Consider the following 144179-nt stretch of genomic DNA (forward strand, 5'->3'; position numbering starts at 1 on the left):
GGGGGGGGGGAAATGGTGGGTGCTGAGCACCCACAGGGAGCCCCCCTACCAGAACCTCCCGCTCCCCACAGCACCTCCTGCCTGCCGGCGGGCCCCACCAATCAGCGCCTCCCCCACCCTCCCAGCGCCTACCGCCAGCTGCAGACCAGTTCTTTCACGGCATCAGGAGGCCCTCGGGGGGGAGGGGAAGAGCGAGGGCGCAGCGTGCTCGGGGGAGGGCCGTAACTGGGCAGGGAAGGGGCGGGAAGAGGCGGGGAAGAGGTGGGGCTGGGGCAGAGTGGGAGTGGGAAGAAGCAAGTCGGGGTGGGGCCTTGGGGGAAGGGGTGGAGGGGGGGTGGGGTCTGGGCAGAGCCAAAAGAGCAGATTAGAAACTCAGCACCTATGAAAAGGCTTCTGATAAAACAGGGTGATTGGGCAAGAAAATGGCAGGTGAAATTCAATGTTGATAAATGCAAAGTAATGCACATTGGAAAACATCATCCCAGCTATACATACAATATGATGGGGTCTAAATTAGCTGTTACCACTCAAGAAAGAGATCTTGGAGTCAGTGTGGATAGTTCTCTGAAAACATCCACTCCATGTGCAGCAGCCGTCAAAAAAGCGAACAGAATGTTGGGAATCATTAAGAAAGGGATGGATAATAGGACAGAAAATATCCTATTGCCTCTCTATAAATCCATGGTATGCCCATGTGCAGTGCCCAGAACAATGGGGCCCACTAGGCAGGACTGTAATATTCATGATTAGAGAGAAAGGGAGTTTGGACCCTGATCTGGATATTGGGTCAAGCCCCTCTCTAATCAAGGCTGAAGCCACCCAGAGTAAAGGAGAGAGGTGATCATCTGGCTTCCTTGGTCTCCTTTGTCTATTGCAGCATAGACAAAGCACATGCAGAGACTGATTGCCAGCTAAGACAAGCTCAGCACATCTCCTGCAGATCTGGCCAGGAGCTACAGGCTCCTGCCACGTGGCTTCTCTGAGAGAGCTGTCACCTACGGACAGATCAGCTCGAGTAGGAGCCTCAGACTAAAGAGAGGCACTAGCTAATTGGTCCAGTCCTGACTGCTGTTGGGGAACGCGACTTCTGCTCCATTAAATGTGAACATGAAATCATCCAGTCATACGACACAAAGGATTCACCACCACCAAGGAAACAGAAAGGCGCAAGACCATGGGAGGATCACACCACGAAGGTGGTTGGCCAGCATCTCAGACGGTTTGCCCCTCTGTCACTGAAAGGCCATGGAGTGGGGCACTGTAACTGTCACTCACTTCTAGTAGTGCTAAAAAACTGATGCTGCAGTTCATAATAAAGACCCTGGCTCAGCAGATTTGCCCTGGTCCCCGATGCATGCTAGCCTAAGTGCGGCCAAACAAATTAATTCTTGAACGCAGCGTCTTACCCTTCTGCACCTTCAGCCTTCCACTCATGCAGACCCAGCTTTGCAGACTCACCGCACACCCTTGCTTTGAGACTATGCCACCCCCAAAGCCATCCCTAAAAGCAGGCCAGCTCTGATGACTCCTGGTAAGAGCTCATCAGTATCTTTCTTGGGGGCCAAGACTTTCAGAAGCTGGTTGTCGGCAAACCCCGTTGCCGAGAACTAGAATTGCCAGCGTTTGACCGACCACCTTGCCCTTTGGTGTTGCCGCTAGAGGGGAGCTTGATGGAATCTTTGCTAATGGGAAGCCAAGAATGTCAAACTATTAGTGTACATCTGGGGAGAGGCGCGGAGCCTGGAGGGTGGCTCCCAGTCAGCAAAGCCCACTCAAGGCGAGAGCATCAGAATCTATCGAACAAGGTGGAAAACTACTGACTTGAGCACCAGGGCAAGACAACAGGCAACTGCGACTGAGAAGGGCGTGGAGGGCTCTTAACTCAAGGTGCCTTGGTCAGTGCTGTGAAATTTCCATGGCTTTGAAAACTGTGGGTCTTTGGTGGCGTGTTGCTCTCGAACGCAGACTCCGGAGTAAATCTCCCTTTGGCAGCACATCGTACAAAAGCTCATTCAAACCTCCAGGCTGCTGGACTGGTTTTAATCTAAGTTTTATTTCTGTAAGCTGCAAAGTTATGAAGAGAATGCGCCGAAAGCTCGTTGTGGGGATAGACGGCATGAGGCTGAGTCAGATTCTCTAATGTCTGCAGTGGAAACATTTTAGCTTCTTCAAGGGTGGGGACCAAATGTGAAAAGCTTTTGATCTTAAAAATACCAGCCCTGTCAGCAAGAGAAGAGGGAGAGCCTGCCTCCACTCTCCCCAGTACAGCTCTGTCTCTGTCTTTGCTCTCCAGACGCTATACAGATAGGATGTCAGGTCCATCTGGATTTACCACAGTGTGGTGATTAGCCACCTCTGTAAAATTGTTGCCTAAGAAGAAACTGGAGTCTCCACATAAGCCAAACTTGAAGATGATGTCCCCAGTCAGTAAGCAGCTGGTTATTCTACAGCAAATAAATCCTGTCTGTAGGCCATTGCAAAACCAGATAAAAAACACTCACCAGCACCTTAGCCCATCATCTGATTTGATCACTGTATGCAGTGGAATTAACATTGTATGTACGACGAAGCCAAGACACACTGGAGAATTGTCAACCAATATGGTTGGACTAAGGCAGCCAAGTCTGCACTGGTTGCTTAACTCTGCAGGTCTGGATCAGCCCAATGAGTGGCTCTTCCAAAAGACTGTATGGCCCCTGCTCCTTCAAAGGAGGCTTTGCCCATGATTTCAGGAAAAGCAGGAAACAGCAGAGAATGGGTATTTGGAAAACTGGAGAACATTTTACCTCATCTGAAAGACAAGGAGATCTGGACCAGAGCTGGTCAGATCATTTTCAATGAAATATCACCAAAATACACTGTTTTGTCAAAGCCCAAATGTTTGTGTGGAGATGTATCAGTTTTGACCAAATTTTCAGCAGGAAAGGGGTCAAACAAGCTAGAGATACAGTCTATAGCTGTTTAGGGGCACTGGCTTGGGCTCTGAGAGCCACAGGTTCAAGACCCTGCTCTTCTGAGTCAGTAATCTGGAATGGAAAACCCTGAATCAGGTAGAGTGGGGCCTTGAACTTGGGTCATCCACCTGTGACTCTTGCTGAATTGAAATGTTCAGGTTTTAATCTGAAAATGAGCATTTTGATGCAATTTTTTTTTTTTTTTGTGAAAACACTTGAAAGGTTTTGATTTTATGCCATTGTGGAATGAAAACTTTAAACCCTCAAAAGTTGCTGTGAAAGGGAACTGTCGCCCTGTGGTCACCCCTTGTCCTGGGCGTCACCCCTTGTCCTGGGCAGCTAATAAACTATGGGCTAGACCGCGCTGATCACACACTTCAGCGTTGCCTCCACGCAGCAGAGCGATCCCAGTGGCGTCAGTACAGCCAAGCCGTACCCAGCCCAGCCCATAGTAGAAGGATAGTGTCACATCAGGCATTTTTGTTTGCACATAGTTTTTTCTATAGATACCGTAACTGACCTCAGGTCTTTCTCAACTAAAAATATTTTGAACAGGAAAAAGAACGGTTAATACACTCAGAGATTCTTTTGCCATGACAAGGTTAAATTCATTTCTGCCTTGCAGCTAATGCTGAAGCCTGGTAATTGCACTGGATGTCTCTATCCAGCCTTGCTTTTTAGTGAAAACAATTAATTTGAAGAAAGTCTGTCTACTTGTTTTTTATTTTTGAAACTAAACTTTGAGGCAGCTGATGTCCTGAAATGTGTTAAGTGCTCCCAAACTGAGCAATTAATCAACTGACTTCAAGGATATTCAGAGCTAGGAGACATATGTTCTGGAACATGTAAAATATCAGAGAGCAGAGAGCTGGCAAGCGGCTTGGTGCATGACAAAGCTCTGGAATGGATGAAGAGAACGAAGGGAACAGCATGTGTCTCATCTTATCACATGCCCTCTTGTAAGGTGCTATTGGGTCCTCTTAGAGCATCACACTAAACCCCGCCCAAACTGTTGTGTATGGCTCATGCTTCCAACGCTGGGTTAGCAGCCCCGGCAAACAAAGCAGGTATTGACCTTACATGCAAGAGGATACAGCTTGCACTGAGAGACAGTATGGATTGGTGGGTGGGTAACGGACAAGGCCTCAGAGGCCTGCCTTCCAGCCCGGGATCTGCCACTGATCTGCTGTGTGACTTTCAGCAAGTCACTCACTGCTCTTTGCCCCCTTCCCCTGCCCTTCTTTGCTCTGTCCTGGCTACAAACCAGTAAGCTCTTCCGAGCAGGGGCTCTGTATGTGCACAAGGGAGCCCTGGTCTCCACTTGGGCCTCGAGGAGACACTGTGAGAGGAGTAACCCCACCAATCCTACCGAAGAGCAGTGACTCTCTAAAGGGCTTTATTAAAATGAATGTTTCTTCCACATCTGATTGTTATTTCTACTCCCCGCCCCCCATTAAATTGTAACATTCTCATCCAGGCAAAGCATTGAACACAGGCAGGGGTTTTTCGGGAATCATTCCCTTTGAAATTTGGAAACTTTCATTACAGCTTTTTTTTTTTTTTTTGCTTCCAAGTACTGCCCGATGTTACTCTTTTATTTTTATGATTATGATTATTTCTTATTTCCAGCTAAGCACGTTGTTCTCCCAGTTCACCATCTAGATTCGATCAGTGTTGTACAACTGTGTAAGAGGTGGCTTTTGCTCATGTCCATAGTGCCACCTGCAGGCTGTACTCACCCCCACTTTCAATGGCCCTGTTTTTCACTACAATATTTGCACTGAAAAAATTAAAGGTTTGAGCTCGCAGGGGGGACGGGACAGTTGGTTCTTTTGCTGTTTTAGTGAAGCCTGGTGGAATTATTATTATGTATGTTTTATTCCAAGTAGAACAGCGATCATTATGGCAGAAAATCAACATACTGATTTCAAATAGACACATTATTAGATAGGCAAATCTACAAAACCCCAAATCACTAAGTTTGTTCGATCAGGTGAGGCAGAACAAATAACATTCTGAGCACAGATTTTAAAGCCAGCAACCCAATCAAGCCGACGATAGTAGCAAACCATATACTGTACTTCCATGACCCCCATCTCCCTAGTACCTCAGCACCTCGCAAGCTTTAATATATTCTCCTCCCAACATCCCTGTGAGGCAGGGCAATGCTACTGTCCCCATTGCACAGATAGGGAGCTGAAGCATAGAGATGGACTAAATGACTTAGCCAAGGTCATACAGGAAAGAACATGATGGACCTGGGAATTCAACCTAGGTTTCCCCAGTACCCTAACCACTGGACTTGCCTTCCTCTCCACCCTTCAAGGTGTATGAAGTTAAAGACAACATTAGGTCCACTGAAGAGTGAATATGTTACAACCTAAGGGCCTGATCCTACAAGAACTTACACACATGCTTAACGTTACCCACATGAGAATCATTTGCTTTCATTGCTCGACTGACGTCAATGGAGCTGCTCAAGTGGTTTCAATTAAGCACACATGTAAAGACATCCAAGTGATGAGACATGAGCAATGCCAGTAGAGGAGAACCTGCCAATTTATGGAAGTTCTCAGAGACCGTCACCAGGTCTCCTATATAGTGCATTCACTGGGGTAATTCAGAGGACCTGTCTCAGAAGAACCCGGGCTAGGTATTGAAACACGGTGCACATGTATTCTATGGCTGGATCACCCTGACAATCGCAATAAGCATTGGCCTGAACATTCACTGAACCAGCAGACTAAGCTGACCACAGCAGTCTGGGAAGAGCTGGTTGGGAATTTTCCATCGTAATGATTTCCAACGGAAAGGGTAGTTTCCATAAAATTGGAATTTTCCACAGGGGGGAAACAATCTCAATTTTGCTGAAAATTTTCAATTTTCTCTGGAAATTATTTCATACCAGATTTTTTTCAAAACCAATTGGAATATTTCATTTTGTTGAACTGACCCAAAACACTTAGATTTGAATCAATGCAATAAAACATTAAACTGCATGTTCCTCTCAGCACTTTGGCTTATGGGCATTGTACTTTGGGCCCGTTCTCTCCAGTTGGTCAAGCGCTCTCATCTCCCATAATGCATTGGGGATTGCTCACTGACCAAGCTCTGCGCGGTGCATCATGGGTGTAGCATGACTGGGTGCATCCTAGGAGATGTGGTGTGGTCAGGGTTTCTGGCCCATAGGAGAAAGTGGGGGCATCAGGCTCCTGAACTGCAGCTTCCATGAGGCACCGCTATGGGACAATGCAGTTTGGTATTGAACCGAGTCTAAACGAAGGATTTCGGATGAGTTCAGTAAACGGAAATGAAACATTTTGACATTTCTGGAGTCTTGGAATTTTCAAAGTTTCAACTTTTTGTTCCACGGAGTTTTGTCTGAGGAAGCCTGGTTCTGACTGTATCCGGGAGTGGAGAGCTGTGACTGCCAGGCAGGGCCTAGGGGCAAGAGCTGATGGTCCCAGCTTGGCTCACGTCACAGCTGGCCCTTTGGACACTCTACAGCCTGAAGCACCCGCACAATAAAGGCCTCGCCCCCAAAATGTTAATGGTGTTTTGGGAATTGTTGTCACACCGCTGGTACTTTCATCCTTTCCTTTACGTGCCCGCTTTTCCTGGCATCCACGTTCAGCAGTTTGAAGAGGGAGTCGGGAGCACCACAATCCCTAGGCCAGTTAAACTGTAGACGAGAGCCCTCACCACTGGCACAGCCCCTCGCGGCTGGGCCTGGCATAGCAAGTGTCCCTGGCTAGCACCCCTGCCAAGAGCTGCTCTGGCCCTGCTGTGGTCTCTCTCTCGTCTCGTGACTTGGCCCTCCAGCCAGGACACATTTAGCCCCATCCCTTCCTTGGTAACAGAAATTCCAACAGAAATAAATGTCCAGTCCCTCTGTCTGGTCTGCCTCCCTCTCTTCTCAGCGCTCAGGAGTCCTTATCCCACCTTCCTCTGGGGCTGTTACAGGAACCCAGGCCCACCGTATACACTAGGATCCAGTCCAAGCAGTCAAGGGTCACTCCACTAGTCTCCTTGCTGCTACCTCCCTGGACTTCCTCCTACCAGCCTTTCCCTGGACTCTCTCCTCACCCTGCAAAAGCCTTCATGGTTCCTACAGGTCTCTCTGTTCCCTGCCACCAGGAGAGTAACTGCAAAGTTCCTCCCTGCAGCCCCTTCTGCACTAACATTCCTCTGTTTATAGCACTGCCCAGCCCCTCCCAGCTAGGTTTCATCACTAATTAGGCTTGGCCCACCCTCCAGGTGCAACCAGGTAGGACAATTGGCCTCTCTGGCACACATTAATCCTATCAGCACCTGTGCACGGTAGGCACCCCATCACAAAGGCAGAGAGATTTCAAGATTGACAGAACTCAGGCATGGTATCCCCCCTTTCCCTGACACTAACTGGTTCCCCAGCCAGGCAGCCGTTCCACTTGTACCATAGTCACCACTGAAGTCATCTTTTATCAACCGTTACCAGCCTGCAGTAGCTGCGATACTGAGCAGTTTCCCTGTCGTTGGAGTAGGAAGTTGCTGCAGTTTTCATAAGACAAGCTCTAGTGAGGAGCAAGGGTTGGCATGGTGATGAGGATGTAGAAGAAAATGGTGGCCCCAGAATTATGGAAAAACTGGAGGCCCTGTTGAGGCAGGAGCACGGGGCACGGTGAGACTGGTCAGAGGCTTGGATAGCTGGGTCCCTGCGCACCTCCCATGCACAGAGACAGGAAGAAGATTTTCAGCTAAGATGGGAAGAGATCTCTTCTTGCCAACCCACGATCCCATGGGGCTGAGCAAAAGCCAAATGAAGTCAGCGGGTCTGTTTCTAGGGTCTTCATTGGGCTTCAGTTCAAGCCCCTCTGGCCTGGTGGTTTCTGTGTGACCAGTGTGTGCTCGATAGCAGCGCCATCAGGATGAGGGGGAAAGGTAACGCTGAAAACTATTCCAAAGCATGAAAATGATTTTAAAGTTTTTAGCACATTCTGTGCTAGAGACTGTATTCCCCGTGCCTCGGCTTTTCTGAGTACCAGTAAAATCTGCCCCCAGGAATAAGCTGCAGGCATCCAATGATGATCAGGGTCTTATGGACATTTGGAAATCAAGGGCGCTGAGTTTGGAATTCATTTGTGTGCCATCTCATGTTCATCCTGGGCCAGCAGCGGGCATGTTAGTTTTTTCTGTGTTTTAAATCATCATTATGTGCATGATGCTTTACAAGAGGTGGAGGGGACATAAAGTCAACAAACAGGACCAAACCCTACTTCATGGAGCCTGTCGTCCAATGGGTTCGGACTTTAGCATGCTCAAGACAATGGACGGAGCTCAGCGACTGATCCATTTCTCTTCCAGAAAGAAGTTTTTTCATCTCCAGAACATACTTCGCTCCCGGCTATTTATCGATCAAGCAAAGCCAGCCCAGTTACTCAATTATTAAAGGCCATCCAGATACTTGAAGTACCATCATTCAGTAGGTCCCCTCTCCTATAGCTCATAGAGCAGGAACACGGCCTCCAGCTGAATATTGTGGATTTGCATCGACGCCGTGCCTGAGGCTGGAGAGCAGAAACATTTAAGCCATGGACCAATGTCCACTTCATTTAGGAAATTCTTCGGAATTCATTTAAATTCTTCCTTCCAGTTATTGGCAGAAACCAAACGTTTTCTCAACATGAATAAAAAATAAATGCCAGACATTTGCTGCAAAATGAATCTGCAGTTAATTTAAAATAAGCCAAAAAAACCCATAGAAATGCACTCGCTTGGCATTTTTATTGGAAATTATTTCCACTAGACATGAGGACCAGAAAATGAACAACAAATTGGATAGAAGAAACCCTCTTAGCCATGCTGAGCTGTAATTTGGTTTCTCTCAAAGCTACATGAAAAAGCTGGCTGTCTGGAAGATTAGCAGCTAACCAATAATGAGGAGAGAAAAGCAAGATCTCCACACTGGAAACTCAGACATGTTTCCATGCACACATTGGCCCCTTTGCAGCCTTCTGCGTCTCCCACTAAAGCTTAATCACATCAGCCTGGTGATTACAAGGTGGCTCAATGCACCTTTTACCCATTGATCTGGAGCGAACAAGTAAACCATAAACCCAGAGATGTTATTTAGTTTTTGGCCCAGCTTCTGTTCAGCCATGCCATGCCTGCCACATTATAGGAGATCGTTTCCTGCTTTTGCCAGAACATAAACTTGATACAGGGGTCACAAAAAAGGCTCTAAAGACGTCTTCTAAAAACCAGCTACACTGATGGTTTTCAGCTCACCCTTTTGTCTGATCTGGGGCCAAGCCTTGGTTCCAGGCATAACAGAAGACAGAGAAGATGAAAGCTCAAGATCTGTTTCTTTCCAGCTTGAACCAGGTGTAGACCTGGCATGAATGGCCTCCAACATTAACTTACTCCAGTGAAGACATGCTAAAGCAATAACACGAAAATGACTAACATGTGGCCCAAAATGTCTATTCATTTCACTGATTTTCTATAAATGAATTTTCCTGGGGTGCATTTTTTAAATGTTCTATTTTATAAGCATTAAAGGGTTTCAAAGACAGGGCGATCCCTTGGAGAATTTTGAAATGCCAACAAGCATGCCTCTTATAAACTAATAGCCTATTATTTACAATTGTGAGAGGCTCAAATAGCTGATTTAAAACCTTCAAATGACAAAAATTCCTCTGAGGCAAGATGCCAAAGTTGAGCAAACAATTTGTCCGGTATGTTAAGTGCAAGAGGAAGCCATAGAGCTTGTCTTGCGTTTCCAGTTGGAGCCAGGCAGGAGTGGCAGGCTACCGAACAACGTAATAAACTACAGGAGAGGAATGAACAAGGGAAAGCAAGGCAGGATTAATAATCTTTTTGGTGATTTGTTGGACACCATGACGCAGGTTGACGCGGAGATGATGAATGCTGCAGAGAGCACAGAGACCATCTGCTGCTTGTCAGACTCAACTTCAAATCATATAAATAATTTACATTTTAATTTCTGGTTCCCAGCATGTTCAGTGAACCCCACAAATGGCAGAGGGGGGCCGAGGTAACAGCCTCCTTCTCACTTCTCCGTTGGCCAAATGGCAGTTAAGAGTTACAGTCAGCGATATTCACATCAGAAATGAAATTCTGTATTGGACTGTATTTTTTACAGAGGTTCTTACACCACCCATATCACCGCAGTGTCCGAGCACCAGCTAGCAGGGGACAAAGCAACACGACTAACACCGGTCACGTGTTCGTTCTCTCTAGTCTCCCCCGCGGAAGGTGTGTTTTGGTTGGGAGTTTTGGGATAATATCTACACACGTTGCTCTGTGTTTATGTTAAAGGCGGCAGGTCAAAGAAATGCGTCTGGCACTTGCAATGGAAGCAGGGAAGGTCTCTGGTGGTCCTTCGTTCCTCCGGGGGTTTCATTCCACAGCTTGGGGCCAGTCCCCAAGGCAGCTCTGTCTCCTGTGCAGATGAGCTTTACCCTCACTTTAGAGAATCCCTTGGGTCAGAGGAGCAAAGGTGTTGACTTTAGGCTCTTTTAGGTACTCTGGGCTCAGAGCCCTGAGAGCCTGGAACTTGATTCGATTCACAATTCTATGGGATGTCAGAGTAGGTGTGATGTGTTCATGGTCACCTGTGTTACGAGGGGAGACTCTAAACACAAGGGGAGAGATTTGGACCCCCACTCTGGTGCCACATAGGAGTCACTAATGCACCACAAGTGTCTGGGGGAGACCTCCCCCAGTGCAGCCAGAAGGCAGGGGCTGGCAGGGAGAGGACTGGCCTGCAGCCTCTTGTGGTCTTGTGATCGGGGCTGGGCTGCTCTAAGATACACTAGGGACTATTTTGAGCTGGCCAGAATCTGGGAGGCACAAAGGTGGCCTCAAGACCCTGGGCTGGGCTTTCTGCACTGCACCTCTGGAAAGTGAAAACCAGCATGGGCCCCACATACAATTCCTGGCACAAGCTGAATACGGGCCCTGATTTTCAAAGGCACCGAGCACCCGGAACTCCAGCTGAAGTCAACGGGAGCTGTGGGTGCTCAACACCTCTGCCCAGGCCCACAGTCCTCCTCCTCAGAGCTCTGCCATTTGCTAGCTGGCTGTTCTCCGTGGACTGACTGGCACCAGCAGGCTGGGCAATACTCTTTAACCACCCACAACTCCAGGCAGTCTGTCAATAAATGACGGCCACCGTACAAGTGCATTTGCTGTTTGTCCACCTTGCGTCCACACCCACACACGTACCAGGTAGAGCAACAGGAGACAGGGCAATGAGTGTCACTGTGAAAGGTGGCCCACTCCGGGTAGGGTGACCAGGTGTCTGGTTTTCGACCAGAACGCCCAGTCAAAAAGGGACCCTGGCGGCTCCAGTCAGCACCGCCAACTAGGCCATTAAAAGTTTGGTTGGCGGTGCTGCAGGGCTAAGGCAGGCTAGTCCCTACCTGTCCTGACACCACGCTGTGCCCCAGAAGCTGCCAGGAGGTCCGACTCCTAGGCGGGGGGACTATGGGGCTCTGTGCACTTCCCCTGCCTCAAGCATCGGTTCCATACTCCCATGGACCCCAGCCCAGTGAAAGTGAGTGAGGGTTGCGGAGAGCAAGCCACCGAGGGAGGGGGAAATGTAACGAGCAGGGAGCGGGGCCTCAAGGAAGGGGCTGGGCCTTGTGGAAGGGGCAGGGCTGGGCCTCATGGAAGGGGTGGGGCTGGAGTGTTCGGTTTTGTGTGGTTAGAAAGTTGGCAACCCTAACTCTGGGCCTGCTGTTTCCATGGTGATTCAAGCCCCACAGAGAACTGGTTTGATCCTCTTGGCTTTTCAAACTTGTTCTGAACATCTCATGCAAATAGCCTTTCTGAAGAGATTCCCACTCCAAGAAAGAAAGAAGCCCTGAGAAACACATCCGAAAGCCTCTTTGTAGAAAACTTTCAGCCCAAATGTGCACATGCAAGAAGTTCAAACAAGCTTTGGGCCCCTCGCTGAATTTTGGTGTGTTTGTTTGAATGGAACCTGAACTCTGACCCTTTGGCAGTTCCCCCAGAAGTGCTCACAGAACTTCTGTGGATCCAGCCCAGCTCACCCACAACTCCCTTGTTACTGGGGGAGTCGACGCTGTATGTCCAATTCTTGCCAACACATCCCAGTTACAGAAATGTGGTTTTGTGATTTAGTTAATTAGGAAAGTCCATCTAAGCTCTGAGACCAGGAAGCCCTGTACTTCTCTCTTTTTTCCAGTTGCATTCACTGAGGGACAGAAATGTTCCCTGAACTCACTGCTTGTATACATTGACACTCAGTTCAGATCCTTTGCTCTAACCCCAGTCGACTGAGTTCTCTGAATTGTTACACGTATTCTTCCGACCATAAGAAAGCACAGGGCTATAATTCCACCGACTTCAGTGGCATAACAACAGGAAGGAATTGGGCTCACTGGGAACTGTGCATGTATCATTTCCTTGAACTAAAGCATAATATGCAATTTGTCTATATAAAGAACAGGGATATTTGCACAGAAATTAGCTTCTAATAGGAGAGGAGAAAATCTAGTGGGCCATAATAGAACTCATTTAAGCCACAGTGGCCAAGTCTGAATGTCATTACTTATTAAGATATGTCAATCACACACTGGAACAATGAGTTTAACAGAGGGCTGAGCAAGAACACACAATCAATGAGTAATAGCATATCCCCAATCTTGCCAGACTCAGAGGACGATGTGATTAACAGAGAAACACAGCCAAAGCCAGTCTTGCTTCATAGTCACTTACTGTGAGCAATAATGCATCTTCCCACACTCTGTTTTGTTTGGCAAATGCATTGTAAAGTAACGGAGAACTTAAAGCTCAGATCCTGCAATTGATAGCATGCAGGCAGACTGTGCACCCGCTGACTCCCTGCGGGCACAGCGGTCCACCCACATGCTACTAATTGCAGGATCAGAACCGTAATATGTTTGATACAATAAAGGTCTGATCTGGAATGCTTACTGACTTGAGAAGTCCCTTAACCTCACTTGGATCAGCCCTAGGGTGACTAGACAGCAAGGGTGAAAAATCGGGAAAGGGAATGGGGGGGAATAAGCACCTATATTAGACAAAGCCCCGAATATCAGGACTGGCCCTATAAAATCGGGACACCTGGTCACCCAAATCAGCCCGTAAGTGTCCCAAACACTAGCAATGGAACAAGAAAAGGCCAATTAACAATAATTAAAAACCTGAATAAAATCAGACAGAAAAGACGACTGGCACGCCAGGATTTTCAGATCTTTACAGCACTGCTACTATGACCCGACTCTTGCTAACTTAGGCCCTGATTCAGCAGAGCCCGAAAGCACATGCTGAATTTTGAGTACACTAGGGTCGTCGCATGTGTCTCGAGAGCTCAGCTAGGTCCGAGCACCTCTGTTCTCAAAGTCCGTGCAAGGAGCAGCACAGGGGTGCCTGCTCTTTAGGCTGAAACGTGCTTAAAACAACACAAACTATAAATATTTTTAAAAAACTAACTACTGGTAATACTGATATTGGTTCCACTCCACACTGAAATTTTTTGTGGAATTTGTTGACAAAGACCCGCACACACACACAATTTCCCCCCCATTCTCGCCTCTTTCTCTCCGTGCCCCGCACTCTTTTCCAGTGGCAACACTGAATTTTAAAAACAAAAACATTTTAATGGGAAATTTGGGGGGGGAGGGGGGAGATTCCCACCAAGCGCCGGGCTGGATTTTGACTAGCTGTAGTAAATACACAGACCAGCTGACATGCTCTTCCTGCAGAATCACATGCTCTTACTAACATTCACTTCTGAGTCGTTCCTTGTGAACATCAGTCTGAATATTCAGTTCACCTTCCACCTTGCTGTGCGTGTGATAGTGCCATTAAGAGATGCTTACAGCCCTTCAAATTGGCATGCTAATTCCCAAAGCGGATAGAGCAAGACACTGAGTGCGCAGCAAGCCTCCGCGCTTTTGAACTTCTCTGGGCACCCTATAATTAATACCGAGGCGCTGCTATTTGTGCTTTCATAAGGAATATTAATAGATGGTTTTCAAGTGTCCTTTGATGGCCCGATAGTTTTTTGGTATCTCTTGCAATTGTGGGCTCAGTGGCAGGGTACGACAGCAGCACAGGACGTAGGAACATGGCAGTTGGAACAGGAAACAGGTACGTTGGAGCATTGCAGACGTAGCTGTACGGCTGCAGGGCCCAGAGCTGCGGTTGCATGGGGTGCAAGTCGGGGCAGAAAGCTGTGCAGTTCTAGACACTGCAATTCCTCTGCACAGGTGTGGAGACCAATGGGGAACATGCCATTAAACAACTAGGCAGGTGCAGAACGCCCAGTCTAGCAAGGATTTCATAGCACGCCACACCAGATGCTCCATGGGCCTTAGCAGTCCCAGCCCATTGTCCCACCCCTGTGCATCTCCCTTCCCCTGCTCCATTCCTCCCAGAAGTATTGTCACTGGTATTGTGGCCAGGCAGCGAGCTCCATGGCAAGTCCTGCTGGCTCAGGCCAGCTCTCCCATTCTGCACCCCAGCGAGGATCAATCTGCCAAAGCCTTTCAACGCGATTTCTGTACAAATGCAGGGACCAATCAGAGGCTCCTGGCATCTCTGCTTGGAAGGGGATGTCAGACAAGACCCACTCAGCCAGGCCGCTTCCAGCATGTGCTTTCATAGCCTGGCAAGTGAAGGGGGATACTGGCTCTTAATTCATTCACTAGTAGGCAGTTCTCCCTGGCCTTGTGCTGCTGTCTGCAGGAGTTCAGGGGCTGGGGGGGAGAATCTCCTGGAAGGAGCTAGAACACGTGCCAACAAGTCTCAGCTAGTAGAGGAGAACCCCTCTTCTTGCCCATAGGTGGGACTTAGGGCTGCCCATGGTGGGAAGCACCTATGCAGAGCCAGCCCTTATTTAGTGCAGGCTCTGAGCTTGTGTGTTTGTGCAAAATAAGAATAAGAGAAAATAAATCCTGACTTTGCCACGGACTAACGGACTTGACAAGGCTGCATTACAGTCAGCAGAACTTTAGCCTCGGCTGCCACGTCGCATGTACCCATCATATTGATAAACCCTTCGCTCTGTGAAAGCAAAGTCCTGTCCTTTAATTTTCTACGATGGAGCAAGACTTCGGCCATTCTTCCCAGAGAAATCTAATGCCGTAAAGGTCAGGGAGTGCATTTCTCATTTGAGCAGTTGCTGGGTACTAGCTCATATACACTTCCTTTGTAAATCTGCTTTCTTTCATTAGTTCTATAGAAATTCAGCCCCCTATTGTATTAAACTGCAAATCCATCTTTTGTCCTGACAATAGGTAATAAATACATTTATTTGTTCCGGAACTGTCTAAAATAACCAAGCAGGTTGGTGTCAACACATTCTTGTTTCCATATTCTAATATTAGTAAATGTATCGAGCGTGGTTGTTTTCCTTCAGTTATCAGTTTGCTTGGTGGAAAGCACATTTACACCTGGTAGTTTCAGGTAGAACAACAACAGCCGTATTTATAAAGAGAGGCTATGGAAAATGTGTCCTTGTCCAGCGCACAGTATAGCTCTTGCCACGACACTGGATGCCTACATAAAAATCCACATTCCAAACTCCCTCATACGAAGAATTCAGTTATAGCTAAAACCTTCACTGACATTGCTTTAGAGGCATTTCAGAAACTGAGGCCCTCACATTCCTTTTCACACTTGGATTCAAAATAGAGCAAAATCTATTAATGGCCACTGCCAGGATTCCTATTTTTTAAGCAGTTATAAAATGCAACCTAGAGTCTGAACCAAACAAAAGTCACTGAGAGAGGAGAGACAAGGAAGGGGAGAGGGAGATATCTTTGATTAGACCAACTTGTGTTGGAGTGGAAGAGCCAAGCTTTCAAGCTACACAGAGCTGTTCTTCAGGTCTGGGGAAGAAAGTTCTTCTTGCACTTTTATGTGAGCACACACACATCACAAATGCGCCTCAGGAATGGAGACTCAGAACTGTAGTCTGTGTGAGGAAGCAGATATTGTACAAAATGAAACCTTTGTTTCAATTTCCTCACACTTTTCCAAGGTAAACAAACTGCCAGAATACGTTGACAGAACAGGGAAGGGGGCAGGTCTGAGAATGCACCTTTTATCTCCTTTTGAACAGATCAGACTCAAACCCCTGGCTTCTCTTTCACACCAGTTTACTCCTGGTCTCAGTGAAGCTGCTCCTGGGTTACCGAGATCAGAATCAGCCCATAGCTCACTGCCAAATGCACGATACACAGTTACTTACAAGCAGCCCATTAATGCTCTTCACTTTTGACAACAGCAAAATTGGGAGATAACCTAGATTATTTGGTGCAGAAGGGAAGCTGTTGGGTGAAATCCCAGTCGTCCATGGCAAAACTCCCATACACTGCAATAGGGCCAGGATGTCACCTACTGCCATCCCATTATACATTAGCAGCCACAGAGCAACAATCACTTCTATTATCTTGTCAGCTATGCCAAAATCCCTGAATCCGCCCTGGATACAAATCGCAGCCTTGCAAATTTTAATCTGTGTTTCCGGGGCATGTAAAATAGCACCATCTTCTCCCTGCCTAGGTGCCTCCCTACTCATCTCGCTGTGGATTATAGCTCTGCCTCCTCTTCTCCACATTCTTCTCCCTGCTCTTCAGGAACAGACAGCTGCATGACTCGCCGCCGACCAGCCCATCTGGCGTGTGGTTACTCAGTTCATCAGGAAGACACAGGGCAGAATTCCCATCTCCGTCAGGGACGGGAGAGTCCTGGGCACTGTCAACTAAAAAGCCACAGATCAGGAAACATTTCTGAAGCCTCCTGGTCTCCAGAGTGTTACAGCTTGCATCAGCTCAGTGCATTGCACTGTGTGGGTTGATTTGTTGTGCAATGTTGTGCTTTGGTGGTGTGTATTACATACTATTTAATACCAGTCAGAGAGGGGTCTTAATCTCTGCATTATCTCAGCATCCACTGGCTGTTAACAGGAAGTGCAGTATTTTGGAGGCAATTTCATATATGAAAAGTCGAGAGCATTAGGACTATGGACAAGAAATCTTCGCAACTTCATTTTTGATGGTTGAAAAATGGACCATTCTGTTAGATATCCAGACTTTTTATTTCTCCCACAATATTTGTGGTTGGGAATGTTCAAGGTTTCATGGCTTTACCAGATCTGCAGCAGATTTTCCATTTCCCCATAAGACGTGCACATCCAGGAGCACATTTATAAAATTATTAACTCAGTCGGCCAGATTCTCTACTGCTGAAAATAAGTACAACTCCATTGACGTCAATGGACGCTAGCTGAGAATATGCCCTGCACTGTCTGTGCGCACTCATGCTCATTACATGAGTTTGTGGGTAAACTATGGAAATAAAAATATACCTCTTTCAAGCCAGTCAATTTTTCTTGTGCTAAGAGCCGATATAATTCACATTGGCCTGCTCACAAGCAGCACTTGTCTCACTGCACAGGTTTCAAATCTAGAGAATAACGTTCTCTCCAGGACTCGAGACATCCATGGGAAGCTTTGATATCATGCTTCACAACCCAGCTGGCCAATTGCCGTGCCGTACCTCAGTGATAGCTCCCCAACAAGGTACAGCTTTCATCCTAGCACCGTCGAGTCATTCCCACGCTATCTAACGCATACGACGCCAGCCACCCCATTTTCTCTTTAGAATTTGAACAGGTTTGAAGTGGTCTGGTTCTTACAATTCCCTGGGCCTCTGTGCAACCACAGGAAGACACTTTTGCTATTTTCGCTCTATTCCTGCTGCTCCTGCCACTCTCACGCTCATGGAGGGCTTTTACTCTTGTTTTCCCAACCCTAGCACATTTCTCTGCTTCTTTCTGCTCCTTTTCCCCATTGGCGAAAGAGATTTGAGGTATTTTCCTTTCTCACCTTCCCTTGCTTCCATCACAAGCTGTCCCCACATCTAGGTATTTTCTGCAGATTCCATTGGTTTCATAGTCCAACCTGCAAATCCCTCCATTGGCCATACATTCAGCTAGAAATGGTCCCTTTTACTGCTTTCACTGCATGACTTCCTTGGTAAGAATTCTTGCTGTCAAGTATTAGGCATAAGGTCACTAGCAGCTGCCTGACAACCAAGAGGCTTCTTTGCCCGAGTCTGACTACCACGAGCAGTTGTTTGCAGTGTTGTTGCAGCTGTGGGAGTCTGGGGATATGACAGAAACAAGGTGGGTGAGGCAGTATCTTTTATTAGACCAACTTCTGTTGGTGATAGACAAGCTTTCGAGCTACACACAGAGCTCTTCTTCAGGTCTGGGAAAGGAACTGAGAGGGTCACAGCTAAATGCAAGGTGGAACAGATGGTTTAGCATACGTAGTTTACACATATTGCAAGGTGAAGTCCTGTGACAGAAGAGGTCAGGCCACTTCACCAAGAGAAGTCAAGGCAGTAAGATTACCTCACCCACCGTACCATGAACAGGTCATTGCAGGCTCAACTTAATATACGCTCAGAATATCGTTTGTGATCCTGTTCGAGATGATCCAGTGCAGTATCCTTACGTCCAATCTCAGGGCCATGCTCTACGACTGTACTGCAGGATCAGGCCGTAAGTGGGAACTTCCTTACACCTAAAAATAGTTTTCTTCTCTCCCATCATGTTTGACCCTCCATGCACTGGGAGCTATTTTTAAAAGATGCTTCCCTGCAGTGAAACATCCCCATTACATTATAATGCACCTTAGCTCCATTTTGTGCAGGTCACAGTTTTTTAAATGGTCTCCATTGTACTTTACAAGCATTTAAGAAAAACCACTACTTAATGAGGTGTAAAACTAGTTATTGTGAAATAAAACTCGCTCTTTATAGTGTGTGTGAGGGGGAGGGGGAATTACATTTTCATGCCCTGTTTTCTTTTAAAATGTGTGCCTTTCCCATCATGAATGTCCTCCGTAAACCTAAAAATAAATATTCTTCACAGCAGAATGCTGGCTTGGAGGCCTGTGATTCCCATAATAAAGAAGCCCTGCGGTGTAATGGTCCTTAAATGCTCCGCATCTTTTACACTTAATGTAAAATCCATCAGCTCTAATAGCTGTGACTAAATTATATTATACTTTTTTTCTATTAAAAGTTAATTTTCTGAGTTGGCAGAGCAATACAAGCATTAAATTATTCAGAAAGCAATAACCTCTAAGCTTTTCTGAATTCAGAAATATTCCCAAGCCAGCTATCCCCCAAAAACCTTTTGCCTACCCACTTAAAAAAAAGAGCCAGTATGGATAACAACATTGTGCCAACAATCAATTATAAGCTGCATTACTTATTGGTCTTGCTTTCACTAGTTCATGGAACAGATCACAATGCACAGCACCCCTATGACGCATCCCTCAGACTTCTGGGTTTCTACAGGTATGGTAGCAACAAAAAGATCACAGAAAGTGTGGGACCCTTACTGAATGGGGGAGGCAACCTAGTGACAGGTGATGTGGAAAAAGCTGAAGTACTCAATGCTTTTTTTACCTCTGTCTTCACAGACAAGGTCCACTCCCAGAATGCTGCACCGGGCAGCACAGTATAGGGAGGAGGAGAGCAGCCTTCGGTGGTAAAAGAACAGGTTAAGGACTATTTAGAAAAGCTGGACATGCACAAGCCCATGGGGCCGGATCTAATGCATCCAAGGGTGCTGCGGGAGTTGGCTGATGTGATTGCAGAGCCATTAGCCATTATCTTTGAAAACTCGTGGCGATCGGGGGAGGTCCCGGACGATTGGAAAAAGGCAAATATAGTGCCCATCTTTAAAAAAGGGAAGAAGGAGAATCCAGGGAACTACAGACAGGTCAGCCTCACCTCAGTCCCTGGAAAAATCATGGAGCAGGTCCTCAAAGAATCCATTTTGAAGCACTTGGAGGAAGAGGAAGGTGATCAGGAACAGTCAACATGGATTCACCAAGGGCAAGTCATGCCTGACCAACCTGATTGCCTTCTATGATGAGATAACTGGCTCTGTGGATATGGGGAAAGCGGTGGACATGATACAATATCCCATAGTATTCTTGTCAGCAAGTTAAAGTATGGATTGGATGAATGGACTAGAAGGTGGAGAGAAAGCTGGCTAGATCGTCGGGCTCAACAGGTAGTGATCAACGGCTCGATGTCTAGTTGGCAGCCGGTATCAAGTGGAGTGCCCCAGGGACCGGTCCCAGGGCCAGTTTTGTTCAACATCTTCATTAATGATCTGGATGATGGGATGGATTGCACCCTCAGCAAGTTCGCTGATGACACTAAGCTGGGGGGAAGAGGTAGATACACTGGCGGGTACAGATAGGGTCCAGAGTGACCTAGACAAATTGGAGGATTGGGCCAAAAGAAATCTGATGAGGTTCAACAAGGACAAGTGCAGAATCCTGCACTTAGGACGGAAGAATCCCATGCACTGCTACAGGCTGGGGACCGACTGGCTAAGCACCAGTTCTGCAGAAAAGGACCTGTGGGTTACAGTGGATGAAAAGCTGGATATGAGTCAACAGTGTGCCCTCGTTGCCAAGAAGGCTAACAGCATATTAGGCTGCATAGTAGGAGCATTGCCAGCAGATTGAGGGAAGTGATTATTCCCCTCTATTCGGCATTGGTGAGGCCACCTCTCGAGTATTGCATCCAGTTTTGGGCCCCCCACTACAGAAAGGATGTAGACAAATTGGAGAGAGTCTAGTGGAGGGCAACGAAAATGACGAGGGGGCTGGGGCACATGACTTATGAGGAGAGGCTGGGGGAACTGGGGTTATTTAGTCTGCAGAAGAGAAGAATGAGGGGGGATTTGATAGCAGCCTTCAACTACCTGAACCGGGGGTTCCCAAGCGGACGGAGCTCGGCTGTTCTCAGTGGTGGCAGATGACAGGACAAGGAGCAATGGTCTCAAGTTGCAGTGGGGGAGGTCTAGGTTGGATATTAGGAAACACTATTTCACTAGGAGGGTGGTGAAGCACTGGAATGGGTTACCTAGGGAGGTGGTGGAATCTCCATCCTTAGAGGCCTGGCTTGACAAAGCCCTGGCTGGGATGATTTAGTTGGGGATTGGTCCTGCTTTGAGCAGGGGGTTGGACTAGATGACCTCCTGAGGTCTCTTCCAACCCTGATATTCTATGATTCTTGGATATATTTCATTTGCGTCTAACATTTGTGACCTTCCATTTTGCTTAAATTCATTTATCATCAATGCTTGTTCACGCAGAACATGAATGAAAACGTCCTTTAACACACAGGGGATGCTGCACGCTTGATTATGCTGAACACATGCATCATCGCTGCACTGGGAACCTTGCAGATAAACAGAAACAAACCAGGATTTACTCTCTACCTTTCATGAGTTACTTAAACCAAAAATCAGACGCCACGCCAGTGAACTTTGCCTATAGCGGTAGTCGTGGGACTGGAGATTCCCTTTTTTGTTTGTTTTTTTGTTTTGTTATTGTCAAATATTAAGATTTCAATTTTATGAAAAATTTAACTTCTTGCAGCACAGCTTTGTAGTGTAATCACAAGAGAAAAGCTACTTTAAAACTCAAGGGAAGATACAACTCAAGGGTTTCTTTTGGATTACACAGCATTTGGAATTTTCACTTACTACACGTTTGAAACCAAATTCAGATTTACTTTCCTTTTAACTTCAAAAAGACATTCTCCCTAGTTTATATAAGACTTACTACCTCTTCCAGGACAGCGGACATGTCCGTCTACTGTCCAGCTAGCGCTGTCCTGCAAGTGGGAATCACAACATTACATACTTGGTGCTAAATGCTGCTGAGAATTTTAGCAGTGCTCATTCATTCCAAGATTCACAGCCAGTGCAAAGGGACTCCTCAGGAAGGGGTTCACTCTCTGACATGCTGCTGGGGTATTATTTACACTCTACACAGGATGCATAATTGTGACCTCACATCAGTACAAAAAAGTCAATGGAGCTGAATAGCTAGGAGATCAGAATCAGTCCTAGTTAGGAACACAGCTGCAATAAAGTTCAAGGCAAAAGGAGGTATTGCCCAAATCCACCCTCGACCAAGATGCTGCAGTCTAGGGAGATCAGATATGCAGGTTAAAGGGAGAATAAATTTCTTTAGGAGGGAAGTGGAAGAGCTTGCCCTCTCGAACGACAGAACGCTCTGATACACTATTGCAGCTGGAACCAGAATTCCACATTTCCTAGATCCTGTGCTCTGACAATGCCTCCTTCTTGGACCAGAAAACTTACTACCAAAATATTCAGAGCAAGCTATTCTTATAGTATGTGTGGTCCAACAAGGATCGGAGAGTACCAGAAGTCCAGCAAGAATGCTGTTGTGATATTCCCAACCCAATTGTGCAGACTCAAAAGGTTCAACTAAGCATCCAAACTTATTGGGTTGTTTACTTGTTTCAGATAGCACCAACTCACTCAGAATCAATGTTTATCACTAATAAAGATGAAACAGCACTATAAAAAGGCAGATTTTTATTTCCTAGCCCCAGTCATATGGTAGGGGTTATATATTCCTGTCCCATGACGGAAACAGTAGCTACAATTTCCTCTCAACCTGTCACAGTACATCTTCTAAAGCTGACTGTATCCAAGTTTTTCTATTCACATGTTTACAGGAAAGATGTGGACAAACTGTAGAAAGTCCAGAGAAGAGCAACAAAAATGATTAAAGGTCTCGAAAACATGACCTATGAGGGAAGATTGAAAAAATTGGGATTGTTTAGTCTGGAAAAAGAGAAGACTGAGAGGGGACATGATAACAGTTTTCAAGTCCATAAAAGGCTGCTACAAGGAGGAGGGAGAAAAATTATTGTTCTTAACCTCTGAGGATAGGACAAGAAGCAATGGACTTAAATTGCAGCAAGGGCATTTTAGGTTGGACATTAGGAAAAACTTCCTGTCAGGGTGGTTAAACACTGGAATAAATTGCCTAGGGAGGTTGTGGAATCTCCATCTTTGGGGATTTTTAAGAGCAGGTTAGATAAACACCTGTCAGGGATGGTCTAGATAATACTTAGTCCTGCCTGGAGTGCAGGGGACTGGACTAGATGACCTCTCAAGGTCCCGTCCACTCCTATGATTCCATGATTCTATGTATGCCTTTTTCCAGACTCCTTTCACTTCAACCTCAGTAGCTGCTGCAGCTCTGTCAAACCATGAAACATTACACAATCGTGTCTATACACGTGTTTCCTTGTCACTCCATCAGTCGAAACAATTACAATGGCAATTAAGTCAACCATCTTGAAAACTGGTTCACTAATATAAAAGGAGCAGTCCCGTACTCATTGATTTCAATAGGATTAATCACAAATGACAGTTCCACTTCATAAGTAGCAGGCTAGTACACTCGGTACAAACATCAGATATTGCAAAAATTCTACAGCTCCAACTATCATGTCTGAAAGTTCATTGAACATTTCTGTCTTCTACTTTGCTGAACAAATTGCTGCTTGTTGATCTCCATACAGTTTCAGGATTATGGTACTCTTGATTTTTATGCTTCCATATTACTAATATTAGAGTATACACGTGCAGCATTTCCAAGTTTCCATTGCATTGTAAGTTTGAAGGGTGTGAGAGAACTAATATCTTTCACTGTCATCTTAATCTTGAGAGGAGATTTTCAAGCTAGTGTTTAAATAATGTTATCTTATTTAAAAATGAAGATAGACCTAAAAGACTCCCACTGGAGACATCTATAGCAAGAGGGGAATCTGCTTGCTTCTGAAAAAAATATAAGGGATAGCCATTCAAAAGCTTTCAAATAACTGGCTGCAATGTGAAGTAGGTAGCACAGTCAAAGATTAAATGATTTTAAAAATCCATCAGAGAATGCATAAAGCAGATTACTGGTAAATCAGTGAAAACAGCTTCCAAATAAGGTCTGAGGAGCAAGTGTTGTAGATTAGCTGATACTCATAGTACGGTTAACAGATATAACACCTGCTGCTTGGAGGATGCTTAGCCAGATAAAACCACAACATTTTTTGACCCAACTTCCAGTGTCTCTTTAGGAATGACTCAAATGCAAGAGGTGTTTCGGTTCAGGTTGGAAATGTATTAGAAGGATTGAAGAAATGTTTTCACAATACTTGCGTATACTCCCTGTTCTGAGTCACTTTTGTAAAATCCCCAAAATTTTAAGAGAAAACGATCATTTATTGCATTTAGTCACAAGACTCACTTTGCACTTCTCCTGAAGAACTTTCTGCACTCCCTCCTGTACTCGTTTCCTTCATGGACCTGGCCTGATTATGGAAATGAATCTGAAGCTAATATTTGGGGCTAGATATTGGTACAGAGCCTTTCACCTCCAGGTCACCAGTTCCAAGCCAGCCATTTTGGCAGTGCTCAGAAGGGAACACGCAAAGTCTGTTCAGTTTCCCGCCAGAAGCGAGGTAGCAATCTAACGGGACACGTGTCCACTTTACAAGCTGCCCTCACAGCTGACACTTTCGTTGCCTGTATTGTCAGTAGTCCAGGATTGACTGGAAACAAACTGAACCGCTCAGTTTTGGAGGTGGAAAAGTTGGTAATCCCACTATGTGCCTTGGCAACACACACACACACACAAAATCTTTTCCAGTCAAAATGAAGACTAATATTCTCTTCCCCGTAGACTATTTTGCCAATAAGCCACAAGGTACTATACTGCTTTACCATTTACCAATGGACTGTTACAGTAAGATAAAACACTTTATTGATATGTAATACAAGAGAAAAAAAATACATAAAACTTCCCCCAGTAAGGAAAAATTCAATACTAAAATAGCCCAGTATTAGTATTATCAAAACAATCAAATTTCTCTCCAACCAGAGCTTCAAGTAATGTGATTAGAAAAGATTTTCTAAAAACTAAAGTATACTTGGTGAACTCACACATCTCATGGGACTGACTCCTCTAGGAAACTGAAGGAAAACAAGAGTGATCAGTTGTCACACTACAGCTAAATACATTAAACATGCATTTTCACAAGAGTTTGTTTTAGAAGTGCCTGCGTCAACATCCTCTTTTCCATGTTTGGGGGCTGCCATTTCAGTGATACAGCTGGAGGCCCACACTTAAGGGCAGAGAGGCTAAACTCTGTTGGAAAAGAGGAACCTTAAAAGCTGCCAGGTACAGTTTGGGGGTTTGTATTTTAAACCCAGTTAACATAACTGTAGTTAGATCAAGCACTTACAGAATTTACTGTACAACCCTGAAAGTCCACTTGCAGGAAAATATAGAGGCTGAATTCTGTTCTGTTCCATCCTGCCCTGCATCAGTGCCAGGATGACAGCCTCCTATTTGCTAATTATGGGAAAATGCTTACTGACAAGTGTAACACTTGGTACGCAGCGTAGCATGGAGCTAGTGGGACTACTCTGGCAGCAAGGAGCATTATATCCCATAAGTAGTACTTACAGGGTCAGGCTCTACTCTGTTTATTCTGAGACACTAAAAAAAACAGTGACTTTGTGGCTAGACTCTTGTTTTACTGCCATTTTCCTCGAAATAGTCCCAATTTTTGTATTTCCTTCCATAAAACTTGGCTGTAGATATTTCATTCTTTGGCAATATTGCACTTCCACTTAAAAAAATATGAAGCTCTGTTTTGTTTAACATGTGAATTCCAAATTAGATTTCTCTTTCTATGACTCTTACTATTTGCATCTTTCCCCATAAATAATCAAAAACTGATTATAGTACATAATTTACAGTGTTAATAAACCAGAAAAACCTCTTAAGCTTTTGCTGGAAAATGGTTGACCATCTGACACTTGAACTAGATAATGTACAACTTTATCAAGTGTGTTACTCAAACAATCTAGGTCCATTTTATGCATAATGAAATTTGAAAAAATACATAAGAATAAAAATTGGACTATTGCATTTGAGACTGAATTGCTGTTCTACATTCATGATCTACTCCAGTCCTGCTGTTTCTTAGCCTATTGAAATCAGTGTTACAAAGCTTTAATGAAAAAATATATCTTGTAAAAAAGCATAAACGTTAGTGTCTGATGGAAAAAAACTGATTTGTACCTCTAGTAAAACGCGAAGGCACTAAATCTTAAATTACTTAAATAAAAGTATGTAACCTGGCCAGCCAAGCTACAATGTATACCTTGACGCTATCCATCTTGTTCTGTAGTTGATCTACTGTCAATCTGCTGATCAACTTAATATGATCACAAAAAGCACACTTTTTAACCATTAAAAGAAAAAAAAATCCAACAGTTACAGTATTTCAGCCACAGTCACTTCAGTTTAAGTTCACTGTCATTCACCCTTTGGAAATTAACAATAGGATCAATTTGGAGGTGTTGTATTTGGGTTTATTTATTTATTCTAAAATGGTCAATCCGACATTAGAAGAATGTAACTACTATGTCATCATTTTGACTACCAGCTTGTACACCAATTGTAAAATAAATTCTACACACTTTATAATCCACATATTTGAAACATCTAATATTAACTAAAGCAATTGCCCTATTGTTCTATTTTACAAGGGGTAAATGACTTCAGCCTCCTAGTGTTTATCATACTTGGAATAATTTTTTGGGGGGTGCATTCTTTTTACAGTTACCACGCCACAATAAGAGAAAGGCCATGAAGGTTAATACAGCTGTAATCACAGCACTCCTACAGGATGCAACAGCCATGCTACAGAACCAGCACTAAGCATATTAACAAACAAGCCCCTGTCTCATGCGAATGATCTGGAGTAAGGCAGCTTGAACGTCTTCATCCATGTGGCCCTGGAAGTGGGAGGGGGGGAGGGAAAAACAGGATTTTTTAAAAACCACACTGCATTATTCATGACCAAAATTAAAACAAATACCCTCCCAAAATGAATGCATGGTCAATCACCATCTCGTTGGTAAAACTGAATTTAATTAACGACTTTGTGTCAGCAGAGTTAATTTCCAACTTTGCAGCACAGTGGCAAATTTCCTGTTTGAAATCACTGTTTTGATTTAGAGATGTTGCTGTTCTTATCTTCTGGACTGCCTTGCAGCTTCCTGCAATTATCTACAGTACTCAGCTATGATGGTGACTAGTATAAGAGTCATATTTAGGATCTGAAACTGCACAGCTTCTCAGCTGAACCATGTTATTGTAACTTGCTGCAGCCAGTAATTATAGGGAAAATTTACTCGTCTTTGCATAAATTCATATTCCCTATTCAAAAGGAACAGGAGAGTTGGAAGTTCCCAACACTCATGCAACTCCTCCACTGCACTATTTGGGATATGGACATGTATTGATAGCACTGTATTATCCCCCTTAAAGTGGGTCACCACTGTATGTTGTCTAGATGTCCATAAAAAATGACAAGCAGATGAAGGCAAACACTAAATTTAACATGCTGCGGTGCTCTTTTCCTTCTCAGTTTCCTTCTGAAGCAATACCAGGCACCGCAAAAAGCCTTTTACAATAATTTAATGTCATACAGGAAGCACTGACATTAGATATTACTCATTCACACACATTTACTTTGAAAGAGAATTTTCTAAAAAAAAAAAACAAAAACCTAACTTATCGAGAAAGAGTAACTTAATTTTTATAGACCCGCTAACATACCTGCACAGCACTAAGAAGATGCGTCCGATAAATTGAAATTACTTCTTGGTGCTGTCTATCAGCATCCTGTATGTAGAAGGGAGGGAGAAGGCGGAGAGAAGAATGTCAATATTTTCAAGATCAATTCTTCGTATAATTACAGTTTTGCTTGTTTGACTTTGCTTGTTTAAGTGTCGCATGACCTTAGAATTTCAAGGTTAGTTGTTTATAAAACCCTAACCGAAAAATGGAGCCTTTCAGCTTTAGTGTCAGCTTGAAGTGTTCTGCCTTGAAATAGGGCTTTCTCCACACCAGCCCAGGTGTTACCACCACCAATCTACTTGGACAAGAATAGAATTTGACCTCTGTTCAGAAGCCCCTAACTCAAGTCCCAGTTTAAACTCACTTTATCACACTATGGGGCGATGCTGCACACACTACCAGGGATGTGACCCAATTCTATGTAGATTTACACATACACCTCTACCCCGATATAATGCGGTCCGACATAACGCCGTAAAGCAGCGCTCCGGGGAGCGGGGCTGCTTTACCTCGTTACAGCCGAATTCGAGTTACCGCAAGCGGCTCCTCTGCGCCCTCCCCCCAGCTGATTGGCGTGGCAAGCCGGGAAGGAAGCGGGGGGAGAAGCGGAGTGGTGGCGGCATGCTCGGGGGAGGAGGCGGAGCGGAGGTGAGCTGGGGTGGGGAGCAGTACCTCTCCCTACCCCAATATAACGCGGTGTCACCTATAAGACGGTACGATTTTTTGGTTCCCGAGGACCGCGTTATACCGGGGTAGAGGTGTATGTGTAACTTTGCTCTCACGAGTAGTTTCACTGAAGTCAACAGTGCTACTACACACACGAACAAAGACACATTTATACTGAAGCCCTAGCACTTACTACCACAAACTCCAGTGAGGCTGTTTACAGAACTACTCACAACAGTAAGTACCACACTGGAATAAGCGTTTGCAGGCTTGGACACAGCAGGTGGGAGGACACCTCCCAGCACAGGTAACTCTGTGACAAGCAGTAACTCCGCCAGAATTAGTGTGCTAAAAGTATCAGTACACACAGGGGCTTGTGCTAACCACCTGAATACAATCCAGCCCAATTCTCCCGCTTGCGTACTCAGGCTGCTAGCCCAACCCACTACCTTTGCCATTGCAGCCCCACTGCTGTTTCTAGCAGATTAGCTCAAACAGACCTAGCATAGGTCAGTGGTACCCAAACTGGAAAGCGCCCTCCTAGTATCTGACAACCCTGAGATTGTTAATCCCGTGGGGCAGAGACTACCTTCCTTTGTGTTATACGGCACGGCATACACGGCTGGCATATGTAGTACGCAATCTTACTGCAGCACCTGCACACAGGACTTATTCACTGATTTTGGATTAATACTGCAGGAAGAGAACACTTCATTTGGACAGGCTTTTCCAAAAGACACTGCTACCTCTCCTCATGGGCACAGGAAAGCTGGGGCAAGTAGAAACCTCCAAAACTGTTCTATCGCAAAGAAATCACGTAACCACCACCATACTGGGTCAGACCAAAGGTCCATCTAGCCCAGTGTCCTGTCTTCTGACAGTGGCCAGTGCCAGGTGCCCCAGAGGGAATGAACAGAACAGATTATCATCAAGTGATCCACCCCCTGTCACTCATTCCCAGCTTCTGGCAAACAGAGGCTAGGGACACCATTCCTGCCCATCCTGGCTAATAGCCACTGATGGACCTATCCTCCATTAATTTATCCAGCTCTTTTTTAAACCCTGTTATAGTCTTGGCCTTCACAACATCCTCTGGCAAGGAGTTCCACAGGTTGACTCTGTGTTGTGTGAAGAAATACTTCCTTTTATTTGTTTGAAACCTGCTGCCTGTTAATTTCATTTGGTGACCCCTAGTTCTTGTGTTATGAGAAGGAGTAAATAACACTTCCTTATTTACTTTCTCCACACCTCTATAATTTTATAGACCTCTATCATATCCCCCCTTAGTTGTCTTTTTTTCCAAACTGAGAAGTCCCAGTCTTATTAATCTCTCCTCATATGGCAGCTGTTCCATAGGCCTAATCATTTTTACTGACTTTTCTGAACCTTTTCCAATTCCAGTATATCCTTTTTGAGATGGGGCGACCACATCTGCATGCAGTATTCAAGATGTGGGCGTACCATGGATTTATGTAGAGGCAATATGATATTTTCTGTCTTATTATCCATCCCTTTCTTAATGATTCCCAACATTCTGTTTGCTTTTTTTGCCTCACATTGAGTGGATGTTTCCAGAGAACTATCCACAATGACTCTAAGATCTCTTTCTTGAGTGGTAACAGCTAATTTAGACCCCATCATCATTTTATATGCATAGTCAGGATTATGTTTTCCAATTTGCATTTATCAACATTGAATTTCATCTGCCATTCTGTTGCCCAGTCACCCAGTTTTGAGAGATCCTTCTGTAGCTCTTCGGAGTCTGCCTGGGACTTAACTATATTGAGAAGTTTTGTATCATCTGCAAATTTTGCCACCTCACTGTTTACCCCTTTTTCCAGATCACGTTAAACAATGCCATTCTTTTCCTCAGAGGATCCTAGCTTCCTGCCCATCCCATTTCCCGGCTCCTAAACAACATATATTAAAACTTATTCTACCACTTCTGACAAAAATAGTAACATGCCTTATGACTGAGCTCTGGAGCAAAGTTCTACGTAAGTACTTACAGCCAGCTGCTGCTGCAGGGTTTTCACCTGGTGCTGGAGCATTTCAACTTGTTGGTTCTGTCTCTTTGAGGGAACCCCACAGGTGTATGTAAGCTGAGACAGGCCATTAAGAGCCTGCTTTAGTCGTTCTACATCATTAAGCAGCTCTGTTATCTATAAGAGAAATACAAAGATTATAATGTTTCATTTTCTGAACATATTTATAGAGAATATTAGTTTGCAAGGTCAACTAAAGGTTAACAAGTATATGAGAACATCATTATATTGACCTCACCAATCTCGGTTTACTAGAAAAGTCTGTAAGAGAAAAAAAGAGATGCTTTGAAAATATATCAAATATTTTGCTCTCAGCTTCTTAGGATTCAGAAATCTGTAAGACATAGCCCACAGGTCAACCAGCCACTTATCTTCAGTGTGCAAATTAGCTAAGGCCCGGATTTCAAAGCAGGGCATCAGCCTTATCTTTTTTTGCAGGCGCAATGCCCACAAGTGAGACTGCCTAAGGAAATTTGGCCATAAAGGTATCCAATTCTTCAGAGAAAGAGTACACACAGTACACATTTAACTACAGAATTAGCAGCTACTACTAGATGCGAAAACCTAGTTCTTTGGACGGTATAAAGTGCATATAACATTAATTCTGAAAGATACTGTAGGATAAAGTTATAATGCAGTGCTCCTTAATCCTAGTATAACAATAATGCGTCCTGTTTTAAAACTAAAATACCTTCATTAAATAGCATTAAGAAAACTGCAAGTCTTTTTCATCACATATTCATAATGCCTTAAATCTTCTCTTACATTGACTTCCCAATATCATTTGGTGTTAAACTGGCAAGCAACAGTGTCAAAATGACAAGGCAACACACAAAGGAAGCGGAGTATTACTTTTTTCAGATTATTTAAAAAAAAACAGTCTGCTAGTGGATGTAGTATTAATATTTTGAATTTGAATAATATGCATTTAAAACTTGAAAATTCTAGTAAAACAGAAATTTGAATAGTTCTGTGTAATGGGGCAAAATTTGGGGGGAATTAAATAGCACTTTGCATAACAGCACACAAAACTGGTCCTCAGCTTTGAGAATCTGGACCAAATTCAGACGCCTATACTTAGGTGTGTAAAGTGAGTGTGTTTAGGTAACTACATTTGCAAATTTGGCCCTTTGGATCTAGAGAGAGGCAGTTAATACTGTTAAATATTGAACACTTTCTGCCTACCTTGTTATCTTTTGCTTCTACTTGCTTTGCAGATTCCTGTATTCTTTTTTGCAAGTCAGTAATTGTTGTCAAAGATTTATCACATCTCTCTTTCTGGTCCTTAATTTCTTGTTCAATGCTGAAGCTTCTTGACTGCAACAATTCCTTTTCATCTTTTGCAGAAAGCTCTTCCTTTTTCGCTTGCAAAGCCTCTTCACACATTTCCTCATATTTTCTATTCAAGCTGGCTAAGTTTCCAGCTATGCTAGTAACCTGGGTCTCTAAGGCACTTTTCATGGATTTATACTCCGACATATCAACTACTTCTTTGCTCTCCAGTTCAGTTAAAGCTTGTTTAGTATTTTGAATCTCAGACTGGAGTTTAGAGATTTCCTCACTTTTTGCTTGGTTTTCTTCCACTTCCTTTTTCAAGCTAGTTTTGACTGCTACAATTTCTTTTTCAAATGCTTCTTTCATCTGCGTGTGTTCTGCCAAAGATACTGAGGAGTTATGTACATCTGCTAATTCCTGCTGCAGTTCTCTTACCTTTTCTAGTTCTCGGTCATAACATGCCTTTTTACTATTGAGGTCTTCTTTTAGTTCTTCTATTGTGCGGCCAAGCGTTCTCTTCAAGGCTTCAAACTGTTCCACCGGAACATAGTGACGCTGCATGCGAGTTTGCACAGCAAGGGCCTCAGAAATCTGTTTAGCACTCTCTTCTTGTAGCTTGTCTTTTTCATGTTTTATCTCTGTGTATTTTTGCAGTAATTCTCTCAATTGTTTATTCAGTTCTTCCATTTTGCTGGTGAACATTTTTTCCATTTCATGGGATTTCTCAGCAAGAATGTAATTTTGTTGCAAGTCATTTTCCATAGACAAAAACCCATTCTTTAACTTCTCATTTTCCTGTTTGTGTTTCTGCATCTCCTCCTCACATTCTCTGCATCTCTGTGTCTGTTCTAGCAACTGCTGTTTTAGTTCTTTCACCATGGCTTCAAAGTTTCTCTCTCTCTCTTCAAAGCAGGCAACGGAGGCATATTTTGACTTAATGCATTCTTGAATTGTGTCAAGTTCCTTCTTCTGGGCTTCAATTTCTGCATGTAACTGTAAGATTTCCTCTTGGCCTCTCTTGTATTTAGCCAATGACTCAGTGGTGTTGTCCTGTAACTCTTGCATGCTTTTATTTAAGGTAGACACCTTATTCTCATGATCTTTTAAACTTACATACTCTGTTTGTAGGTGGTTCTGTAGGAGTCTCAGTTTCTTTTTCAAAGTTCCATTCTCTTCATTTACTCTCATAAATTCTCGCTTTAGATCTTCAGTTTTTTCCTTCAGAACTGACAACTCTCTATTAGTCTTTTCTAATGTGCTGTTCAAGACTGTTTTAATCTCCTCATGTGTTTTGGCAGGTACGTATTGATCATTCAGAGAGTCCCTCAGAGTTGTGTTTTCAGACACTAGTTTGGAGACTTTTGCTTGTTCAGCATCATATTTTAGATGAAGCTCAGCAAGCTGCCTTTTAAGTTCCACAACGTTGGATTTTAAGGCTGCCACTTCTTTTTCGTGCTTTTCTGGAGACATGTACACAGCCTGGAAGTGACTTACAGTCTCACTCAAACTGGTCTTTTCCATCAGCAGCTTCTCAGCTTCTGCTTTGTTTTCATTGTACTTTTGTGTTACTTCAGCAAGTTTTTTGGTCAGATCCACAATAGTCAGATCACTTGTTTTTTTCATTTCTTCATTCAGTTTTAAAGGCACATATTGGCTTTTAATCTCAGTTGTTAAAGTGTGTATTTGCTGCTTAAGCAGCTTGTTGTCCATGTGAACCCTTTCCACTTCCTTCTGCAATGTCTGATTCTTCGACAATTCAGAAATCGTTTTTTCCAGTTCTTCAGTTTTTTTCTCAAATCTGCCCCTCATTTGTTCATGTTCCTCTGGCCTCACATACTGAGAAAATTTAGCTTTCTGACTCTCAAATTCCCTCTTTAAAAGCCGAAGCTCTGCCTGCAGTTTTTCATACTCTCTTTCCATCTCTACTAATTTCTTTGCTTTCTCATTCACTTCAGTTGATAATAAACTCTTCATATTTTCAAATTTCTCAACAGGTACAGAGAGGACTAACTTTGCTGCCATTTCTTTTAGCTGTCCTTGTACCTCCACGACATTTCTCCCACTATTCTCTCGCTCCATCTCTAACTTACCGAGTTCCTTCTGCAACCTTTTGTTTTCCTCCAACAGCCTCCCCTCATCTCTCCTAAATTCCGCAACTAACAATTCATTTTGCTTGATTTGGTTCCTTAGCTTGCCTACTTCTGCAGAAGCTCCTTCATATTTTGCTTTCATGTCTTTCAACTGATCCTTTAGATCTTCTGTTAACTTATTGCTTCCTATAGCTGCTTCGTTAGTCAGGTGATCTTTCAGCGCAAGAAAGTGGGTTTGCATTTGCTTTACTTTGCCTTCTGAGTCAAACATTCTCTTCTGCACATCTTTTAAAGCATCCTCCAATTGCTTTATCTGTCCATCAGATTCCTCCTTGGTTCTTTCACACTCTGATGTCAAAGCTTTGCATTCAGCTACTTTATAAGACAGCTCTTTCTGAAGTTTTCTTATTTCTTCTTTTGCTGTGCCATAAGAGATTCTCATGTTGTCTAGCTCTCTCTTTAGAATTTCATTCTCGGAACTGGAGGATTGGCTAGATAGTGACAGTTCCAGTGGTCTCAGCATAGACTTGGTCTGCAGATTAGTTGGCAGAGAAATAGATACATGCTTAAAAAGAGAAATTTGTTCAATTTACTCTTCATATTTTTTCATACATTACTTCTTTAATTATGCTCATCTAAAACATATATGCTTTACCTCCATTGTATATTTCAGATTTACAAGCAGTTTATAATTTGTGAGCAGGAACAATTAATGCAGGTAATTTAGACCAGGAGTCCAAAATATATTTTGGCTTATATAAGCAAAACTATCAGTATTACAGAGAAACTATGCAACTTTACTTGTAGCCATCATTCAAACACTAGAAGTTGAATGATCTGAAGATGTTAAGAGTATAAAATAAATGTAAGTGTACTGAATGCATGCACATTTTTCATCATTTAGGAACTGAGCCCACTCTCATAAGAGTCAGTGAAAAGATCCCCACTGGACTACACTATAAATTGAACTGGGCTCTAAAGGTGTAGTTTGTTTTCACTGGAATTCAACGGACAAATTATGCTAAACTTCAGGGGAATTTAAAGGAGAAAAGCTGTGGAAAAGGGTAACTGATTGTACTTTAATGCTATGAAATGGTCTGCTCCAGTGCTGTAAAAAACTAGGAAAAAAAATTCCCCCATTACAAATACTGTAGTGCAATCTCTATCATGAAAGTTGAACTTACAAATGTAGAATTATGTACAAAATAACCCCCTGCATTCAAAAATAAAACCATGTAAAACTTTAGAGCCTACATATCCACTCAGTCCTACTTCTTGTTCAGCCAACTGCTCAGACAAACAAGTTTGTTTGCATTTGCAGGAGATAATGCTGCCCGTTTCTTGTATACAATGTCACCTGAAAGTGAGAACAGGCATTCGCATGGCACTGTTGTAGCCAGCATCGCAAGATATTTACATGCCAGATGCGCTAAAGATTCATATGTCTCTTGATACTTCAACCACCATTCCAGAGGACATGCGTCCATGCTGATGACGGGTTCTGCTTGATAACAATCCAAAACAGTACAGACCGACGCATGTTCATTTTCATCATCTGAGTCAGCTGCCACCTGCAGAGGGTTGATTTTCTTTTTTGGTGGTTTGGGTTCTGTACTGTCCGCATTGGAGTCTTGCTCTTTTAAGACTTCTGAAAGCATGCTCCACACCTCATCCCTCTCAGATTTTAGAAGGCACTTCAGATTCTTAAATCTTGGGTCCAGTGCTGTAGCTATCTTTAGAAATTTAACATTGGTATCTTCTTTGCATTTTGTCAAATTTGCAGCGAAAGTGTTCTTAAAATGAACAACATGTGTTGGGTCATCATCTGACACTGCTATAACATGAAATATATGGCAGAATGCGGGTAAAACAGAACAGGAGATATACAATTCTCCCCCAAGGAGTTCAGTCACAAATTTAATTAACACATTTTTTTTTTTTTAACAAGTATCATCAGCATGGAAGCATGTCCTCTGGAACGATGGCCAAAGCATGAAGATGCATATGAATCTTTAGCGCATTTGGCATGTAAATATCTTGTGGTGCCAGGTACAACAGTGCCATGTGAACGCCTGTTCTCACTTTCAGGTGACATTGTAATTAAGAAGTGGGAGGCATTATCTCCCGTAAATGCAAACAAACTTGTTTCTCTTAGTGATTGGCTGAACAAGACATCTGGTAGGACTGAGTGGTCTTGTAGGCTCTAACGCAGGGGTCGGCAATCTTTCAGAGATGGTGGGCTGAGTCTTCATTTATTCACTTTAATTTAAGGTTTCGCGTGTCAGTAATACATTTTAACTTTTTTAGAAGGTCTCTTTCTATAACTCTATAATATAGAACTAAAGAATTGTTGTATGTAAAGTAAATAAGGTTTTTAAAATGTTTAAGAGGCTTCATTTAAAATTAAATGAAAATGCAGAGCCCCCCGGACCGGCGGCCAGGACCCGGGCAGTGTGAGTGCCACTGGAAATCAGCTCAGATGCCGCCTTTGGTACATGTGCCATAGGTTGCCTACCCCTGCTCTAACGTTTTACATTGTTTTGTTACTGAGTGCAGTTATGTAAGAAAAAAACCCTACATTTGTAAGTTGCACTTTCATGATAAAGAGATTGCACTACCATACATGCATGAGGTGAACTGAAAAATACTATTTCTTTTGTGTATCATTTTTACAGTGCAAATATTTGTAATAAAAAATATAAAATGAGCAGTGTACACTTCGTATTCTGTGTTGTAATTGAAATTGATATATTTGAAAACGTAGAAAAACACCCAAAAATATTTAATATATTTCAATTGGTATTCTATTGTTTAACAGTGCAATTAATTGTGATTATTTTTTATTTTTATTTTTTTTTAGTTAACTGCGATCAATCAACAGCCCTACTTCCTAACTGTCATGGTGGTTAAGCACTGGAATAAATTGCCTAGGGAGGTTGTGGAATCTCCATCATTGAAGATTTTTAAGAGCAGGTTAGACAAACACCTGTCAGATAACACTTAGTCCTGCCATGAGTGCAGGGACTGGACTAGTTAAGCTCTCAAGATCCCCTCCAGTTCTATGACTGTTCGCTTGAGCCCAAATTACCAAACGACCCAGATTTGTCATCTTCGTTATTTACTACTCCCCCAATTTTTGTCTCCTCTGAAAACTTTCAGTAACGATTTTTTCTTCCAGGTCACTGATAAATATGTTGAATAGTGTAGGGCCAAGAACTAAGCCCTGCAGGACCCCACTCGAAACACAACCACTCGATGATTCCTCATTTACAATTACATTGAGACCTATCAGTTAGCCAGGTTTTTATCATTTCAATGTGTGCCATGTTAATTTTATATCATTCTAGTTTTTTAAATCAAAATTTCATGGGGTACCATTTCACGGGGTACCAAGTCAAACACTTTACAGAAGTCTAATTATACTACAAGCAGCACTATTACCTTAATCAACCACATTCGTAATCTCAAAGAAAAAAAAAAAAGATATCCAGGTAGACAGGATCTATTTTCCATAACCACATATTACCACCCTCCTTCAATTCTTTATTCATTGAGTCCCATATCAGCAATAGGGTCAAAAGGCTCCATTGGAACTGAGCCACAAATTAAACAGCTATGTCACACATTTCCTCTAGAGGGCACCAGAAGTTACAAAAACAGTTTAGTGAGATTAATATAGTGTTTATTATAGAATACATTTCTGTCTTACAACTGTACCTACTTCAAGCACTGTTTACATGCCCAGGAATACATACAGAAAGAGATACATCACAAATATCCACACACAATGTCAATATAGTCTTACCTGTGATTCTGTAGCAAATACTTGACCCTGTTTAACCAGCATATCTTCTTTCCCTAGATTACCATAGAATAAGGGATAAAATAAAAACCTCTTCTTTCAAATAGCCATAGGACACCTTACTTCAATGAGTAGCCCCCTCTGACTTGCATACAGGTTCATGACAGACCAAATAATGATTTATTTTGTTTTACTACATAGATATTAATGCTGTGCTCATTCAGATTAGTTGGTAATCAAACTTGAAAATTAAAAGTATACCCAAATCAAAAGAGGGGTGGTTTGTGAGCTCAAAAGCTTAAGAATACACACTACAAAGCACTTGTAAATATGGATAGATAAGCTTGCACCAAAGCCTTTCAATCATTTGTATAGAAACTCACATTTAAGAAATATTCTACCAGCCATTCATACATAATATTAACTTATAAAACTAACACTGGACTTTTAAAAAAAATCTCTTTAAATTGGGCCAACAAATCTCTTTTTAAAGATAATTAACATCATTGATAAGAGCTCAGATTCTACAGCAACAAACACCAATATAGATTCTGAACAAAAAACTTGACTAAATCAAGAACCTAAGACTAGTGATCTTATATGTTGTTCTCAGTCTTTGTACAGTTACAACATAACTATTCAAGTTGTCTTTTATCAACTATTCTATTTTTTATTTAAATCGGTTTAGCAAAATTCACTCCCTATTATTACAGAATATGCATGCCCGTCCCTGTCAACTAGTCAGAGGATTAATGTTAGCTCACCCTTTGCTGGGGGGTTAAATGAGATCTGGATACAGGAACATCTACCCTCAAAGAATAAATCTGAGTGTATAGAAGTGAGACCTATAGGTTAAACCCAGTTACTATTAAGATTAGCATGAGACTAGAAAGAAAAACAGAAATAAAGGGCAACGGTTTCACTTGAATTTTTTGAAATTGCATAATGCATTTAAAGAGAGAGAAATTCTAAAAATAAAATTAAACACTGTTACCAAAATCACTTCCAGAGCCCAGATAGTCACGCTGAAATGAAAAAAACAGATTGCAGCAATTGAGATAAAAATAAAATATTCATTTTGTTCTAATTTTACATACAGAATGAGATGTTAATACAGGTACCTAATTTTCAGTTACAGTTTCAGTGGCATAAGATGTCTTTCAGGACAATTATATTTTTGTTTTTAATGATATAACTGGTATTATTGCTACAATATTTATGAAAAAATACATATTTATTGTTTGAGTTGAACTACAATATACCTCATAGTGTCTAAGTTTAGATTTCAGAGCTTCAATACTTCTTAAGCTTTCTTCCTGCTGTTTTTCCTTGGCTGTTAAGAGTCTTCTCAGCTCATCTTTCTGAAGAACAAGAGATGGTTCTGTTTGAGATCAGCTATTCAGCACTATATCCAGACCCATAAGCATTTAGAACACTTATTAAAATCCCAAGTTAAAGTTTCAGGGGATCTCCCATTAGAGGTTAGCGGTCAGAATCCCTTGCTTTCCAATACCATAGATTTCTGACACGAACATCTGTACATTTATTAATCAAGTGAACATGTAAACGATGGCAGAGACAAAACATGGATAACATGGCTGCATGCACCAGAAGTCTGCTGTGTTAATGAGAGTCACTACTTTAGTATTGAAAGAGCTATAAAATGAGCAATCTAATTCAAAGATGCATTGGCGTGCTTTACACAACATCCTTGTGACAAGATCTATGGTGGTGATGCCAGGAATCTATGTAATTAGTACAAAGCTACACTAAATTTAAATAATTTTGGCTCCCATTAATCAAAAGCTATTGCCTTCACTGTACACAAGTGGAAAATATGGGAAAGAATTCATACGGACAAAAATACAGCTGTGCAACTTTTGTATGGAAAGGTGAACGTGTAGCATTTTAGTTTTGAAGTGGCAATGGTTAAAGCTGCCGTGTAAATGACGTAATAAAAGTCATAAGATGAACTAAGGGAATTATTTTACTCAAGCTACAAGTTAATACTCAGATTTAAGGTGGAGAGGTGAAAAATGAGTTTCCCTACCTCACTTTCAAGATCATCTGCAACCATTTGCTCCTAGAAGGCAACCAAAAATCCCCCCCACCCAATCATTTCAGTTATATGTTAACAGGGTTTCATGTGTATTTGATAAAACAATCACTAGATTTTAGTCCAGAATGATACCTGCTACCAACATGTCTTTCCCTTTCACTTTCCACATTCCTCTAATTTTTGGCAGGGAAGCACCTGCAGTCTGCCATATTCCAAATAAAAAAAAGCAGGAATTAAATAATGTTGATGTCTTAAAATGCATTCTAATATGACAGATTGTGCTTCCACATTATTGAGGTATGCATCCTTTCTTGAGTTATTTAACACATTTTTTAGAACATAAGAACGGCTATACTGGGTCAGACCAAAGGTCCATCAAGCCCAGTATCCTGTCCTCTGACAGTGGCCAATGGCAGGTGCCCAAAAGGGAATGAACAGACAGGTAATCATCAAGTGATCCATGCCCTGTCACCCAATCCCAGCTTCTGGCAAACAGAGGCTAGGGACACCATTCCTGCCCATCCTGGCTAATAGCCATTGATGGACCTATCCTCCATGAATCAATCTAGCTCCCTTCTGAACCCCGTTATAGTACTGGCCTTCACAACACCCTCTGGCAAGGAGTTCCAGAGGCTGACAGTGCATTATGTGAAAAAATACTTTCTTGTGTTTGTTTTAAACCTGCTACCTAATAATTTCATTTGTTCTTGTATTAGGAGAAGGAGTAAATAACACTTCCTTATTCACTTTCTCCACATCTCTCATGATTTTATAGACCTCTATCATGTCCCGCCTGAGCTGCCTCTTTTCCAAGCTGAAAAGTCCCAGTCTTATTAATCTCCCCTCATATGGAAGCCGTTCCATACCCCTAATCATTTTTGTTGCCCTTTTCTGAACCTTTTCCAATTCCAATTTGATGATTTTGGATGAAAATGAATGCTCGACACGTTTTTCTTGGTGCTGCTGCTCAAAGTAGTTAAAGGTTCACTTTGTTGTAATCATGACCATCAGGTATGAACATACCAATGGATGCTCATAACACACTGGAACTGAGTTATGCATACACATGTACACGCTTGATTTTTTGATTACTGCTGTTTAAGTTTAAAAAGTACTTGTGAAGAAAGCGCAGGGGCAAAACATGGCTTCTAGTAAACAAGGGGTTAACTCCAGCTTTATTTTCCTCTTCCATTCTACAAGCTCTCAGAGGGCTGTAAAAGCAGAAGGGGATACACAATGCCTCTGGAAAGGCACGGCTTCAGACTCACTTGGTGAGAGCTGAGAGAGCCCCAGGTTGGGAATCTTGGTTTCAATTTCTGCTGATTGAAGCTTTGCTCCTGCTGAATGTTCCTGTTAATTACTACAGTGTCATGTCTGCTGAGTCACCCCCAGGAGCTCTCAGTACTAAAGCATCAAAGCAATGCCCTAGAAGCAATCCACTTATAGTTAATGGATAATCCACATTTGGGTTTTTCCCAGCTGTTTTTAAATACAGAATAACAGATACTATTAAAGGCAGAATATCTGCTTTTAGCCATGCATCTGAGATTAGAATGTGTTCTTAAATCTGTAACATGAACCACCACACGCTCTACAGTCTCGATTGTGATGTAAGGCTGTCGCTCATATTTGAGTATCAAAGGAACTACTTCTAAAGCAACGTTTCACCACATTCTAGAAACGACCACAGTATCAAAAGGTCATCTGCCTATGGATATACCGTATTGAAGCAAAAAGCCACGTAACGGTGAGTCAACAAAAACAGCTCACAGGGAAGCAATAAAAATGTTAGAGAGCTCCGTTATCTGTATTTTCCCGCCACCCACCCATACAGGAATCAAAGCCACCCATTAAACTGGAGAAAGTAAAATGATTAATGAAGAATCCTTCAGGAAGTGAGAGTGACAGCCTTCCCACATGCATTCCTTTCAAAACAAGCATTGGTTATTCATCAAAGAACATCAAATTAAAGTTCAAAGCAGAATTTTTTAAAATTTTTTTTTAAAGTTAAATTAAGTAATTCCGTTTCCCACAGATGACTCTATATAAGAGCAGAGAGGCTGTTGGTTTCCTGGTGGAACATTTGATTTGAGAAAACTAGCAACCCACCAATAAATCCCTGGCTCCTTTTTTAATGTTCAGTTCATTGTGAATTGTTGAAATTTCCATTTCAAGACTTTAGACAAAGCCATTCTGATGTACTATGCCAATTTCAAAAGAAAGGCTTTGTTATTCAAGTTAGACGATTGTTAGTTTTTGAACAGGATTATACAAAAACTATTTTTACCTCATTCAGTTGTAGCTCTAATACACTGACTCTGTTTAAAAGTATTCTCTGTTCCTGTTGACTCTCTTTCAATCGGTCTTTCAAATCTTCATTTTCTGCTTCCAGTTCCTGAAACAAAGAAAATGTAGGCGTTTTAACAAAATTCACAACATATCTGCAGCCTCACTTTAAATCATTATACCTGTAAACTTATCTAAAGCGCCTTCCAATTCTCCACCACTAAATTCTTGTCCTTGGATGGATGTAATACACACACAGTTTTTAATATAATCTTTCCCTGTCGTACTCCAGTGCTGACAGCATTTCAAGAGCTACTTTTATCTCCTGGCTCTCAACATATAAAAAACAAATTGTGTTGGGGAAAAAAAAAAAAAGTCTGAAACCCAGCCACTGTGTTTAAAGATGTAATCTAAAAGACACTTCATCGGCATGAGGCATCATGATAGCCTTTTAACATGCTGCATGCCTGAAGTGCATCAGATGTAACCTAAATCACATCTATTAAGCCAGCCAAATGCATTCACTGTCTTTTTTAAATAAAGTGCAGTATTTCCAATTAGCATAGTACCCTTTATCAGAATGAGATACATACATGCTTCCTAAACTAAAATACATCATTGGCCATTTTAATTTTTTCCCACTATTAAAAGACTGTTTTATAAATATATATAAAAAAAACCAATGACCTATTTAAACAGACAAAAATCTAAAAGTTCAGAGTTAAGCTACCATTACAGTAACTTCTCATAATGCACATAGTAAGGTGCTTTAATAGTACAGTTGCTACAATAAGATATGCAGGATTCTCAATTTCAGGACCTATGATGTCAAGTCATTCTGTTGTATACTAAAATATTTCATAATGGCAGCCTCAGTTTTAAATTGCCTAGTTTCCCCAGTTTAAAAAATTAGCCCCTCAATGTTATTTCACTTTTTAAAAATACTGTACTGGCATACTAATAAGCTGAGGAAGGAAATGCCATAGATTATTCTAGCAATTATAGCAAGCAAATTCAATTTCTAGTAAGACACCTACTAATATATTTTATTTTATATTTTCCTTAATTCAGTGAAATGCTTAAAAGGTTGAAATAAAAGTTAGCTTCTTATTACACCATCATTTATCAACATTTGAGTGCTCTTTACAGAATCTACCTATTTTAACTAATAAAAGCCTCTGCAGAACATATTCTAAAATAGACACTACATACAACAGGGGTGGCCAACCTGAGCCTGAGAAGGAGCCAGAATTTACCAAATGTACATTGCCAAAGAGCCACAGTAATACGTCAGCAGCATAGGCACCAACTTCTGCTGGCACCGGTGGGTGCTTGACCGCCCTCTGTCCCCAGCCCCGCCTATTCCCCACCTCCTCCCCTGAGCGTGCCGCTTTCCCGTTCCTCCCCCTTCCCTCCCAGAGCTTGTTATGCTGAGAAACAGCTGTTTTGCGGCAGCAAACGCTGAGAGGAGAAGCAGAGACGCGGCGCGCTCAGGGGAGGAGGCAGAGGTGAAGTGAGGCAGGGGGGAGGGGAGCTTGGCTGCCGGTGGGTTCAGAGCACCCACCAATTTTTCCCCATGGGTGCTCCAGCCCTGGAGCACCTGTGGAGTTTGTACCTATGGTCAGCAGCCCCACCATCAGCCCCCTTCCCCGCCCCCCCACCCCACCGCTCCCAGCGCCTCCCACCCACCGGGAGCCCTGCTGATCAGCTGTTCCGTGGTGTGCAGGAGGCTCTGGGGGGAGGAGCAAGGTTACGGCAGGCTCAGGGAAGGGGGCAGGAAGGGGTAGAGTGGGGGCAGGGCCTGTGGCAGAGCCAGGGGTTGAGCAGTGAGCACCCCCCGGCACATGGCGCCTGTAGCTCCAGCCCCAGAGTCGGTGCCTGTACAAGGAGCCGCATATTAACTTCTGAAGAGCCGCATGGGGCTCCAGAGCCCCAGGTTGGCCACCCCTGACATACAACATAGGGCACAAAAGGGAGAACTAGCTTAAAAACGTCCTGCTTATAGTTATCAGGTGGAATTAGTAAGAGTGTCTCTCATAAATCATGAGGAAACATTAGGTAAATTTTGTAAGGCCTATTTCTTGCTTTTACATTTACATTTTCTCTACAGTGTACAAGACTCAATCATAAACCAGTAATTCCCTCACTGTCGCCTCAATCCTGAAAGGTAGTAGACACCTTCATCTCTCACTCTAGAGGAGGTACTCAGCACCTGAGAGAATCAGCATCTACATGAAGAGAAATGTTTAATAGCCCAGCCTTAGGCTGTTTGAACTGATTAGCATGCATTTTAAGTGGAAGACTTTTTTATAACTTTTTAGTCAGATGAAACACTGCAGAGATTTTATCCCTTTTTAAAAGATGGCTAACAAATCGCACACTTGCAACATTGCATGTCAGTAATGTTGAGAGCTGAAATATTGCATTCCTCTTATGGGAACAGACGATGTGCTTTATAACCAAACCCTAATCTTTAATCAGACTTGTTGATTATCATATAAAATATACAAAGCACAAACCCCTTCCTGCTCTTTTTATTCTGATTTACCTGCATGTTTAGCTGTTCCCTCTGATACTGCTTGAAGTTCACTTCTTGTGCATACAGCGGATTCCGTTTCTGTGACACATTAGTAACCTATTATTGCAACATTAAAACATAAAATCATAAATTTAAGCAAACTAAACTCATGCTCTTTCTGGATACAACATGTAAGCCCAGTGTTTTCCAACTGAGATCAGCATTATACTTCATTATATATCCCACGGGGGGTAGTGTTACTACTAGTTCACGCTTACTCTGCTCTGTTATATTTCACAGAGGATAAAAATCAGATAAATTTGTCAATCTAATCTACAGAGATAAATTGTGGTAGTCTTATTTCTAATCCCCAAACTAATACGGATATCATTTAAATATCAAGGCCCAGGTTGTCATCTACAACCAACAAGCACTGAATGCAGATGAAGAGGGGTGTCACTTCCGCACCAGTGCCTATGTTTAATAACAGCTGCTTTGAGCCTACTCTAAACCATGCTAGCAGTCGAAGATCACCCTGCCACGCCACATGCCCTTCACCGCAGGCACACTTATGTTCCTTAGTGGCCTAGACAAAAATGAGCCGCTCTTGTGGTTTTACTCCGCTGAGGCATTCCCCTGTGCTAGGGCGTCTTCCATGGGCTCTTTAACTGATTTAAGAGGTCTGAGAATCAGAGCTAAGTTTCAGAATAACCACATACAAATTAAGAGAATCAGAACTTGCTCGCAAAGATGAGCAGTATAATGATTTTCCGTTCTATGGACCAGGCAATTTTAGCAAATAAAAGTCAGGCCCCTGGCCAACATGAAGTGCTACTGAGGAAATATTTTTAAAATGTGAGGATACCCGTGAGCGGGCCCGGCCCTGTTTCACATACTAGTCATCTCTGCTTCTGGACCGACGGGCAGCAAGTGGGGAAAATATACAATAGCAGCTTTTTAAAAAAGCTTTAGAAAAGAGTAATTTAACTAATGAATCACTTTCACTTGCCTTGCCCACTGGATGGGATTTAAATCAGTGTTACCATTTACGGCACACTAATAAAAGTTAGAAACCCCAGGAGCACCTGGGAGTCACATTCTGTATAAGCATTTCAGCATTCGCCACAGAGGATCATTTAGATGGAACAAAAACTTAGAGAAAATATTACTGAGGATGGATTTAGAATAGAACTTCGATTCACACGGTGTCTTTCACACAAGCAAAGTCATGAGCTTTGTGACAGTGCAGTAATGGTGTATAAACAGCCACCACTGTGCTCACCAATAGCTCATATGCAGCTCTGGACAACAGAAAAGATTTACTGACAAAGAATGTTGGCCAGAACAACAGGGACGTCCCTATTCATTCTGAGAAGTACTGTATCATAATACGGTGATCTTTCTAGGCAGTCATCAGACATGGGCAAAGAGGACAGGGGGTCAACATCTTGCCAGAGTGGAACCTTTACAAGCATACAACATGCAGTGTCAGTAATGCATATGAACGTATGAGCTTCCTCAGTGACAGACATTTAGTGAGACATTTAGCATAGAACAAATAAAGCCTGACCTTTTGTTCAGGCTGTCCTTTCTTCATAAGCTCCCTTGCTAAAAAGCAACAAAAGTTAGGTTTTTAATTTTTTATATATACTTAAGTTAGACATTGATCTAACAGTGATATTAGAGGAAATATCTAATTACCAATTGGCATTTCTGATTTGTTAACAAAGAATAACCACAAATCCAAATAGTTTTACTATTAGTAAGACAATGTTTCTCATTATCATTGATAATGCTATACCAATTTCAGGAGCTGTCTAAACAGCTAGTCCTATTTAAAATGTATCATTTCCATTTTTGATTATTTTCCAAACGTATAACATTTTTACATCATATACAATATTAGGTTTTGTAACAGCATAACATTACAATGGAGCAAGGGTAGGCAACCTATGGCCCGCGTGCCGAAGGCAGCCCACGAGCTGATTTTCAGGGTCCTGGCCACCGGTCCGGAGGGCTCTGCATTGTAATTTAATTTTAAACAAAACTTCTTAAACATTTTTAAAACCGTATTTACTTTAGTTTAGTTATATATTATATATTATAGAAAGAGACCTTCTAAAAATGTTTAAACGTATGACTGGCAGGCAAAACCTTAAATTAGAATGAATAAATGAAGAGTCGGCACACCACTCCTGAAAGGCTGCCGACCCCTGCAATGGAGTATCCCAGGATTAGATAAAATTTAAATGTTCCCATTCTGAATAGAAGTGACAGTCTGTCCTCCAACGTTAGTGTGCTGTATACTATGACAATATCACATCCTTATATTGAATAAACTTATTTCCAAAAAGACATTGTCCACAAAAATATTATTCAGATAGTATTAATATAAGCATTGTAATGTTTAAAAAAAATTTCTTCCCAGTCAAGAGCCAAAACTCCCTGTAAGAGGAATAATAAGCATGAAAACAAAAAACCCAGAAGGAAAGAAAGAGAAATTTCTCCCAAATACAGGAATGCTTTTCATACCTTTGCTGGAATCCTCAATGGCAGTCTTTATTAGGGCCAAAATGTCAATATTGTCACCAATTCTGGCATAGTAAGAACAGTCATGACCAAGGGCATCAACCAAACTAACATCTGCACCATTTTTGAGCAGAACTTCGACCGCATCCTTGCAGCCATATTCACAGCCTAACATTAGAGCAGTCCTGGGGGCAGGGAGAAAGACCACACACAGACACACATCAGATACGTAAGGAGACAATATTTGCAATGGACAGCTTACTTGAAGTAGTAATCACTACTTTTTTGTAAACTCAATTACAGAAGCCTGTGCTTAGAGAAAGAACCTTTCCTCAATGCATCTTCATGTAATTGGATTTTTCTATTTAACCAATATGTAAAGTATTATTTTAATAAAACCACTGAGCTAACATGCTTTCTTCACAGAGAAAATGACAGTAAACCCAAGTCTTATTCCCCTCAAGAGTCTCCTGATTTTCAAAACACAGGTTTGTTATCCCATCCCTCATTTCAAGTTTTACTAAGAAGTTCAGCACACAAATTACAAATACTATAGAAAAAAAAGGTATCAAAAGAGTCACAAAATATCTCAGACCAAATTCTGAAGGTGCCTGGAAACATGTAATCCCACCCAAACAAGTGCGTATGCACCTTTCAAAAGTATTGTTGCAAGCTCCCATATTCTAACCACGACAAGCCCCAGGCCCACCCCTCAGCATAGTGTATTTATAATCCAAGAAGAAATATCTGGGGAAGAAGTGGCTGTGCATGAAGCTCAGTACAGATATGTAAACACACAAGGTAAAAATTACAAGAGGGCCTAAGTCACTTAGGAGCCTTAATGGGATTTGGGCGCTTTTAAAAATGTGACTTGGAGAGGAGCAACAGACAGGCAACACAGCGCACCATGAAGGGCTATGTAGTGAAGATAAATTTTTTCACAAGTGCCTGAGTTCAGAGAAGAGGTAATCCCTTTCACTTGGGTCTTTCAGCTGTCAACTCTACTTCTCTCCAATTTACTATAAGCACCAGACTACATTCTCTACACAAGTCAACAGTCTTTCAGCTGCATAAGCCAGAAATACATACACTGAAAAATAGAAGATTGTCATGGAAATGATTGACTTTGTTTGTGGAAACAGGCATTTTGTGAATGCTGTCTCATTTATTTATATTACTTGAATTGGCTAATCAACATTTGAAGTCCTAATTTAGTATATGTTTCAGCTGTACGGTTTGACAAGTTTATTTTACAACTTGAAAGTCTGAAAGCTGAGAGACTTCTGTTGTTTAAGAATACAGATACATTGCCAACATATCCCAATGGCATGTGTTACCTGTTTTGTTTGTCTCTGGCATTCACATCAGCTCCCCTGTCGATCAGAAGCTGACAGACTGTTGGACGACACATCTGAGTGGCCAGCACTAGGGGTGTCCTCCCATCCTGGAAAACAGGAAAAATTGGGAAAGGGCACATTCTCAAAGAGGAAAAAACAACCACACACAGCATTCCATGAGATTCTGAAGAGAAGGAAGGATAGCAATAACTAGTGACTTACTCCATCTTTGGCATTCACTGCGGCACCATGATCACACAGTAGCTGAATACTAGAGGAACAGTCTGACATAGCTTTTGGGAACAAAGAAAAGAAAGAGTGGTTTAAGTGTCTGAGGAGAGCCTTCCATGGAGTCCCAAGTACGCCTAGGATTCCACTTCTAAGCCCTCATCTCCCAAGCTCCACTGTGCAACCACCATTCCTCTAGCTCAGCAGGACCAGAAAGGACTCAAACTTGTTGCAGCCCTTTAATTAGCCACAGGAGTTGCTGAGCAGCAAAAGGCATTCCCCCTATATACGCTCCTTACCGTGAGCTAAGCACTCCTTGAATGCTGCTCACAACCTATGGAGCAAGATACTTGGAATCAAACCCAAACAAGATGCTTGTATTTTATTCTGTGCAGGACAACACAGATACCTACAGAATATGAATTCAATAATTGACTATTTTTATCATAGTGCTGTGCTTTTGAATGGACTCTAAGGAAAGTAATAGCTATATTCTTCAGCACACACCATAGAATCAGACTATCAGGGTTGGAAGGGACCTCAGGAGGTCATCTAGTCCAACCCCCTGCTCAAAGCAGGACCAATCCCCAATTTTTGCCCCAGATCCCTAAATGGCTCTCTCAAGGATTGAACTCACAACCCTGGGTTTAGCAGGCCAATGCTCAAACCACTGAGCTATCCCCCCAACCCCTCCACATCTAAAAGTTTACAGTGCAAGGAAAGTTCACCAGCAGGAACAAACATTCCTGTACTAAAATTCTAAACAACTGGCCTTAGCCTTATGCTGGAGGAGGCAACTTAACTAGAAAGTAGTGTCATTTGTGGCAGTATCTGTGCAAGGTCCCTCCAGAACACCATACCCCAGCTTCCACCCTCTAATACACTGTTTCTCAGGAAAGTCAAATTCAGCACACAGACAGACAGAGTGTCTTATGCTTTAGGATTCAGTGAACTCTGGTGCTATGCTCTTGAAAGCATGTGCAATTTGCAACGAACACACAATCACAGTCCAAAATGTTAAGGAGGGGCATAGAGTTTTAGAAGGATTTAGACTGATCGAGACTAAACTATCTTTAAGCTATGTCTACACTATGCAGCTTTTAGCGACACACAGCTGTGCCCCTACAGCCGTGCTGCTAAAAGGCATGCAGTGTAGCTGCTGTTTGTCAGCAGAAGAGAGCTCTCCCGCGGACAAAAAACTTCCACCCACAATGAGTGGCGGTAGCGTTGTAGGCAGGAGAGCAGTCCTGTCAACAAATCACTGTCCACACCAGCGCTTTTCCTTGACAAAACTTACCTTGGGGGGGTTAACACCTCTAAACGACAAAAGTTTTGTCGTTCACGTGCCATTGTAGACAAAGCCTTAGTCTATTAACATCGTACACCAGTGTTCAGAGCATCGTCTTTTGCCATATTGTTAAAATTTCAGTGAAAAAAACTCATTTGTTATATGCAGTTCTCTAATGTCTTTTGTTCTTGTAAACTGACTGATGACCTGTCAAAGGCACATTTTCCTCTATGAGGACAAAGTCTATGACAATTCAAAGTTTTAAGAAGCAGCCATTTGGGTAAGAGTGGAAAACTTCATCTAAAAATAGGTCTTAAGCAGTAATGCAGTTCCTCGCACTGATCTAAAAATGAATAAAATTTTATCAAGCCCCACTCCTTCTGCCTCCACAGACACAGATACACTTTTAGCTTAGAAGCAGGAGATATTTCAACCAAAGAGTTTTTCTCAAAATTTTAGGCACCTGAAAACAGAATTCGTGTTTGAGTGCTTCTCAACACTATAGATATTAGCTGAGTGATAGAAGAAGAAAAATTATTCATATGCATATTTTCTACCACAGGTTTAATAAGGTCAATTGAAGGGGAAAAAATAACCTATGCCAATTTCTTCTACAGTAGATACATTATGATAGAGTATCCTTTTCAGTAAGAAATATAATTTAAAGGAGAACCTCTTAAAACGAACGGAAATAAACTTCATGCAGCAGTTCCTGGAATGGCAAAAACACTGCTTACCAGCATCATGAAGAGCAGTTCTACCGTGAAGATCCAGATTTTCAGTTGGACAATTGTACTGTTAAAAGAATAATTCTTATTTACTAGATATGTATCAAGATTTAATTCCAATATTTATAATGCACAAGTCACTCAGGCTTACAAGTAAAAGAACTAGAAATCACTGAACTAGAAACATTTAAACTAGGGCTGTTGATTAATTGCCGTTAACTCACACGATTAATTAAAACAAAATTAATTGTGACTATTCGCAGTTTTAATCGCACTGTTAAATAGTAGAATACAGTGTTCCCTCTAATTTTTTATGTCCATGTGCGGAATGAATTTTGTTATGTGCACCAATATGGAGGCGACGTGTGACACATCACCTTCATATTGGTGCACATAAAATTCATGTGGTGGGGGTGGGGCAGAAGGGTTCAGAGTGGGGGGGGCTCAGGGTTGGGGCGCAGCGGGGAGTAAGGGCTCTGACGGGGGGAGTAAGGGCTCTGGGGTAGAGCTGCGGATGAGGGGTTTGGGATGTGAGGGGGGGCTCAGGGCTGGGGCAGAGGGTTGAGGTGTGGGGGGAGTGAGGGTTCTGGCTGGGTGTGCAGGCTCTAGGGTGGAGCTGGGGATGAGAGGTTCAGGGAGGGGGCTCAGGGCTGGGGCAGAGGGTTGGGTGAGGGGGGGAGTGCTCCAGCTAGGGGTGAAAGCTCTGGGGTAGGGCTGGAAATGAGGGGCTCAGGAGGAGGCTCAGGGCTGGGGTTGAGGGTACACAGGGTGTGGGCAAAAGGGTTGGGGTATGGGGGGCGTGGGCTCTGGAGTGGGGCTGGGAATGAGGGGTTCAGGGTGCAGGCTGCCCCGGGGCTGCAGATGGGGGGGGGGGGGGAGAGAGAGAGAGAGAGAAACACTGCCCCCCAGCCCTCTCTCAACGCAGCAGCTTGGGGCCAGGGTTCCTCTCTCCGGCAGCTCCGAGGGACCTGGGCTGGGCCGGGGGAGGGGCTCCTCTCCCCCGGCAGCAGCAAGTCTGAGGCCGGTCGGCACTGGGGCCGGCGGGGAGGGGTGCCTCTCCCCACTGCAGCCCTGAGCTTCTGCGCAGGGCTTAATAGGCAGCTGCACGGCCATGCGGCTTACAGGGAACTCAGGTAGAATACCTATTGAAATTTATTAAATATTTTTGGATGTTTTTCTACATTTTTAAATATATTCATTTCAATTACAACACAGAATACAAAGTGTACAGTGCTTACTTTGTATTATTTTTATTACAAATATTTTCACTTTAAAAATTATAAACAAAAGAAATAGTATTATTCAATTCACCTCATACAAGTACTGAAGTGCAATCTCTTTATCGTGAAAGTGCAACTTACAAAAGTAGATTTTTTTTTTGTTACCTAACTGAACTCAAAAACAAAACAATGTAAAACTTTGCTACAAGTCCACTCAGTCCTACTTCTTATTCAGCCAATCACTAAAAGAAACAAGTTTGTTTACATTTACAGGAGATAATGCTGCCCACTTCTTATTTACAATGTCACCTGAAAGTGAGAACAGAGATTCGCATGGTACTTCTGTAGCTAGCATTGCAAGGTATTTATGTGCCAGATGCACTAAAGATTCACATCACCAAAAGGGGAATTTAGGGGCAGGTGCAGTACCACAAATTACTTTTAATTTTTTTTTTTAAACTAACGATAAAATTAACAGCATCATCTCTTGAAGAACACGTACTTCCCTTTTACGTCTAAATGTAAAATGTGGCATAAAGATTGATTTACTGTCTTCAATACCTGTAATAGTTTTTGCAAACAAAGAGCATGTCCATATTTTGCAGCAAGATGCAACGCATTTCTCCCTACGGATTAAATATACATAAAAGCATTAAATTGGGAACTACAGTAGGGCTATCAATATCAACATGCAGTAAAATATACCATGAAGACATTTAATAGGTTTCCCTTGTATCCAGATAATTCACTATTCATAATGCAATATTGTAATTCATAAGGAACAAGAAATTTGACACACAGATAAAATAACTAAACAAATTTGTATTTCTTCTTTTCACCACCTTCCCAGTTTTCACATGCCTCCTTACTCACTACTAAATTCAGAACCTCGATAGAACTTTGAGGTTATGAAAATCCCATGAGACTTCCAGGCTGGTTTCTGGACCAAAGGCAATTCAGAAAAGCATCTGCATGGATACTACTCAGAATCAAACCTTTTGAAATTCTCCCAGCACATTTTCCGAACTCCATAAACCATGCTGTTCCCATACATATTTTAAATGTATTTATTAAGATTTACTTAGCTAGAATAGCAAATGTAGACAAGTCCATATTCAGAGGAGCCAGAGTACTTAAAATCATTTAAACCCTTTTGAGTTAAACTTTTCTATTGCCTGGAAATTTATTCAATTCAGAGAACCTAAACTATATCCAAGACAGAATCAGACAGTTTGAAGCATGTACTCTATGCCATGTTTCTAGCCATGAGGAAGCAAAGAATTTCAAGTAGTTATTCAACACGTGCTCAAGTCTGCATCTATTTTAGCCTGTTCCATACTACAGGACAAGTTACAAACATCTAATGTAGATTTTGTTTTGGGACGGAAATCAGACCTGTGCCAAGTGTTTTTGAAAATTTCACCCTTAAACTTTAAGGGAACATACCTGCAGCATCGCTGGCTACGATATCAACCCCATGTACAAGAATGGTATTCAGACAATCCAGATTTCCTTTTGATGCTACAACATGAAATCTAAGGGGGGGAAAAAAAAGATACTATGCATTTCTTGGCTTAAACAGACTAGTTTTGCATGGAAGAACAAAAAGAAAAAAGGGTAACATTTGCCAGCAGAGGCAGAGCACACAAGGAGAAAAAAAAACCCAAAAAACCCCACAGTTGTACAGTGAAGTGTTAGGTAGATTAAAACCATATTTCACTCATGTAGTTCCAGCTTGGAAAGTCTAGCGCTGTAGCATGACCTGACCCAACTAAAAGTGGGGGGGGGGGGCGCGGGGGGGCCAAGGGGGCGGGGAGAAGAGGAAGCATAATTTCCTTCAATAAAACCAGTACACTACTTTTGTGTCTGTGGCAGAGAATAAGTAAAATATCGATCAGCTTTCCCTTTCCTAATTATGATTCAAATTTACTAGGATCAAGCATTAGCATAGTCAAAGCAATGACACTTCTATCACTTCAGTTTGAAATTGTAGCCGCATGGATTTCTGTTACCTTTTGTGAACATACCTTGAGGAAGGATGGTCAAGCTGACTGTTATAAGAACCAGCTCAAACTTCTCCTATCAATCCAAATTTTAAAGATGGAGGATAACTTCTGGTAAAGAGCAATTCCTCATCCTCCTCTCTCCTTTACCTTTCCTCCCCACAAAATCTAACACTTCCCTCTATATGTACTGTCAGGCTCCCTTGCTTTTCAACTGGCTGCATCTCTCACTCTGATCAACCTCAGCTCCAGTTTTATTTGTGTATTTGCTAATGCACTCTGGGATTTGATAAGTACAGAAAAGATACAGGGTGGCATTGGGGCCCCAAAAGTAGTGCTGCTGGATCCCACTATTTTTAATGCTGAGGGGGCTGCAGAAAGATGGAGTACTCCACAGGCTTGGAAAGTCCCTCAGAAGTCTATTTAGTATGCTTCAGTCCAGAGGAGTTATTGGGTTTGGTCCACCTATTACAAAGATGACTGTAGCTCAGTTTTTCCATTTGTAACCAGAATCCCTCCTATTTCAGACAGGAGGTGGATACACAACACAATTCCAGCAGACTCTTCCATAAAATACTTACGCCTAGTACTTACTCACCTGTGGAATTAGTTATAAAAAGCTAGGACTGGCTCCTATGCACTGGTGCATAAATATGCTAAGAAATCACCAAACCTCAAGTAGGAGTAAACCATACTATCATGCACACTCATATTTCCATTGAACCAGAGTAACTTCTGGAATATAAGCAATAGTGGAAAAACACAAGGAGGACAAAGAATGTATAAGAATTAAAGAATGGACGCTTGTAAGGCACAATATCCAAAGCCACTTGTACTTCTGCTTTCTTGGTGTACCTGGCAATTTTGATGCAAGATGATTCAAGAATCTGAAATGGTTAGCAGAATCAGGCAGATAGCCAAAGATTACACTGTGATATTAAGTTTGATGGCTATAGGAATGTTCCACCCAAACGTACATTCCTTTTACCAACTATTACCTACCACAAATCATACAGTACTAATGCTGTTGGACAACCTAGAAATACAGTCTCCACACCGGTAATTTGAGACAAAATGATTGGCAGTAATATCTGGAGAATGCTTTTCAAATCTTATTTTTAGTTTCATTTTGAAGATCCTAAAAATACTAAACTGTATTTTCCTATAACATCCATTATGAAAAGACAAATTAGCAAACCCAAAAGGGGTTTAGGAAACATTTTAGAGGACACACAGAGGGCAGGATTTGTTTAGATTTAGGGGGAAGGTGTTTGTTTTAAAGAAATGTAAGATAAATTACTCCATATACTATTACATACAAACAAGAAAACCCAGTTACATAGATAGATTCAGTTTGTGCAATGGGAAGGAAATAAAAATGACAGCCAGCCACTTCTGGACTGGCTAGATCTCTCACTGTTGGCTTCATGGGCAAGCCTCTATCATGCTGCGGACTCCTGAATTAATGGAATTGATCCCTGGATCACAGATTTCTGTTGAGTAGCTTTTCCCTATCTTTCCCCATCCTCCTGCTTTTAGGTCTCTTTTCAAGCCTCCCTGTGGCTATACTGTAGAGTACTCCACTCTTACCTAGTCAATCCCCTACAAACCCCTCAACCACTCACAGTGCCCAATATAACTTCCTTCAGATTACCACCATCTCAATTTTGCTACCCTAGGCTCTACTGATCTGCACCTTTTTGCCTTTCCAGTTCACAAAATAGGACTTCACACATCTCTACGAGGGACGAATGTCAATGAGCACTCATCCCTATTTCCCCTCATCCTATAAAATCAGTATTGCTAAATGAACCTGACTAACAGGAAGTTTGACAGCCCTCAGAGCAATGGTTTGTGGCTAGATGAAGTGCGAATTTCTATCTAGGATGGTATAATGGGGAGCTTATTTTAGTAAAGTATGGAATGTGTGTACACTCTTCTTTTGCTTAAAATCATCTACCTCTAATAGATATTTAATTCTAGAACTCTAATTCTGTAATCTACTGTCTGTTTGTTTCAGATGGGAAGGAGTCTAATACACACCATCAGTAAAAATGTGACATAATGAAGAAAGATTTATCGTCTAAACAGATTTCACTACTCATGCCATCATCCTCCACTACATTCTTGGAAATTACTTACACAGATCTCCCTTCCACATCCAGTTTAGTAGGATTGACTCCCTTTTTGGCAAGGATAGATGAAATTTTTTCCACATCTCCCCTTTCAGCTGCTTTCATCAACCGATCATCATATTTGCTCCAATCTGTATTCAGCTGCATAAAGACATAAGTAAAAAAACCACCACCACAAGTGAGTTTACTGCATAATGTGAACCCATTAAGATTACCATCATAAAAAAAAATTAAATGTCATAATTTGCTCCTATTACCAGGCAAGAAATCTTCATTAAATTAGTTTCATTTGTCAATATCTACTATAGACACAGAGCAGCATGTATACTTAAAAACCCTACCAAAGATACCACGCTCCAGCACACAGTTGTCCCACTGGGGAAAGCATAAGAGAAAAACCACATGTGACAGATGTGTAGCCACACTGCTTAATTCACTACAGGAAGATGCCCACATACTACAGTGTTGTGGACATTATAAGAAATATATAGAATAGAATATCACATACTTAAGGAGAAAAGTCCCCTTAAAATTCTGTAGATTTCTCTAAAGACCCAAGTCCAAAAACAAAACAAAAAATAAGTTTACATTAAAAGCATAAAATCCAATATGAAAGTATGAAAACAACCATAGGGCATAAGGTTAAAGAAACTTAACTCTGCCTCTACCCGCTGCCAATTTTCCAGCCTGCATTCTACTTAAGTGCAAGATTAAGACATTTTACGGAAGGATATTTGATAAGGACATAAAGTTTGCAGCCTGCAGCTATCAACATCCTAAATTCACTTTAGGGTTTGACTCCACATCTTTGATTTTGCATACACATCTAGGATAGGAAAGCATAACCCAGTACCACTCCACACAGTGAGGATGCAAATTTAGTACCATTTGGACCAGCTCTTAATAGGTTAGTAGCCCCAGAAAAGTTAGCTAAGATTCCATGCCAAGTCTCAAGTCAGGAGACCAGTTTTACATTTGAAAAATACATAGATGGGGGAGTCACATAACAAGGATTTTGCAATGGGCTGGAAGGGCCATATGAAAGTTTACATACATATTGTCATCTTTATGAAGGAGTGACTTCCATGATAACAAAAGCTTAACACAAGAGCCACACCACACAGCAGAGCAGTTAATTGCATAGTTGATGAGTCTGTGTTCCGGGCCACCTATGAACAAAGACCTCCGAGTGCATCTTTATTTATTATTGTCCAACATTTATGCTGCAGCAGAGTCCTAGAAGCCTAAGCCAGGTTGGGGCCCCACTCAACTAACATGTGGTATATACCAGTCCCCTGTCCAAAAGAGCTTACAAATTAAGAGACAAGACATAACAGGTTTCAGAGTAGCAGCCGCGTTAGTCTGTATTCACAAAAAGAAAAGAAAAAGAAGTATTTGTGGCACCTTAGAGACTAACAAAAAAAGCTCACGAAAGCTTATGCTCAAATAAATTTGTTAGTCTCTAAGGTGCCACAAGTCCTCCTGTTCTTTTTAAGACATAACGAGTGGACGAAATGTAAGTGGGCAGCAGGAAGGAGTAACAAAAATAGGCTGTTTTAGCACAGAATATGAGCAGTAGTAAAATTACAATTTGCCACCTACCTAGACATTTCCAAATACAGTTTTCTGTATAGCAGCCAAGAGGTTTAATGAGGAACATTGAGGATAGAGTGGTGACTTTATAGATTTTGATTGGGAGATTCCCCTCCCCCCATACAAGGAAGGAGTGTTGTGGATGAAAATGCAATGGGGTATATCTAAACTAAATTTAATTTATGATCCTTATGTGTAGGATATCAAGTGAATAGAAGAGAGCAATGTGACCGGCAAAATACTCCAACTTCTGCCAATTTGGTATTCAGCAGTATGCAAAATAAGTGTAGCCAATTTGACACCAAATTCATCTTTAGCTTAAGATGGTGCAAATTCCATTAAAGCATGTGGGTGTTCTACCCACCTATTCCATGGCTAAAACTCACCACAGGATTGCGAGGAAGTAGCTGCTTTTATCTTACACACTCCTTCAAGTTGCTTTTCCTGGTACACTCCTCTCCTGCACCTTGAAGAAGTAACTTATACTTGAAATATACACAACTGAATGCCCAACTGATGCAAATTACCCTATTTTGTCCCTTATACCCACTTAAACTCAATTTATGGCAACTTACACCTCCCACACATGTTTAGTTCAGCACCAAGATTCTCATCCGAGTTCCATTCCTTCTTGAATTTGGCCCATTAAAAAAACCACGCACAAAAAAGTAATGGCTGAACTATAGTAGAACCAGCTACCGAACTTTCCAATTTCAAAATAAAAAGCTGATGCTGGAAACAAGCAAGAGAAGATCAGGATCCCTGTGCAGCTCTCTCCTATTAACAGTGTAGACATTTTAGCTATCCTCAAGCAGTTTGAGAATGAGGAAGTTCACAGAGTTGTTTCAAATTGCCTGCAGAGTACTTGGCTATGCAGATTTTGTAAAGAAAGCATAAATCATTTTTAATAACTAAGTAATTCACCCACCAATACTAGTCAGACAACACTCATCAAAAACCCCCCCCAAACAAAAACAAACAAAAAAAAACAACTCAACCCACAAATTTAGAGTTTCAGCACACTTGGTCTAAAAGATCTGACAAGCCAAAACATATTAGGAATCTATCCCAATAAGTGAAAACCACTTCCATTTCTGACCTATTTGCCTCCAAATCACTTTATCCAAATTGCCCTTTACAGTCCAGAAAAATTCCACTTGGGAGCTCAAATTCTACATGCAACATGTCAGATTGATCAGTGAAGTTGCTGACAGGAGGACGACGTGGAAGGGTAAAAAAAAACCCAGGATTATACTGGGATGTTAGCTGCAACTTTGGCTACCTAGAGACTAGCTTCTCTATGTAATTCACCAAAAACAAAAACAAAGCTATTTCCAGCTGCTGCAGGTCACTGAATAAAAGTATTAAACTTCTTGATTTAGTGAGAACCAGTTCTTCTACCAAACCAGCATTCAGCAGACCTAACCAAATTTCCAAAGAAGAGAGGCTGAACCATTTTTGTGTTTTCTCCAATAAAAACACTGCAAACTGATATTGATAATGTAACATTTAAATGTATGCACTGTAAGAAATATATTTCGTTCCAGTCTTAAATTGCCAAAAACATCAATCTATGATTTCTGGATCTTTAAGCAGGAGAGCCTCGTCAGTCTTTACATGTATATGAAGGAAGAAAAACAAGAAAAAGGTACATAAAACAAGAATACATATTCATGTAAAAATGTTTTTTAAAAAATCAAGTCTTGGGCAGAAAAAAAAACCAGAATTCTAAAAACTTTGCCTCATTAGGGAACATTGGTCTTTCTAAGCGTGTTTAATAAAGAAGCGAATAGATAATCCATACAAAAAGACAGCTGTCTCTAGTAACCTCTCTAATACTAATGTGCTGTAGCAAGGTCTCATATTGCTATTTGAAGAAGTGACACTTACTCTGCAGAATGCCTTATACAATGGAGCTGCAAACATGACTGGAATCTCTATTCAGTATTGTAATAAAATAGGTAATGGATAATATCTCTTTTACTAAACGTCCTACCAACAACAGTTACTATTAGTACAGTAAGTACCAAATAAGTAGAAGTAAACAACTGTCAAAGTGAAGTGTGTTTTGTAATGTGTTCACACCCTTCCTTTTCTTGTTCATTGACTTGTCAATTAAAATCTATTTTGGAATTTCTCTCCCAGTCCACCTAAATTAGCTAAATTTTACTATATTAAAACACCTTTGCCTTTTTGGTGTTTAGCTAAAGCCAGTCATTGCTTCCATACTAAAATAGCGTGTGCACTAGTCCTGGAGAGAATAAGTTGTTTTGCTCTGAAAACTGGCAATTTTTCTTGTCACTCTAAATTTCTTTGCATGTGTAAGTTTATATACTTTAAAGACTATGTATGAAGCATCCTCTTGCTGCCTCTAAATACTCTAATACAGTGGTTTTCAACCTGTGGTCCGCAAACCCCCAGGGGTCTGCAAACTATGTCTAAGATTTCCAGAGGGGTCCAAACCTCCATCTGAAATTTTTTAGGAGTCCACAAATGAAAAAAGGCTGAAAACCACTGCTCTACTCTATTCAGTGTGTTAGGGTCAAAGCGAATTCACTAAAATGTTTTGCATGCAAACAGATGCTTTAAATTGTCAAAGATCTTCAGGCTTAACCATCAAGCGCTTACATCTGTAAGTGTGAACAAATTCAAACTCCTCAATAAAGCTCCTTTTAAAATGACAAAAATATTCCAAATAAAACCACTACTATGTTATGTCGTTATACCCATAATTAAGATCTTCACAAATTTAGAATTAGTATAAAAAAAAAAGTTTAGTATCAAGTCCTAAGAAAACAATGTACAGTATAAAGGTTAGTGATTTCTACAAAGATTATTTTCAATTTATGTCAATTTACTATGGTCCACTAAACCAAGTAATTGTCAATTAAGAAGTGGTTCACAGCATTGTTTTTTATTTTAACCTTTTTGTTGTAGAAACTGCCAACAAGAAACAACAACATTTATGAACACTACTATAGTGGCTACAGACATAAGGGATGCTAAATAAAAAGTAAGGAACAGCTTGAATATTTACAAAATTTAAACTCGTGCAGACAGGGTTACTTAAAAAAAAAACCTCTCTTCCATTAATAGGAAATACAAGATACCTACTGTGTTTCTAGGAGCACAGGAAAACCAACAACTCATCATAGAACTTGCAACTCCTTGTTGTCAACAGCAAATAATTTACCTCGATTTCAGTTACAAACTGCTGCAGTTTACAAGGCAAGCACCCAACCAGAATTCAAAACAGGCTGCTCTAAGCAATATACTGGTTTTTCTTGGCTACATTCATTTTGTTCCATCCTTCACTTAGCTTGGATCCCCAACTATATTTTCTCCATCTTCAGGGTCTTCTTCAGACTTCATAACTCTTACAAAAATAAGTTTTTTCCCTTAAAGACAGCCCAGGGACAGCCTAAGACCGGTACAGGAATTCCTTCTTTCGTACCGACTGCTTAGGCTGTCCCTTTCTGGCACTTCACATGAAAACCCTACATACAGCTTTTGTTTCTGCAGACTCTGTGCTGCAGCACAGACTGCCTCAGTGACTGACTCACAGTAATATTCCCCAGACCTGAAATATCCTGTAAACAATCTGCAGACAGTCTCACATCAGCCCGGTTCTATTTTTTGATTGTCCAGTACTTGATAGCTGAGCGATAGAAAGAAATAGCTAATAATACATTTTATGCATGCTCATCCTGTGAGTAATACATTTTATGCTTATGGGTAGCAAATGAGACAAGCATGTGTGAAACTACCACCATGGTGCCACATTTTGCAGATGTGCAAACTTTCACCTTAAAGGAACAAACATGTTAGTCAAATTAACTTTTGACTGACACTATATGAGGGTCACAGTTATCACTGTTAAACAGGATGTTACAAATAATGGCAGGAACAGATTTAGCTATTCCACCAAACAACACTGAAAGCTGGAATCAGCTTTACGATCATCTGACTTTAGGCAAAGTAATGACTACACAGCACACAGACTGGGTGATTCTATTTTGACAAAAATGTGTCCGATTTTAATTTAGAAAAAGCACATGCCTTTGCTTTAAAAAAAAAATTCTCCTTTTACGAGTATGAATCCCATTCTGAATACAACCAGGTTTCAGCTTACTGCTGCTGCCAGTCTGTCTCCCCAACATGTCAAATGAGAAGAGCCACAGAGGCTGTCAAACCATTAAATAGACAGTGTAATGATTAACAGTATTGAAGACGCAGGGTCCTCTTTCACACATTTTAAATTTAACAGTGGAAATCTCCTGAACACCATATTTAGTGGACTAGGTCAACATCGTGACTATTGGCTGTTTTGTCTGTAGGAGATATAAACGTGGTGCACAGTAATAAAAAAAGAAAATATGCAGGACACCACAAGACTGTTAAACATACACAGTCAGTGAGACTGCAAGTACAATTTTCTGTGGAGACCTTTTTGGAAAACAGACATTTCACAGCACATGATCCTGCCTCCTCCTGTCCACATTTGGGGTTGTGCGCACACAATTGCTGTCACACAAAAAAGGCAATCATTTTTCATAATACTGAAAGAAGTCACACATCTTATCTGCCGCCTTCAGAGCAGACCCTATGCCAAATCAAACACTTTTTTTTTTTTTTTTTTCTTTGAAAGCGCGTGTTCCAAGGAGTTATTTGCCGTCAAAGTTTCCACATGACAGGAACATTCCAACAAAACAAAGGTTAAGTGAATTTTATACAGGCTGTGTCATACCAGCAGTTATCTTATCACCATGAAACAAGTCAACCTCCTACAGCTATAAAAGGTATTTTGGAAAACATATAAGCCTACCCTGAACATGCTAAATGAAGATAAAGTTAGCACTCTGATTTTGAAAAGGATATGTTTAAAAGCACAACTGAAATCAAAACAGGTCACACTGAGTCAGATTAGTGGGTTTGCAACAACATAACTCACCAGCATGCCAAAGAACTTAAGAAAATGTGTTTGAATTTTCACCTTTGAGATAGATGAACATGGACATATTATAAACAGGAAATTCTTAGAGAAAGGAGCAGGAAAAAGCACTCTAGCCCATTCTAAATATGAACAGTGAGTCCACAGGGGGAGCAGCATATGCCACCAGAACTAGAGAGACAGTATTGTAACATACGTAAGGCCATAAGCTGTATTCTCAGAAGGAAGTAGCAACAGGAACTTAATGTTTGCTCAGTTCACAAGACGGGCTGGACAAGAAAGTCCCAAGAGGCCAATTAAAAAGGCTCATCAATACTGCACAAGATCCAGGAAAAAATTTGCACCCTCACTTTGATGAATCAAAGTTTAAAGGAACACTTCCAACAGCAGCCTGAAAACCAAGAGCTGGTGCCAAAGATTAATTTCTGAGGTAGGTATCATGGTGATGAAGGCAATATAGATGCTTGGCTAGATACAATTCTTGGCTCCATTTATCATCCTGGTGCATGATTTCAGCTAAGACTGTGGCCGGCACACAGCCAGGCTGCTTCTCTTTTCAATTTCACCCAACCAAGAGTTTTGCTTTTCTCACATTTCTATCTGCTGACAGACCAATATTTATCCAAGTCTCCTGGACTTCACTTCTCCTGTGGCTGCCAGAAACTTCTTAGATGGCAAGTTCCTCCATGAAGCACCCTGCCTATCATTGCCTTTGGGGGTCTCATGCCACAAAATACTGTTCCTATTTTGTGCCCACTTAAGGCCAAATAATTGAAAATGTAGCTACCCGGAAAGGGTATCAGCCACAAGGCAGCTTTGAATAAACCCTACCCAGCAGCTGATTGGAATGACAGTAAAGGCTTTCCTGGGTTAGCTAGACTCTAGACAGCTTGAAGGATGGGAAATAATGAAACACTATAGGGAAAAAAGCCTCCTCTCTCAAAGATGCCCAAAAGCACCACAAGGTGCCATTTTAAGAAAAAGCAGAAAATTACTTTTTTTTATTATTATTATTTAAGATTTGCACTGCTAGGGAGAAAACATCTGCACCAAAGTATTTTAAAAAGAGCACAGTTCTTACACAGTGGATGTGTTAAATGCAAAACCATAAACAGCAGCGAAGATCTGTATAAATCTTTTACTAATGGCATCAACTGGGGTGCAAGGAAAATTTTTAAAAAGCTTGTGGTAAAGTGGAATTTACTCAAGACAAAACAGTCTGCCAATAAAAAGAACAATTAAAATATGGAAAGAATGGAAAGGCAGCCATGACGATGATGCTTCTGCCACATTCTCCCGCAGTATGAACAAGTTTAAATCTATAGCACTGCATTATTATTTTTTTTTTTTTTAACAGAATTAGTCTTCAAATTGAAAACAGAGCAGAAATCTAAAGCTGCTAAATTAACTGCCAACAGACCAAGGGTTTCTTTGCAGGGTAATATTGCCAGTGCTCCCTTAAAACAGAGCAGCTGTTTTACTAAGTGGGTGTAAAGGCCAAGAACTTTAGTCAAGGAGAAGGGATTGATTTGAAAATCTCTCAGAAGTAGATTTACTGGCACCTGCCTATAAAATATCTTTAAAGTTCTCTCTCCCTGAAATCAGGAAGACTGCCTTGAAAAGACACGTACAATGTATTTTCTAGATTCTTGCCCAAAAGTGCCCTAAATTAATCAGACATGCACTAATGATCAATATATTAAAACACAGAACTCGTAGGAGCATCAGTGGCTATTAGAGATGCCTTCACATGAGGATCAATTCAACAAATGCCTTACAAAAGCAGAACAAAAACTGAAAGTGCTGACTTAGAGTTTTCCATGTTGTATTGTCAACCAACTGGCAAAAAGGTACCATGACGCTGGTGGAGAACTTACAGTGAAGTTGCCTGCAATGCTGTTGCTCAGCTCTCTACACACTTCAGCAAATATAGCTATGGTGAAAGGTTATAGTTAAGCATTGTTTACAATATCTACCCAAGAAACAAGATCAGATCTACTGATTAACAATGGAGGAAATATTGGCAACGAAGAGACCGTTAGTTAAAGTGTTGCTGAATGTAACCCAATATCCTGTCACAATATCTGTGTATTGGTAAGGATTTGTTACTCTGCCAACAACTGTGGCTACTGGGGAAATGTTCATATTCCATTCCTGGTACACTGCAGTCTCAAATGTTTGAATTGATCAGCTCTAATGTTTATTTATTGAGAGCTGACTAAAGACACAAAACACAAGCAACTACTTTGCGAGACAGCCAGTACCGTTAACATTAGTGGTGCACACAAGCATATGATTTCATGTAGCTGTCTTTCATTAAAATGTTGCTAATTTGCATATTGCTTTACCCCTTATCCCAGTTGCAAAATTCTGGATGCACTGCTGGTTGTAAGGGGGAGGAGATTCCAAGAGAGGGTTAAGGAGTTCTGAAGCTTGTCTTACGATGGAGACAGACTTGTTGAAAGTCACTGGGTACGGATAAAAGGGGTAAAAAACAAGGGTGATGTCATGGTATGGGTCTACTACAGACCACCTAGCCAGGAAGAAGAGGTGGATGAGGCTTTTTTTAAACAGCTAACAAAATCGTCCAAAGCCCAGGGCTTGGTGAGGATGGGGGACAAGCTACCCAGACATATGCTGGGAAAACAACACAGCAGGGCACAGGTTATCCAAGAAGTTCTTGGAATGTATTGGAGAATTTTTTAGTTGACAAGGTGGAGACAGCTAGCAGGGGAGAGGCTGTTCTAGATTTGATTTGACAAATAGGGAGGAACTGGTTGAGAATTTGAAAGTGGAAGGCAGCTTGGGTGAAAGTGATCATGAAATCATAAGAGTTCATGATTCTAAGGAATGGTAGGAGGGAGAACAGCACAATAGAGACAATGGATTTCAAGAAGGCAGACTTTAGCAAACTCATGGAGTTGGTAGGTACGATCCCATGGGAAGCAAATCTAAGGGGAAAAACAAGAGAAGACAGTCGGCAGTTTTTCAAAGAGACATTATAAGGGCACAAGAGCAAACTATCCCACTGAGTAGGAAAGATGGGAAGTCTGGCCAGAGACCACCCTGGCTTAACCAAGAGATCTTCAATGATCTAAAAATTAAAAAAAATAAAAAAAAGAGTCCTACAAAATGTGGAAACTAGGTCAAATTACAAAGGATGAATATAAACAAATAACACAAGTATGTAGGTACAAAATTAGAAACACCAAGGTACAAAACGAGATCAAACTAGCTAGGGAGATAAAGGGTAACAAGAAAACATTCTACAAATATATTAGAAGCAAGAGGAAGACTCAGGACAGGGTAGGCCCATTACTCAATGGGGGGGGGGGAGAATAATAACAGAAAACATGGAAATGGCAGAGGTGCTTAATGACTTCTTTGTTTCGGTCTTCACCAAGAAGGTTGGTGGTGATAAGACGTCTAACATAGTGAATGCCAGTGAAAATTAAGTAGGATCAGAAGAGGCTAAAATACGGAAAGAACAAGTTAAAAATTACTTAGACAAATTAGATGTCTTCAAGTCACTAGGGCCTGGTGAAATGCATCCTAGAATAATCAAGGGGCTGACTGAGGAAATATCTGAGCCATTAGCAATTATCTTTGAGAAGTCATGGAAGACGGGCGAGATTCCAAAAGACTGGAAAAGGGCAAATATAGTGCCCATCTATTAAAAGGGAAATAAGGACAATCCAGGGAATTACAGAGCAGTCAGCTTAACTTCTGTACCCAGAGAGATAATGGAGCAAATAATTAAGCAATCCATTTGCAAACATCTAGAAGATAATACAGTGATAAATAACAGTCAGCATGGATTTGTCAAGAACAAATCGTGTCAAACCAACCTGATCGCTTTCTTTGACAGGGTAACAGGTTGGTGGATGGGGGGAAGCGGTAGATGTGGTATATCTTGATTTTAGTAAAGCTTTTGATATTGTCCCATGTGACTTTCTCGTAAGTAAACTAGGGAAATGTAACCTAAATGGAGCTACTGTAAGGTGGGCGCAAAACTGGTTGGAAAACCATTCCCAGAGATCAGAGTAGCAGCTGTGTTAGTCTGTATCTGCAAAAAGAAAAGGAGGACTTGTGGCACCTTAGAGACTAACAAATTTATTTGAGCATAAGCTTTTGTGAGCTACAGCTCACTTCATCAGTGTAGTTATCAGTGGTTCATAGTCATGCTGGAAGGGCATATCGAGTGGGGTCCCGCAGGGATCAGTTCTGGGTCCTGTTCTGTTCAATATCTTCATCAATGATTTAGATAATGGCATAAAGAGTTCATTTATAAAGTTTGTGGACGATACCAAGCTGGGAGTGGTTGCAAGTGCTTTGGAGGATAGGATTAAAATTCAAAATGATCTGGACAAACTGGAGAAATGGCCTGAAGTAAATAGGATGAAATTCAATAAGGACAAATGCAAAGTACTTCACTTAGGAAACAATCAGTTGCACACATACAAAATGGGAAATGACTACCTAGGAGGAAGTACTGTGGAAAGGGATCTAGGAGTCATAGTGGACCACAAGCTAAATTAGAGTTAACAGTTGTGACAAAGTTCCTCCTCTGCCTTGGTGGGTCCTGCGCCTATTGGCGGATTTTCTCACCTCAGAGGTTCACGGCAGCCCTCAGTTTGGCCACTTTTGTGGCTCAAATCTGCCGTTCACTCAGTTAGCCTCATCACTGGCCAGCATGGGGAAAGGAAGAAGAACAATCCCCGCAGTCTCTGCTGATCCACCTAGTGGATTGGGGAACAGGCCAGAGATCTTCCCCTCTGGTGGAACCCACAGTCCAGTTCAACTCCTCCGGTATAAAGGAGGGAGTTGGGGGGATGGAGGAACCCAGGCCCGTCCTCTACTCCAGGTTCCAGCCCAGGGCCCTGTGGATTGCAGCTGTCTACAGTGGCTCCTGTAACAGCTACGTGACAGTTACAACTCCCTGGGCTACTTCCCCATGGCCTCCTCCCAACACCTTCTTTATTCTCACCACAGGACCTTCCTCCTGATGGTTGATAATACTTGTACTTCTCAGTCTTCCAGTAGTACGCCTTCTCACTCTCAGCTCCTAGTGCCTCTTGCTCCCAGCTCCTCGCACGCACCACAAACTGAAGTGAGCTCCTTTTTAAACCCAGGTGCTCTGATTAGCCTGCCTTAATTGATTCTAACAGCTTCTTGATTGGCTGCAGGTGTTCTAATCAGCCTGTCTGCCTTAATTGTTTCCAGAAAGTTCCTGATTGTTCTGGAACCTTCCCTGTTACCTTACCCAGGTAAGAGGGACCTACTTAATCTAGGGCTAATATAGCTGCCTTCTATCACACTCCTGTAGCCATCTGGCCCAACCCTGTCTCACAATGTAACACTGTTGCAAAAAAAGCGAACATCATTCTGGGATGTATTAGCAGGAGTGTTGTAAGCAAGACATGAGAAGTAACTCTTCGGCTCTACTCCGCACTGCTTAGGCCTCAGCTGGAGTATTGTGTCCAGTTCTGGGCACCAGAGTTCAGGAAGGATGTGTACAAATTGGAGAGAGTCCAGAAAAGAGCAACAAAAATGATTAAAGGTCTAGAAAACATGACCTATGAGGGAAGATGGTAAAAATAGGGTTTGTTTAGTCTGGAAAAGAGAAGATTAGAGGAGACATGATAACAGTTTTCAAGTATGTAAAAGGCTGTTACAAGGAGGTGGGAGAAAAATTGTTCTCCTTCACCTCTGAGGATAGAACAAGAAGCAATGGGCTTAAATTGCAGCAAGGGAGGTTTCGGTTGGACACTAGGAAAAACTTCCTAGCTGTCAGGATGGTTAAGTTCTGGAATAAATTGACCAGGGAGGCTGTGGGATCTCCATCATTGGGGATTTTTAAGAGCAGGTTAGACAAATACCTGTCAGGAATCGTCTAGATAATCAGTCCTGCCACGAGTGCAGGGGACTGGACTAGATGACCTCTTGAGGTCTGTTCCAGTCCTATGATTCTAAGTCCCACTAGGGTTGCCAACTTTCTACTTGCATAAAACCGAACATCCTTGGCCCGCCCCCCCCGTACTTCACTCCATCCCCTGTTGCTCACTCTCACCACCCTCACTCCCTTGCTCATTTTCACCAGGCTGGCTCAGGGGTTGGGTGTGGGAGGGGGTAAGGGTGAGGTCTCCACTAGGGGGGTGCGGGTTCTGGGGTAAGGCCAAAAATGAGGCGTTCAGGGTGCGGGAGGGGGCTCCAGGCTGATGCAGTGAGTTGGGATGCGGGAGGGGGTATGGGCTCTGGGCTGGGGGGTGCAGGCTCTGGTGTGGGGCCAGGGATGAAGGGTTTGGGGTGCAGGAGGGAGCTCTGGGCTGGGACCAAGGGGTTCAGAGGGCGGGAGGGGGATCAGGGGTGAGGCAGGGGATTGGGGCGTGGGGGGTGTGAAGGGCCGGCTGGGGGTGCGGGTCTGGGGTAGCGCTGGGGATGAAGGGTTTGGAGTGCAGGAGCGTGCTCCGGACTGGGGCAGGAGGTTGTGGCGCGGGAGTGGGTCAGGGGTGCAAGCTCCAGGCAGCGCTTACCTGAAGCAGCTCCCAGAAGCTGCAACATGTCCCCCCTGTGGCTCCTAGGTAGAGGAGCAGCCAGGTGGATCTCTGTGCTGCCTCATCCACAGGCACAGCCCCCACAGCTCCCATTGGCTGTGGTTCCCGGCCAATGGGAGCTACGAAGCCGGTGCTTAGGGTGGGGGCAGGCCAGGGGGCTCCACATGCTAGGAGCCGGAGTGGGGGAAATGCCACTGCTTCCGGGAGCTGTGCAGAGCCATGGCAGGCAGGGAGACTGCCTTAGCCCCGCTGCACCACCGACTGGACTTTTAATGGCCCAGTCAGTGGTGCTGACCAGAGCTGTCAGGGTCCCTTTTCAACCAGGCGTTCCAGTCAAAAAATCAGACACCTGGCAACCCTATGTCCCACAAGAAGAGAAATAAAGGACATGGTGGCATGGAGGCAACTGCACTGGACTGGCTAGTCAGCACTGGAAGGAAATATTGCAATCCCCCTCATTTCCTGTTCGTTTCTAAAATGTTATTGGAACAGCCTTGCCACAGGGACATACTAATTAATTTTATCTTAGCCTATTCAGTGCCCTTCAAGGGAAGAGAGGCCTAAATAAACGGAGGGGAAAGAAGGCCAAAGAAATTTCTGGAAGCAAGAGTGAGAGCGAAGAATTCACACTGTTCACTCTGTTCCAAAACAAAGCAGAGTCTGGGATGCTAACTACCTGAGCTGGTGTTCAACAGCTTTACAGTGCCATGATTCACTTGTGGCTGTTCAAAATTACATAATTAGAAACCCATCTTGCAGGAGAGAGATGATATGAAAGGGCGGTTTGATGGCAGCAGTCCATTCAGAGTAAGAGGCATCAGCGTGACAGCTCCAGAAAGCAGAGGAGGACTGGGGCGGGTGGTGGGGGGGGGGAATGGAGGTGTACTTTCATTCTAGCTCTATAAGATTTCTACTGCGGGTATAGTGCCCTATGTTGCCTGTACTGATACACCTCTATGGAGCAGCATGCAAGGATGGAATGCTAATATGGTGAGATAATGGTTAAAAGGATGGTAGATTTAGTAATTTCTTCTGTTTATTGTCCCTTCTCCCATGTAATATTATAAACTAAAGCATTCCAATTTAAAAGACCTGCAAAGGAATCAAGTCACAAGGGAAACATCTTTGGCCAGCTAGCACCATTGTACAAAAATCTAACCTGAAGAAAAACAACATCCATAGTGCACTTTAAAAACTCTTTGTGGGAAGCTGTCAATGATGTCCCCCAATTTCGCTCCCCACATCCCCACCCCCCACTTCAAGAACCTCCCCTCCCCCCAAGCCTTATAGAAATAAAGGAGATTGTTAGGAACCAGCTGTTAGGATTTTAAAAAATTAAAATAAATAAAAAATCAAGGCTTCTCACCCCAGTATGTCTGACCCTTTAATGCAGCTCATGTACTTTATCCAAGTAGCTAAAATGTCTCCGCTGATGTCCAAATATTTTTAAACAATGCAGTATTATACAAGGATCCAACATTTACCCTATAAAAAGATCTAAATAAATCAGTATGAGTGTATACCAGAGGCCTTAACTGACTTTGACCTAAAAGATTAATTGATTTGACTTTCCACATTTGGATTTGGTTAAATACAAAAACAAAAGTTATCTAAAACTCTGGCGTAACAGTAAGGTTCTTAAAGGAATAACAGCTGCCAAATCCCTGTTAGCTTTACACCTGGAAAAAAGCCTTGTTTTGAAAGGAAAAAAATATTATATTGGACTAACTCTGTTCCCATCCAACTCAGTAAGTAAAACTCCCATTGGGACCACGTAGACCAGTAGAGAGTGCTTTTGAAAATCCCACTCACCTACACAGTGGGTAGCCTCCTCTCTCATTCCAGGCATGGAAATGTCATTGATGTCAACACAAGTTTTAACTAGAAGGACTTTCCTGTACACACCCTTTGTTTACAGCATAAGGAGGAAATGTAGATCTGGAATACATATGCCCAGGAATTCAAACAGTCTTTTGGGGGTTTGTTTGTGTGTTTAAAATCCACATTCAACAGGTATAAAACAGAAAAAGAAAAAAAAATGTGTAGTTTACCTGATATTCACTCTGCACAGAGCTTTTGCTACTAGCAGTATGTTTAAAAGAAGTCTACTGCGGAACCACTCTCAAACCCTTAATGTACAAAAAGCATTACCTAAAGTTGAAAGAGCATTCTTACCATTCTATTTTTATGAAACCAAGTACATGGTCTTGCAGCTACCTATTACAAAAATGGTAGATGGATTAGCTACTACAAAGCCCTAGGACATATCTATAAAGATTAAAAACAGATGGGTGTATGATCGTCACTCTATTTTCCCCCTTTCTGCCCACAATTTCAAACCTGCAATTGCAGAGTTTAAACAGATCCCCACCCCCGGCAGGGCAGCAAAATATATGTATTTAAACTCAATGGAGAAACACTGACATGGGAAATTGCAAGATAATGTTTTCATCCTATTTAATTTGTAAACAGGCCCTTCTGGTTTAGTTTATGGCTGGAAGTGAACAGGCTGGTTTATGAAAAACAGACAATTCAGCTTTGCGTTTCATGATTAAGGCATGCATCTACATTGTAGCAATTACTACTTCCAATTCAAAATTAGCTGTTTTTAGCTGTTCTAGCACATAAACTTTGCATTCTGATCCCATTTAATCACATAAACACATGGAGTTCAATAGTGCCAAACAAAAGTTAGTCACAGAGAAAACAGTTTTTATTTCCACAGAGTTCAACATTGTTTTTTGTTTTAATCGGTGATCTCAGAGAGCACAGCTTTGCCAGTTATCCTTTATAAGTCAATGTATCGAGGAGTAGTTGGAGCAGATAAAGATTTTACTTGCTCAAAAATTAAGTCTAAACAAACTATTAGCTTGTGATGCAAATTTTGGATTAAATTAAAAATATACACATCCAACATTAAAATTTTAAACATTTTGAGTACATATAGGAGGGGATGTTTTGACAGCAAAGCCAGTGCCAGATAAATCTACCTGGGTGTAACAATTTTCAACACTTTATGCTTATAGAATACCTTTCATCTATAATTAACTGTTTGCAAAGGCCTTGATGAAAGGTGCTCTAAAAGCCCATAAAGTATTTTAGATCATTACATCCAGGTAATTAGAGTACTTTGTAGGAAGAGGACTCCTAGAGAAGACATCATTTGATGGGATTACCATGAGGAACAAGATGACCACAGGTAATAGGTATTTAATAAATATGTAGATTATATTTAAAGTTCTGGGTCTAATTAACGAACGTTTGTGATGACCTTATACCCAGAACTTAAAAGCTCGCTGCACAACTGCAGAAACCTGGCAACTTTTAAGGAATCCCCAGGATTTCCCTTGTCCCACATGGGGAAAAATGCAGACTTGGGAGAACTAACAGCAGCTCATTCTGAACAGAAATAGCCCCGCTTTCTCTGCTCTTTGGCTGCCTGTTGGCCAGAGTGGGATAGATCTTCTCCCGTAACTGCTGTGGTAGCCTCTGCTACATTTCTCCCTCCATCAGCTGCTTCTCTTTTAGCCTCTAAGAGAGCAACAAGTTCTCAGTCAATCATGGACTCAGATTTTCAAACACTGGATCGGGGTGGGGGCGGGGGAGAAGAAGAATAAAAAATTCTCACTCGAGGCTGGAAATGTCCTTGTAGTATCCAGTTGCATCCTAAACCCCTCAGCTACCTAAGGCCCATGGGATGCCACTGTCCACTTTCCTTCCTTCCACCCTCAACTTCCACAGAGTTGTCACCTGTGGCCCCCTACCCCTTTGACTCACAAAAGTGACCCTTGTTCCTTCAGTTTTATCCTACTGAACAAATTTCATTGCCAAATTTAGGAAGATTTCAACCTTTCTTTCACTTGCCCCACCCCACAATATTTCCCTTCTCAGAAGCATTTCCTACCCTCTGACCTCAGGACACAGCCGTAAGACATCTTCAGAACACTAACAAGCAGCACAGATCTTCTCCACAGGACAAGACACCACAAAAAAATTCAGCAGGGAACAGTCTACACCAAAATGCCAAAGGTAACATTTGAAAGGTGAACAATGTGTTTATATATTTGCCAATATTTCACTGTTACAAGAAAAAGCTTTCTGTTCTGCAGAACCAGAAGTAAGATAGCTGGAGAAGCAATATAGAGCAGACACCTAATAATTTGTATACTGCTATAATCTTTTCCTCTTGACAATGGCTAACCCTCAAACACTGATACGTCCAGTGCTGCTGGAAATTGCAAATAATATATTTTATTTTTCAAATGAAGGATGTATATTTATCTAATAGTAAGAGATCACACATTACCAATGATTCTGAGAGAGGCAGTGTGGTCTTCACTTTAACTGCTCTTCAAGCCCATGTAAAAACAGTTCAGTCTCACAATGTCGAAATTCATCTGGAAGCATTAAAAGCAAATCAGACCCCATTAATCCAAATAAAAAAGGCACACAGCAGCCAGTCTCCACTGAGTTCATGGAGTACTCTCCTAAATTACCCTGAAGAAGAACAGAAGAAGGGATGGATCAGCAAGGAAAACTACCTCTGGAGGTCAGAAAGCGTAGAGAAAAAGTGAGAACTGGGAAAAGCCACACAGAGATGGACTTTGCAAAGAAAATTAAAACCAATTCAAAACAATTGTAAAAGATTATTTAGTCATAAATTAAAAGAAAACGAGGAAAGAAGAACTGGGACTGCTAAACTCTGAGAATGGGGTGGAGATTAAAGATAATCCAACCATGGCCTAACAACTAAATGAACACTCTGACTCAGTTTTGAATAAAAGTAACGAGAAGCCTGGGCACAGTGACAGAGTGGCTAATGGGAACAAGGATATGGAGGTAGAGATGACCACATCCAAGGTGACACACAAACAGCTTAATGGGACCAAACAAGGGGGCCTGGATAATCTCCATCCAAGAATATTAAAAGGAACTGGCACATGAAATTGCCAGCCTAATAGCAAGGATTTTTAATGAATCTGTGAACTCAGAGACCATACTCTATGGACTAGAGAATTATAAATACAGCACCTATATTTAAGAAAGGAAAAAAGGTGATCAGGGAAAAACAGGCCCGCTGCAAACAACTGAGGTCAAGGTAAGGTCTTAGGACACATTTTGAGAGAGAAAGTAGTTAAGAACACAAGAGGTAAACAGTAACTGGGACAGAATACACTGTTTTACAAAAAGCTATATTGTGTCAGACCAACTTGATCTATTTTTTAAGAAGAGAAGACCATGACAAAGGAAATGCAGTCGATCTAATCTGCCTGCACTTCAGTAAGGCATTTGATACAATTCCTCATAGGGAATTATTAGCTAAAGTGGAGAAGATAGGGATTAATACAAGAATCGAAAGGTGAGTAAGGAACTGGTTAAAGGGGATGCTAGAGTCGGTCATGCTGAAAGGTGAACTGTCAGACTGGAGGGAGGTTACTAGTGAAGTTCCTCAGGGATCAGTCTTGGGACCAAACTTATTTAACATTTTAATTAATAACCTTGGCACACAAAGTGGGTGTGTGCTAATTTGTAAACGACAAGGTTGGGAAGTTTTGCCAATACAGAGGAAGACTAGAATATCATACAAGAAGATCTGGATGACCTTGAAAACGGGAGTAATAGAAATGGGATGAATAGTGCAAAGTCATGCACTTAGGTACCAACAACAAAATTTGCTACAAGGTGGGGACGTATTGGTTGGAAGCAACAGAGGAGGAGAAAGACCTGGGTGTATTGTTCAGTCACAGGATGAGTGTGAGCCGTCAATGTGATGCAGCCACGCAAAAGGCTAATGCAATCCTAGGATGCATCAGGCATAATATTTCCAGTAGAGACAGGGAAATGTTATTACCATTATACAAGGCACTGGTGAGACCTCATCCAGAACACTGTGTGCAATTCAGACACCCATGTTTAAGAAAGATTAATTCAGACTGGAACACATGCTGGAGAAGGGCTACTAGAATGATCAGAGGAATGGAAAACATACCTTACAAGAGGAGACTTAAGAAACTTGGTTTCTTTAACCTAACAAAGAAGGCTGAGGAGAGATAGGATTACTCTCTATAAATACATCAGAGGGATAAACACCAGTGAGGGAGAAGAGTTATTTAAGTTAAAGGCCAATGTTGACACAAGAACAAATGAATATAAAGTGGCCTTCAATAAGTTGAGGCTTGAAATTAGACAAAGGTTTCTAACCACCAAATGAAGTAAGTTCTGGAACAGTTTTCCAGAAGTGAGAACAAAAAACCTAACTTGTTTAAGACTGCGCTTGATAAGTTTATGCAGGGTATGGTATGATGTCACCTGCAGTGGCATATGGCCCTTCCACAAATGATATTAGCAAATGTCTCCAGTGGCTGGAGATGGGACACGAGATGGGGAGGGCTCTAGTTACTACAAAGAATTCTTTCACAGGCTTTTGGCCAGTGGGTCTCACCCACATGCTCAGGGTCTAACTCAGTGCCATATTTGGGGACGGGAAGGCCTTTTCCCCCCAGGTCAGACTGGCAGAGACCCTGGGGGGTTTTCCATCTTCCTCTACAGGATGGGGCACGGGTCACTTGCTGGTTTGAACTGGAGTAAATGGTAGATTCTCTGTAACTTGAAGTTTTTAAATCAAGAGTTGAGAACTTCAGTAACTCAATCAGAGGTTACGGGTCAGGTCCTGTGGCCTACGATGCGGAGGAGGTCATACTAGATCAGCATGATGGCCTCAAAGTCTGAGTCTACAAGCACACTTGACATTGGGTAGGTGCAGAAGAAAGCTCATTGCTCACACCACTATTTAGATATTATTATGGATTCATCTTCATTCGCCTATATTTAACTAGTTTTTTAATATGTATGCTGCACCTTGTTTTGTAGCGTTCCTGCTTTTCCATTGTTCTTTTTTAGTGCCTTAGAAATTTAGGGTGAAATTCAAGCCTTTGCAGACGGCCAGCACAAGGTTCATGTTCCATCTAAGTCCTCCAGTTTACGGGCCCTCTGCGTAGGGGCGAATATGATGTAGTACTTGTAGTACTACATGATATAAGTACTACGAGTTGTGGTAGCACAACTCTGATCCACCCTCAGAGGCTGAGGATCGGAGCGTTTCCACGGAAGTTTGAACAGACAACCCTGAGAAAGCGCTTGATGGCCGTCTAAAGCCTTTAAAATTAACCTCTTAGAAACCACCTCATCACATCACAGATGTCTCCTCAACACCAGACTCAAACATGTACACTCCTGGTATGGAATGACTAATGTCATTCCATGAAACAAACTGACATTGTAATTAGTCCGGCAGCAATTGGTGTCTTAAATTAGGTAACTGAATACACAATTAAATTCCATCTTAAATGGGAACCCAATAGGAACTGTCTGCAAAAACTATAAAAACCAACTGGTGCCTGAAGTTCTCTCTATCATTTTAAAGAAATGGAAAATTATCTAAAGATAAACTAGTGCAGGCATGGTGATGAGAAACTGACACAAACCAAATTAAAGGGAAAGTAAGGAAGTCCAGCATGACGATGCTTTTTGCATTATGCAACAGCTTAAGCAGGTGGTAATTGGATTTTTAAGGCACTTGTTTGCCAGTAGTTGAGAAAATGAAAACTATTCAGTAAATCCCCTCTAATCATTTACAGCGGAGAGCTGCCACTAATTTAAGCTAACCCTGCATATTATAGCTTCAGAGGGAACAAAGTTCTCGCTCTCATTTCCCTGCAGCTTTGAAACACGTCCCTTCCTCTTCCCACTCGGTGCTGCTCAAGAGTTCATTTACGGCATCTAATTTGATGGGGGGAGCGCATACACAAAAACAGTGTAAACAGGAGCATTTTAAAAAGAGATAGAAAGTCTGACCCCACCAACCTTGTGCTAGCAATGTCCCTTAGAATTAATGGGACCTTCAAAAAACAAACTTCTCCACTTGCTATATCAACTAAGTAGTGAATAAATGAGGACCTGCCAGTAGAGGTCCTTGAAGGCATTCAGAGTACATATGGTACCAAGAATGATGATCACTCTTGCAGTTCTGGAAAGAGAGACACAGGATGTTCTTAAGTTACCAGAGGTAGCAGAAAGGACACAGAGCTGTTGAGAATGTAGGGAATGACAATCACATGGTGAGATCAGCAATAGTTAGTTATTTATAGACTATCCTTGTAGAAGGCTTACATCAGTGATCTCCAACCTTTTTACGCACAAGATCACTTTTTGATTTTAAGATCAACGTGGCATCCACCCCCCCCCCATCCCTGAGGCCCGCCCACTCCATTCCCCACTCCTTCCATCGCTCGCCCTCTCACACCCTCACTCACTTTCACCGGGCTGAGGCAGGGGGTTAGGGTGCAGGAGGGGGTGCGGGCTCTGGGCTGGGGCCAAAGGGTTCAGAGTATGGGAGGGGGCTCCGGGCTGAGCCTGGGGCAGGGGGTTGGGGTGCAGGAGTGAGGGATGCAAGCTCTGGGAGGGAGTTTGGTGCAGGAGGGGTGCAAGAGGGGGTGCGAGGCTAGGCTCCGGCCAGGAGGCGCTTACCACAGGCAGCTCCTGGTCGGCGGTGCAGAGGGGCTCAGGCAGGCCAATGGGGGCTGTGGGGTCAGCAGTTGCACAGGCAGAGCATGGAGACCTGCTGTCCCCCTCCTTCCCAGAGGCCGCAGAGACATGCCAGCAGCCAGCCAGCCACTTCCGAGAGTGGTGTAGGGCCACGGCAGGCAAGAAGCCTGCCGGAGCCCTGCTGCACCACCAGCCGCAGAAATTGCGATCGACTGGCAGAGGGTCCAGGATCGACCAGACGATCGCGATCGAAGGGTTGGTGACCACTGGCTTAGAGTTTTTCAGGTTCGATTATCACAGCAGCAATTACCAGGTCCAATAGACAGTTTTTAAAAAAAATTTATGCTGTGGAACTCAAGTTTGCCATTATCTGCACAATGCGTCCAAACCCAGAGGGCTTGAGTTTGTATCTCCTGGGTGCTGTTCCTCTTTCAGTAATAGACTGACAGATAGCAGAATGTCCTCAAACAAGATGCTTTGGAGTCTACTAGTTTCGTCCCGCCCAGGTCTACTTTCCTAACTCAGCAGAGGCAGTTAACAGCAGAGCATCTCCCTGCTCACTTGTTTTAGTTATTATCTTGAGATGATCTCCCACCACTGAATGCCTTCAGAGACGACAATGACAGTAGCAGAAAATATCCCTTTTCCCCCAAAGTCTTCTCCTGCATGCAGAATCGGGGCAGACTCTTCACAACAAAACAGCCAGTTAGGAGCCAAATAAGGCTTCAGTACCAGCAGAGACCAAGCAGAAGGGAAACATGCCACCAAGAGAGAGTACCAGTGTAAGAAGTAAGCCAACATATTTTCAGAAACTCCTCAAATGGCTCGGCAGCAGTTCTGCAGAAAAGGACCTAGGGACCGAATGGCTCGGCAGCAGTTCTGCGAGAAGGACCTGGGGTTACAGTGGACGAGAAGCTGGATATGAGTCAACAGTGTGCCCTTGTTGCCAAGAAGGCCAATGGCATTTTGGGATGTATATGCAGAGGCATTGCCAGCAGATCGAGGGACGTGATCGTTCCCCTCTATTCGACATTGGTGAGGCCTCATCTGGAGTACTCTGTCCAGTTTTTGGCCCCACACTACAAGAAGGATGTGGAAAAATTGGAAAGAGTCCAGCGGAGGGCAACAAAAATGATTAGGGGACCGGAACTCATGACTTATGAGGAAAGGCTGAGGGAACTGGGATTGTTTAGTCTGCGGAAGAGAAGAATGAGGGGGGGATTTGATAGCTGCTTTCAACTACCTGAAAGGGGGTTCCAAAGAGGATGGATCTAGACTGTTCTCAGTGGTAGCTGATGACAGAACAAGGAGTAATGGTCTCAAGTTGCAGTGGGGGAGGTTTAGGTTGGATATTAGGAAAAACTTTTTCACTAGGAGGGTGGTGAAACACTGGAACGCATTACCTAGGGAGGTGGTGGAATCAGGCTTGACAAAGCCCTGGCTGGGATGATTTAGTTGGGGATTGGTCCTGCTTTGAGCAGGGGGTTGGACTAGATGACCTCCTGAGGTCCCTTCCAACCCTGATATTCTATGAAATGCAGCTGTTATGCCAGACCCTACCCTGACACCCCCCCCCCCCCCCCATATCTTAAACTGTTTATACACAAGGAGAAAAAGGCAAAAACCTTTATGCTACCCTGCAAGGGTCACCATTCCTTAAGGCAGTGATTATCTGGGGAATGTACATCTTACTAATTGTTTGATACTGGGGCCTCTATGGATATCTGTGTCAGACTGAAAACTCCATTTTGAGTGTGGGGTTTGTATGCCTTTTCTGCTGAATTTTGCCTCCATGTTGAGCTGAAACCCACAGGTGGTGACAAGCGAAATTCTTGTACCTGGCACAAAGATAACAGTGGAGGGTCATTAAATTTGAAGGCCTCTTCATATGGAGTACTCATGGACAAAGATGGCTACCACCCAGAGCAAGCCAGTTTTTCAAGTCCGAACTCCAAGGGGGTGGTAATCAGGCAGCAGATCCCCTGGTGGACGACTAATGGGAGGTGACCCAACAAAGGGGACTGGAAGTTATAAAAAGAAGAGTCTCTTACGGATCATTTTAGAGAGCGCACAGAAGGTCACTGACTGCAGGGTTCAGAGATGGATTTCATGATTCGGAAAGGAAGCCATGTGCAGGAGAGGAAGGATTCTGGATATGCTCTAAGAGACTCTGACCTAAACCCAAAGAGTACTCAGGAGTGGTAAGGAAACTGAAGCAGGGAAATGTGTACAAGTGTTTTATGGTTTTGTCTAGATCTGTATATTTTTTGTGCTGTCTAAAGTAAAGAGGGATTGATTTAGGAACCCCCTGCAAAGCCTGTGTGTGTTTCCACTATCACATATCCCTAGAGAGGTCAACTGCAAGGCAGAGTACCCCCAAGGCTGGAGCTCTGGTAAAGGGTGTGGTTAAATAACAGATGTCTATGGGGACCAGCACTGGTCCTGGGGATCTAGAGCAGCTGGACCATGAGGTCTCCTTTTCACGAAGGACTAACAGAGAGCCTGTGCCCAGGAAGCTTCCCTTACACACCAATGAAAGAGAGTGCAGACTCAGGACTTTGAGCTCAGTCTCAGGAAATGTAAAAACACATGGGTCTAGTATGGTGGGGCCCACACACACCAGCCTGGTGAGCGTGAAGCAGGGGGAGCGTGGCCAAGGCTGTGACAAAGTACAAGGATGATCAGACTGTGGGGTGCACCACGTGGGCGGGTCTCTTCTCTCCATTTCCCACTCCCTTCCAGCAAGATTCTTCTGGTATTAGCCTATGTTCCAGGAGACACATCATGTGCAAGGCATTTGCTCTCTCTCACTACTGCTAGAATCACTCAAAATCACCAAGTTCGGTTTCCAAGATGGAGCAAGCACATGAATCCTCATTCACAAGGATGCAAGTCAAATCTGCAAGAAAAGCTCTTTCACACTGCCACCTGCCTCCATGATACAGCAAAGGGGATCCCAAGAGTCCCAGCTAAAAGTGTGGGTTTTGGACACTATAGCGGGGAAAGCCTGGTAACTGTGTCCATGGATAGAAAAGCTGTCTGCCAGTTTTGATAGCTCTTCCTTGCACACAAGGGATATGTTATGGGATCTGTAACAGGTTGCTAGGTTCCATAAACATTGTTTTTCCTTTAAATCATTCCAGAAGGAAAACTGCCCCTCTCTAAATAAAACTATTGTTGAAGGAAATGTGTTACAAACTTCAGAGATTGTGGCTCCCCAAGCCCATTTCCATTTGTTGTTGGGGTATAACAGCACACTGTTTTTCCTGCTGAGCAGTGCTGCTTATCTACTGGGACACTTCCAGACATGCCAACTCTCACAAATGAATCGCAAGAGATGCGATTTCTAAGGAAAATTAAGCCTGATTCATGATCTCGCAAGTTTCATGATCTTCAAAAAAAGAGCAGCACTATAAACAATGTCTAATGATATTCAGCAGCAAGAAGGATCTAAATTCTGAAGCAAGACCCTGTTTTCTGTAGCTCTTCAATTCATCAGACTGAGGATTCTGTAGCATTTTCAGGTACGTTTTTTAAAATGGACATTTTATTGAGTGAAATAAGAAAACACCACAATAGGCAGTTGCTATAGTACGCAGTTGTTTTGATATTAAGTTCAATGTTGTTTACTGTACCATGATCTCTTCAGTTTTCCCCCCACAGATCGTTGTTAACACACCACAAGTACATTGTAGAAACTGGAGCGGCGGGTGGGTGCACCAGGGCAGGCACGGTAATTAGATGTTTAGGAGCAGAGAAGGGGACACATGGGACTTTTGGCCTTTGGGAAGAATTGTGGGAGAAGCACATTAATCCATAGTACAGAACAGAATAAGAACCTATACAGAACAGGATGTGTCTACTATAACCGTCAGTGGTGAAATAATTAGCAGTGGTGACATTTGACGTTTCAGAATTGAGATGAGCAGGAGTAGCTCACACCCCTTACTGCTATTACTGCTAACGCCATCTGCAGACTTAAGACAACAAAACCACTCAAGACATCAGATGCTATAGCAAATTCTGTTACAATGGGCGAATTTTGCAGCAGGTTCCAGAACACACAGGGTCTGGATCCCATATAAAGCACGTGGTCAGTGTTTCAGTTATTTTAAAGCCTTTTCTAATATCAACTTCAAACTAAAATCTCATCAAACTCCACCCTTTTTACAACTTGTTGCTAATATCCATGAGAAATGAATGGTATTTGTTTACATCCTCTTACTTCCTCCTATTTGCTGGCCCAGACTTGCATGCTTCTGGGGCTTGGTAGCAGTTCCTCGGCTTCTCTGCCAGCTCATTCTGGCGTACGTTTAAGTCAGCATACAGAACCCTTTATTTAAGGAAGATGGGCAACACCAGTGCAATGGGCTTCTCAACTGATTGTACTCAACTTTCTCATTAGAAATTATATGGAAGCCAGGTAAGCATAAATATCCAAATGCACTGTAGGTTTTGACGTTAGTACATTCGTTAGTACTTTATACCATGAGTAAATAGCTACATTTTCCATTTAAGCAAGGACTAGGTGGCATTCTGTCCCGTCCTACACTAGCTGTAGCGTATCATTTTCCTTTACTCTTACCTGTCCCTTTCTCTTGATTTTATTTATTTAAAGACTATAGATTGTCATTTTCACCAGTGGTCCTTGTGTTTTCACCCACAGGCTATACGCGTTACACTTATTTTAATGTTTAAAAAAATTCTATAGCATCCAGAATAATGGAACTCTACACCAATACCTGCAAAGTGAAAACTGTTGATGTCACCTTCTCTTTCCAGTAGACGATTGGTTGGATTTGTTCTTACCAGAAGTCAGCTCACATATTGCCAATATTGCAACAGTTCTCAAACTGTGGGTCAGGACCCCAAACTGAGTCATGACCCCGTTTTAATGGGGTCGCCAGGGCTGGCTCAGATTTGTTGGGGCCCAAGGCAGAAGCTGGAGCCCCACCTCCTAGGGCTGAAGCCAAAGCTTGAGGACTTCAGCCCTGGGCAGCGGTGCTCAGGTTGCTGAAGCCCTTCGGCTTAGGTCCCCCAACCCAGGGCAATGGGGTTTGGGCTTTGGCCCTCTCCCACCCAGGGCGGCAGGGTTCAGGCGGGCTCAGGCTTCGGTCCCCCCTCCTGGGGTCTTGCAGTAATTTTTCTTGTCAGAAGAGGGTCACAGTACAATGAAGTTTGAGAACCCCTGCAATATTGTATTTGAGAGGGGAAAGGGATGGACCACAAGAGAGGCAGAGATTGTGGCAGACCTGCTTTTTCAGTGTCAGCAATCAGTTTATACTATGAACAGGGCAATAAATGGCATGCTTTGCAAAGGTCAGAGTACGTTTGCCTTTGAATAAAATTGACATTGGAAAGACTCACCTGTGAATTTACACAGAGAAATTATAATGAAAAGTTTGATTTAAAAAACTCTCTTGCATGGGCTGAAGAGATTAAAGAGGAATAGGTTAGACTGAGATTGTCATGAGAACTGACACTGGAAACAAGTTTCAAACACTCCTATTTCGCCAGCTGTTCTTTCTGTCATAGAACAGAACAGTGTCAGCTAGTTCCCTTCCCTACCCCCACACTGGTAAAGAAACTCTCAGGCCTTCTGGTTTTTCACAATATCAAACTATTTTAATGAGGAATTGACATTTACAGTGGAGTTCTAGACTGGAATGTTTTAAATGCAGATCTCCACCCTGTAATTAATATTGGATAATGAGTTAAGACATCTGCTAATGGTTGGATAAATAAGACATGTAAAATGTTCACTATTTTTGTTTTTTCTTTCAGCTAAGAACTTATGCATAACGACACTCCCTGCTTGAGAGAACACTAAAGCTTCAAGACAGACCAGTAAGGGAATGTTTACATTGGAATAAAAACCCTGCCGTTGGCCTGGATCAGTGTACTCAGGCTCACGGGCTGAAAACCTGCTGTGTAGACATCTGGGCTTGGGCCCAAGCTCTGGGACCCTGCAAGGGGTCCTCTGTTATTTGGGATTAATTGAAGGAGGGTAATAGAATTGTTAATTGAGTCCTGCATCAGCCACTCAATTATCCTGACCGGAATCAATGTCAGACTGACAGGCCTATAACCTGAGTCATCCCATTAACTTTTTTAAATATTGATATTAACATTAGTTTTCTTCTCATCTTCTGGAACTTCCCCAGGGTTTCAAGATTATTGAAAAGTGTCTTGAATTCAAATTATCTGGACCCACTGATTTAAAAATGTCTAACTTTAGTAGCTTCTGTTTAACATCTTCCTCAGATACAAGTGGAATGGAAAGAGTGTTCTGACCATCTGATACGACTATATCATCTGTTTTACCCCCAAATACCAAACAGAAATATTTACTGAACACTTTCTTTTCTGCATTATTATTGATAATTGTACCATTTCCATCTAGGAGTGAACCAACACCATTGTTAGGATTCTTTTTGTTCCTAATATACTTAAACTCCTTATTGTCTTTAACTCTGCTGGCCATAGCTTTCTTCTCGTGTCCCTTTTTTCCTTTATCAATTTTCTACAATTCCTAGCTTCTGATTTGTATTCATTACTATCAACTCCCATTGTCCTCCATTTGTTACAGTTGCCTTCATTTCCACTCCAAACCCAGGTCAGTTTTTCCACCAATATGGCCTTCTTCAATTGTGGCTTTTAGGGCATCTAGCGAAGTGTTCTTAAACAACTCCCACTTATTCACATTTTCTGTATTAAATTCTTCCTCCCAGCTGATTTGGTTCATGATTGTTTGCAGCTTTGTGAAACTGACCATTTTAATGCAAAAAAATCTCTCTCTCTCTCTCTCTCAGAGGTCTGGATTTTATTCTGTTTGCACATTATAAAAGTGATCAACTCATGATCACTTGTACATACGCTACCATTAATTATTAGTTCTGTGATCAGTTCCTTAAACTGTCTAGATTTTAGTGCACGACTGAGTCTTCTAATAATCGATCTAGGGCTATCAAGTGATTAAATAAATGGTGTTCTATTCTTGTTTAACAGTGCGATTAATCGCACTATTAATTTTTTTAAATAGTTTTGGACATTTTCAAATATATTGATTTCAGTAACAACACAGAATACAAAGTGTACCGTGCTCACTTTATTTTTTATTACAAATATTTGCACTGTAAAAACAAAATAGTGTTTTTCAATTCACCTAATACAAGTACTGTAGTGCAATCTCGATCATGAAAGATGAACTTACAAACCTAGAATTATATACAAAAAAACTGCACTCAGAAACAAAACAATGTAAAACTTTAGAGCCTACAAGTCCACTCAGCCAATTGCTAAGACAAACAAGTTTGTTTACATTTACGGGAGATAATGCTGGCTGCTTCTTATTTACAATGTCACCTGAAAGCGAGAACAGACGTTCGCATGGCACTGTTGTAGCTGGCATTGAAAGGTATTTACATGCCAGATATGCTAAACATTCGTATGCCCCTTCATGCTTCAACCACCGTTCCAGAGGACATGCGTCCACGCTGATAACAGATTCTGCTTGATAACCATCCACAGCAGTGCGGACTGACGCATGTTCATTTCCATCATCTGAATCAGATGCCACCAGCAGAAAGATTGATTTTCTTTTTTGGTGGTTCGGGTTCTCTAGTTTCCGCATTCGAGTGTTGCTCTTTTAAGATTCTGAAAGCATGCTCCACACCTCGTGCCGCTCAGATATTGGAAGGCACTTCAGATTCTTAAACCTTGGGTCCAGTGCTGTAGCTATCTTTAGAAATCTCATATTGGTACCTTCTTTGTGTTCTGTCAAATCCGCAGTGAAAGTGTTCTTAAAACGAACAGCATGTGCTGGGTCATCATCCCAGACTGCTATGACATGAAAAATATGGCAGAATGCAGGTAAATCAGAGTAGGAGACATACAATTCTCCCCAAGGGGTTCAATCACAAATTTAATTAATGCATTATTTTTTTAACGAGCATCATCAGCATGGAAGCATGTCCTCTGGAATGGTGGCCGAAGCCTGAAGGGTCATACGAATGTTTAGCATATCTGGCACGTAAATACCTTGCAATGCCAACTACAAAAGTGCCATGTGAACGCCTGATACCTTTGTGAGGGGTGGATAAGAAATTGTTTAGGCAGGGATAAGAGGAAGCTCTGTAGTAGCCTCATGTGAGCACAGACTTCCTAAGAATATCCACATGGAGACCACTGGTCCGAGAAGAGACAGAAGCATATGAATGGGAATTCCCCTTGAAAGGTTGATTGTTTTGGTAAGATTTCTCCCCTTCTCCTGTCTTTCCTGCAATAAGCAATTTAGCAGATTACAATGACCAACCCCACTCAGATTGGGAATACACAGAACTCTCACATAACCATGGCTCTGTAGCATCCTTCTTGCTCAGTGGTAGAGCGTACAACTGACTCTGGATGAGGCTTGGATAAGGTGGTCACCCAGGAAAGGTGAGAGACAGACCGCTTCCTTTTGACAGCTACTAGTAACACTACCAGCCCTGTTGCTAAACCAGAGGGCAAGGACCTGTACTGGTAACGTGCTCCAAGAGCTAAGCTTAGGAAGCAACTGTGAGACTGTCAAACTGGGATACGAAGACAAGCATCCTTCACACCTATAGAAGTCATGCAGGCCCTTCCATTGATGTCAGCTAGTGTGGATTTGAAGGTGTCCATCTTGATTTTTGTTAAATGGACCTGTTTGATACTTTCGGAAAGTGCTCTGTAGCCTTCTGGGCTTGTTTTAGATTGTTTAACTAGGAATAATATGGAGTAAGGCCTTTTCTCTCGCGAAGAGGAGGGATAGGTTCAATAGTTCCCATTCACAGGAGATCCAGAACGGCTATCTGCATGCACTGACTCCTCCACCAGCAGAAGCCCTTAGGCGTACGATTTCTCTTTTTTTAGAATAGTTTGAGAGAGACCATATTTGCAATACTGCCCACCCATGTTGGCATTGCTTGTAAGAGCACGCAAGGGCACTCAGGGTGCCAGTTGACAATATTCTTTTGTCTTGTCTGATGCCCTAGGTAGTTGGCATGATGCCCTCAATAGTTTTCATGCCTGAAGGTTCGGGCTGAGGTGATGCTTGCCTGGACTTGGCTGCCTGTGAAGAGCCTGTATAGTGAGAAGGCCACTTTCTGGCAAAAAAATTTCCTAAGTAGAAATGACGAGTCCTTGATGACCAGGAAAAAAAGGCTCATTCATCTTCGGCAGTGACACCAAGATCAATTTTGACTGGTGCACACCGAGGAAAGTTCTGGCCTTGCAGAATGGAGGCAGGGGTAAAAGAAAGAAATTGTGGGCCAAGAAGCCCCTCACTGCCTGCCAGTTCTTCTGCATCGGAACTGCTGTCAACTTATCACTCCATAGCCAGCTACTGGGGGAAGGAGGTGGAGGCAGTACCGAGGCAGGGCAATCTGCACCAAAAGCTGGGAGCAATAACCAGGATATTAGGGCCTGATGACAACTGGAAATGACACCCCAATAGTTAAGCCATGGCGACCTGCAGTGGCAGCTGATGATGATAGCCTGATGTTTTCCCAGTCTTTAGGTGTGGCAGGAAATCCCTATCCTGCTATTACACACTCCCAGGGTGTATTAGGAGGGATATATAGCCACAGCTTGACTAAGGAATCTGTAGATCTCAAATGTAGCTCACAATACTCAGAGTTTTCCTGAAAATCTGTTCTCTGTGCACGTGGTTTTTTGTTTTTTTAATAATTTTATTATTTTAGTTTTTAGCTCTGATTTGGAGAGTTGGCCTTCCTCTCCTAAGCAAAGAGAATTCCTACTGCGGGGTTGTGTGTATGCATGCCTACAGGAAACAGCACATATCTATGGCATGGTCTTTTCAACACTGAATTGCCAATGCTGCACTCTGTGAGGGTGAGCAGTTACTGAAGAATGCCTGCCCTGTTGCACTTCATAAAGGTAAACAGGGGAATCAGATGCTGAGAATTATCTGCACTCTGCAGATTTACAGAGTTTTGTGGGAAACAGATTTCACTTTGTGACTCTTAGGGTACACCCACCCTGCAGTAAACAGCCCACAGCTGTGACTCTTAGAGCCTGGGTCAATTGACTTGGGGTCACAAGGCTCGAACTGGGGGGCAAAAAATTGCAGTGTAGACATTCCAGCTCAAGCTGGAGCCTGGGCTCCGAGACCTACCCCTCTCATGGGACTTCAGAGCCCGGGCTCCAGCCCCAGCCTGAACATCCACACCGCACTTTTTAACCCTGCAGCCTAAGCCCGCTGACCCAGGCTGGCCATAGCCGTGCTGCAGGTCTTTTATTGCTGTGTAGACATACCCTTAGAGCACATCCTAGAGGAAACCCTTGATTCAGGCTCTTCAGAAGATGGAAGAGCATCAGAACCTATGTAAAAGTGGGGGGGCTGCCAGCACTGGAACCAAGGCCTACCCTTTCTCTTCCTCCCAAGGCCCCGCCCCCTGTTCCGCATCTTCCCTGAGGCCCTGCCCCCTGACCAGTCCAGAAGCTGGGCCATGGTAAAAGTCTCTCTGGCGGCCCAGCACCTCACGCAGGACAAGTGGAGGGTCTGGGGCTCCCCACAGATTCATGGTTCTCTGGAGGTGGGGGAGGGACCCTGTGATTACTCTTTTGAGCAGCTTTCGTGCCTTGAGAAAAAGGGGTTTGTGTGGGACTGGGCCTATAAGGGGGCTTCCCAGCATCCCACGCTTTGTTCAAGTGAGTTTCCTGGACATGGCCTGGAGGTAGGCTGACCCTAGGCTAGGGGCACCGGGCTCTAGCTCGTCATACAAAGGGAGTCTTTGGCCATTCTGCCCCACTGGGAGGCGCTACTGGGCTGACATTGCTGGCAGAGAATAGCTATGAGCCACTGAAGAGCTGGCGGGGATGCATGCTGCAGAATGGAGGGAGGGGTTGGGTCTGAGCGCAGGTTACCAGACTCTCCTTGCTCTGTCCCTGGATCCCTCTCATTAGCTTCCTGGCACCACCAGTGCAGGGGAGGTGCTGGGCAGCTGCTCCATGGGGCTGTGAATGCAGACTCCAGGGGTTGGGTGGAAAGCTTCCCTGGCCCTTTGACACTTTGTTCAACCTAAGCTCCTCCACATGGAGAGGGGAGGGAGCAGCTGCTTGCTGGTCCCAGGGCTGCTGTGCTCATCTGTGCCAGGTACAGGGGATTTTGCTGCCGTTGTCCTGGGGGCTCTCCTGCTTGGGAAGGGAGGCTGCTAGAAACCCTGCTCCGTCTGAGCACTTGAGGCACACAGATCGCCATGGAGGTAATTAATCAGCAGGGGAGACGCAGGAGACATCTGATTTTCCCCTTCTCTGCCACGCTGCATTCCACATGGTTGAACAGAGGTGACAGAGTACCAGCCACTCAGGGGGAAGGGAATCCTCTAGCAGGAGAGGCAGACCTTCACAGTTAGGAGATTTTAAACCTTCTCCCTCCCCCTTCTTTAAAGTTTGCTCCGCAGTAGGGAGGAGCTGGACTCTGCCTGCTTAAAGCTAGAGAGGTAGATGAAATCTGGGGGTCTCAGAGGTGGAACAATACACTTCCCCTACTGCCAATTGACAGGTTTAGTCGGTCTCCCAATCTGCATAGAACAGATAACAGCATTTTCTAATACGCCTATCAATAGAGGATACTTTAGTTACGTATTTAGAAAAATATATATACTAATGAGTCTCAGCTACAGGATATAGATTGAGCCATTTAGGCTCTGTGAAGAGAGAAGTTATCAGGACTTTCTACATAGCCTGGGAGCAAACTAATATTGGTTGAATTTTTACATAAAAATGTGAAGTGCTTATGAAGGATCAGGCTGTGGCCTGGTTTGCGTGGCCACACCAGGGAGTAAGAGCTGGTGTGCTGGGAGAAGTACACAGCACTAGGTACAAGTCTGGCAAAAGGCACATCCTCATGAAGCAGAGGGAAACCAGGAGGCAGAGTGTGACTCACTCAAGCTGCCTTCCAGTCTGCTCAGGGGCAGTACACAAACGCATCGTCCCTCGCTCAGGGCTCATGGCAATGCGATGACTGAGGGCTAGTATACACTAGGAGCACTACATGGGCACAGTTGCTGTAGCGTGTCTGGTGAAGTCGCTCTATGCCAATGGAAGAGAGCTCTCCCGTTGGCATAAATTACTCCACCTCCACGAGAGGCGGAAGCTACGTCGGCAGGGAGCATCTTAGGTTGCTGTAACCTGCGTCGTTCAGGGGGTGGCTTTTTCACACCCCTGACCAATGTAAGTTATATCGACATAAGCGGTAGTGTAGACCTGCCCTCAGGCCTGGTCTACACTAAAAAGTTAGGATGACCTAGCTACGTCATTCAGGAGTGTGAAAAATCCACACCTGAGTGACATAGTTAAGCCAACCTAACCCCCGGCATAGAAAGCACTAGGTTGAGTGAAAAATTCTTACATTGGCCTAGCTACTTGCCTCTTCGGGAGGCAGATTACCTACACCAACAGGAGAACCCCTCCCGTCAGCACAGGTAGTGTCTGCATTCAACTGCTACAGCAGTGCCATTGCAGTATTTCCAATGTAGACAAACCTCCAGTCTGAAATTAAAAATTCTCAGACAGGTGTTAGTTGGTATAATTCCACATATTGAAAAAGGAGCATTTGAAAATATTACATAGAATTTAATAATCTGATTTTATTACTTCCCGTCACCAAAGGCAGCAGTCTAGTGGTTAGAGTACATGCTCAAGGAGGAACTATTGCGTTGTAGGGCTGGCTCTGCTACGGACTCCCTCTGTGACCCCATTCACCCACCAAGAAAAGAAGATCTGGGGAAAATACTTCCCTGCCTCACAACTTTCGCAAGGACTCGTTTGTTTATAAAGCACCTTATGAATGCTAACTATTATGTAATTTAGAGAAGAGTTCAAACAAACTGGAAGCACTTTGCCAGTCCTAGTCAAAAAGCTCAGATAAACAATACTATGTGCTTACTGAGTAACCGTGCTGAAGAGTTAACAATGATATTTTACAATGAGTTTTTGCTTGTCTGTTGATTTAATCTGTTTCTCTTTTAGAGCTCCTGAAATCCATAAGTATTCTATTAAAATAAACACTCCTTCCACTAAGCTTTTTAATTATAATCCACCTCTAAAGATGTATTAGAATCTACAATATTACCGACAACATGCGTATCTTGTCTAACTGTATTGCATGTTTCTGATTTAAACTAAACCTTTGAGGGCAGGAGTCATCAGCCTAAAACCATATGTATTAGCAGCTTCACCCCTCTATTTCATTTTGGAGGAATCATGACACAATTTGTTCTCAGAAATTATCAGAACCAATTATCAATAACGAAAATTGTTGGCACTTAATTCTTAGCAGCACATTAATATAGTAAGAGTAAGATCTGTGATAGCATCTGGACAACTGGATTAAAGGTTGACAGGGGTTTGACCTATCAGATAGGACATCACAACCACTTATTCCAGTATTTTGCATCTAGCAATGACAAATGCCTAATGATTCTGAGGAAGACGAAAAACCCTCAGTGCACCAAGACAATAGTGGAGAGTTACATAGCAAGGTAGGATTTTTTTTCCTGACTCCTCTAGACAAGAATACTTAAAAAAAACACAAAAAAACTACACATATCTCATTTTGGATAGCGACCACTGTCAGTGGTCATATAATTATCCATCCACCTCTTTTTCAACATTCTATGCAGAATATAAATCTTGACTATCCACAGTAATGAATTCTTAGACTGTGCAATGAATAAAGTAACATTTCTTTCTATGAGTTCTGAATGTAGTTTAATTTTGATTATTTCTTCCTCTCCCCCAAATATTTTCTCCAGTCTTATATTACAGAATGAGTTAAAGTAATTCGTTTTTAATATGCCCCTAATTTGGAATCTTTCAGAGTCCCCTCAAATTCTTCTCCTTTAAATAATGTAGGTTATTGAAATTTCATATGTGCTGATTTCAGTAGTTTCTAACCATCTTTGATGTCCTACTCTATAGACATTCCCAGCCTCCACTAAATCTTTCAAGTGCGGCAGACAACTGGAACCAGATGTAGACATAACACCACTCGATATAATTTAAGTAGTTTCTCTTAAACACGTCCAAGCATCTTATATGTTCTTAACTTCTATTGCATGATGTCAGTGACCTTTCCAGAGGATCTCATACAGCTTTTCACCCCTGAAACTCCAGAGTCCATCAGTACGCATGTGAAGGTTATGCTATTTTTGTCAATAAGCATTACCTTACATTTGTACAAGTTAAGTTGCATTTGCCATCCACACTGCCCTATCGGGCAATGTGTTTAAAGCTTCTGTTTTTAAATTAATTTTTAGGAAGTTGTCCACTCATTTCTAGCATATCAATACAGATTATTTAGAATAGACCAGCATGTTGAAGTATTTCCAAAAATACAATGCTAAAGGGATATTTAAGTCAGCCTTGTTGAGATATTTTCAACAAATATTAGTTTTCCACCTAAAATATAGTGGCTAGGTCTCAATAACACAACACCATTTTCAATTTAGCCACAAAATAAAGTAAGTTTTACAAGACTGAACAAAAAATTTTAATGAAGCATTATAAATATATGAATTGTGGAAACAAAAAGACTGCAACATAACATAATAGCAAAAGATAGCCTTAATGTACTGGGAAGTCATATAAACAATATTGACCAGAACTGATTCAGATGGCACAACTACTAGAATGACAACTTAACTCTAAAGAGAAAGTTTTAGTTGCTAGTGGCTATAGCACTTCTAAACTACATGATTTAATGAAAAAATCATTTGCCTGACACACCACTTCTGAAACTGCACAGTACAGTATTCCGATCCTGGCTCAGTCAACAGATGCTAAAACGATAAAAAAAAAAAAATTCACAGAGCCTATGCAAGAAATTACTTTATTTAAAGTGAGAAATTATAAGACAAAACTAGACTGGAGGACTGTGACGTCAAAGCTTGCTCCATGCTTTCCATTATGAAAGACATTAAATTCCTACATTAGCGCAATGACATTCCTCCTTGTTTCCTACCCTCTACCCAGTCCTCCCACTTTACTCCTCCCTTTTCCCTCCCACACTAAGCTTTATGATCATGCTCCTCCTTATCCCTACAAACTCTCCTCCCCTCTAACCAACCTCCTCCAGCATTCCACCCTCATTAATAATCCCCTCCCCTTTCTTCTCCTGAAGTGTTGTGCAGTCATATTTCTCACTGGGACTGGGCACATGTGGTTATACTTGTAGAGCACTCTAAAATTATAAAATCTGTGTACGATGCTGTAATAACTATTAGCATATAATACGAGTACAAGAAATCTAAATAATACCAGAAAAAACTTTCAGTCCCCAAGAGTATAACTTTGACAAAAAGAAACTTGATGGAATGAATAATTCACAACCTCTGTGTCACCTCTAATTCAGAGATGATTCAGCAGCCATTGGTGTTTCTTGATGCACAAGTAATCTTTTGCATTTCATTTGTTCCGAAGTGAGGATGAGTATCTTCATTGAACGCCTAGTGTAACTTGCAAGAATGCAGTACCTCAACAGTAACTGGACCACCCAAAGACATTTACAGCATCAGTACATGTTGGAATCTCAAGAATGTAGAATATTTAGGGTTGAATGCTGCTGTGACCACCTCTAAGCATGAGCAACTGACATCTATAAGGTGACATACATTTTGAGAACTTTAAAAAAAAAAAAAATCAATTTACCATTGGTGAATAAGGCACTTTCCTTGACAAGAGGTGGCAGATGGTGCGCAAAGCCCTCAATTTATGTAGACTTTAGCTTTTTATTTTAAGAAGTTTCTAGATCCTACAGCTACAAACTTAACCTCCCAATTGTGAAACACAGCAGCATTGTTCACCTGAGTATGATCCGAGTCCATTCATGTGACTGAATGGACTGCTTAAAGCTTTCCCAAGCAGCAACAGCATCAAGAAGTTAACAAAACTGGATAACATCCCTTATTCAGAACTTTATATAGACTGCAAAGGAATTGACACTAATTCTGTCAATTTCACTCTGCTACTGCTTGAGAAAGTTATGAAAAGCACCAGATCCACGCATAGAGGCTACTCAGGAAGAATTACCGTCCAAAAATATAGAAGCTGTGTGAGAGATCTTACCTGGAGAAAAAGGCTTAGGAAACAAGGGCTTGAAAGGAAGTACCTTTCTGCCTTCCGGGGCTAGATGAGGGTGGGGAAGCTTGGAATTTATTGGACACCTACTAGCCAAAATCTAATGCAAAAAAAAATAAATAAAAAAAGAGAGAGAGAGCGAGTGCGCTCCCAAGATGGATCCTGGGACAGCATCTCAGCAGGATTCCCACTATCTTCCCTCCCACAGCAGTTAGGAACAGGGCCTGGAATTCTCCAAGGCATTTCCCTTTACTTGTATTAACAGCCACCCACACAAAGTTTTTCCATAGTAAACTTACAAGCTAGAGTTTGGTATGTACCTGGTAAATATTTCAAGGCCTAATTATCTCAAAATTACACACCAACAATTTAATAACTAGTACCCACTACACACCTCGATTTTGTGGCATACTGACACCCATCCAAAACTCACGCTGTACACCATATCATCAGCATCTCCTCCCGTCTACATTTGACCATGAATATGAACTTCTTCGTTTCTGCATGCCAAATCACCCTAGCCATAGCCATTTCAAATCACTCAGTTCCTTCTCAGAAAGTTAGTTTCTGTTCAGTCGTAATCCTCAATGTTTCATAATCTCAGCAAAAGCAATTTACTGTCATACATCAAAATAATCTCAACTTTACAAAAATATCTTGTTGCAGTAAATGAATCACTTTTATTTGAGGTGGGAGGGTACTTGACCAAAATCCTGGACCTTCCTATTTTCCCTCAAAATTGTCAATTACTGAATATCAGTGTTGTGATTTACTAAAGCATTTCTTAACATTTAAGTATCACCATGTTAGACTTGCTCTGAAAAAGCAAAGAATACGACTGTAACAGATGACTTCTAATGACTACCATAAGACAGTGCAAGTCTATACATTATACGTTAAGCTTAAAGACACTTCTGAACGTACGTATTTTGTAACAGCGTTAAACGTGGTACTGTGAGATAGAGAAGAATTAGCATTATACCAAGCAAGCTTCCAGAGCACAGTTGTACAAACGTGAGGGCTGTATTTCGGAGTATTTCTACACCTCTTTCCAGTAAGCCACATTCCCAAGTGTACAGTATACACACATTTCCTGAGAGATAAAAACCCATTGACAGGGCACGTAAGCTTTAAGAGAAGCGACGTTATACAGCAGGCTGGCTCTGGAGAGCTGGGGGTGGACAGAGAATTCCACCACATGCACCCCCCCCGCGGCGCGGCCCTCCGCGCAGTGCCCCACACCCCTCCCCCCGTGCCCCCCCCCCCACTCATCCCCCACAGCCCTCCCCCCACTGCCTCATGCCCCCCCCCACTCATCCCCCACAGCCCTCCCCCCACTGCCTCGTGCCCCCCCCCCCCCATCCCCCCCCCGCCTCGTGCCCCCCCACACTGCCTCGTGCCCCCCCCCACTCATCCCCCCCCACTGCCTCGTGCCCCCCCCACTCATCCCCCCCCTGCCTCGTGCCCCCCCACTCATCCCCCACAGCCCTCCCCCACACTGCCTCGTGCCCCCCCCACTCATCCCCCCCCCCTGCCTCGTGCCCCCCCCCACACTGCCTCGTGCCCCCCCCCACTCATCCCCCCCCCCCCACTGCCTCGTGCCCCCCCCACTCATCCCCCCCCCCTGCCTCGTGCCCCCCCCACTCATCCCCCCCCCTGCCTCGTGCCCCCCCCTGCCTCGTGCCCCCCCACTCATCCCCCACACTGCCTCGTGCCCCCCCCTGCCTCGTGCCCCCCCACTCATCCCCCACAGCCCTCCCCCCACTGCCTCGTGCCCCCCCACTCATCCCCCACACTGCCTCGTGCCCCCCCACACTGCCTCGCAACCCCCCCACTCATCCCCCCCAGCCTCGTGACCCCCCACTGCCCCGTGCCCCCCACTCATCCCCCCCTGTCCTCCCCCCATTGCCCCGCAACCCCCCCACTCATCCCCCCCTGCCTCGTGCCCAACTCCCCGCCCCGCGCAGCCCCCAGCCCAGGTCACGGCCCCCCGGGCGCGCTGAGGGGGGGACTCACCGCGCCCCCGCCCACCGACGCTTCGTGCTGCTTCTTCAGCCGCGACTTGAGGCTCTTCATGGCGCGGCCACGGCTCGCTCTGCCGCCGAGCGGGACGGAGCCAGACTCGGCGGCTCCAGCGGGGCCGCCCCTCCGCCCGCCGCACCCAATCGCCGGCCGCCGGCGCGGGCGCGCTCGCCAATGGGAACGGAGCGCGGGGGCGGGACTTCCCTTTGGGAAAAGGGGGGGGCGGGCCCCACCTGGGCGGGGGCGGGGCCTGCGCACCTGGCTGCTCAGCGCCCCGCCCCCGTGGCCGCCGCAGGGCCCGAGCGCGGCCGCCAGGGGGCGCCCGCGGCAGCGCCCCAGCACTCACTGGGCGGGGGGGGCTGCTCCCTGCAGTGCCAGGGGGCTGTATAGATGCATAGTGGCCCAGCAGCCCCTCTGCACAGGGCCTGCCTGGGGCGCCCCAGCAGCCCCCACCCCAGAAAGCCCCCTTGCCGGGGGTACATCCCAGACCCCCCCCACCCCAGAATCACCCTTTGTGGCTGGGGGGTAGCTCCGCCAGCATCACCCACGGCCTGGGGCTTAGGGGTACACTCAGAACCCCCGCTTGCTGCCCAGGGCTTTGCATGGTCGAGGCTGCAGCATTGCGGGGGACATAACAAGGGGGGTTGGCCCTGATTCAAGGCTGACTGTTTTAAAGGTGGCTTTGTGCTCGTGCAAGGCCCACTGGAGACAGCGGGAGCCTTTCCCCTGACTTTCCAGCGAAGCCAATCAGAGCAAAACTGAGCCATAATTTGCCTAAAATAAGCTGAAAAACAGCACCACCCCCCAAAAATCCTAACCATGGTGAAAGAGAACACGAGGTTCCCACCCCCTTTACATTTACTTCCAGAAACAGAATCAGGGAGGGCGTTTTGGGTTGGGGTTTTTTGGCACAGCTTCGTTCAGCATGAACTATTTCACATCGCTCTCAGCCCATCACACACAGTAGGACTATGCTGTGAAGTTTTGGGTTAGGCATACTGCAGGGCACCATTCATTTCCACCTATAACGAGTGTGATTGATGTTCAGTTTTGTAAAACCTTAGTCATACCCAATAGAGATGTGGGGTCTAGCTCAGCCTGACAGTACCCTGTTAGGCAGATTTAGACAGCACAGCGTGTGACAACTCTCCCTGCTCCCAAAATCTCCCACACAGTTCCTTAAGCCATTTGAATACACCTTTTATTCTACAACTCAGATATCTTCGCAGACAAGCAATCTGTTTGTGCCAAACAAGCCTATACACAAATGAATTAATGTTTTACTCAACTGGGTTAAAGAACACAGAGAATTTTGGAACAGTGACGCCCACACATTGGACGTATATTGATTGTATGTTGTTTTAGGTTAAAGGAACAAAATCTTCAGGAGATGCATGTGACAGAGGTAGCAGCATCCTATTCAATGAAATAAAGCTTTGCCACTTTTTTGGCCACATTATTGAAAGGCAATTCTTATGTCCAGGTCTGGCCCTGTTTTACAGGAATCCACTCTAGACTTTGTACAGAGTTTACACTCTCTTGGAACATGAGCACTTCAGGCCAAATGGCAGATTTTCAGTCTTTGCCTCTCTTCTTGGGCACTCAAAGTTTCTCCTCACCCCCATGTACTAGCCTAATAAAAAGCCGATTCTCAAGAAAGTCCCTGTCCCTTTCTTTTAGAAACCACCATTCTGTCTTTTATGGACATCTCTAGTCCCGCACTCCATGAGATTGTCACAAACACAAAGACCCTGCTTTTCTTCATTGCCACACTGAGTCAGCCAGCCAGAGGCACTTGTGCAATAAAAGAGCCATAGCTTTCCTTTGTACTCTTGTCTGCACAGACATTTCCCATGGCTGCTACCACCAGTCTTGGGAGTCCCAGTGTTGCAAGCTATTGGCTGCTGCCAGCGTTTTAAGCACCTCATCTAACCCTGCTCACAACAAGTCTACATTTGATGTGATGATAAAAATGCCAGCAGCAACTGACAGCCCTTCTGTACTAGAGCTCCCAATGTTGCATACATCAGTGGAGATGAAAAAGATATCAACAGTAATGGAAAGCTTCCTTAGCTTAGACAGGGCTACGGAGCCTAAATAGCTCATTCCCACAGCACACCTGAGCATCAACAGCTCAGAGAAGGTGTTCAGATGTTATGGTGATGAAGGCCACATAAGTACCTGCATAAAGAGACAGCGAAAAAGAGCCCCTCATGGCCACTCTTGAATCTAGTCTTCCACAATGCACTGCCTAGTCTCAAACTAGCAAAATTTCTGCCCCATGCTAAAATGAGTCAGAATAAAATCAAGCAGCTTTTGAGTTGTTCAGTATAAAACACTTCCAACAGGCTGCTCTGAGAAACAGGTGGGTTCTAAGTCCCAAACTTTTTACAGACATGAAAGTTGCGATATTACAACAGAAAAACTTCAAAACCAGACTCCAGTGAGAGACTGTTGAATTGGAATTCATTTGCAAATTGGATACAATTAACTTAGGCTTGAATAGAGCCTGGGAGTGGCTAAGTCATTATGCAAGGTAACCTATTTCCCCTTGTTTTTTCCTACCCCCCACGCCCCCGACGTTCTTGTTAAACCCTGGATTTGTGCTGGAAATGGCCCACCTTGATGATCATACACATTGTAAGGAGAGTGATCACTTTAGATAAGCTATTACCAGCAGGAGAGTGGGGTGGGAGGAGGTATTTTTTCATGCTTTGTGTGTACATAAAAAGATCTTCTACACTTCCCACAGCATGCATCCGATGAAGTGAGCTGTAGCTCACGAAAGCTTATGCTCAAATAAATTGGTTAGTCTCTAAGGTGCCACAAGTCCTCCTTTTCTTTTTGCGAATACAGACTAACAAAGCTGCTACTCTGAAACCTGTTCTTATTTACAATGTCACCTGAAAGTGAGAACAGGCATTCGCATGGCACTTTTGTAGCAGGCATTGCAAGGTATTTACATGCCAGAAATGCTAAACATTCGTATGCCCCTTCATGCTTCCTATTCACTTATCGCAAGCTGAACTCTTGCTTTCACTCTACCAGCAGATCCATCTCTAACATCTGACTTCCCGCTGCTGTGAGAAGTGCTTTCATACACTCTCCCCACCTACCCCTTACAAGCTCCCGGTCAGAAAGCCACCACCCTGTCCTCCACCCAGTCCCTCCTCAGAACTCACTTCTGCTGGAATGCAGACAGTAGAGTACAACCTGCTGAGAGCTGGGCAAATGGAGAGCTCTGATCACTACCAACGGGCGGAGGCCAATTGAAGATTGCACATTTTATTATATTTGTTATCCAGTCCCCCTCACTCCTCCCTCCTTGTTTTTTTCCTCCACCTGTGACCTCTGGTCTGTCACACTACGTTCTTTGGGACATTTCCTATATGGTTGTACAGCAACTAACACAATGAGGTCTTTAGGTGCTACTGCGATATAAATAATAAACAACAATCATGTAATTTATGCTTTGTCTACACTGGCAAACCGACCCGCTGCTGACAACAGTTGCCAGCCATGGGAATTGCTGAGCTGGTACTGAATGCCACGTCACAGTTTTGGGGTAACTGCACTTCTAACCCCTTTGTGCCCCCCCCCCAGGTCTCAGGACTCTTTGACAGGGTGAAAACTGACATCCCGCTCCATCCAGAGCAGGAATTTAGTCTGCAATTCCTTTTTCAATTTACTGTGACTAACTCAGCAGATCTAACTTTAGCCCAGCGCCTGCAGATCTGCTCTCTCCCAGGAGCTAGGAGAGGGGACCAGTGACTAGCCAGCCTTCACAAAGCACCAGACATTTATTGAAGACAAAAGCATTACAGAGAAAAACACAATTAATTGTCAGCACACATGCTAGCTTAGCGGTTGTCTCCGTCTGCCACATGGAGACCCTATGAGGTTTCAAAAGACCTTCAAACCCTTCCAGCAGGGTTTTGCCCTCTTGATTAAAGTCTCCTCTCAGTTCATGGACCAAGGGAGGGCCACAGTTCAGGCTGACTGTATACCATTCCTTTGTCTGCTGTCTCTTGAACCCAGCCAAAACTCGTCTATACAATTCCACCAGCGGGTGGTACTTCTGTAGAGTGGTTTACCTGCCAGGGATTTCTTGCTTTAATTAACCCCTCACTGATTTCGTTTCTGCAGGAAGCTCTGTAATGGTAACTCTTCTCCACTGAGCCAGCAATGCCTAACTCAATACAGAGACAAGGTGGATGAGGTGACATCTTTTGGGTCTGTTGGCGAGAGAGACAAGCTTTCAACCTACGCAGAGTTCGTCGGGTCTGGAAGAAGAGCATTACTAACAAACTAGCATTATATCACTACAGCTAAACAAGAGGACACTGCTGTGCAGCGGTGGAGAATGCATGGGCCCACAAGGCCCATGCCCAGAGGCCCCAGCCAATGGGGGGCTCCCCAGGAGCTCCTGCCGACAAAGCCACGTTGTTCACACTGCCACTTGCATCGGCAAAACTTTTGTCTTTCACCACAGGAGGGTGGGGGCTTTTTAAAGTACCCGTGAAAGACAAAAGTTTTGTCGACAACTTCGCAGTGTAGACAAGCCCTAAGTGCCTTCGTGGTTTTCACATGGTTTACAAGGCAGATAAACAGAGTGGCTTGGCTTTATTGCCTGTATCCCATTGCTTAGCTTCTTCACGAGCACGGTCAGGAGGAAGTAAAGTTTAAAACTCGAAAAGAAAAAAAAAGTGAAACACCCAGTTTGTTGCATGGCTGGGCGGCTTTGCTCATCTGGAGGAACTTGCCTCCATGTCTGGCAGGTGAGCCACACCTGGCGAGAGGATACGAGTATACCTTCTCCAAAGGAGATGAACTCCACACTTTGAACCCTCGTGCAGGGGGTGTCCCCGCTATTGCAGGGACTTGTTCACCCAGGAAAGCTCTGCTCTACACAGAAGCAGCTTTCACTGGAGCCTAGCTTTGCTCCCCAGATTTAGCCATTTTCAATACTACCGTGCCGGCGATGTTTTTAGACACCCATTCAGGGGCCATTTTGACACATGCCTCAGCCAACCACGGGTTTCTGCTCTCGAGGGAGGCACACAAGGAAATAATGACCAAACAAACCAGGGAGTTGGGTGGCACTACTCTCACCCACTGAGCCAGGAGGCTGGGAGAGGGGAAGGGTGTTAATGTGCCTATCTGCTATGGTGACTGACCTGGGGCGGGGGGGGGGGGGAGAAGAAAAGGAGGGGACTTCCATTCAGAGGCTACCTCTCCCCATTTCATTGTCCATGTAAACCCACCTTCCAGTCACTGGGCATGCAGAAAGCAGCATAAAGAAACACAAAGAAGGTGATGGAAATGGTACATAAGAACGGCTGTACTGGGTCAGACCAAAGGTCCATCGAGCCCAGTATCCTGTCGTCTGACAGTGGCCAATGGCAGGTGCCCCAGAGGGAATGAACAGAACAGGGAATCATCAAAGTGATCCATCCCCTCTCACCCATTCCTAGCTTCTGACAAACAGAGGCTAGGGACACCATTCCTGCCCATCTTGGCTAATAGCCATTGATGGACCTATCCTCTATGAACTTATCTAGTTCTTTTTTGAACCCTGTTATAGTCTTGGCCCCCACAACATCCTCTGGCAAGGAGTTCCACAGGTTGACTGAGTGTTGTGTGAAGAAATACTTCCTTTTTGTTTGTTTTAAACCTGCTGGTCTCTAATGTGTGTGCTCCCCACACCTTTCACAGCTGAGTATTACCTACCCTTTCATTTTGCACCTCGCCCACATTCTCAGATGGGTGGAAACATGTTTAGATGAACATTACCACATGGATTGTGCTCACAGGCCCTTCTCCAGGACCAGCTTTGCTCAATGTTGACCTGTGAAAAGGCAAGCTATGAGCCAACTTCCACAGAGCTTAATGTGGCAAAAGCAGGGCTATGATTTCTTATTATCATCATTACATTCATATCACTGTAGTGTCTAGAAGACACAACCAAGAATGGGGCCGTAGTGTGGCAGGCACAGCCTGTACCTAGCCAGAGCAGGGGACAGTCCCTGCCTCAAAGAGCCTCCACAGCCTAACAGACAACAGGTGGAAGGGGAAAGTGGCACAGAGACGCCAATTGACTTGTCCAAGGTCACATGGTAGGTCAGGGCTGAGAATAGAACCCAGCTCTCCTGGTTCCTGGTCTAGTGCATCATGGTGTGACACTGTTCATGCAAAATAAGAGGAAAACTACCTACAGGTAAACCCCGTTCTTCAGAGAACAGCATGCCCCCCACCCCACAGGGCTGCTGGTTTGCAAAAAGTGCTGACCATCAGCAATCTGTTAAAAGAAATTTACAGTCTGTCTTTGTACAAAATTGCAGTTGATTATCTGCATACAGCCTGCAGCCTTCTTCCCAGAAAAATGTGTCTGAATTCACATTCAACTCCTGGATCATAACCAAGATAAGAATGCATTGTGGGAGATGGCAGAGCCAGAACTAGAAATGGGTGTGAGTGTACCGCCCTCACAAATTGACATATCTATTAGAAAATCACCACAACTAATCAGTTTCTGGCTCCCAGGGCAGACAAAGGCGGTCCTCTGCTACCAGCAATAACCCAGACCAGCTTCTATCAGACACTGCGAGCCCTGTAACATGGGAACTTTGTCTGACTGGCTGCCACACGGGAAGCTGTGACACAGTTGTTCTCAGGCAAGAAAAACATTTATGCAAACAGAGTCAAGCTGAGAGGTGTTTTACTAGGGGCCATTACTCATAGTCATCACCAAAAAAGTAGGAGGAAGGAGACAGAGGCAGGAGAAAGAGGGCAACGAGCTGAGACCAATTCTCTTTAAGGATTTAGTTCAAGTATATTGAGATCCTGAACCCATTCTGCGTAGCTGTTTGTCTAGACATCTATTCCAAGCTCAACACCAGGGGTACCAGCGAGACACCGTAATGTCAGCATTCCCTTACAGGTGATGGACCAAATTTACACCTGGGGTAGTTCCATTGGCTGTGGCTGGAGATAGACAGCATACGGGCCAAAGACCAATTCCTTCCATTCGGCTGTGTCTGCACTGGCCTCTTATCCCTAAAAAACTTCCTACCGCTGCAGCACAAGCTCTTGTGTGGACATGGCTCCAGACAAGTCTGGGGTCTGACCCACCACGTCCTCTAACCCTGCTCAAAGCAGATCTACCGGAGGAGGTGGTTAAAATGCCAGCAGCCCCCAGTGCTCCTGGTGGAGTGTAGCAATGGTAGGAAACATTAGGAAAAAGATCGAGTGTAGACCAGGCCTCTATCAGCAGTGAGCCAGTTTTCTAGCACAGACAAGGCTGTAGCATAGATACAGCCACAGGGAAGCCAGACGCAGACCAGGGATAGAAGTCGAATGATAACGAGGGTAAAAGAATGTAATAATCAAAGGAGCAAACTGTAAACAGAAGGAATTCTGCATGAGGAACACACTGATAAAGGGAGATGGGGACTGGAACTCTGCTATAGGCCTTATAGAACGTGCCAGCCAGATAGGGACCTCACACCACATTATTGATTTATTTGCCATGCAGAATAGAGCAGAACCTAAGTATTGCGCCCATCACCTTGGTATCTGAGCATTAACAGAACTGCAGGCAGATGACCAAAGAGGCAGACGCTCTGCACATGGGAATCACCAGGAGCTAGCTGCTCTCAGACTCACTGGAGAACACCTCAACTAACTATCCCCGAGCTGCAAGCAATTCCTGTAGTGTTCCACGCTGCATTCAGTGCAATGTCAGCTCCCAAACAGCCCAGACAGCAGTCACATTCACACTCTCCATGGGCATAGTTGTGAGGTCAGAGGGGAAGGGGAAGCCCTCCATATGAAAAGTAATCAGTTCACTTTCTAGAGCTGGATCGTTAACACCACAGTTGCCTGTTTAAGCCCCAGTGGATACACGGTGAAATCCGAGTCCTTTAACCTTCAGTAACATCCTTGCTCACCACTTCATCTTAGAAACCATCATCTCAGCTCAGGAGAGATTGTTAGGTTCATTGGGAAGTTCACAAGGAGAAGAGTGAGTGGGATCTTATGTTAGCAACTCACCTTTGGGTATGTTTGCAGTAAGCACCCCAGTAACAATCAAGATCCAGAGCAGCATGGTTTCCTCAAGCTGCGTAAATCCCATGTGACATTTTCAGTCAAAAGAAACAGCTACATTATCTCCATAGTGGCCCACTCGGCCTTTGCATTTACCCTAATGCAGATCACCACAGAGCCGGTCAGCTTCGAATGCTGCCCTCGGCTGAGATGAGGCCAGAGCCTGCGACACCAACCTCAGCAGGAGGTTTTTTACTTCAAAAGGAGCAGAAGCAGGGCCATGAAGGAGCTGAAGGCTTTGGGAGCCCTTCCCCACAAGCCATCAGGCAGGAGAACTCCAGAGAGCATAGAAGTGCACTGGGAGATGATAGGTTAATGCAGCAGCCAATACACCAGGTCTCCAGAGGGTCACCCTAGCCTGCAAGTTTGGGCAGGCTCTGTCCAATGCTGCTATCAGCAAAGCATGGTCAGACATGTGGCTCCTGCATAGAAGAGTAGTGAAGTGAATCCCTCCAGGGCAGGGTCCTGGGCTTTTCTGTAGAATCCTGCCCAGTACAGATGAATCTCTGTAGCAAAGGATGCAGCAGGCGGGATCTCTGCTCCCTCTCACTGGTTCAGCCAGCGTGGGATTTGGCCGCAGTGTTCTCCGTTATCTGGCGCGCTCTCTCGTTTATTTTGAGATGGGAGCCCTGGCTTGTTCTAAACAAAGGTGTCTTGGCTGCAGAAGTGGAGGCCCAGGGTCCAATTCTAACCTGGAAAGAAGATGGACTTTGCATCTTTTTACTATGTTTCCCATAAATACTCAGTGACGGGCACAGAGACAGACGCTGCAAGGAGAGAGCCGCAAGCTGGCCAAGAGAACCGACATGTTCTGTTCTACAGCCCGCATGACAGGAGCCCAGGTTTTGTGCTGTGGCTCTTCAAAAGCTAGTGAACAACGGGGGATTTCTCAAAGTCTTGTAATAACCAGGGGAAAAACCTGGGCCAAAATCTTTGAATGAGCTTCATCGTGAAAATAATCTCAGCCTTCCCAGCCCATTCCAGTGGCTTCACATTGGTGCACAGCATGGAGCTGGTGCCAGAAACTGGTTCAGCAATCAGGACCTGTCCAAGAACTGCTGTTCAGTGCAGCCTCCCCGCAGCATGCACCTGCGTTTGTACACTTCCCTGCCAATGGCCAGGCCTTTATTTCTGCTTAACCTTTAGCACATTCAAACGGGGCCACTTATCTCCTTCTGAGAGCCGAGCAAATAATTCATGTTGTATAAAGTATTTGATAAATGCAGCCCTTTCTCTGCTCCCAGGCCTTCGCCTTCAAATCCATTCTTAAATGCATTTCTGGGAAGCCCTTCGAGAATTGCTTCTGTAAGATTCCCCGCAGCACTGTCCTACCAAACAAATGACCAACAAGCCACGCAGAAATGGTACCAATAATCTATAATTGCAAGTTACCGTTCTCTTCTTTCTTGGCTTTGTGCTCACTAAAAATCCCATAGCATTTTCCATTAACTCAGGGCTTGTCTACACTTAAAACACTGCAGCGGTGCTGCGGTGAAGACACGACGTATGCTGATGGGAGGGGTTCCCCCATCGATGTAACTAATACATCTCCCTGAGAGGCAGTGACAAGGTCAACAGGAAAATTCTCTCATCTACCTAGCACTGTCTATACCAGAGATTGGGTCAATTTAACTGCGTCGCTCAGGGGTCTTGATTTTTCACACCCCTGAGCGACGTGGTTATACTGGCCTAATTTCCTACTGTAAACCAGAGTGGTGAGTGGAAGTCCTGGGGCAAAATCCTGGCCCCACTGGTGTCAAAGGGAGGGGCCACGATTTCATTCTATAGCTTTGCTCATCAACATAATAGAGCTCAGAAAGGCTAGCCTCTCTCTGCTTTTCTAATGTGAATAACAGTGGTAAAGTCTGTGTTATTGCAGAGAATTTAAAGATTTGTCCTTGTAACCACAATGACTTGGAAACTGGAGATAATTATGTCTTTTTCACTTCTCATCTTATAATAAACTACAAGCTATGTAGTTAACAATCCTGGTTTTCTAAAAAAAAAAAAACAAAAAATGGCTTGGTACACTACATAGTTGGGTTGACGTAAGCTGTCTACATCAACCTAATTATGTCACTGTCTATACTAGAATGCTGCTTCTGCCAAAGTAAGTGGCCTACTACACCGACATAATAACTCCACCTCCATGAGAGGTGAAGAGCTCATGTCGGCGTAGTTAGGGCAAGGCAGTGTCCATGTAGACACTGTGCTACTTACTTCAGCTGTTGGTTGTCATTCTTGTCAGTTTCAGCGCTGCCACAGCTCAGAGCAGAAGGGAGGGCTCAGGGCTGGAGCCCTGAAACTGACAAAAATGTCAATTTCAGTCCTGGTAGGCTCCATGCTGTGAAATTGAGACCCTGCCAGGCTCACAGCTGGAGCTGTCACCCCAGAATGGATGGGGGGTTCCAGCTGTGAGCCCCGTGCCGCTGACAGTGCCCCACAATGCCCCACTGCTGTCGGTACAAGAGCTCCCGGTCAGAATGCGGTCCGCCAGCAGGAGGAGAGAGTGTGGATACCAACAGCTGATTGAATTACTGCAGTGGCTGTAGGTCGACCTAAATTAAGTCTACCTAACTTTATAGTATATACAAGCCTTGAGACGCCAAGTAGTTCTGGTCCAACTCTGGCCTAAAGCAAACTTTCTGTTGAAAATTTCTGTTCTTACAATATAGAGTCCTCTTCTCAACACATTAATTTTTATTTATAATTATTGGCTACATTTGGATGCCCCCTGACTGAAAACAAGATGGAGTGGGGCTAAGGCTTTTACCTTATCTTCCAAGTTTAATGATCGTTTATCTGATTGTTTATACAGGGTCAGGCTAGGGGAAGGTACTGGTGCACTCTCACCATTGCACTCCACTCAACCTCCACCCACAAGTAACACCAGCCTGGGATGCCCATCACATTAGACTGTGTGCATCTGCATAACATGATCCTCCTCCTTTCTTGCCTGCTCGGAGCAGAAGTTGACAGTGATGTTTATGCTAGCATCAATAGGCTCCAGAATCAACGACTCTCACAGTCACCATCCTGGGCTCTTTGTAAAGAGCATTGCACTGGCTTACAGCTAGTTCACATTTTGATAGTTTTCGTCACGCCCATTCGGTAGATTTAAAAGAGAAGCTTAGAATCTGGGGTGCAGGATAATGGGCACCAAGGAAGAGAATCGATTTGCCAGCCCTCCACAAACTGGCCCAGTTTGAGCCTCGTCTTTATAAATGTTTAATATTCTGGATAACGCAATTGGGACTATATCTCAGATTTAACTACGGCTACCAATGGCTTCCTCTTACTATAAACCTTTGCCTGGAGACCATGACTTTGATTTCATACATCAGAGGCAAGGGGAATGAGTTTTTTAGCTCTTGGCCCAAGTTTACTGGGTAGTAAAGCAAGCATGAGTAGGCACTGAACTACGTGATGATGGAGCACTGGTAACCGCCAATCCATAAATACCATTGCTAATTTTATACCTACTCTAATTCTTCCATGCTAGGAATTCAGGTCAGATATATGACCACCTAAAATTATAGCAGGTTACAGACATGATATTTATCATGTTAAAAGTAGAAATATGCCAATGGATGCGATGTCCCCGTCCCTTTTCCCTGGCCTATTTCTACGGGGGGTTAGTGGTAACATACCAGACACAGCTACAGTGCCTCTACTATTTTGTTCCCCACTATACAGTATTTTGTTACCTTACTGATGCAGTAAAATCCAAATACGACATCGCCCAGGGCTTTGTAAGCTGAGCTGGTGTGCTCTGTGACACACTGCATCAGAAATTTGACGACTGCTTCTTAAAGAGCTTCGGGCCAGTTTAGGGATCAAAATACCCACACTACCTAGAGTACAAGTGTCAGCTGGATGGAACCCCAGTGCGGGCTGCTGCTCAAGTTTAGACAGTAGGTGGCAGCTGAAAGAGACTGGAGGAAGGAGTCCAGAATCTAGAGGAAAGAATCTGAAAAAGTCTGGTCAGCTAAAATCTGAATCATGCTTATTTGATTTTTTCCCCCAAACGTATAAAAGAAAGGGACTATTGGTACAGGCTGGAGGCAGGCATATTGTGCCCCCAGCTCAGCTCTGCCAATTGTCTCTTATCCTGAAGTGTTTACTACTACTGCCCATTCACTTTTCAGCTTCTCCACCGAGGCAAACTGTGCCAAGTGCATTGAGTTGTGGGTGGCTGGGGTCTGCCAAACTTAAAGGAGAGCCAGGCTACTGCAAAACACAGGTCTGCAGAGGAAAAGGGATATGACCTTGTAGACAGAGCATGGAACTGGGACTCGGCACCCCTGGCTCCGACACTGACCTTGGGCAAGTCATCGCCCCATCCTGTGCCTCAGTTTCCTCATCTATAAAATGGAGAGAATACTGACCTCCTTGTAAAGTGCTTTGAAAGCCATGAATGAAAAGAGCCAGCTATTAATGTTTTGAAAACCTGTCTATTTAGAAAGTGTTAACAGGTTTACAGATCCTAGCCATGTAAATATCAGCAACGATACAATGATCATTACGCCAGTGAGTTTTCCTTATAGAGGAACATTCCACAGTACTATAATCACTGGATCGCTCTAGTTCTCAGGGTGTTGCCAGGTTGCGGAGCGAGCATCTTTACACTGCAAAGGATTATTACACTGCCACTTGGCATATTTCTTCTTGTGCCCACATGTAGGCCCCTCACCTTCACCACATTGCCAGCTGAAGCATTCAAAAATCACAAGTCAGCTCCTCCGCCCCCCACGAGATGGGTTTCAAACTTAATAAATGTCAGCTGCTTATTATCCGTCTCCTGGAGTTTTGAGCTTTTCTTTATGCTGCTTCCAGGACATGTTTTTAAGGCTTTTCTCTGCAGGGCTAGAATTTAGTTTTAACAAAAAATGAGAGCGGAGAGTTGGATGTATCCCCTGCCTCCAGGCGCTTTCCAGAAACCCACCCCACTGAGACTTGTAGTAAGATGGCGAGCGAGAGCTCACGCACTTTCTGACATGTTTGGGAGAGTCACAGCCACCGCTCCCAGGCCCTTCAGTTTCACAGTGTGGTGAACTCGCCGTGGTCAGCCCTTGGCTTGACCTAGGGCTGTTTGGGAAAACTCCAGGTTTTTACCTGGGGATAACTCATGCGTGTGAGTGACCTTGAGGTAAAAAACACACCTTATTTAGCAGGGAAGACCAGGCCTGAGAGGAAGCAACAGGCCCCTAGCCGCCTGTGGTGGAGTTGGGTGGAAGAGGGAGGAGTTCGAACTGCCCCGGCCTTTCCTCCCAAGCTTCTCCCCAAGGCTGAAGCTGTGTGTGGGACAGGCTCCTGAGTGACGGCCCAGATGTCTCAGCGTGCTTGGGGCGGGGGTTGAGAGTGACCAGCCCTGAGCCAGGGTGGTGGCAAAGTAGGACACAGACAGGGTTGGGACTGAGGCATGTTTCAGGTGAGGCCCTGAAGGTGAGACGGCCTATGGAATGGCTTTATTGACTTGGGTATCTAGGGCGAACACAGGAGGACTCCACCCTTCACTCCTGCTCTGAATGCGGCCTGGGCTTATTCTACAGCCCGGGTGTATACGGAGGAGATTCGGGAGCTCCCGCACTGAGCCGTTCCCGCCACCCTGACATCTCATCCTGCTCCGAGCAACCAGAGCAGCGGGAAAGGCAGGAAACTCGCAGAAAATCCTCCATGTGGGTCCCAATTCTCCTTGGATGGCTTGAGAGCCGGGAAAGCATGTCGCATAGCAACAGTCATGCAAAGGGTCACAGAGTGTTACAAATGCTTGATTTTGTTTAAGAAACAAAACATCGTGGGTTTGAATCCCCTCCAACTCATCAGCTCTGTCTGGCATTGTCTATACAGTCTCCCTTTCCTTTTTGTAATGGTGTCCTTAGTTTCCTCACAATGGTGGTGGCCCCCACTGATACCACAGTACAAATAAGAGTAATAAAAAACGTTCTGCACTTTTAGAACAGACAACATTGAAGGGTCGCAATGTGCGCGGTGAACTTTAGGGACCAGCGCCTTTCAGCATGGCTGGGAAACCAGGTAAGGCTTATCATCCTCTTCCATTTTACAGATTGGAACACGGAGACAAAGAGAGGCAAAGTGACTAGCCCAAGGTCACCCAAGAAGGTCTGCAGTACAGCTGGGAAGATAAGCCAGGTCTCCTGAATCCCAGTCAAGTGCTTTAATGAGACCATCCTTCCCCTGTGATTTAATGACATTAAAGGGGGAAAACGAGGAGGAAATCCAAACAAATCCGCTCTCTGTCCAGAGAAGAAGTAAACATACGTCTCCTCTGCACTGCAAGCAGGCGGGCGGGTGGGCAGAAATTGGGGGAGCTTTTCTGGATTTAAGGAGAGAATTTCAAAAGCACAAATGCCAGCCAGTTGTCTTATTGTCACTTGTGCCTTTGGAAATCTCCCTCTTCATTTCTATTTTTGATGAATTCCCACAAACTCTGCAGGGAAGGGACCATGCTTTCATGTATGTACAAGGCCTGCCATATTAGGGGCCCGATCCTGTCTCAGGCTTCATGGTGCAAATATTTAATGATAAATATAACAAATAATAAGGACATATGCACCCAAATATTTTTTGTTTTAATAACTTCTGCACTATCAGGAAAGGAAAAAAAGATCCTCAGTGACCAATTGCTGTTTATTCATAATTTAGGAAAGTCTAGATTCAAACAGGCTCATAAAATAATATTTGATAAACTATTCTTAATATTAATTTTAAAAGCTTCATTGAGAATTACAGAACATCAAATTCTTTGCAAAGCCACTCACACACACACACTTATTAATCCTCAAGTGATATTTTTAAAATTACTTTTCTGTTCTGTAAATGTAGATTATTAAAGACGGGTTTTTCCCTAGCTGTTTCCTGGGGTGGGAGGGCGGAAGAAACCACTGATTAGTGACAGTCAGTTCAAACTGAATCCTTCCGCACCCCCCCACACGAGAGCTGGACGGGATGGTACACACTGCCATACTTGTATAAGCGAAGGCTACCGTGTACCATTGGAATGGGCTGGAGCAGCTTTCTGAGCATGTTAAATGGCTAATGGGGACCCGCTGCCCTAGCCACTCCTCCCCTTCCCTTGCTCCTGGTTACTAGCCCCACCAGCCTCTGCATTGCCATAGCCCACCAGGGGCTCACCTAAGCGGGAGCCTGAAGAAGAGCTCTGTGGAGATGAAAAGTGTCTCCCTCGTTCATCTACAGAAGTGGGTCCAATAGAAGCTATCACCTGGCCCACCTTGCCTCTGTCCCAGCATCCCCAGCTACCACAGCACTGTCAACAAAAAGTTAAAATTAACAAGAGCCGCTTTGCTCCTGGAGCCCTGCACAACTCTGAAATGCCGGGATTGGGTGAGATGTCCATCCATCTCCCATTATGAGCCAGACGGCATGCAAATCCCTAACACGGCTGCAGCTTGCAGGGGAAGAGCGGTCTCTCGCGGCCTGTCACTAAGGCAACGTCTTCCTTTGGGAGTCAGTGTCCACAATATTCATTTCACAATTCACTGAGGCCCAAATCCTCCTACACACGCCAAGGCCCATGTAGCCAGGCTTGGTACCAGCCAAGGGGAATTGGGAACCCTCCCCCCAGGCCTCAGGATGCCAGCGAAGTCACTCCATGGCTGATATGCCCCTCTGACGGCCCACGCCATTCCTGCTTCTGTGGGCACAATGTTCTGTGGATCTGCAGAGGGGCAGATCTCCCCTCTCCGTCTAGTACACTCATGAGCTGATTCTGCTGCGTAGGGAGCTAGTCTCTTTAAAGCAGCCTCTACAGATGCTATGCAAATCCTGGCCATCCCCTCTTGCCCAGCAGAACTGCATGGGGTCTATGGTATACCGGGCTTTGAGTAGCCACACAGGAGGCCAGAATTTGGCCCTAGAGCTTGCAGGCCCAGGCCCCAGCAACTTACTGGTGAAAGCACAAAAGAGTTACAGAAAGGAAAGGCTCTAGACCTTTAAGGGCCAAATTCTGTCCCTGGCCTCATGCCACAAAGCTCTCATCCGTCAGAGGTCGTCTCTGCCACTGTGGAGAGACCAGGCCCAGGACTCTGCACCTTGCTCCAGGGAGCAGCTTTCCCTTGTGTGCTCCTTGCAATGCTTTGCCATAGACCAGTAAACAGGAGCAGGCTGCAACAAGAACCCGGCAGGACAGCACTTTCCATATTTTTCCTGCCATCTGGTGGCTACTAACCCAGCTACATGCTGGTCTGCACGTAAAATGTCAGTGAAGGAGGCACCCAGCTCAGCAGCGATGGCTCTCTGCTTTCTTAGGTCACCTAATTTAATCAGTTGAGGAACCGCGCAGCACGTGAGATGTTTGCGGGAGGGAGCCTGAGCTGGCACAGGTGCAGGTATGAACACAGGTAGGCAGGTCACTTGGGCTCAGGTTTTCAATTAGCTGCCAGGTAGGCACCTAAATAAGACCCAGATTTTCAAAAGTGCTCAGTATCCAGCAGCTCCCTCCTGGGAAGATTTTCAGAAGCTCGGTACCCAACACACTTTTTAAAATCTGGACCTTTATTTTGGTGCTTAAGTGGGAAATGAGCCATCCCTTACTCTAGCCTTGATTAATGACATTGCACTTGGAGCCACATTGCATGAATCAGGAACCAGCAATGAACTGGAGGGGACTTGGGCAAGTCCCTTGTTCACAGAGCTTGCAGGGCTACAAAGAAGAATCTCTGCTGGCATTTTTTAATAAAAAGGGGACGTTTCTAGACTTTTCCTTGTGATTTAACCTTGTAAATATAAATGGGTGCAAATTAATTGCTAGGGTTGTACCGAATAAGACTGTGGGCTCCATTTCTGCAACCAGAAGCTTCAGGGAACCTAAAGATTCCTTCAAAACACCCCCACAGTGTAAATGATGATAGGTGTTGTTTTGTAGGTAAATGCTGGTTACAATGCTGGGGTCTGTTTCCATGGAGTACTCAGTGATAAAGACAAGATGAAAGTGGATCTGAAGCCTCATTCATAGAATCATAGAATTATTACCCTGATTAAGCGAGAAAGCATAGACAATAAAACCCTCTGGTTTCTCAGGAAATGTGGAATAGAATTTCTAGCCCTTCTCCCGTATTCCCACACCAAATAACCAGGTTGAACTGAGCTGCATGAGCAGATGACAGATAATGTGCTGTCAGACAAAGCTTCCCTGTTGGGAGAGGGATCTCACAAATCTAGCATCCATCTCTGTCGCTTCTTAATCCGTTCCCTGGGTCCCACAGGAAGGCCCTCCACCGCTTGCTCCTTCTCTCTGCACAAAGGGAGGTGGGATGGGTGAAGTTAACTATTGAGCCGTTCGCCTCTGGTTATTTCTAGCTGCCGGGCATTCCCAGGAGTTAGGGTGCAGTTGTTGGCTACCATGCTCTTTGTGATGGAGATCAGTTCAGAGGACATCTCAATGAGCAGGCTTGTGCTATGTATCTGGATAGGAGCAGTCCCCACTCCTTCTTGGGTGACAGGAAACCACCCATGGCCCCTGGGACCATGAGCAGTTAACACCCCATGCTGCCATCCGACTAGCAAAGCCCTAGAAACACCCCATGAGATGGCTAAGCAAAAATACTAGTGAAATGTACATCCATCTTGTGCGCATGAGGGGCATATGAAATTATTCCGTAACTGCAGGGCCAGCAGTGGGATCTCACACATCAAACGCAACACGAGCCAAGCCAGAGGAATCGGTAAGGATTGTGAAAAATGGAAACTTAGAGTCACACACCAAAGACCAGACAAGGACAAGAATGAAGCCTGCTGAAGGCTGGAGCTGAGATAGGAGCCAGAGAGAAAGGACAGGGGTCAAGGAGCAGTTTGCACATTATGCTCAACATGGCCCTTAGTGTTCAAGAAATTAGTTTGTGGAGCATGGAGAGAGGCACCAGAGTTTGAGCAGCCAGCGTTGTGTGTCACACTGCACTTCACTCTGCACAGATCTGGCAGGAGCCGGACGCACCTCTCTGACTGGCATAACATGTTATGTGTAATTCTTCCTGTCCACTGCATAGCCACGTCCAACATCCTGTGGACACGGCTGGGGAAGGGGGGACAAGAGGAAGGATGGCTCAGTGGTTCAAGGTTCCCTGCTCTGCCACCAGCTTCCTGTGTGACCGCGGTCACATCGCTTGGCCTCTCTGTAAGAACGGGCAAATAGCTGTGAGGAGCCAGCACGGTGTTGCAGACGCTCCACCTGCTCTCAGCCGGGCAGAGAGCCTGGGGGGCAGGCATGGGGACACGAGCCAGGGGCTGCTCTCAGCCACTCCGGACCAGGCAGGGTCCGCGCAACCCCCACAACTACCCAGACCCCACGCTGGCCTGGCCGGGGAGTGAAGCCATGTGGGGGTAAGGGGAGGGAAAGGGGGTGGGGTCCACCCCAGCAAAAAGTGGACAGGCCTGGCCACCCCAGTCCTGGCGGCACGGCAACATGGTTTATATTCCATTTCCTGCACTGTCCAGCACATGGGAAATCTCCAAGCTACAGTCCTGCCCATCCAGCCAAACCAAACCTGCAGCTCCAAACTGGTCTCTGTGGAAATGGGCAGCTTTGAGCTTCCACTGCTGGACATTCAGAGCTTTGGGGCAGCCATGGGAATACTCACAACGGCCACTATGCGCCTGCAGCCACAGTCTCTCCTCAACAGAAGCATCCTGTGACTTTTCTGTCACATCGCACCAGACATTCACAGCCCGCTGCTGACTCAAGGAGACAGACACACAGCTCTGAATTCCCCAGAAGTGTGGAGTTGCCATCAGATGGCCAGGTCAGCTGCCAGCAGTGCTCGGCTTTGGGGAGTTTATACAGGAAGAGGGAAAAGTTTTCCCCAAACAGCAGAGAACAGTTTTACTAGGGGCCTAACATGGTGAGTGACAGGTTCTGATAAATTTGTAAAAAGGCATGGAAAATAATGGAAATACAAACCTGGTATCAGGCTGCACCTTGGGTCTGGGCTGGCTTCCTGAGATCACCTGTCAGGTGTTGGGCTTCTTGCCTTTACCTGCCTCACAGTAAAATCTGGAGGTTCTTCTCCTCAGACCAGGCTCTGGGCACGCTGCCCCAGGTGTACCAACTGCCTATCCCCCAGCAGACCCCACTGGGTTTCAAGCACCCGCGTGTCCACCCTTTGAGAAGCTGTATCCAGTGATATAGTGACAAATGGCTTCCTTAAAGCAAAACATTGCTATTCCGCAGTTAGAAGGAAGCATTTTGAAGCTCCAAACAGCCCAGACACACTTCATCTCATATAACCTTACTCTCCATGACAAGCTCAATTAGACTGGCTTCTCTCTTCAGATACAGAAACAACCATTTTACATTCTCCTAACCAGTCCAGAGCCGCCTTTGTGTCTGAAGGACTCTCATTCTCCTTCACCAAGTCTAACCAGCCTTATTCAAACTGGTTTGCATGCTCCCCATGTCAGCAGGCTGGAGATATTAAGGCTACTTAGCTCTGTCCTGCTGCATTCTCTCTTCAGGACCCTTAAATGTATGCTCAAAAAGAAAAGGAGTACTAGTGGCACCTTAGAGACTAACCAATTTATTTGAGCATAAGCTTTCGGTGAGCTACAGCTGTTAGGCAACTACCAGAAAGGGTCTCTCTTCTCTCTACCCTTGGAAGCTAGCTCCTACCCAGACAAACCCCTAGAGTGAAATATCCACCCCAGCTTTGCCTCTTTATGGGACAGACACACCACAGCAGTGGCAGATCCAGACACCACATTTAGCAGTCCCCAGAAAGCACCCTCGCATTTGTGACACCGAGTGTTTGTTGGAATGAGGAATATTACACCTTATCCAGCAGCTACTAGCCAGAAATACTGGGCAGAAATCTGTCGGGAATGAATGCTGCTGTTGGGACTGAAACAACTTCTTAGAACAAGCTGACATGACCACCAAGAAGCCGACACTATTTTGAGCATTTAATGGTATGTTTTTCAAAGCCTCTCCTTTAAAAGGAAGTTTTTTTAAACCCCCTAATTTTACATTTAAATAACTGTGGGTTTAACAGTTGCTTGCCCATTTACCTACCAAGATTTTAAAAACAACATCATTCAGAGGCAAACGATGCATTAAGCAATATTTTGCCCACCAGTAATGGAATATAAAATTCACTGAGCCCAAGGCAGTAGTTGCTATGGGAATCTGCAAAGATACACAGCTTCACCGAGGTAGCCCCATTGTGAGCAACCTGTTTTGTTGTGGAAAAGGCTGGCTGGTTTTATTCCAGAGAAAGTGAGTTCACAACATCCCTTTCCATTGCACCATGGGACCAACTCGCTTTTCATGGAACATTCTGGACAAAGGACCATGTCTGGGCCTATGGCCTCCATCCTGCAATTAGATCCACATGGATAGATCCCACCCCCCGCCCCATACCTAGGCAGTGCTCCATTAATTCCAGTGGGGCTGCACAAGGCATGGCTACATTGCAGCTAGGAGCTGTGACTCCCAGCACAGGTAGAGAGATTGAGACTAGCTCCGCTGGGCCTTGCACACTAACAATAGCAGTGTGGAGGGAGTTTGGTGTGGCATGGGAGGGCGTTACCCTCCCCACAAACTGCAAGCCTCAGGCGGGGAGCCTGTGTGTGCAGCGTAATGAGTTCTGCAGAGGAGACAGGAGACACTGCTACCAGCTTGTGCCCCTGAGGCAGGGAGTCAGAAACAGAGGGATTAGTCTTTAAAGTGCCACGGGACTCCTCATTGTTTTTTTAGAGGGATTAACAGGTGATTAAGATCAGAAAGGGCTGTTAGGATGTTTCCTAAAGTTAAATGATCTGTTCCAAGCTTGGTGAACTGCAAAAAAGCAAGCAGCCTAAATGATAAAAAGGAATAGTAGATTTTTCTACAATTGTTTCGATTGTTGTATTCCAGAGGTAGTAACAAAAGTTACCAATATCTTCTTTTGAGGCGATAACGGATTTTTTTTAGACACAGAAATGCAGCAGATCTAATCTACCTGGATGTCAGTAAGGCATTTGATACAGTTCCACATGAGAAATTATTAGTTAAACTGGAGAAGATAGGGATTAATATGAGAACTGAAAGGTGGATAAGGAACTGATTAAAGGGGAGACTGCAACAGGTCCTACAGAAAGGTGAATTGTCAGGCTAGAGGGAGGTCACTAGTGGAGTTCCTCAGGGATCAGTCTTGGGACCAATCTTATTTAACATTTTTATTACTGACCTTGGCACAAAAAGTGGGCGTCTGCTAATAAAATTTGCAGATGACACAAAGTTGGGAGGTTTTGCCAATACGGAGGAGGACTAGAATATCATACAAGAAGATCTGGATGACCTTGTAAACTGGATTAATAGAAATGGGATGATATTTAATAGTGCAAAGTCATGCATTTAGGGACTAACAACAAGAATTTTTGCTATAAACTGGGGATTTATCAAGAGAAGGGACTGAATCCTGAGCCTGCCCGACCACCATCACCCTGGGTGGGGGGGCCAAAGCCAAAGACCGAGACCTACCGATCCAGGCGGGGAGGCCAAAGCAAAGCCCAAGGGCTTCAGCTCCAGGCAGGGGGCCTGTAACCTGAGCCAAGCTGCCCAGGGCTGAAGCCCTCAGGCTGTGGCTTCAGCCCCAGACGGTGGGGCTCAAGCTTTGGCTTCAGCTCCAGCCCAGGCCCCAGCAAGTTTAAGCCAGCCATGGTAACCCCATTAAAATGGGGTCATGACCCACTTTGGGGTCCCGACCCACAGTTTGAGAACTGCTGGATTAGATGATCACAATGGTCCCTTCTGACTTTAGTAAGAGTATCTGAGTAAGAACATGGATTACAAATTTTAAACCTAACCAGTGTCCCTTAAGTGACTTGCCACAAGAGGTCAGAACATGTTAGTATTAGGGCTGAGTGGGTCTAATATTTATTTCATTTTCTTTCTTGATACAGGAGTTAGACTCAGTGCCCCGTCAGATCATTTCTAAGTTATCTGCAAAAAAAACTAGAGAGTTTTCAGCTGCCTATGTAGCCCCTGGAATCCGTTACAGTGGCCCCACAACCTCTGAAAAATCTGAAATGGTGCCCCTGTGGGCAGGCACAGAATTTGCCCCCCATGCATGGCCCCCCCGACCTGACTGGCGCTGCCCCCCCCCAATATAGAAGTTAAACTATGCCGATGGTGCTGGCGCAGGCTAGCCGCCTGAGTCCAAGCCTGCCCGGCCTGAGCTTGGGCAGCTAGCCTGAGCTGCAACATCCACACTTCTATTTTTAGTGTGCTACTGTGACCCCTAAGAGCCTCTTTATGCCAACTGGGAAAGGGCGCACCCAACACCCGGTCATCAGACTATTTGGGCAAACCATGGCCTCTAAGGTGTCATACAACCAGGGGCACCAGTGCAGATTTTGGGGAAGTGGGGTGGGGGGTGGGGGGGAGAGGGCTTTAACCATGATTCCAGAGGCTACTTGGACACCTGAAAACTCTTGGTTTTTTGCAGATAATTTCGATACAGTGTTCCTGTCAGATAATTCCTATACAAAGAGAAAATTAAATAAATATTAGACCCACTCAGCTCTAATACTAACATATTCGGACGTCTTGTGTCACTTCACTTAAGGGACACTGGTTAGGTTTACAAATGTAACGTATATTCTTACTTTGTTACTAACTCTTGAATATAACAACTGAAACAATTGTAGAAAACTCTAGATGATTTTCTAGCACTTCATCAAGCCTGGAATAGCTCATTTAACTTTTGGAAACATCCTTCTAGGGCAAGGCCCATTGAGTTTATACTGCACCTGCCTGGAGCTCTAGGGGTGTTACCCCACTACAAATAATAGACTAGAAAAGGACTTTAAACAGGAGTCAAGTCACTTTCACAGTATCGCCAACCCCAAATGCTCAAATATCATGAGTCAGGCTCCCAAAAAATCATGAGAGTGGTTTTAAAATAACAGGATTATGTAAAAAAAAATAATAGATTTGGTGTTTTTATTTACAGTCTGCTTTTTCAGCCTTTAGGGTGCACCGGGGCCACACTTTCTCCACAGCCACAAGGACTAGAAACTTCGTTTCTCTTTAAGAAGGAAGGCTGAAATCATCACAGATCACTTGACTCCATGAGCTGCGGCTTTAAGGAAAACAATAATCATCAGAAAGAAAAGGAGGACTTGTGGCACCTTAGAGACTAACAAATTTGAGCATAAGCTTTCATGAGCTACAGCTCACTTCATCGGATGCTGTAGCTCACGAAAGCTTATGCTCAAATAAATTGGTTAGTCTCTAAGGTGCCACAAGTCCTCCTTTTCTTTTTGCGGATACAGACTAACACGGCTGCTCCTCCGAAACCAATAATTATCATGAGACTCGACAAAATCATGAGAGCTGGCAACACGGCTTTCACTTCTATTTAAAAGCTAGCTACTGTCCAGAAGGCTCTTAACCACCACCACAGTGACTGAGTTGCAATTTTCACAGGCAAATATTTTAAACCAAAACACCAACAAAATTCCATGTTTTAAAGTTGAGAAAAAAAAAATTGAGATTTCTGAGGTCTCTCAGGGCCACTGCAGGCAGGAAAGGAAAACAAACAGGCACGGGAGCTCCGGGCAGCTCTTTCTCTTGAAAGAAAGTTGGAGGGTCAAATTTTCTAGTCCTTAATCCAGTACAACTTCTACTGCCATCAGTGCCTCCACTCACAGATATTAACATCACAGTGACCGTGTGACGACATGTGTGGTCAATAACGATACACTTCATACTTAAACATCTGAGCCATCTCATCCAGAGTTACACAGCTTAGATGCAATGGCTCAGGGACCACATTTTCTGGCACATTCTGAATAGTGCTGAGCACACAGATGGTGCCCAGTGAATCATACAAATCATGACAATAATCGTTGACTTTATAGACTCTGTGGATGCAATTTCTGTTCTTTGTTCTGGAATTGGCCTGAATACAGATGAAACCCTAAGAATTTGATGTATAATCACATCTGATACTCATATGACACTCTCTCATTCCTTCCTTTTCTCAAACTTAGAACAAAAAATGACAAAACAAAATGGTTTTCAGTTAAAATCTAAAATTGCACAGCATGTATGGGTGGTGTACAACAGTTATGTATTTGTGCTGGAAATACAGTTTAAAATATGTTGTGGAAGCAGATGATGATCAAGTTTGCCCTAGCCAAAGGAATGTGGATTTACCAGTCTGCCCTGACCAAGCCAACAGGGGGATGAGAAAACACCATGGCTTGATTAAAAGTCAAGGACAATGAAAGGATATTTGCCTCTAAGGTAAACAAAATGATCAAGCCGATTGAGAAAGCAAACTGACCAGAAGATGAAGTGGCTTGGCACCTGCACCCCAAAGAACAAGCAGCAGGGGAGAAAAACTTTGTCTGGCTTTACGTATCAAGAATATATGTCAAAGATTTTCTGGACCATAAAAGGAAAGAGGGAACTCCTTTGTCATCCATCACTTCAGGAACAAAGGGACCGACACCCTCTGGTTCTGTGAATGGAGGTTCCTCCTGCCTGCAGGGCTGGAGATGCTGATAGCTTGATGCAAGTGAGAAAGCTGTTTAGGCAAAGACTGTAGCTTGCTAAAGTTCAAGTGAGTTTTTTGTTTCGTTTGTAACCAGAACAGTCTCTTTCTCTTGCTCAGTATCACAATCTATGTTCTTTGTTAATAAATGTATGCTTAGTTTTACTGTGAACCATCTCAGTGTATTAAAGTAAGGGGGGTCCTCAGGTAAACAGGTTGGGGGTATGCACAGTCTCTTTGGAAGCAGCAGACTTGGTAATTTCTGTGGCGGTTCAGTGATAGCAGGTGGATACTGCAGAGAGACGTCTCTGGGGAACTTGGGAACCGGGGTGCACTCAATGTCACCTGCAAGGCAAGGTTACGGCTGGCAGACCCTCAAGGAGTTTGCTGGTGAGGCGGACAGAGTGGCGTGGCAGGGGGCTGACACAGTTTAAACGTCAGCAAAGCTCTCTCTCTCGCTCAGGCAGAGAGGTAACACAGCAGCCGACAGTTCTCGGCTCTCTGAGGAGAACGTCATCACCAGTAGCTCAACGGTGTTAGCCCAAGTTTGTCTCCCCATGCTGGGAATCACCTCCCAGCTGCAGTGCAAACCTCAAGAAGAGCGCCGTGTAAGCTGGAAAGCTTGTCTCTCTCCCCAACAGAAGCTGGTCCAGTAACAGACATCACCTCACCCACCATGTGTCTCTACTGTCCTGGGACCAACACAGCTACCGCAACACTGCATGCATCTAGGAGCAGTGCCATGCCCTTGAGTTCCCGCCCCCTGCCTGGGGCAGCAGGTTCCTTCAGGGGCTCTCTGCATCTCTCATCTCTCTTCCAAAGCCCCTTGGACACTGAATACCCTGACCTGAGCAGGGACACACTGCCAAAAAGGCCTTGAAAAGTTATTGTAACACCTGGCTTAATCTCCTCAGAACAGTGTTCTCCTCGTTCGCAATCAAAGAGGAGGCGGCCCTGCGAAATAAAAAGCATTTTTTAAGATTTTTGTCACTCTCTTGCTCATCAAAAAGACCCGCACACAATTACAGAAGGAACGTGCGCAGCTGATGTGCCGATAGGCAGCAAGAACAATTCAGCTTCTCCACATTCCCTTCCTCAGTTCCCCTCTATTGCCCCTCCAAGCTGCAGTAGAGGCCAGAAGACCCGGGTTCGGGACTGACCCAGCGGCCGGACACCCTGGGGAACCGGACGTGGCCAATCAGGCAGCAGCAGAGACAAACAATAAAAAACTAAAAGCAGATGCTGGACTGTGCCTGGATTGCATCTTAAAGGTGGGCACCTCTGGGCGGCCCGTCCCCACCCCCTACTCGCCAGGGCGTGGCCTGGGGCAGCCACTTACAGGCAGGAGGTGAGGAAATGGGGTTTTCCCCCCTCTCCCTTGCCCCTGGCTGGGAGGGGGACAAGCTTGCAAGCCCAGAGCCCCGGCTGCTACTGAAATCTGGCCTGGAGTGTCAGCTGCTGGAGCCAGAGCCCGATTTCCCGCCTGCATGCTGCGCCCTGCTCCGTTTTAAAGGACCGCCGCCTGCACTGCGGGCCCACGGACACCACAGGGCCCCGGGGGTCTCACTCGGCATCATTCCAGCCGGGGAGCTGGAACCAGCTGCCTGTCCCTCACCCCCACCCCCGCCAGGCAGCCAGGGCACAGCGGAGAGCCCCGGTCTGAGGAGCAGCCCATGACGGCTTGTTCAGAGTTACGAACCACCTCCGTTCCCAAGTGTCTGACTCTGAGGGTCTGCTGTCCTGGGAAACTGGGCTGGGTTGACTCAGCTCTCTCTCTCTTGCACACACACACACACACACACACACACACACACACACACAGGGCTGCTGGGAATCTAGGCTGCTCTCCCATCCATCTCTTTACTTCTCATTGCTCATGCCCCATATCCAGAGCTAGGCTCAGACGTTGGGTGTTTGAAGAAACACAGGAAAGCAAAACTACAACCATCACCAAAGTAATAAATGATGTCTTTTTTTAAAAAACTAACCATGTTTTGGCTTGGTTTCTTATTCTATTCAAACAGCGTAAATCTAACCCTATAACTGACATGCCAACTCACTTTGGCTGGAGTTTCTGATTGTTTGCAACTAATGCTCTTCACAGATTGCTTTGAACCTAGATAATGGGCTGGCTGCATGCAGAGAGATGGACCTGTAGCACAGGAAAGAGAAAAATCTCAATTCCCAGTAGTGCAAGAGTTTTTACTGGCTCACGTACAAGCAGTGAGAAAGTGTGTACTGCTTTACATGCAGATATTTAATAGAAAGTCAGGGGAGTTATAAAGCTTTGTCAACTCCAGGGGCTTTGATTAAAAACTAGGAAACATTTTGTTCCCACAGCTGTTCACAACCTCACTGAATAGCAGAGACTAAATCTATGGGGAGCGGGGGGATGGAGTCTCTCCATCAATAATACAATGGTCCTCAGAAACAGATATTCTGTTTTTTCCAGTTTCTTTGAGCTGGTCAGTATAAAATTATGCCAAGAAAATGAGAGAACACAATGAAAAGTGAAATCTGATCACTTTCACTCAGCTGGGGGAACTTGTGTCAGAAGAAACACTCTCCATAATAGACCCCATACATACACTGCTTTTATCTCACATAACAGTGCAAACTTCTGCTGGTTTATTTAGCCGGCAGCTTACTACAGTTTCTTCAGCCATCCACAGAGAGACCAATTTATAAGCAGCTCAGAACAGTTTAGGCGACAATCCTGAAGAGCATGTACAGTTAATGTGATGGAGGTTTGTGCAGCTGGTCACTGGCTTGGGCCCTGCTGGAGTTAGGGCTCAAAGTTGCATTTCTGGAGAGAAACCAATGGGACTATTGCACGCACATGGAGGAGAACTGAGATTTGGTTTGGAGCCTGCTCTGCGGAAATATACCAGTTGCTTACAACATCGGCACTCGGAGAACAGGAGTGGCCTTGCTCTGACTGAGCTAACATGCTTCTTGGGTCAGGCACTCTAGCTACATCTCTCATATACAATTCACTAACCAATTCGTTTCGTGTTAGTCATTAACATAAATGAATAGGCAGAACTAGGTTTTGAATAATTCTCATATGGCACCAGAGCGCATCCAAAGCCCACTGAAGTCAATTAAAATACTCTCATAGATTTTGATGGACTTTGGGAAACCCCTAGTAGGGGTTTCCATGGTATGGCTACAATTTCTTTATTCTCAGGGTTATGCTCCTTATCTCTCCACATGCAGGAAATAGCCCCACCTCCAGCCCCAGGTGACTGAGTTCAAAAACTGTGGGCTCAAAAATTGTGTCCCTCCAATTCATCCCTTCCCTAGCAACTTTTAACTCAATTTGCATCTTTAATTAAAGGTGCTGGGCTGTTTGTTTCTGTAGACTTCAGATATACCCTAAAGTGGCTTTGTTGTGCTTGTTGACAGTTATCAGCAGGGAGCCAAGAAATCTGTTTGACAGAAAAAAAGCAGAAGTTGCATTTTGACAGGGAATCTTTAGTTTTTACATTTTGTGAAAAAATAAAAACAAATTTTACGGAAAGCACCAGTGTCATTTACTCAATGTGTGCAACCTGCCCCTCTTGTGGCTGGGTTTTCAATGCACTGTAAATTTACATAGCTAAATAAACTGCTTCCAGTGTACAGAGGTAACTCAGTGGTGTATAGGGGTTCATGTTTTAATGCGTCTCAAATTTCACCTCAGTCTCCAGACACAAGTAATTAAAGTTATGAAAAGATGCCGAAAACTTTAAAAATCCCCCCTAAAGTCCGTGTCACTGAGTTTGACAAGGACAAATTTCACGTCGATGGTAATGTGCTGTTCTGTATGCAGCAAGGCTGTAGATGACGTTCGAAGGCAAACAACTGCAGAACACAGGGAAAGCGCTAAACAAACGAACTATAGAGAAACTAAAAAAAGAGGCGGATACAGCAGAGCCATCGACGACAGCAGAGAAACAATGGACCATGACTGGATCATTCTATTAACTATATTTTAGTATAATGGATGGTACTGGTAGGCTTTGAACTTGCTTAAAAATTGTAAATATATTGATAAAAACATTGTGATCAACTGATACCTATATATGTTGTGGCTAGGGAAACTAAAATTCAGTGTTTCATTTTAATCATGAATTTTTGTGTTTTTTTTTTTAAATCAGAGAATTTGGTGGGGGGGGTTTCACGGAAAACTAGGATCCCTGGTTAGCAGCCAACAGAGTCAATTATTCTACAACGTAGCTGGACAAAGATGTGCACTAATTATTTATTATTATTAATAATAAAAGAAAAGCAACAACAATTCATTTTGGCAGGCAATGGCCTAAAGCGTCTGGGTCCCTTAACACCCAGCTAAGCTGCAAAGGCAACATGCCAGATAAGCCACAAAGGGAAGCAAAGAAGCAAACACATGCCCAGCACCATATACAAATCATCAGACAATCTAGGCACCTGGAGCACCAGTAGAGAAGAAACAAAAGAACTTCAGTCTCACCCATAAGGATGCCATGGTACACGAAGGGGGAGAGAGGCCAGAGATGCCGACCTATCCTTTCATCTCAATCCCCTGGGAACCTCAGCAACTCCAATCAGCCATTAGAGGGTGAGCGATGGGTGACAAACGAGGCGGTTGTTCCATGGCACTCCTACTGGGGGTGCCGAATGATGGCAATTCAGTGACCGGCCCGCTGGCTCCAGGGAAGCAGAGCTCTGTGGAATAGGACGAGCTGAGAGGGCAGAGGAATCATTTGATTTCATACAAGATCTTATTTGTTATGCCACGTGGGAACGAAAACGGCATGACACAATGGGGAGTAAAAATAAAGCATGGCTGCACCCACCCCACCGAAGGCAGGAAATCGCCAGCAGATTACAGCCAAGGAAGGAAAAAGGTGAAACAATGTTTGGGGCAGGATATTACAGCTGCCTGCGCTGAGAGAGAGAGAGAGAACGAACGTGTTAACCCTGTGCGGGGATGCGGCCGCACCTCTGGGTCAGGGTGGTTGCAGGGTCCGTCACTGGAACAGTTTGGGTCACCCTGGAAACGGAGGTTTTTAAACCAACTAACCAAAGCTCTTCAGCAACCTTCAGCCCATCAGCTGCCTTACGCCGCGCTCAGACATTCGCCCCAGTGGGAGAGGCCGGGCCTAGTCAGCTTTAGCATCTTTCAACACTTGAAGGCCCCTCTTGGCCAGCACAGGGGTTGAAGGCCAATTCTGGGGTGTACTGAAAACTGTATTAACATTGTAAGCTACCACTTTAAATGTTGGGGGAGAGGTGTTCTGGTCCTGCTTGCAGGCTAGGGCCTCTGCAGAGAAGTGTGGTCTGGGCCTAGCGGAGTCAATTGACAGCCAGCCAGCCTAGAGTAAGGTGGGAGGAGCTGTTTTAACAAGCAGCCGGCTTTCTCTCTCTGTTTTGGGGGGGTTGCGTGTTATCCTTTTACATAGGGAATAGGATAAATGGACACAAATCCGATATTAGGAACGGCAATATACAAAAACCTGTAGGAGAACACTTCAGCCTCGCTGGACACACAAGAGCAGATTTCAAGGTGGCCATCCTGCAGCCAAAACACGTCAGGGCCAGACTTCAAAGAGAAACTGCTGAGCTTCAGTTCATTTGCAAATTTGACCCCATCCACTCAGGATTAAACAGACTGTGACTGGCTCACCAACGACAAAAGCCGTTTCTCCTCCCTTGGGTTCACACCTCAGCTGCTAGAAGAGGGCCTCATCCTCCCTGATCGAACTAACCTCGTTATCCCGAGCCTGATTCTTGCTTGCATATTGATACCTGCCTCTGGGAATTTCCACTCCACGCATCCGACGAAGTGGGTGTTCGCCCACGAAAGCTCATGCTCCAATCCGTCTGTTGTCTCTAAGGTACCACAGGACTCTCTGCCGCATTTACATTAAAGCAACTTTTAAAAACTGTCCCGCTTAGCCAATAGATCAGAATTTGGTGCGCCGTCCTTATTAAAGGCCAACATCAGCTGAGTGTCGTGGACTTGACTAAACTCTTCTTTTTAATCAACAGCCTTGAGTAGCAATGAATTTTTTCCCCCAGCTTCATTCTCATTGACTCAGCTTAGCTACCATATTGAACAACTCAGCCTTTCAGAAATGGCAATATAGGACCAAAATGTGGCCTGCCTCTGCCCAAGTCGCGGGCTACTAGTTCGGGGCCATCTGAAACAAATGATGGACGCTATTTCTATGTCAGCTCTGCAGGGCACTGCTGGAATAATAAAGGTCCGATACACATTAATAGTGCTGACCCGCCTAGGATGTATTTATGCAGACGAGTTTCTGCATCATGAATGAGTCCAGCTGGGCACAAGCGAAAACATGTTTCAGAATCATATGTTGTCTACCTCACAATAGGGGCTGCTGCTGTCCCTCTGACAGACAGATCAGCCACAGGCTGCTGCAAAGCAGAAACTGCCCTTCCCCTGTAATGCTTCCCTCTGGGAAGGTCTGAGTTCAACCAAAGAAAGGAGTCCCCCCACCCCCAACCTTACAGCCAAGGTGTAGTGCTTATGGCTCCTGCCAGATTGGCAGCATTAGAAATCAAAGTCCTTCTCACTGCTCTCCTACCGACACCTCTCAGGTCTTAGCTGGAGAGGAGTTGATCAGCCAGTCAAAGGGTAAAATAGTCCCCAGAACATCGTTCACAGCAGGAGAAGGAGTTTGTGTAAATTTGGCCCTGATTCCAGAGGTCTTTATCCCCCATGCCATCCTCAAGGCTGTGGCCCTCAGGGAGCCAACTCTCCAGCTGTACAATACAAATCTGCTACAGGTTTCAGAGTAGCAGCCATGTTAGTCTGTATTCGCAAAAAGAAAAAGGAGTACTTGTGGCACCTTGGAGACTAACCAATTTATTTGAGCATAAGCTTTCGTGAGCTACAGCTCCCTTCATCGGATGCATCCAATGAAGGGAGCTGTAGCTCACGAAAGCTTATACTCAAATAAATTTTTTAAATCTGCTACACTCACTCTCTGTGGAACGGGCCCAGTATTTTCAGCAGATTTATAAGCAATAGGCCAGCTCCAATCATTTCCCCCGACGAACACAGTCCAATGGCACGACTGACCCAGAAGGGCTCAGATCAAGTTTCTAAATGGCCTAAATAACTAATATTCACAACACTCCGCTGCTCTGGGCAGACAGACAGACTCCCGCCCAGCAGCCTGGCATGCGAGGCAAGTCCCGTTATCCACACCGCGCAGAGGGGTCCCCCAGGCCACACAGTGAGTCAGTGCTGGAGCTGGGATTAGCACTCGCTTCCACTTACTGCAGCCACAACACAAGGATAGCCATTGTTCTAGCTTCGTGGGGCGACACCAGGGCTCAGCAGTCACCAGTGCCTGGCTTAGGGCTCCAGTCAGGTGTCAAAAACCTGCCGAAAGCCCCACCATGGGCCCCATGCCTGTCAGAAGGAGGAGCTCATCCTACATGCAAGGGCTGTGCCGCATGAGCAAGAGAGAGACACGGCTGCTCCCTGTGCTCTGGCCAGCTCCGGCGTTTCTGACCAGGGAGGGCTAATTGTGTTGGAGTAATCCAGAAGCGAGGGGCCGAGAACAGAAGAGGGAGCGAAGACAGCCAGGATAACAACAGGCTTCTGCTGAGACAGATATCACAGCCGCTTGCTCTAGCTGTCGGGGAAGGGGATCTGACTTGTGGAAGGACAGCTGACAGCCAAGCACAGTCCAGCGGGTCAGAGCATGGGACCAGGAGTCAGGATTGGATGCTAGGTTCTGCCACTAACTTGTGTGTGCTTAGGCAGGTCAGTTAAAATGGGGATGATACAACACCACGTGCCTACCCTGTAGCACCAGGCTTGGCAAGCACAGCCAGATCCTCAGAGAAAGATGCTCTAAAAGTGCAGCGTATTTGTTATAACTGGTGGGCCTCGCTCAGTGAGGGCTGGACCAGTGCTAAGGGCAGGTTCCCCCCAGGGTTACGTGGGGCAGTTTGTGTAATGACGACCCGAGTCTGGAGAAACACGCCTCCATTTTTAAAGCCCAAACACATAAGAGCACAAAACCCACAAAATTAAGGGGGGGGGGAGGGGGCTGGGCTTTGGGTGCTAAAACACCACTTGTGGTTGGCAAATCTGCCAATCCAGGAGGCTTCACAGGAACCAGATCCTAGACTGGAGGCTACCAAACAAGTCACTGCTGTCCTTGGGTGTCTTCAGTCGGCACCCTTGGGTGGGAGTAGGAGGGCAATGTGTTTCTGCCTCCCAAATCTACCACAATTGTCATGCATGTGCTGTCACAGAGGCCAGGTCGACTCTATAAACTTACATGGGTATAACTAAGTCACTCAGGGGTGTGAAAAATCCACCCCCTTGAGTGACCGTTCTACTGACCTAACCCCCGGTACAGACCAAGCTTCAGAAACCCGCCCGTCAACACAGCAGCCACCTCTCGTGGCAGTGGATTAACTACGCCGATGGGTGACACTCTGTCGACGTAGTAGTGTCTTCACTGCAGCGTTTCAAGCGAAGATCTGCCCTGAATCACCTCCTCCTTTACCACGATTTCTAGGCATGCCTGAGCAGGCCTCTCCAGACGAGCTGCCAGCAAACGGTGTTGGCAAACATCACACTGAGCGAGACAGCTCGTTGGAAAGCGCAAGGGACAGAACGACTCCAGCGACACCGGGATGTTTCGCACCTGTGAAGACCAGAGATGGGCTGTTCTTTGGGGTGGGGGGGGGGGGGGAGAGATGTGCGTGACCCGACCATGAGAGGGCGAATGCCCCATTGATCACAGCATACCAGGCAGAACGTGGGTAATCTTGCCAGCCAAACCAGTGCCTAGGGTGGCCAGGTGCCTGGTTTCGGACCAAGAAGTCCAGTCAAAAAGGGGACATGAAAGTATCCCGTCAGCTCTACTGACCGGACGCCAAAAGTCTGATTACTGCAGGTGGCGGAGGCGAGGAGGCGCTGGGTCATCGCCCGCAGCAGCCCCTACTCAGACGGAGCCACCTCCTACCTGCGTCGGGCTGCTGCAACTCCTAGCCCGGCTCCACAGGCTAGCCCCCCCGACCCGAGCGAGGGGGTGGGAGGGGGAAAGAGGACTGGATGGGGGTGGAGCCTCAGGGGAAGAGGAGTGAATGGGGGTGGAGCCTTGGAGGAAGAGGCGGGGCAGGGGAGGTTCTGGCACTCCTGCTGGAGTGTCCGGTTTTTAAATATCATCAATCCTACCTGTGCCTGATCTAAAGCCTGCCTCCTTGCTCCCTTTCACTGTTCAATCTTGTTAATTACTGAACCCTGGTTTGAGATGTAACGAGTCTGGACGCCACCGGAAGAGCACCAATACATTATAGAAATAAACAGCTCAGTGGAAAGGGGCTTTACTCTTGGTTTGACTGTGTTATTACTTGCGTTACAGTCGTGTCGTAGGCCTCAGCCGTCAAGCACACTTCAGGAGCCTTATACAGACGGTCAGGAGACTACAGCAGATGACTCCCCCCATGTTACTGAGAATATCCCAGTCAAGGAGCCAGAGGCAGGAAAGTCCCCCAGGTGAGTGAAGCCCTGCAGGAGATGTTCAGGGAGTGGGGGGCACTGCTCGCGCTGTGCAGAGCAATGGGCCAGCTCCCTAACACCCTACGTGACTGCCACTCAGTGGCTGTAGGAAAAACCCCTTCCCCAGTTCACAGCGCTGAGTCACGCCCAGCACAGCACACATTGTCCGACTTGCAGCGGTGACCAGCGGGACTTTCAGATGCACAACATAAAAAATGGCAGCTGCCAGCCTGGCTCACCCTGCACGTCCCGGCCTCATTCACCACACGCCTTCCAACCTAACAAGGCAGGACCCTGCAGACGACAGTCTCCGCTGGACAGCCTCGACTCATCGCTACAGCTGGCCCCTCCTGTGCACCGCCTGCCAGGTGGGTCAGCACCCTGGGCACTGTAGCCTCGGTTAGTTTCCCAAGTTTTGATTGATTGAGCAATTGGCTAATCAGGAGGAGAGGCTGGGGAGGTGAGGAACTAATTAGCCCTCCATTAACCCTGATAAAAGCCAGGAAGGAAGGAAGGGTTACAGAGAGGGGCAGGAGTGAGCGCTTGTCCTGGCAGAGAACAGAAAGACAGGGATTACAAACTGGGATGTCACATGGTCACGTGTTGGTGGAAGGGGCTGGAACAGACAGACAGAACATGGAAAGGAAGTGGTCTGAGCAGCTCCTGGGGCACGGGAGGGCGGGGACAGACGATCACCCTGTCAGAGTCCTGGGGGAAAACAGCGTGTGATCATGTAACTTATGATGGTATCATAAGACATCACAATTGTATCATTGTGCATACACACAAGGCGGGGGAGTGAAGAGTCAGTGGGGGCTTCTCTCTGGGAAAGACCAGGCAGCGTATTCCACTTCTCTCTACAGCTGCCTGACACGTCTGATAGGGTTAGTGGTATAATTATGCAAAGCTTCATACAATCAAATTCTTTCTTTCTTAGCGTTAAGAAAAGGAGGACTTGTGGCACCTTAGAGACTAACCAATTTATTCAAATAAATTGGTTAGTCTCTAAGGTGTCACAAGTACTCCTTTTCTTTTTGCGAATACAGACTAACACGGCTGTTACTCTGAAACCTTTCTTAGCGTTGCTCTCCATAGGTGGCCATGGTCCTCGTTACTGAGGAAACAAACCTGGCTAACAGCTGGAACAGCTTGTGTAAGTGCTTTGAGTCACTAGCTCGTGAGCAATAGCACATGCCTGAGTAAGTCAATGGTAACCGGTCAGATCCTGGGGCCAGATCCTGGGGCCAGATGCAGCTGTTTTGCACCACTCCAGTAGCACAAAGCAACCTTAAGGCTGGTCCGAGTGGCCATCTGGGGATTGCTATGGCACAGGGGAAAGTGTTAAGAGACAGGAGAGACTGGAGCACCAGTGATGCCCAGCTGTTGCAATGACCCCAGGGATCAATACTCTGGGGAGAAAAAAATGCTTCTGATTTCAATTCCCCAAGCGGGAGGCGATGGGGGGGTGCCCACTCTGCTCTCAGTTTGCACATTTCACTGCTTGGAAACATGTGTTCTCACACTGTGAGCAAGGCTTATCCACATTTTAACTGGCTTGAAAATCAATTTCCGCATCTGGGATCACGCAGGCGGAGGGCAGCAAACACCCTGACACAATAGCTGAGAATGGCTCTGCTGTCCCCAGGTCACTGTCCTTTCCTTCCAGGGGAAGCCACAAAGTATTACTTTACACACCTCCGGTCCTGTGGGCAGATGTTGACCTGGGGCAGCGCTGTGTGGGAGAGGACCCAGTAAGTGACACTAAGGGCACAGGTTTCAGAGTAGCAGCCGTGTTAGTCTGTATCCGCAAAAAGAACAGGAGTACTTGTTATGCGACCCCGAGCATGCTCAAATAAATTTGTTAGTCTCTAAGGTGCCACAGGTCCTCCTGTTCTTTTTAAGGGCACAGAAACTACCATTTTATAGAGTTGTTGGTGCAGTTTCCACTTGAATGGTGACGTCTCCTTGTTTTGCTGAGTGCCTAGGCATTGACACGCCCCAGGCGTGAAGAAAGGCAAGGCTGCCCCTCGGAGGGGGGTGTCTCCTGGGCTTGTCAGTTGCTGGCAAGAGGAGAGACAGCAAAGCCCACTTCGAAGCAGTATTTCCAACTGGTGCCAGGGAGCACATCAGCAGCCAGCCCCCCTGGAATCTAGCCCCAGGTCTTTTCAGGACTCAGTTCCCCTAGCAGAGGTGCCATAATGCGTGTGTGGGATGAGCGCGCAGACACTGAAAGTGTGCTGGAAATAATCCCATGTGGGTATTTTGCTCTGTCCTCCTGTTTCTGAACTCATGGGGTTGGCCTTCCTGCCCTTCCCCAATCAGTGATCACCACAGCAGACCCCTTGCTAGCCTCTCCTGCACTCACACAGCTCTCCCTGACGGGCAGTTCATGCTGGTGCACGCTCCAGTTCTGCACTCTGGTGGACAGAGAGGAGCTAAACACTCGAAGTCCACTGCATGGTTGTCTCTTGACCTCAGGGGAGCCGAGGGTGCCTAGCATCTAAAAACCATTAAATACACTCCATAGCCATATTCAATCTCCTACACCTAGCAATCTGTATCCTAGGGCTCTTAAAAAACATAGTAAGAGAACCAAAAAAGTGCCACCGTGGCTAAACAACAAAGTAAAAGAAGCAGTGAGAGGCAAAAAGGCAGCCTTTAAAAAGTTAAATCCTAGTGAGGAAAATAGGAGGGAGAATAAACTCTGGCAAATGAAATGTAAAAATAGAATTAGGAAGGCCAAAAAAAAGAATTTGAAGAACAGCTAGCCAAAGACTCAAAAAGTAATACCAAAAAAATTTTTAAGTACATCAGAAGCAGGAAACCTGCTAAACAATTAGTGGGGCCACTGGACAATTAAGATGCTAAAGGAGCACTCAAAGACAATAAGGCCATTGTAGAGAAACTAAATGAATTTTTTGCACTGGTCTTCACGGCTGAGGATATGAGGGAGGTTCCCAAACCTAAGCCATTCTTCTTAGGTGACAAATCTGAGGAACTGTCCCAGACTCAGGTGTCGATAGAGGAGGTTTTGGAACAAATTGATAAATTAAACAGTAATAAGTCACCAGGACCAGATGGTATTCACCCAAGAGTTCTGAAGGAACTCAAATGTGGATAGTTCTCTGAAACCATCCACTCCATGTGCAGCAACAGGAAAAAAAGCGAACAGAATGTTGGGAATCATTAAGAAAGGGATAGATAAGAGAAAATATCATATTTGCCTCTATATAAATCCATGGTACGCCCACATCTTGAATACTGTGTGTAGATGTGGTCGCCCCATCTCAAAAAAGATATATTGGAATTGGAAAAGGTTCAGAAAAGGGCAACAAAAATGATTAGTGATATGGAACAGCTTCCATATGAGGAGAGATTAATAAGACAGACTTTTCAGCTTGGAAAAGAGACAACTAAAGGGGGATATGATAGAGGTCTATAAAATCAGGACTAGTGAGGAGAAAGTAAACAAGGAAGTGTTATTTACTCCTTCTCATAACACAAGAACTAGGGGTCGCCAAGTAAAATTAACAGGCAGCAGGTTTAAAGCAAACCGAAGGAAGTATTTTTTCACACAACACACAGCAACCTGCGGAACTCCTTGCCAGAGGATGTTGTGAAGGCCAAGACTATAACAGGGTTCAAAAAAAGAACTAGATAAATTCATGGAGGATAGGTCCATCAATGGCTATTAGCCAGGATGGGCAGGGATGGTGTTCCTAGCCTCTTTTTGCCAGAAGCTGGGAATGGATCACTGGACGATTACCTGTTCTGTTCATTCCCTCTGGGGCACCTGGCATCGGCCACTGTCGGAAGACAGGACACTGGGCTAGATGGACTATTGGTCTTACGCAGTAGGGCTGTTCTTATGTATTTTCTTACTGTACAAATGAAAATCAGAAGTGAGGCTGAAATGAATGCAGACAACCCATATTAGCCATTTCAATCTGAGGTGTCTAAAACCAGCATCCAGGTGACAGGCCGGTGGCCAACAGAGAGATGGCCTCTGATCTATTTCCACCACAAACCCAACAGGTTTCATGGTCTTAAGACCCATCACAAATGCTTTGGCTAATCTCTCCCCTTCCTGGTTTATAATTAACTTTACTCACCAAAAAGCTGGCTACGTTTGGCAAGGTGTTCACTCCAGAAAAACTTAGAAGACAACAGAAATGTCAGTGACCAAGACAGCCTGAAACAACAAGATCAGATGTGAACTTTGAGCAACAAACTGAGCACCTGGCATAGCGGGGTATTTCAGCCTGTACACCGCTTGGCTGCTAGCACCAGGAAAAGAGAGGTTAATAATTTGCAAGGCCCCTTTGCACCAGTGTTATACTAAGTCCTTTTTACAGTCATTTAAACCCCCAACCCACTGCAAAACTCCCACCCCCAGCTGCCCACTCAAAGGACTCATAGGATAAAATGAACAGTGAACTTACTTCTGAACTTACACTGTATACCTGCTGCTGTGAAGCACCCTCACTACCAGGGTTTGCAAAGGAACATTGCCAACACAAAACCGCAGGCAAGAGATTACATCGAAACGGACTAATACGCTGGCTTTCTGATGGAGGGGCCACCAGAGCAAGGGGTCTGTCGCAGGTCCACTCCCAGCATGCGGTGCCTCCTCCTGGCGGCTCGGCTTCCCTCCTCTGGCAGTCTCTCTACCCGCCGTCTCTGCCACCCTGTGGCCCTTCTCACTCCCGGAGCTGCAGCTTCCTGTTCGTGGCTTGGCCCTCCAGCCAGCTCACTAAGGTCCTCCCCTTCTGGGGAAATCAAAGTCTTCCAGACCCACAGTCTGGCCGGCATCTCCTGCGCCACTTCCCAATGGCTGGTAGGGGAGCCCGGGCCTGCCTTCTACACTCAGTTCCAATCCAGGGACCCTATAACAAGCAGCCAAGGTCTGTACGGTCCTATTCCTCGCTGCTGTTTCCCTGGGCTTCTTCCTACTTATCAAGCTTCCCCCCTTTCTGGGCTGGCCAGCCCCAGCTCCCTCCTCCCAGGGAGCCCCCCTTGCTGCTCACAACTCCTGGGCTTTCTACAGGCCCCTCCTGTTCTGCCCAGCTGTGCCTGTTTCCAATTAGTGTCCTGCTCCTGTCTCTTTCTTCAGGTGCCACCTGGGCAGGTTATTGGCCCTGCCGAGCCACTCCAACCCCTCCAGCCTCATGTGGGGTGGGCGCCCATCACAGAGCCGTTAATAGAGATAATTCACCATCCTCAGCCTGGCCTCCCACCTGAGAGGTCACCGTGTCCTGGGAGAGCTGGAGGCGAGGCTCTTGAATGGAACGTGCTTTATGTGGGCCAGGGCGTGACAAACGTGAAACGTAAGCGTTCACCTCGATGAACTAGATTTGGAAGGGATCTCTGGGGTCACCACGTCTAGTCCCCTGCTATCCCTGGCTGGCAGCCCTGTCAGAGAATCTCATTCTTACATGCACCGTGCTCCATTCTGAAACAAGTTCGGTTGTTTGCCCCCTCACTCCTCCTCCTGGGAGGCTGTTCTAAAACCTCACTCCTCTGATGGCTGGAAACCTCGTCTACGGATGGAAGCACAATCCACATTTAAGGGTGACTTCCCCGACCGGCTCCCTGCGAACATGCAAGGAGAAACTGAAAAAACATCTGCTTCTGAGCAGCCATCGTATCTGCATTCGGTATCCCAGGCTATCAGCACGCGGAACCAACAAATGAGACACCATCGGTTTTAAAGTCTGTATGAACCACGCATGTCTTGGGCTCCTTTGCACGGAGATTACTGTGGAGCGTAAGAGCTCTGCAGGAGCAAAGCCCCAGGGACCCTTTGCTCCCCGAGTCGAACCCCCCAGACCTCTGGAAGAGGGCCCTGACCCCAGCTGACAGGGAGCGACGGCACTCCCTTCTGGCTGGGCCAGGTCCAGATCGTTGAGACTCGGTTCCTGTTCTGACCGAGCAGGTATTCAGTGCAAGAAGGGGAAATAGCCTCACTGCAGATTAGCCAGACACTACTGGCATGACCTCAAAGCACATTCACAGTCCTCTGCAAACAAAATGCAGCTGGGTCTTCTACAGAAGAAATACTGGCCAGAACATTTCTTAACGACCCTCTCCAGTGCCAGGCAGTCAGAGACGCCGTGCTCTGGTAGGACAAGGCGGGTGAGGGAATCTCTTTCATTGGACCAACTTCTGTTGGTGAGAGACGCTTTCGAGCTACACAGAGCTCTTCTCTAAGCCAGCGTGAGCTCCGTGTAGCTCGAAAGCATCTCTCTCCCCAGCAGAAGTTGGCCCAATAAAAGATCACCTCACGCACCTGGTCTCTCGAATGGCCTAGGACCAACACGGCTACCACAGCACTGTATACCTGTTTGAGTGGGGTTTAAGCAACAGCCATTACAATCACATCAATCTCCCGTCTGAAATCTAACCCGGGCTTTTCCTGAAACACTAATTTTCCTTCTCCTCTAACGGCCTGCACTTTAGACGTACAGATTCCATTTGCAGTGACCTGCTTACGGTGGGGACTTTCAGAATCACTTCCGTGATTCAGGTGCACACATCCCATTGACTTTTGAGGCCTGCATTCTGAAATGACACAGATTTTGAAAATCCCATGCTAGATTTTTAGCCTGTAAGAAAGCTCATGCCAGACAGAAAAATTCAGCTCTGACCCAGATTTGCAAATGAATGGGATCGGATGGACATACTTTAGGGAGAGGTAAAGAGAGAGGAGAGTGAGCATCAAAACAATGAAGCAAGCACCATACTTCAGTCGTGTCTATTTCTATTAGGCCTGGTCTACACTACGAGTTTGTGTCGGATTTAGCAGCATTAAATCCGAATTAACCCTGCATCCGTCCACACAACGAAGCCATTTTTTCCGACATAAAGGGCTTTTAAAACCGATTTCTGTACTCCTCCCCAACGAGGGGATTAGTGCTGAAATCGACATCGCCATTTCGAATTAGGGTTAGTGTGGATGCAATTCGAAGGTATTGGCCTCCGGGAGCTATCCCACAGTGCACCATTGTGACTGCTCTGGACAGCACTCTGAACTCGGACGCACTGGCCAGGTGTACAGGAAAAGCCCTGGAAACTTTTGAATCTCATTTCCTGTTTGGCCAGGCAAGCTCATCAGCACAGGTGACCATGGAGAGCTCATCAGCACAGGTAACCATGCAGTCCCAGAATCGAAAAAGAGCTCCAGCATGGACTGAACGGGACGTACTGGATCTGATCGCTGTCTGGGGAGAGGAATCCGTGCTATCAGGACTACTTCCAAAAGACGAAATGCCAAAACATTTCAAAAAATCTCACAGGCCATGAGGGACAGAGGCTACATCAGGGACGCAACACAGTGCCACGTGAAACTTAAGGAGCTCAAACAAGTGTACCAGAAAATCAAAGAATCAAACGGACACTCCGGGACAGAGCCCCATCATGCTGCTTCTACGCTGAGCTGCATGCAATTCTAGGGGGGGTCACCACCAGTACCATACCCCTGTCCATGGACTCTGATGATGGGGTACTCTCCGCCATGGCTGAGGATTTTGCAGATGGGGAAGATGAGGATGAAGAAGAGCTTGGGGAGAGCACGCAGCACACCAGTTTCCCCGACAGCCAGGATCTTATCACCCTGACTGAAATACCCTCCCAACCCAATGAAGCTGGAGAAGGGACCTCTGGTGAGCGTACCTTTTTAAATATAATACATGTTATAAAAGCAAGCACTTTTTAATGATTAAATAGCCCTGAGGACTTGGGATGCATTTGTGGCCAGTACTGTTAACGTGTCTGGGGATGGAGTGGAAATCTTCCAGGGATATCTCCATGAAGCTCTCCTGGAGGTACTCTAAAAGCCTTTGCAGAAGGTTTCTGGGGAGAGCAGCCTTATTCCGTCCTCCATGGTAGGACACTTTACCACGCCATGCTAGTAGCAAGTAATCTGGTATCATTGCATGACAAAGCCTGGCAGCGTATGGTCCCGGTGTTTGCTGGCATTCAAGCAACATCCGTTCTTTATCTCTCTGTGTTATCCTCAGGAGAGTGATATCGTTCATGGTAAACTGGTTGAAATAGGGGAATTTGATTAAGGGGACATTCAGAGGTAGCCATTCCTACTGGGCTGTTTGCCACTGGCTGAAAAGAAATCCTCCCCGCAGTTAGCCACACGGTGGGAGGGGGGCCATTGGCACTGAGCTGTTCGCGTTTGGCTAGCAGGGATCTTCCCTGATACCAGCCACGCGGTGGGGGGAGGGGAAAAGTGATCATCTCAGAGAATTGGATGCAGGGAGGGGGTTAGTTTGGTTTCTGCTGCTGCACGTTAACAGGAAAACTGCAGCAATAAATGACCAGCTCAACGGGCTTTGCTTGGTATGGGAAAGGAGGGGGCTGCTGTTATGAAGGTTGCAGAAGCCGAAAGACTATGGCTTACCATGGCCACCTGCAAGCCAAATTCTGTTGCCCGGCCCTGCGTGTGTGATCTCTAACACCAAAGCCGCAGGCACTCAATATAAGATGCAAAATGCGACCTTGTACCAAAATCTCATGTGCTATGTAGTGTGAATAGTGTTGTTCACCGTGAAAGAGTATAGCCATGGTTCTGTAAAATGTATCTTTTTAAATACTTTACTTCCTTTTTTCCCTCCAGCAGCTGCAAATGTTTCAAGCCTCCCTCCTCCGTCCCAAAGGCTATCTCAGATAAGGCGGTGAAAAAAAAAAAAAAAAACGCAGGAGCGATGACATGTTCTCTGAGCTCATGCAGACGTCTGGCACTGACAGAGCTCAGCAGAATGTGTGGAGGGACACGATAGCAGAGTACAGGACGGTGGCCGATGAACGTGAGGAGAGGTGGCGGCAGGAAGATCAGAGGAGGCAGGATGCAATGCTGGGGCTACTGCGGGATCAAACGGACATGCTCCGGTGTCTGGTGGAGGTTCATGAACAACAGCAGGATCACAGACTGCCGCTGCAGCCCCTGCTTAACCGCCTTCCCTTCTCCCCAAGTTCTATAGTCTCCCCACCCAGACGCCCAAGAACGCAGGGTGGGAGGCTCCGGGCACCCAACCACTCCACCCCAGTGGACAGCCCAAGCAACAGAAGGCTGGCATTCAACAAGTTTTAAAGTTTTCCTTCCCTCCTAACCTCCTCCCACACCCCACCCGGGCTACCTTGTGAGTTATCTCCCTATTTTTATAATTAATAAAGAATACATGTTTTTTAAACGATAGTGACTTTATTTCCTTTGCAGGCAAGCTGTGATCGAAGGCGGGAGGGTGGGTGGCTTACAGGGAATTAGAGTCAACCAAGGGGGCAGGTTTTCATCAAGGAGAGACAAACAGAAGTGTCACACAGTACCCTGGTCAGTCATGAAACTGGTTTTCAAAGCTTCTCTGATGCACACCGCTTCCTGCTGTGCTGTTCTAACTGCCCTGGTGTCTGGCTGCGCATATTCAGTGGCCAGGCGATTTGCATCAACCTCCCACCCTGCCATAAACATCTCCCCCTTACTCTCACAGAGACTGTGGAGCACACAGCAAGCAGCAATAACAATGGGAATATTGGTTTCGTTGAGGTCTGAGCAAGTCAGTAAACTGCGCCAGCGACCCTTTAAACGTCCAAATGTACACACTACCACCATTCTGCACTTGTTCAGCCTATAGTTGAACAGCTCCTGACTACTGTCCAGGGTGCCTGTGTACGGCTTCATGAGCCAGGGCATTAAGGGGTAGGCTGGGTCCCCAAGGATAACTATTGACATTTCAACATCCCCAACAGTTATTTTCTGGTCTGGGAAGTAAATTCCTTCCTGCAGCTGTTTAAACAGACCAGAGTTCCTGAAGACATGAGCGTCATGAACCTTTCCCGGCCATCCCACGTTGATGTTGGTGAAACGTCCCTTGTGATCCACCAGCGCTTGCAGCACCATTGAAAAGTACCCCTTGCGGTTTATGTACTGGCTGCCCTGGTGGTCCGGTCCCAAGATAGGGATATGCGTTGCATCTATAGCCCCACCACAGTTAGGGAATCCCATTGCAGCAAAGCCATCCACTATGACCTGCACATTTCCCAGGATCACTACCTTTGATAGCAGCTCAGTGATTGCGTTGGCTGCTTTCATCACAGCAGCCCCCACAGTAGATTTGCCCACTCCAAATTGATTCCCGACTGACCGGTAGCTGTCTGGCGTTGCGAGCTTCCACAGGGCTATTGCCACTCGCTTGTGAACTGTGAGGGCTGCTCTCATCTTGGTATTCTTGCGCTTCAGGGCAGGGGAAAGCAAGTCAAAGTTCCATGAAAGTGCCCTTACGCATGCAAAAATTTTGGAGCTACTGGGAATCATCCCAGACCTGCAACACTGTGCGGTCCCACCAGTCCGTGCTTGTTTCCCAAGCCCAGAATCGGCGTTCCATGGCATGAGCCTGCCCCATTAACACCATGATCTCCAAATTGCAGGGGGAACGCGGTTTTAGAGAAAAGTGTGTTCATGTCCTCATAACCGCGCTGCCGTCGCCTCCTCACCTGGTTTTTCAGGTGCTGGTTCTGCATAAACTGCACGATAATGCGCGAGGCGTTTACAGTGGTCATAATTGCTGTGGTGAGCTGAACGGGCTCCATGCTTGCTGTGCTATGGCGTCTGCTCCTGCTCGGGCAATCCAGGGAAAAGGGCGTGAAATGATGGTTTGCTGTTGCTCTGGTGGAGGGAGGGGCGACTGACAACATGGCTTACAGGGTTGGCTTACAGGGAATTAAAGTCAACAAAAGGGGTGGGGTTTTGCGAGAAACTGAATGGCCCCCTCAAGGATAGAGCTCAAAACTGGATTTAGCAGGCCGTTGATTTCACAGAGGGAGGGAGGGAGAAAATGAATACAAAACAAATCTGGTCTATTTCTTGTTTTGATCCACTTCATCTATCTTTATACACCTTGCTGGCAGCAGACTGTGCAGTACGACCGCTTGCCATCGTCATCTCCTGGGTGCTCGGCAGAAGACGGTGCAGTATGACTGCTGGCCATCATCTTCTGCTGGCTGCTGATTAAAAGACAGTGCACTGCCAGTAGGGCTCAATCGCCATGAGACGAAACTTAAAAGGGAAACGACCTGGCTGAGTCACTCCCATGTTTGCCCAGGTGCCCCGACCTCATCGAGGTCGGTTAAAAGAGCACCCTGGACTACGTCGACGACGGCTACCAGTCATACTGCACTGTCTGCAGCCAAAAGGCAATAAACTGCTGCTATGTAGCAATGCAGTACCGTGTCTGCCAGCACCCAGGAGACGTACGGTGACGGTGAGCTGAGCGGGCTCCATGCTTGCCGTGGTATGGCGTCTGCACAGGTAACTCAAGAAAAAAGGTGCAAAACGATTGTCTGCCCTTGCTTTCATGTAGGGAGGGAGGGAATGGGGGCCTGATGATACGTACCCAGAACCACCCGCGACAATGTATTTCTACCCAGAATGCAAATGGGTGGCAGAGACTGCGGGAACTGTGGGCTAGCTACCCACAGTGCAACGCTCCGGAAGTCAACGGTTGCCTCGGTACTGTGGACACACTCCGCCGACTACATGCACTTAGAGCATTTGTGTGGGGACACACAATCGACTGTATAAAAACGCTTTCTACAAAACCGACTTCTATAAATTCGACTTAATTTTGTAGTTGAGACAAAGGAATGAGAAGGGTAGGAGTTGGACAGAGAAGCCAAGGCTGCACTTACTGATACATTTCAGGGCTTTAGTTCTTTCCAAAGCGGGAAGGAAGGAAGGAAGGAAGTCCGATCAAGGTTAGGCTGCTCCTCTGAGCCCTTGTTTCTGAGATTCTCATGCAGATCATAACAAACAAAAAAAAACAACCTGAGACCTGCAAATGTACCTTGGGGATTCCCCATGGAAGCCAAACCAGACCCATCCTTGCCAGAAGTTGCCTGGACATTGATGGGATTAAAATGTTGACAGAAGAGGGAAAAGCCTGCTCAGAAAATCATTACGGAAAATACCTTTGCGAGGGCCCTGGTTCAATGATGTCTGTACCCATTCCGCTCATTTCACAAGTAAAGAGACGAGTTTGTTTTCAACAAACCCAGAACATGGCCCCTGCACCTGGGATTCAGCTGGGTTCTTTCCATCTTTTGCATCGCGACCAAAGAGCCCCGCGTTCAGCATGTTGCATTAGGCCCTTGGTATCACCCCACAGTCCCTTAAGTCTTCACCAGGGGTGCACAGATGTCACCAGCTGCAATTTAGCGCCCGATTCTGTGCGTGCTGCGTAGGGTGAACTAGAACCCAGCTCCTTGCTGGGACAACTATGGGGCTAGGATGGCAAAAAAGACACAACACGGCTTAAGTCTGTCGCAGGAGTCAGCAGCCAGGATGCTGAATTCCCACAGGGGCCGATCTGCAGACTAAGAGGTGGCCATTTTTTCATGCAGTCACTTTTCAGACCACACTTAAAACCTGCCTCTTCCGTTCTGCGCACAAGCCCTGGGAGGGTGAAGGTCCCTTGGGGGCAGTTTGCTCACAATGCAGGATTTCAAATTCACCAGATAAAAGGATTTGGGATTATTATCTGCTGTATCACCGCGGCATATGGGAGCTGCTGGGCTGGCTGCTATCCACCCGAGACACCCGGACGCCATCTGGTACCAGCCTAGTCAGCTACCACACCTGCCAGCAGCTCCTAGGCCACATCCTGGCGCTGCAGCTGTGCTGGACGGAGGCAGATGCAGGAATTCCTGCCAGCCAGGCTCAGGAACACTCGGTCAGAAACTCTGGAGTTGGATTTCTGCTTGCTGAGAGAGGGGGAGCTGCTTGCAGCCCGTCTCCTTCAGTGCAGCCCATCACAGGACTGGCAGGTAGCCAGTGAGGGGACTGCCTGATTTTTACACTATTTAAACCAAGAATGGGATAAAGCAACAGATCACAGCGGGCTGGCACCATGTCCTGTTCCCACTGCCCCCAGGTCATTCAGCCTTAGTCAGCGCTTGCTTCCATCACAGCCATTTCCTTCCCTCCAGCAGGATCGCTGCCTTCTTGTGTCGGGGCCCCCGTCTGGTCCCCCAAACGCTCACCCAACCACAGGACGTCTCCCGTTCTGACCCGTCACAATGCTGAGCTGTAATCCTCACCCTGCGCCCTCCCAGCAGCAACCACCAGGTCCCTGTGGCTTCCAGCGGGACAATGGACAGTCCCCTGGGCTCCGCCAAAACCACGCCACCCGCTACAACCGAAACCGGGCAACGGCCGAGTCCTACCATAACACAAGAGCACAGATTCTTGGCTGGCTTTGGCAACATGTGGTACCCTCCAGCGGCCAAAGCCAGAATCCTTTGTTTTAACAACAGCAGCTCTTCTAGGTCCTGCACACACAGAAAAGTAGGTTAAAAATGGTACTTAGCCTGCAAAGCCAAGCACTCACAAATTCGGAAATGCTGGACTGACTGTTGCCCATGCAACCTTTATTCTGCCCCTTTGCACATCCATCCTGTGCACTGACCGAGGCAGGGCTCTGGTGGATAATATAATACATGGTTCTGTCCCATGCATACAAGGGGGGATGGGAAGCTGGAGCCAAGGGCTTGCCATAAGTAGGGGCGGCTGGTTGCAGCCTTGCGTAGCACAGCTCTCCCCCCGACACATCCCCGGCTCTGTAGCTCCCAGGAAGTCCTGGTACAATGCCTGGGGCTACTGCAGCTTTCTCGGAGGGTGGCGTGGCCTGGACGCTCTTGAGAACGTTTGTGCTCCGGGATTACACGGGCAGGCTGCCCGAATTATTCCAGGGGAGCACATGTGAGAGAAGGGAAATGGTGATTTTCAACAGTTAATTTCTCCGCACAACCTGACTGGAATTTCATGGGACACAGAAAAGACACTTCTCCAGCCCCAGGATGGTCCCTGTTGAATTTCAGCACTCTGCTGCAGACACATGAAGCATGAGAGTTTCTCAAATGACAGGCAAGGGCCTTTGACCAGGGAAAGTGTTAGGCAAGCTAAATATAAGGATCACGACCAACTCCCTTTATAATAAGAAATCAGGTCCAACTAGTCCTCTCTCCGGGGTCTAGCCAGAATCCACTCCCCCTTCGTCCTCCAATTAAGTCAATCTACTGTTTGTAGAAGCACTTCCTCTGAAACACTGATCTAGAGAAGCATCACTGGCTAGGCACTCCAGTGTGGTCCAGTGGGAAGAAATGTAGGACTGGAAGCCAGCGGGACGAGCGTCTATTTCAGGTTCTCCAGCTGATTCACTGTGTGACCCTGGGGAAGTCATCACCGCTCTGAGCCTTAGTTCCCCTGCTCTGTAAAAGGAGGTTATTTGCTCCCCTTTGTAAAGTGCTTTGAGGTCCTCACAAGAAGCCTTCATGTTATTGTGTGCTGCTGTGTCCAGCCCCTAACTCCAGGCATTGCTGGTCAGCAGGCTCTGCCCGAGCATGGCACGAAGAGAAGACAATGATTTCCCTAGTATCTGGCATCTGGTTTGGCCACGGATCCTGAAAAACACAAGCAAGGAATCACAGAACAGGAAGGGACCTCGAGAGGTCATCTAGTCTG

The 144179-nt window shown here is 44.8% G+C and overlaps 1 protein-coding gene and 1 long non-coding RNA gene across 6 annotated transcripts; both read right to left on the reverse strand.

The window, feature by feature from the left end:
• Positions 1 to 24608: 24608 nt before the first annotated feature.
• UACA (uveal autoantigen with coiled-coil domains and ankyrin repeats) lies at positions 24609 to 95651 on the reverse strand. Of its 5 annotated transcripts, none has more exons than XM_037910665.2 (19): positions 95516 to 95651; positions 55740 to 55873; positions 53041 to 53129; positions 52156 to 52220; positions 50384 to 50441; positions 48353 to 48423; positions 48131 to 48237; positions 46797 to 46978; positions 45835 to 45872; positions 44295 to 44381; positions 41748 to 41855; positions 39452 to 39484; positions 38664 to 38762; positions 38396 to 38426; positions 37405 to 37457; positions 31420 to 34131; positions 30199 to 30351; positions 27503 to 27568; positions 24609 to 26676 (listed from the first exon to the last, which is right to left on the reverse strand). In XM_037910665.2, exons 1-19 carry the CDS (start codon positions 95573 to 95575, stop codon positions 26605 to 26607), a joined length of 4218 nt encoding a protein of 1405 aa, XP_037766593.1. In that variant the 5' UTR covers positions 95576 to 95651; the 3' UTR covers positions 24609 to 26604. The 5 variants fall into 5 exon arrangements, with proteins under 5 accessions (XP_037766593.1, XP_043379751.1, XP_043379748.1 ...); XM_043523816.1 differs by lacking the exon at positions 95516 to 95651 and adding an exon at positions 60440 to 60795 and having other exon boundaries at positions 44295 to 44363; XM_043523813.1 differs by lacking the exon at positions 39452 to 39484 and having other exon boundaries at positions 95516 to 95646.
• Positions 95652 to 140087: 44436 nt separating this feature from the next.
• On the reverse strand, positions 140088 to 144112 carry LOC122461946. The gene is made up of 3 exons (XR_006284225.1): positions 143467 to 144112; positions 141350 to 142987; positions 140088 to 140276 (listed from the first exon to the last, which is right to left on the reverse strand). It is a non-coding gene; the product is annotated as an uncharacterized LOC122461946 (long non-coding RNA).
• Positions 144113 to 144179: the final 67 nt, after the last annotated feature.

The sequence above is a fragment of the Chelonia mydas genome, chromosome 10, assembly GCF_015237465.2.
Source record: "Chelonia mydas isolate rCheMyd1 chromosome 10, rCheMyd1.pri.v2, whole genome shotgun sequence".
In the NCBI taxonomy this organism is placed as follows: Eukaryota; Metazoa; Chordata; order Testudines; family Cheloniidae; genus Chelonia; species Chelonia mydas.

Excerpts from the sequence above, each read along its gene's own strand:
- UACA (XM_037910665.2), bottom strand. The coding sequence starts at position 95,575 with ATGAAGAGCCTCAAGTCGCGGCTGAAGAAGCAGCACGAAGCGTCGGTG. Across the intron at positions 38,763-39,451 it reads CAGATGATCTTGAAAGTGAG|AAAGATGAGCTGAGAAGACT; the intron begins GTAGGGAAACTC and ends CTTGTTCTTCAG. Across the intron at positions 30,352-31,419 it reads TAGAAGCAAAAGATAACAAG|ATAACAGAGCTGCTTAATGA; the intron begins GTAGGCAGAAAG and ends TTTCTCTTATAG.